The sequence below is a fragment of the Ornithodoros turicata genome, chromosome 3, assembly GCF_037126465.1.
Source record: "Ornithodoros turicata isolate Travis chromosome 3, ASM3712646v1, whole genome shotgun sequence".
NCBI lineage: Eukaryota > Metazoa > Arthropoda > Arachnida > Ixodida > Argasidae > Ornithodoros > Ornithodoros turicata.
In genome coordinates, this window is record NC_088203.1 from 44,841,600 (window position 1) to 44,985,778 (window position 144,179).

Consider the following 144,179-nt stretch of genomic DNA (forward strand, 5'->3'; position numbering starts at 1 on the left):
GGGTAGATGAGCGTGCTGCAAGCTACATACTGCGGTAGTTTCGGTATTGCTTCTCACGATAGCACCTGCGAAGTGAGTTCGAAACCACTGCAGTGTTCTGCAATACCACGTCACTGAAAGAGTGTGAAGTAATTGTGGAAACACGATACTGTGTTGCCGGTATTAAAAAGCGAAGAAGCATTACAAATCTTCTAAGCAAATCAATCATTACGGACATAGCTGTAATTATATTAAATACCAGGTGTGATCAGATGATAGCTTACATACACAATTTTTCAGTCACGTGGTGTTGGAGAGCACTGCGGTGAAATCCAATGGACTTCGTGGGCACGTTCAACAGAATCAATACCGAAACTACCGTAGCGAGTTCCAAGCAGCACACTCATCCACGCCTCTCTCAGCAAAGAACTCTACGGCTTCCGAAGACCGCTTGGCTGCCACACCAGAGAAAAAGTATCCAGCTCGCGTGTTCCGTTAACTTTTGTCGGAAACTGTCGAACACAGCCAACAGCAGGCATAAGTTAAGCTAAAAGAACTACACCCTCTAAATGTCACAGGAGTTCACAAGTTCAGAAGATTTCGCATATGTAACAATAGACGAAATTTAAAATTTCACAAGAAATCACTGTAGAAATGAACACAGGGTGGACACTCTTAAGTTTCATTCTGTGTTTGGTACCTTTTGGTAGTCTTATCGCCTTCTGGGGATGCTTGAGCAGCTTTTGAGGAATATTTTTGTTATTAAAAACGAGGGGGGGGATCGAGGTAGCTTGCCCTTGTTGGCCGCACTCAAGTGGGCATCGTCACGACTATAGCCAAAAAAAAAGGAAAGGGGAGAGGGGAGTTGAGGATTTCAGAGTGATGCATAGGCAGGATGCCCGACACTGATGGGACGGAGGCACACTGTAGATGAGAGGTGCACTAGAGTGGTCTTTCCGCGAGGCCCGTTTCTTGAAGAAAGCGCACGAGGCGGCGTGTTTTTGAAAGTCATTCCGCATAGGAACCTTCGGGGAAGAGGACGTCCGTCAATATGCCAGGCCTGGCGTGGGGAAGATGAGTTTCCCGAATAGTATGGTATGCACGGCATTCTGTGAGGATATGCGCGATAGTCTCCGGATGATTACAGTGACCACAACTGGAGTCCTCCCTGGAGCCAATCTTGAACAGTTGCGAACTTTAGGTTATAGCCCGCTCCTAGTCAACCAGAATCCCGAATAGCAGGGTTCTCGCGCCTGATTTGTTGAAAAAGGAGCTGCTTTTCTTTGTACCATTATGAAATTTATAAGTGGTACAAAAAAGATGTGCGCCTCCCTTGTTCAACATCTCACGGGCATGAACGATGTCATTTGAGATGATGGCACTGATAGCAGTATGCTTTACATTATGCTCTCAGAGGAGTGAAAATCTGTTGTACTTCATTTACATCGCTCGTAAACGAACCATGTACAACCAGGCCCGGTTCTCTTCTGTCTTGGAAATCACGTTGAGTACTTTTTGTTTCAAACTGTTCAGCACTCTCTGACGTTGAAGTTTCCTCGACCTCCCCTGCGACGGGTGATTGGAGGAACTGCTGAGGACTCACAGTTCTCATCACTTTCAATCAACATGTTTAATGAGACCTCATCTTTATCCTTGGATCAAGACGTACGAGACTCGTGTTGATTGCGTTGCGTACTCAGGGCATTAGCCGAAATTGCAACTGAGTTTTTCCTGCAGCCCGATTACCCGTAATGTACACATATCTTTTAGCCTTAAAGGGTCTCTGACCAGAAGCTGGAGAGCCTTTTCCGCAGTGGCTACCGATAGAATACACAAAAGCAACTTCACATACGAAAATGCATGCCTCAACACCTCGTAGTTTTCGTAAACTCGAATTTTGAACATCGCGGTTCACGCCGACGCTGGCACACCTAGCGTCAAACCAAGAAAACGTACCCATATATAGGAAACTCATCTGGTCATCCCACTGGGATGACGTCATTCGCCCATGCAATCAGCGCGCAGAATGCCGTCACGTGATCGAGCACTACAACAACAACTTTCAGCAAGAACCAACATTTTTACGCCGATATACTGTTGTCACAATGTCTGGAAATAAAAAGTATGCATATACTTCGAAATCTACTACCTGTTTTATAACTGCGATAAACCAATTAGCGAGTTCCGTGGAAAGAGGAGCTACGAGGCTACGAGCTACGACGACTTTCGGAAGCCCGCACGCTATTTCACTGCGTTAGTGTAGTGTGTGTATTTCCAAGTTTTCTTTATTTATATCTTCTGGAACAACGACCAATTTATCGAGGCACAGCCCTTACTTCATTTGACGTGCCTCGGTTGTGTCGTCAAAGCGAGATTTCTCGGCGGGCATTCAGTTCCGTACGATACTGCGCGTTCAACCGCAGCGGCAGGTATGGTTGGCAGGGGATTTTGCCAATCGTATTTGAAGAATGCAGACTATGAGACGGACCCCTCAGTTTGAGTACAAAGAACCTCCGCCTACAGCAGTCCGCAGTGCTTTCCTTGAATCTATCTTCCAAGACTGTTGCATGGACGTGACGAGGTTAGTGTGTTCTGTATAATTTATACAGTGATTACTCTCCTTGTGAGAATTACGTTGTGGCATGCAGATGTTAGGAGACCATTTACGCAACAAAGAAAAATACGGATTAAAGAAAATTAAAGTTTACGCACTAAATCAAAAGATTACTGTACAATTTCGATTGTTGTTGAATACAGCCATGCCAATGCAGTAAGCAACATTCACAGTACGTTAAATGGAGCAGTGTATTCCGCATCTAGGTGTACCATAATAATTGTCACAGCAGTGTGCACCAATGTAGTTCATGACTTCCTTGGACAAGATGTGGAACCAAATGTTGGAAATACAAGGCAGGGATCAGGTACAAGTTTTCTTCTGTTTGTTTTCCTTATAATATGCAGCATGCTGCACATAGTAAAGAAGGGTTCTGGATTCTAAACCAACGCAGTTGAAATCCTTAGTTTACCCCAAGCTGTACTATTGTTGTCTAATCTGGGGAAACACCACAGAGGGCAACTACGATAAAATTGCAGTGCACAAAAAGAAAGAAAGCCTGGTATACGACAACCATGTCTACAGGTGCAATGTGCTGGACCCTCGTTGCAAAGAGGCCCACCAGGGGTGCCACTACAATCCATCCATCCAGCCCCTCAGCTCCTTCAAGACATGCAAAATACAGTAGACAAAGCATTCACTTGGGAATCAGAGATTTACACACAATTGCCTTGCAAATTCAGGATCTTTTAGCGCCATCCCAAACACTTGCCATTACGGTATGAAATCCATCACTGTACCACCTTACAAGGTTCCACTGCTACGGACCAACTACAGAATTCAGCAGAAACCGTTCCTCTTCCGAACAAATTTTTTCAGCTGATTGGAAATGGCCTTCCTGTGTCCAGTTGCAAAACAGAGTTACACAAACTTGTTGATTAGAGATAGGCCACTCTGTTATGTATTTGTGTGTGTGTGTGTGTGTGTGAAAATGTGGACAGCTCGGTGCAGTTGTGTATTTTATTTATGTGGTTGTGATTTGCTGTATGCTCGTAGTGGTAATATCTCAGTTATCGCATTTATATGGCTCTTTTTAACAATGTTAGGGTGATGACTTCATGGAAGTGGAAGGAACAGGAGAGGAAGGCATCTGGCAATGGTCATGACAATTTTTCGTCAGGTACAGGACCAATTTCTTCTATAAATGTGGTATATAGCGTGAAGTCGTTACTAACAAAAAGTTTTTTGTTCCCTTTAAAGGAATCTACAGGTGGTGAGCAGGTGTAAGGAATTGACATATCTCAATACAACTTTGACCTGCCTGTTGCACATGAGATGTGTGACTCTACTTACACACACAAGCTTTTGCAGGTTCGATGCATGTATATTTTGGAACATGAAAGACAGAGTGCTAAAAATATATCTGAGGTGAAAAATTGAGCAGTTCACTGCAGTAATTCTATCGATTTATTTTCAGCATTTTGGGAAAAATATAGTGATGGCAAGATTACCTGTGTTGTACTGCCAGACCATCTGCTATTGGAGTTCCATGTCCCAGTTACTATATATAATAGCTGTTTGAGGTTATTACATATTTATTATGCAAGTTTTGTGCCCGTGAGTTCCTGTAAATGTGCTCTGCAGTGATCATACTGGACAGAGAGGTATGACTGTATAATAACAGTGACTAATGTTCTCCTGCCCATAAACCTATTCCTAGGGTACATCTGCACCCTTGGAAGTCACTGGAAAGACGTGTTAGCTTAGCTCAATTGGAAAGGGCCCTGGACGGGTAATACAGAAGATGTGGGTTCAAGTCCTACTACTGGCTAACCTTTCCAGTGAATGCCTTCTTTCATCATTCATTTCTTAGGCACTTGATGCTTTGTATGTATTTGCCTTTTCTATGTGTTCCAGTCTCAGGACATCAACTGCCATGTTCAAAAGAACTGGAATATGCCTCTGCAATCTGGAACCCATCCCAACATCTCTTAATCGACAAAGTAGAATTTGTACAGAACCGCACGGTTTGTTGATCGTGATTATCATCCTTTTTCCTGCGTCTCAGCCATTAAAGCCAAACTCTTTCTTACTCCTTTGATTACCAGATGAAAGGTATCAGGCCTGGCATTCTTTCATAAGTTATATTACGGTCACACTCCTCCCCACCCCACTTACTGTCAATCCCCTCACAAGTTACTTCCAAGACTTGATGACTAGCACAAAGTACTTGATCCACCTACACAAATGAAAAAATTCCTCTACTCTCCGCACCAGCTGATGGTGTCAAACTGGAATGACGTTCCTGCCCACATAGCATCTGAACAAAATGTATAGTCATTTATTTCCAAGTGCTATGATCGTTTTCAGATCGAGTGAATTTCTTTGTGGTGAGTGAACGAATTTTGTGTACATCATTTTGGTATTTGTCTTTTTTGGATAAAAAACCTCCCCCTTTATGTAAATCCCTTAACAAGGGTCTTAAAGTAGACAAATGAAATGAAGAACTTTGTGATACTTTCATAGTTGGAGCATTTTTAATGCATATTTTAAAACAGTGGCTGCTAAAAATGTGTCAGACACCGTTACAAAGGCTGCCGTCTGTATCAGGTGAATCATGATTTTTCCCAGAAGCCCAATAATGTATGACGCTGCATCAGATATGCTAATTTGGAGCAATCTCTGCAGACATATTATGAAGATATTATCTGAGTGCCACAATAAACTATATGAACCACATTTCATGTTACATCATCTTTGACTAAAACATGCCTATTTGAGTATTTGAGCAGCCCAAGATACAAAGCTTGGTTCCTCAAGGTCTACATCCTACTCGAACTGGGTGTGCACTTTGCACACAAAAGGAAGATTGAGACTGAAAAAATGGCTAGGAAGCAAGCGAACTGGGGTTTTACATCATGCATGGAAGATTGGGGTTTTCGATGTGTAGTGAGCACTTCTGGAGGACAGAGCAGGAACCAAGGTCACACACAGGGTAACCTGCATAACAGTCTGATTTACTTCCACATAACGATCATTAATATACTTGAGGTGCTTAAGCAATACTATATGGGTGCTATCAGACAGTAAGAGTTCGAACAACACTTACAACATATTGACTGAATGGGTGGACAAAAGGATGCGTCGGAACAGGATTGGATTTGTGTCTGTGATGGAATTGAGAGCCCAATGTAATTCTTACCAGGCGGAGCAGGCTGATGAGATGGTGCTTTGTGTCAGGGGTCAGCACAGTGGTTTATCCAGAATCCCAAGCATGGAGGAGTGTTGAAAAAAGTTCGGGGGGAGGCGGGTCATTATTATAGTTACATGATTACCGACATGTGTCTACAGCTGAAATTGCAAGGGTACACCCTGTAGGGGGTACTTCCACCTAGTACCTTGGGTATTTAAAGCATGTAGTAGTTACTATAGGAAAGGCTTTGCATATCCTGTTCACCGCGCAGACTGGTATAACGATTCTCTTTTTTTTTTTTTTCAAGTTTGTGCAACACTTATCTCACGAACTGTTGGTATGTAGTGTACGTATCACAAGCTTTGAACACAGCTAAAGCTAGTAGGACGCCGAGTATTAATTCAGCTGCACTCTTTCTGGATAAGTGACGAATAACGAAAAGTTCAGAAAAACTATTTTGTATTGAAACCAACCAGCATGATTGTGCATGAGACACGTACGCTTCTTACTTGTGAATATGAGCGCTAGGTTCGTGCTGCTCTCGGAAGTTCTAAATATGCTACTTTAAGAGCAGCTCCTTGCAACATAAGCACTCGACTTCTTTCGGCATTATTATGCAATGAACCACTCCGGCCCCTTTACACGGCGCCGTCAAACATGAAATTTACACAAACTGTTCATGTGCTTCACCGGCCTCGGTGGCTCAGTCGGTAGCGTGTTCGCCTTCTGATCCCGAGATCGCGGGTTCGAACCCGGCCGAGGACGCCAGCAACTTGGTGGCAGGGTACAAGTTGCTTAGACACGCCGTCTTCCGCGAGGGACGTTAAATACGGGGTGCCGTGTGATGAGCTTTCATCGCACGTTAAAGAACCCTCAGGTGGGCAAAAGCAATCCACAGACCGACCGCTGTGGCGTCGCTCATGATCTCAGTTGTCTCGCGACGTAAACACCCAATTATATGTTCATGTGCTTCATCGTGATGGATGCTGAAAGCTCATCTAACTATGGCGGGTCATAATCTAACGGTCTGTCGTTGGAACTTCCTCTTCATGCTGAAGTCGATTCGCGGCTCAACATTTCAAAAGCAAGGCCTCCAAACTCTGCTGCACGTAACAGGTGCCTCTCAGCTGCTGAAAGGTAGCTGAAGAGCTGACTTGTCGGCTCCGCTGTGCTTCCGCGTCCATATTGAAAAAGCACCCAGCAATACGGAAGTTGCGGAAACTACCCGAACTTCCGGTGTGGACTTTCCACCAATAAACGTCGCGGGCGTTTGACGTCATACACATGGGAAAACCACTGCATAATAGCTAGAGTTTTGCGCTGATCGCACGAGTTGAGGGCAAAAATCGAAACCGCTTTTCGGCTCCTTGTTTGGAATAGTTGGCGGCTCCGCAGAGACGAAGCGTTTCAGTTGTAACTTTGAGGCACCATGTAGGTTCGTTATCCATACAAACAAAGACATTGACCAGGTTCTGGTCAGAGACCCTTTAACTCTCGGCGTCACTGCAACTTCATGCACATTTCACAGGCTCACCTTGAAACTTAAAACTGCACAACAGAATGTGAACGGTCGTAACACTGGCTAGCGGATTATGATGACGTGCGCTATTGTCGATGGTCATTGCGCTTTCTGCCTTTGAGCAGCGATGCAAGTTAATGCAGCAGTCGAGGCTCAGCAGTGAACGGCGGGAAACGTTTCCTGCTTTTTGATCCCAGGGAGTCCAGCGCGCATTACGGTTGGTACTGTCGCAGTTGTATGCAGTTTATTTAAGGAGCTATTGAGTTCAGCTAGACTCACACTAGGACAAAATTACTTGGTCGATGGTCAAATCCAGCCCAACAACGCCATTTCCCTAAAACCACTTCTAGCCTTTGTTCCAATGACTGTCAATATAGTCCTCACTCTGAAGCTCATCGTGATATTTTCTACAAGTAATTGTGCCGCGAGTAATTATCCATAGTATATATTGCAAGTAGCGATGAAACACCCCGTTCAACATTACGAAAACAATGTTGTTCTGCAACACGCAATTCAACATCAACAACGCGTTTTCGGCACAAATGTATTCGCAATTTACGCATAATGCAGGATTTTATTGCTCTGGAACAGCCGCCATTTTTTCACTCTTTGTTTCCGAGAGAAATGAACAATTCAGATGCCGTTCTTCTTCATGTGTCATGCAGAAGTAGCGTGCGCTTCAATGATCCTTGTCCAAGTTTGTTGCTTCGTTACATGCTCCGTCCACGCTTGCTCCCTGGAAAAGAAAAGTAGAGAACCCTGTTGACGCCGTGTCTTTTAGCAATTAAATGTGGCTGTGAGCTGTTGTTTCCGTGCTTTTCCGTGTGCTCCGTTTCCTGCTTTTCCGTGTGCGCTTTGTACAGTGTTCGCCGAATGGACTTACTCAAAAAGAAATCTTTGACGCGTCAAATCGAAGGCAAAGCCAAAATAACACCCACACATAGGAGCACTAAAAGCGCTTTTTTACATGTGACTCTTGCAGAGTGCAGACAGCCCGTAAGAAAAATTCATTTAAAATGACACGCAAATAACATGCTGAGTAAATGTACTTTGTTTCATATGAGATAAAACAGTAAAGAGTGTGGACAGTTCTGCCTGAATTCACGCATAAGGAACCAGGAACGAGAACAAACAGCAAATCCAGCAAAGCGCCAAAGCAATGCAGTAAAGCTGTGGTTGGTTATTCTTAAGATATCGATGCATCTGAAAACGTTTCGAAAAATGGCACTTGAAGAAAAAGCACCAAAAGACCTCGCAACTATATATAGGTGTTGCTATGTGTAACTGTCTGATTTTCCACGGTACGTACCCATGCCAATCGCCCTTCGAGCACGAAGAAAGTGTTAACTGTGAAAGGCTTTCCAGCGATGCTGCACTTGGTGTAGCCCCGTGCAATTTCTCGGAAGACTTTCGTAAGCTATTTCTGCAGTGCCTTTCTTCTCGCTGTCTACCGCCGCTTATGCGCCATGAAGTGTATACAACCGTGCATTGGCACATTCTTATCACGAACAATACGTTATTGGGCTCCCTTGTCACCCTCCAGCGCACATGAGTAAAGCACCGCCATACACAATGCATGTGACAGCTAGGGCAGCCACCTGTCCGGATTTCACCCGAACAGTTCGAAAAGGCTTGCGTTCGGAAATCGTCGAAGTAGTAGTAAAAACATTACGACTTGAGTGTTTCGTTTGTGGCATCGTCGCCAAGGATTGAGCGATAGTAAAAATGTGCAATCAGACCTACGTTGAGCCAGATGAAGGTACTGCAGACAACCTCTGATCTATTATTAGAACCCTCCATACCCAGTGCGCAGCTCTCTAGAATTTGATACCGTCCCTCACAATTTACTCTATCCAATCCTAGACGGGGCCAAAAATTGAGCTAAGCTTGGTAGAGACCAACAGTAACAGGTCCCCATAGAACTCATAGTTTGAGAGAGCTTATACAGCGCTGGGCGCACTGCAAATGAGATTGACTGAACCAATAAAAATGCGACGTTATACATTCCAACCGGTTAATCACGTGCCTTCCTCGTTGTCTCGCCTTTCGGCGTGTCCTGGCTACAAGGAAATTCTACTGGTTTCCCCCTTAATATCCAGTTATTTGAACTTTGAAATAACCAAAAAACCTTTGAAGCAGCTTTTTAAAAAGCTATTTCATAAACATTGTACATTAACTCAATGGTCCATGTATGCAAAGCACACTGCGCTGCGCTTCCTAGCATGCTGTAATCAAACCCGAAGTGACAGAACAAACTGGTTTTCAAATTCCTAATAACGAAAGAGTGTAATACTGATATTCGTTATGAGCACCGTATTTCACTTGCAGCACAGCATACATTGCAGCGAAATGGGACACACGACAACCCCCCTCCCCCGTGTTCGGTATTTGCCGACGGTTTGGGCGCCATGCATGTTGTTCGGCCATTCAGGATTAATGGTCTCACAACTCCAGGAAAAGCGTCGAACAATAAGTAATTTATTCGTTTATTAAGTATTAAAATTTCACACTTTCTGACTTTTGGGAACACACAAGTAAAGCTCTTACTGGAAGCTCTTACAGCGCCGCCTGCAGTTTGCTTTAAATAATATCCATACGTACACTGTTAGAAAAATGTATACCTTTTAGGGTATAAACGGCTTGTCCCAGGGCGCATACCTTTTGAGGTATAAACGCTATACCTCCCCCGAGGTATAGTAACTTTATACCTCCCTGAAGGTATATTATTTGCACCTCATGGTGTAAACATATATCCCCGTGAGGGTATATTTTCGAACCCGGGCTGTAATCTTGAAAAACTGGAATATTCGATTTTTTTCAGCGCTATATAGGGGTGGCACTTCCCTGATCCAGCTCGTAACAAAATTAGAACAAAATAATATTCAGCGACAAGTGCTTTAATAACAACAACTACCTCAAGAAGGAAAAAGAGAAAGAAAATACCTGGACACGCACGCACACAAACGTACCCACAAACTCATATTCACAAAGTGCAGGTGTAAAACGTAGAGGAGAGCTCATGCAGATTACTCGCAAAGCAAGAAGCAACGTGGGAGGATTTGGTGGAGAACAGATACTGGTATAATACATCGTGGCTTCGCAAAGTGTGGGGCACCTTCGCCCGGCAAGCAACTATATGAGTGGGGACGCGTAGATTTGGTCATTTCAGAAAGAAATAGCACGCAGCTATAAACCATTCCCCCTATTAATTACGATGCAACTGTATTGGTGACTGTGTTTCCTAATTAAATTACTGTTTAGCTGAGATGGTATACTGTCTCCACCACAAATTACTGTGGTACCACAGGTTCACATCTCAAGGTATACAAAACACCGAAAGTATAAACGCAAGAGAGAAATACCTTATTATACCCACAACTGGCGTTGAAGGTATAGCCTCGGCGATTTATACCTCCCACATGGTTTAAACGGGGTATAGACGTTGGTGATGAGGTATAAATATGGTAGTTTAGTCCTGGTTTATCCCTTCGTTATACCTCTTCTATACCTTTTCTTCTAACAGTGTACCTCACGCACCTTGAGATGTACCTTTCACCCGAAAAGTGTGTCGAGCTCCCTTTCACGCGCAAAGCTATGGCCAATTTCCTTCTTTGGCTTGGTACAAAGAAGCTTGAGCCGGCACGCTTCCACCGCTTCCTTGTCGTGGTAATCGACTCGGACTTGCGCTGGGCTCGGCACATTAAACACCTTTGCCCGTATTCACCAGTCCCACTTAGCCACTGGTTTAGTGACGCCTGGTTTAAGTTGATCACATGATCTCTCCGGCTCTGAAGCCCGTTTGACCACAACGCATGCGCATTATTCACATTGTCACGAGACGGGTGAGGGGAGGGAGAAATTAGCAGACGACGGAAAAGCCGCAAAGAGGAAGACTCCCTTTCTTTTTTGTTTGTTTGTTTGTTATGAGGTTGATAAAGAATAGTTCAGGCGGCGCTGGCTGGCGCTGCTACAGGTGGTTGCGGGATGGTGTGTGGGTGTCCGGCGGTTAAGCCTGCCTTTGTGTTTGTTAATATGACCGGTAAAACAGCGCGTTTGCCATGTTATTGAAGAGGCAGGAGTACGTATTCTCGTGGAGGCGATCGTTGTACTTTTGTCAGTGTTCGTTCGTCGATTGTGGTTGCGTATAATAACTGCACCTCCATGGACCATCGCTTGTTTATCGTTTGTTGTGCGGCCTGTGTGGTGAATTGCAATGATCAAGATAGCCTTTCGATCGCTGGGGCACGTCAGCAGCGTGTTTTTACGCTTTCAAGTCTGGTGTCATGTGCGCAGCGTGTTTGCAGGCGCATCGTCACGGTAGGCTGCCTGTAAGTAAACAGCAATAACATTGGTGCAAGGGTGGCCATATCCTGCATCGGACTCCCACTCGCATAACTTTTATAGCGTTATGCTTTCAAGAAATTGACGTGGTACTTTACAAGGTGTCACAAATCTGCAACGCGTTAAAGCATCGCTTCGCTGGCTGCGTTTGTTCGGGCCCACGACTGAAAACGAACTGTGCAGTCCTGTTTACATCCGCGTCCTGTGTGTGTGCGTGTTAGCGCTGTTTTCGTTATGTTACCCAGGGTGCCCCTGCCTGTGAGTTGTGTGGAAGTTGCCAGTGTCGTGACCTCCTGTCGTTCTATCAGTGCGGTGCTATGGTTAATTGTGACCTCCTTTACCTCCGTATCTCTGCATATAACATTCTTGTACAAATCATCAAGCACTGAAGTGATTTATTCTGTTCAGCTAACAAAGACTGGCTGTGCTGTGACTGTCAGTTGCTGGAACTTAACAGAATGGGAATGTACACACTTGTCCTACAGTCATATATTGAGCGCACTTGACATCACAGACGCCATATCTGCAAAAATAAAAGGGCACACTTTAGTGTCGTTAAAATAGATCCGAGCCATTCAGAGTTTGTTGTTTATTGAGACCACATACACAAAATACAAACAATCTTCTCTTTGCTGTTAAAATGGGTCAAATATCTCGTACAGGTCTTATTTGTCTCAATAATGGTGTTTCAAGGGTGGAGCAAACATACAATGGACACAGGCAAACACATACAACAACAGCTGCAACATCAGCTACAAGCAAATCTGTGCTGCTATTTGCATTGTGCTTGCTTGTTCAGAGTCATATATTATTGAGGAAACACTTACATACCTGGTCAGGGACTTTTTCTGCGCTCATTCATTATAAGCTCCTCTCTTGACTTCATGCTGGCATTGTAAACAATCTCACTTCCATTATCATTGCACCATTACATGCTAAACAATCACCACCACCAATGCCTAAAAACTCCCCACAGCTGATGCCATGCTATAATATGCCAGCTGAGGCTTTTAATTTAGACTTTTTGTTCAGAAAGAATTTCTATGGTGATGCAGTTGCACTTACCATTTCAATCTGACACAGATAGCTCAACTTTGACAGTAAAATCACATGAGAGCCCCGTGTGACCTCTGCTTCTCTTTACACAGTGTTTTTTTCACACTGTGTTACACTTTACACGCGTAGTTACACAGTTATAAACTGCACAGCTGTGTGTTGAGAGATTGTGCTATTTCTTGAGAAACAACACCATGGAATATCAAAGCAAACAGCAGCACTGATCATTGCCTGCTAGCTTTCTGCATTGATATGTAATGGACAGTAAGTGGAAGGCTGCAATGGACAAATGAATGCAATGCAATTAAGCTCATATAAAGAAAAGAATGAAACTTGAAATCAGATGCATCTTATCTACAATGTGCTGCTATTATTTTTTAGGAAGTACAGGATTGTATATCTTTCTTCCACATTTTATGTTATTTTTTGAGACACTTTGGCAGTTGTAACTTTGCAAAAGCCGACATATTCATTCAGCTGTGTCAGCACAAAGCTACACAACCAGACAGTATATTAGGGTAGTGAACGCGGTGTACTGCATCATCAAGGACAAAGTCTGGGAGCAGAAATGTGGGACATTGCTTAATATTCAGAAAAATAACATAGATGTTTTTGCATGGCTGACCACCTAACTTCAATAGCCAGTGATGAACATGCGATGTCTTCAGCTGGTGTATTCTGGAAATTAATAGGTGACGTATGGGGAGGGGGGAATGGTTTGCAAGTTAACAGCACCCAACAGCAACAACAGTTTCACAGATTTTGGGCAAACACATCTATGTTGGCACACAGGAAGGGCATATAGTTATTTCATTACACTTTATTGAACTTTATGTACCCATAAGGGTGCATTACAAAAAAAAGTGAGAGGGGGCAGGGTTACAAAAAGAAACAGAGGTAGAGGTAGTGCGAAACTCCTCTTTAGAGGAAAGGAAAAATTCCGCATACACAACCGCAATATTCCTGAAGCAATGGTTTCTACTCTTACAATTACATGTTTTTCATGCATTTAAGCAGGGTTAGTCACGTTCCAGCCACATATCTGTACGACAATTAGTTTTCTTCACGTTTTGCATTGAAGAACTGCTTTCCTGAAACAAACTAAATAAGAAGGTGTAACATATGTCACGGGCATTTTGTGCCAGTTATGCAGTAAAACTAGTATGCTTGAGGCGCCACATATTCTCCTGGTGATGATGTGAAGGAAGGAAGCTTCAATCTTTCGAAATGTAAATGAGTGCCGTAGTGTCTTGCATTGGAACAGCATCTATAGGCACTCTTTCCTGTGGGCTTTCGAGTGACAGATTCATACATATTAGAATCATTTCTAATGGTGCTGATAACAACACCCTTAATTACATCAGAATTTTGTGACGGTAGTATGCCCATATTGCGTTCATCCTTCATTCACTGCTGTGCATTTAGGGGTGGAGTGTGAGTCAATGGAGAGGTGAGCTAGTACGCAATGGGAGTACCTGTCCTATCAGGTAATATACAGGACATGTCAAAAAGGAAGAACCGTGGGCACTTAGCACGTACCTGTACTGGTGTAAGGAGAACGAAGTTGCAACATAATTGAAAGTACAGTGAAGTGAAGTGTATATTAGAAGTGACCATTGGTTTGGTTCATGCAGTGTTACTACAATTTCTACTATTCTATACTTATTGCTCGAACTCAGCTATTTAGAACACATTGAAGACAGACACAACAGAACGAAATTACAGGCATTTGGGCATTCATGATAAATAGAGGCATGGTTGCAATGTGGATGTGAATGCAGATGTATAGAATAAATCTTGTGACCTGATTACACAAAGACGTGTTTTTCTATTCTTAAGATTTGCGCCTTACAGCATATGAGACTACAAAACAAGTGCACAGATCACACCAGTGTAAAGCTGGAGTGTCGTTAACATCCGTGTCGCCACCATGTCATGACATCAGTATCATGACAGCTGTCAACAATGCATAGCATGTGAGATTTGCCAGGAAATCTTGCAAAAAATGAGCATGCCTGTGTTCTCAGATCACATGATCTGTCATACATCTGCAGTCACATTATAATGATACCCATGATTTAGCACAGACGATACAAATGTCAATCTGCCACGTGGTGACTGTCCTCAGCCTAGCTGCGTTTCAGACAGATCAATGTACTTGTGCGCCGCAGTACAAGGTGGAAAAACAGCACTACCAATAACAACAGGTCCCTGTGATCTACATATATTCCACGGTACTGGTAATTGTGTTACTGGTTCTCTTTGCACCGGCTCAGACACACCCTACATGTCCTTCCATCACAGTTCCCTTTTTCATGATCTCTATTTGCTCGTTATGTGTAACAGATAGCATTTCCGATATTCAATCACTCTTCATGTCCAATGTACAGCAGTAATTTCAACTGTTCAGTGTTGGTACTTCCTGTGCAGTAAGAGTGTCAGCTAGTAGTTCTGCTTTTCACGCTAAACTGCCCAATAGAATTCCGCTCTGTTGCACTATCAATGCATTGGAGTTGTGTCTCCATGCACAATGTAGTAAATATTTCTTTTTTCCATAGCATGTGGCATGGGACAAACATCTGTACTTCACAACAAATACTTGATATCCTTAATAATAATAATCCTTATGGAAATGCATAACAAGTTTTATTGATTTAATGCAAAGAAACAACTCAAAAGCATGAGGTACAGGCACTGCTGTGCCCATAACAGATAATTTGGAAAAAAAGAAACAAAGTGTTGGGCATACACAGTGCTGCTCACACAATGAAGGGGAACACTGTGTGAATCATGGTCATGGGCTTGTATTGGCAGTAATCGCATCCCAGAAATATGTTGCTTTGATAAAGTCTGCAGCCAGGTTCCTTGTGTTTTGTCTCTTGCGGTGGCAGTCTACAAAGCCACATCTACTGTTAGCAGATGATAAATGTGAGCATAAAAGCAAGTAGCTTTCACCTTGAATATTTTCTAATATTACGGTACATCATCATTGCAGAAATGGTGGTTGTTGGCATATTTGCCCTCCCCTTCTGGTGTGGTGTGCTGGAAGCGGTAGCGCACACATTTTAGCTACACATGTACTTACATGTGCGTCCTTATAAAATTTTGAGACCTTCACTTCTCTGTGGATTTTCTCCTGAACCGGCAAGGTGAAACCTGCTCACAATTTTGCACGCAGCATGTGCGCACACCTGACAGTGGCATCGACATCATGACTACATGGGCTGTTTGACACTCTAGTGTTGTGTTTATATGCCCCCGTGAAGGCTCTTATTTGTCCATACAAATTCGTCGACACAAAACGCTGCTCACAATATTTCCTTGTATGCCTCTGCGGGATATTTCTACCTGTACTTTTATCGAATAACCAAGTCTGATATCCTAAATACACGCTTTTTTGTCAAAATTTCTCCCAGTCGACATATACAGCAGCATTCTGCATTGAAGCCGATAAGCATAGCCAGATCTCATCAGCACAAAATTGCGCCAACAAACATGCTCATAGTGATTTCCAAAAAACATTAGTGCTTTCATAATGACAGAACACAATAGTGCTTTCCTATGGGGCTTGCATCTTTCTGGGCAAGCAAATCAAGCTTCCAAGGGGATCTAGAGCTTCTTCCATATGGTGCCCTTTCCAGAGTCAGATCTGAAATATTGTACCTTGTTAATGCACTGCGACATCCAACATATAACTCCAGGTACCCTCTCAATGCTACTATTTTTGAATGTCACTCATAGCATTTCAAAGGCGAGCTACGTGCTTGATATTTGTGCCTTTACATGCTGGGTAACATGTACCATACTCCGCTGTATAGCTGTAAGGCACATGGAGGTATAACTGCTCCACGGAACCTCCCCTCCCTCTTGTGACCTCCGTTTAGTTTAGAAGACAAACACGATGGTTGCATTTTTAACAGGAAACACTTAACAGTAATCTAGGAACACAAAGCTCGTTCACAAGTATCGGCGATCACTGTAGTGTGCAGCAAGTCGTTAAATGTATCAATCAGAACCAGTAACGGCAGCACAGCACGAACTATTGTTAGTGATGTATAACAGAGGCACTAGGGGCTGTATTAAAAGTACCACGCACAATCAGCGTCGTTTTTGTTGCTGGAAGTAACAGCTGTTTGTGCACGACTTCCTGTCAGCTTTGGATCGGAAAGTGACTTGTGTCTAGCTGCCAATGTTGACATCACTAAATTTGACGATGTTGGTCCTAAATTAGGAGAGCGGATTTCAAAATTTCACTTCATACCGATCGTTAACTTTTAACTCACTGGCAGGTTTATTACTTCACTTACTTCGCTCACCTGTTCCTCACAACGTTCTTTTTGCTTAATTTCCGCAATTTCGACTTGAAAACTATTGAAAACTTGAAAACAGCGTCCAGCAAAAACTATTTTTGGGTTGTTTCTCGAAAGGCTCATTCACAGCTGCTCCGCGGTAGACCGGCTTTAAACTACCCCCACCCCTATAGTTTAAATCAGTCCTATGCAAATACATGGGAGTTAGACCATCGCTAGGCCGCCGGGTTTACGTTGTGTGAACGGCGAACGAAATGAGACTTTGAGGGCAAATATTGATTGGAGTGCAACAACATTCGCCTTACAAACGCTTCTAGTAGCTTTATAAGTCAAAACTTACCTGAATTTCGCCGAAAAATTTCCGGCGAAGCGTAGATTAGGCCTATGCGTTGTGCACACAAACTCCATGGAGGCCGCCATGGGCCTCACGGTAGCCGGGTTAGACCAGCGGGGTGGTTGTTCGTGATTGGCGGACGAAGTACTCACGTGATCAACTTAAACCAGACGTCACTAAACCAGTGGCTAAGTGGGACTGGTGAATACGGGCATATGCCCGTATTCACCAGTCACCAGTCAAATTTCACACTTTCTGACTTTTGGGAACACACAAGTAAAGCTCTTACTGGAAGCTCTTACAGCGCCGCCTGCAGTTTGCTTTAAATAATATCCATACGTACCTCACGCACCTTGAGATGTACCTTTCACCCGAAAAGTGTGTCGAGCTCCCTTTCACGCGCAAAGCTATGGCCAATTTCCCTCTTTGGCTTGGTACAAAGAAGCTTGAGCCGGCACGCTTCCACCGCTTCCTTGTCGTGGTAATCGACTCGGACTTGCGCTGGGCTCGGCACATTAAACACCTTGAAACTAAAGTGCAGTGATGGCTCCCCGCAATTCAACATCTTTCTGGCTCAGGATGGGGCTGTGATCAGTATTCCCTGCTCGCGGTTCACGCGGCATTGGTGAGGTTGACTGTGCTTTACAGCCTTCCTATTCTGCACTAGATATCAACAACTTCATTAAATACACTTCGGTCCCTGTTTGCTCGACGCCTTCGTCGATGCCTCGGAGTTCCAAGAATGTCTGAAACACGGCAAGTACTGGCTGAAGCTGGTGAGCTCCCGATTGAGGTTCTCCGTGAACGTGAAACGGCTCGGCACTTAATCCTCTGTTTGCGTGCTCACATTCCCTGCCACCCGCTCCTCAGGAAAATTCGATACCGCCCTGAAAGCGACTCTATCGAGTAGCGCAGAGGACATGCCAGACTCTCACTGGCTTCATAACAAAGGACACTATACCGCCGGAAGCACCCTGGTCTCTACCGGTACCGCCCACTTTTGTACGCCATCCTAACCTTCTGCAAAGAAGAGATCAGGTACCCCCTCAAGTCCTCCGAGCCCATTTTGATGCTCTGGTAGACGAGAAGCTTTCTACGTTAACGGCAGCATATACCGATGGCGCATCCCGAAACAACAAGTCTGCCTCAGCATTCGTCATACCATCCGAAGGCGTAGTGCACGGAAGACGCCTTTCACATCCAACCTCCTCCACAGCTGCGGAACTCTATGCCATCCTTTTCTTTCTACAACACATCGCTGATTTTACACCGCGGGAATGGGCAGTCTTCACAGACTCCAAATCTGCACTTCAAGCAATTGAAAATTCCGGCATACGAGGCTCATCCGCACCCCTAGTCACAGATGTGTCAATGGCTTACCACACTGTCTACGCGGCAGGCCACAGGCTAGTTCTCCAGTGGGTTCCAGCCTATTGTGATGTCGTGGGGAACGAGCAGGCCGACAGCGGCGCAGAAGTAGCACTCTCGTATCGGAAATGGGCCAGTATTGTTCTGCTGAGAGGAGACCGCCGTTCAATTCTGCGACGCCTCGTGACACCCCTGGCTTCCCGCCAATGGACAGCCGACATTCTCCCTCCATCTATGTTGAGCAGAGTTGATCCAACGCTCGCCTTCCGCATGCCACGAAACACCTCTCGTCAAGATGCTGCATTAATCCACCGAATGCGCCTCGATGTGGCCTTTACAGCTCAGTGGCGTTACTGCTTGAGACAAGTTGACTCTCCCACCTGCTGCCACTGTGGTGTGCTTGAGGATCTGGAGCATATTCTTCTTCATTGCTCCCACTACCAACCTTCCCGAACCACACTCTCCGAGTCTCTTCGTCAGCTGGACTCTCGCCCCTTCCCCCTATCAAAATTGCTTGGTCCCTGGCCTAATCAAGCCCAGCAACGCTCTGCGCTCAAAGCTCTTCTGACATTTCTGGACACCATCGGACTTCGATCGTTATTGTGACGGGGCTCGTTATTTTATTCCCCACATTCCCACCAGCAACGGGGTAGAGTAGCGCCTGTGGCGATGAACCTCCCCACTCTCCAAAGCCAAAATAAAGTTGTTGTCTTACTGGAATGTGGCATGACATCCGTCTCAGCCAGGACGTCGAGAGGTGGTTTTCATCCAAGTGCAGCTTGGTCATACTGACAAATCCCATGAACGAGGAATGTGCTTTTGTGCATCATGTCCCGATAACACACAAAAACGCTATCACTTACATTCTAATACCCGAACGATGCACGAGTCTAGACCAAGCGCGTATCATACATCGTGATTTCCCAGTAGGGTCCACCTGTATTAATGTGCGGACTAAATTTCCTATCTTGAGATTCTTACCGAATTCCTGCCACTAGAATAAACCTGTACCCGAGAAACGTCATCATGACGTTGGTAGACAGATCGGAAGGGGAGAGCTGGGTTCCACGAATGGGCAATTGTTGGCTGCCTCCTATTGAAAGAAAAGTGGGACCGATGGTCGCGTCTTTTTAAGAGACAATCGTAATCCCCTCAAGAACGTGGCTTTCGGGCGCGACCTTGTTCGCCACTAGCTTTGAACGTAGTTCAACTCTACCAAACTCTAGCGCTGTCGAACATTGTGACTTCATTTGTTTAGAGACAGGTAGAGGTCTGTTGACGTGTCTCACACTGTACGGTGTGCGACCAGACCACGGAGGAGATGTCTTCTGAGGCGAGAGGAGACTTCTGCTCCTTGAACCAGACTAAGTTAATTTCGGGAAGAGAGAAAAGGCAGCTTTCGACGCTTCGCGACAGATGATGCAGCGCTGCTGCTCCCGTCGTTTTTGCGGTTCCCCCTTGGAGACGTATTGAAAACCGTGCACTTTTCGCACTTCATGGCAGCTTCAGTGGCGTAGCCAGGCCTTTAACGTAAGGAGCTCAATACGAAAACCCGCCCCGCTTCAGCCCCACTCCCCCCCCCCCCTGCTGATCACTGGTGCACTAACACTCACATACTTGTGCGCACCTCAAGGTGATAGATGAAAATCTAGAATAATTGATCTGAACTTTCACAATAGGATTGCATGTAGGCTGTCAACCAATGAGGTCATGTAACTAGATCTGAATTATCTTGAATGTTAATTGCGTGTTAGCGCCGCGAAGCAACTCTGGCTATGAATTATCTTGAACAACTCATACCTTGAAATCCGTTCAAAAGCGCTGCTTAGATTAGATAGATGCCAAGAACTGCAACAACTTTCGCGATCGTCACACTGGTCCTCCCCCTCACCCCAATATCACCTTTTCCGGTTTGCAGGATTTGCATGGGTATGCCCGTGGTAGGTGAGATGCCCCCTAAGCTCGAGATCCCCCCCCCCCCCTGTGGCTACACCACTGGGCAGCTCTTACCGTGCCAGATAAAAATAAAAATGGAAAGAAATGTGCATAAGGGTTTATGAACACATATCCAGGTGTGAGCTGCATAGCGAGCTTTGTTTTCCAACCCAACGAGAAATACGACCGCTCTGCCGGCTCAGATAAGCAGGCGACGCGGCAAGGTGACGGGCAGGCATGCCCAGCAGGGAAACAGGGAAACGGAGGGCGGCAACGGACAACGGACGGAGCATACGATGACCATCAATCCGCTGCATCACCTGGGAGTAAAGCGCGACCCGACGTTTTCTCAACGCAATGACGCCGAGCGCTCAGCTTTTTTACGTTCAGCTCCACGAACAATAGCTGTCGAGCGGAGACGACAACATCTGAGGTGAACAGATTGGAGCGGGAAGCGCAGGAAGCGACGTGTTCGTCTTGACCAGTGGCGTGCCTGGCCGGAAACGGCCGTCTGCACAGACTCTCTCTCAGCTAAGTGGACATGGACGTTGTAGTTGCGAAGTGCACGCAAGTGGAAGACAGAATGAAGTGGACCAGACAGGATTGGCTGCTAAGAAAAGTAATTGGGGACACCGGAGCGACAAAAGGCATACCATCCGCTAGCCATTGCTCGATTGTCGTTTCCCTCTTGCCTAGAAATCACTGCAACCAGAAGAGTGTTCTGGGTGATCTTCTTCAATCCTTCTCCCGCAACAGCTGTCGCTTTTGAGAAGCAGCAGCCAAGAAAACCACGTTTGCGAGTGGGCTCGACCTTCCTCCGTCGGGAGTGATGTCCCGACCTCAAAGCTCGGCGTATCTGCGTCGACACAGCGTCGTATGCGCTTCTCGCTTAAAACGTTTCCGGCCCGCTCCACAGATGGTGCAGCACTCCCATCCGTCTCAGTCCTCCTCTGATCACACCACGACCTACTACACACGGTGCCCCAGCTAAATGCGAATATATATTTTTTAATATACGTATACACCACTTTTTCCGATAAGAAATCAATTGCAATATAGCAAATGCTGAAGGGCACTTCTTAGGAGGGCATTTGCAAACTCCTAAGGCAATGATCAATGACCTCCGAAGATGCACAATGAACAAAATAAAATTGCGTTCCCTCACGATTTTTTTTCTTTTTCGGACGATCTATTGAACGGATTTTTGTTTTGAGAACGGCTCCGGTATCAAGTGACCGACGGGACGAGATCTTCTCATTGGGACAACTTCTACTAATTAACAACGTCAACTAATTAAAAATTTAATTATTGAAAGTTATTTAAGAGGCCATACCAGTCGGGGAGCAACTGCGATTCACGATGTTCCCGATTCTAGATCGATTTCCCTTATCACGCCGTTCACCTCGGACTCCGAAATAATCCCCATTGTGCATGGTTGACGTCGCGAGTTTAAGGCGGCCCGCACCCTCTGCGCTGTTTGTCGAGAGGTAAAGTGTCGGACTTTGACACGAAAGGTCCGCAGTTCGATTCGTGACATTCACGTCTTTTTGTTTTTTGATTTTTTTTTGATTGCGTGTTAGCGCCGCGAAGCAACTGTGGCTATGAGCGGCGTACAGACGTGGACAGATGGAGAGAGGACAGCAGGAAGGAGTGGGGGACAGGGAGGGTAGTATGCGTCCTGGGCCGACTTCAGGGGGAACTGTGCCGACATTCGTCTGGAAAGTCTTCGGAAAACCCAGGGAAAACCTCAGACAGCACAGCCGGCGGTAGGATTCGAACCCACCACCTCACAGTCTTCAGCACGACCTTGGTTACCACCAACGAGCGGACGCCTTAGCCCACTCGGTCATGCCGCTGGTACGTCTTTTTGTTATTTTTATTAGTACTTTGTTATTTTTTATTTTGTTGTTATATATTTATGCTACAATTATGGTTTCCACGAGTCACTGGCGTCTGTGCTGACTGATTATGGAATTTTTAGTTGCTCTTCGTATTGTTTTACTAGTGCATACTTCCAGTATGCCAACGTACAAGTGTGTTATGTGTTGGAAATATATGTTGGAAAAATGGTAGCCGAGTTTCTTTATAAAGGGGAGTACGACAGAATACTTAACGCAATGAGACATTACCTTCAGTATTCGTGCCAATGAAATGAAACGCATATGTCCACTATCCTGGGGAGCCGGAAAAAATGTCCCCGAAAAAAAATATCCCCTGCGACTTTGCGAAAAATTCCCTTGAGAGAGATGTCGGCCCAGGACGCACAATCTCCACGGGACAGCATCAAAACAGATATGTATCGTCACGGAAGCTAGCAACGGCAGTGTAACAAGAACTCAAAATTTATTTCCGAAACTAAAAAATTATTTCGTTCACCAGTCAGCTAGGGACATTTTGTCCGGGGACCTTTCGTCCGGGGATGATGGTTCCTCTTTGCGTGGGCAGAAATAATGGTGTAGCTGTCGTTTGATCGATTTTTCTTATTGGTTCACCTGGAGCGTTGATGAAAAAAATAAAGTAAAATAAAAATTAAAGATCAATAAAAGAAAAGAAGAACACAGAAAGCTGCAGTTGTAAAGTTGCAGGAACATTTTTCTCTGTGTAATCCGCTTGCTCGTAAACGACTTGTCTTTCATCCCTAATACCCAACCGTTTTTCAAGTAATCATTGATGTCAAGTAATAAGCATTCTTGACAAATAAATCAGTCAAATGAATAAATGACATCTTTGGACTACGTTCCAGTATGGTATTTCTTATTGTAGGTCAGACCTTGCAGTTGTTCTCTCATACTTTCGATGTCCATGAACCATATCTTCAGCAAAGGGGGAGTTATACGGGCCATGAAACAGTGAATAAATGAGTGTACAGCTTTCATAGAACATAAACATCGACACAGATTTGAAGCAGGGGACAACTGCAAAACTCGTGTCTGGCCAACTGTAGAAAAATACTAGCATCTAGAGAACGATATCACTAGCGAACTTGAGCTTTTTCCTTATATTACGCGGGCCGCGACAATGCTGTCTCAGCCGATAATCCCTTTACGAGCAGCTAAGTAAGCTTTTGTTCTGGTCTCCAAGGCCATGCCATAAGTCAGCGGCCTATGGAAGTAAATAGGAGAGGAACCACCAGAGGGTACGGTGCCCACGCGCAAGCTTAATCGGCGGAAGGATACGGTCCGCGCGGTTTTGCTTTCGCGTCAACAGATGGCAACACAGAATGACGTGTTTCAGACGTGTTTCGCTGGGCTTTTGCCGCTGTTTACGCGTACTCACATTTCATGCTTTTTTTATAAAAACTAAAAGTGGTAGACATATAAATTTGGTGTCAATCGATTCCTGAAATATTTCGAGGGAAAGTAAGTGGAAAGTTTTTTTTTTCGAAATGGCTATATAAGTTTAAAATCTGTTCAAAGAGGGAGGAGAAAAATTGTAGGAGAGTATTTTTTTCGCATTCGTGACGTCGCCGTAAAATACATACGACATGTATGAGAAACCTAGTAGCATAATTCTCTTCATCTCGTCTTCCTCTTTATGATGAAACCACCCGCGTCAAAATCTGCGCGGTGGTTAAAGAGAAAAAGCATGAAAACTGTTCCATAGGAAATACATTGGGACGGAGAGCTGGTATGCCCTCTTAAGGCATTGCCTTAGGAGTTTGCTAACGCCCTCCTAAGAAGTGCCCTTCAGCATATGCTATATTGCAATTGATTTCATATCGGAAAAAGTGATGTATATATTTTAACAAAATATGTTCGCATGTAGCGGGGACACCCTGTATACCGACACAACCATAACACTCGCCTATCTCCCTATGGAACTTCCGTCCGCGGCTCAGCGAGCGGGAAGTGACGTACGTATCACGCGCAGTGCGCCCGTACGGCGGCGCTCTATATGGGCCCCATCGGCTCGGCTGAATCATGTACCTGTATCGGGGTTCGTGTCGCTGGGTAGCAGTATTTACTCTATTTTATTGTTTCTATTACCATGTTTTGTGGTAAACATAACAAGGACGGTTAGTACAAGGGTCATTCCAGCTCTAACGTCCCAACAGTGTTGCTCGACGAATGTCGATTTCCGAGAAAAACATATATGGTGTTGGAACATGCGAAAACGTGCACCAGAAAAAATATTTTTTCTCAACCCAGTATAAAACGTCCGTAGGACGGGACCGAATGTCGGTTGTGGGCGAAAAATGAGGGCGCGCTCTGGCGCTTGTGGAAGGAATACGGCTATAAATAAATATAAAATTCAAATTAGGTCGCGTTAAGGAAGGATAGTGTCATTGCTGACAGCTTCCGCACCTCATGCGATCAACGTATTGAAACATATTCGACAAGCAAAGTCAGCGCACATTCTGCCAAGTTCGGAATTTTTTTCCTTAACAACCGTTGGCTAAAATCAGCTGTATATATTTCTCTCCAACAGTAAATTACCAATACATTGCACAGTAAAAATATTTCAGGTCATGTGACGTGCTGTTTCTTTTCTAAAAAATGCGAAGTTGGCTTTTTGAGCAAATGCTGGCAAATTCAGCTTGCAAAAAAGGGATTAGTGGACGAGTACGGATCCGAATTCACCACCGAGGTACTAATCGTTATGCCGGCTACCAATACTGAAAGTATCCCCACGGTGTTTTTTGTTTATCGCGCGTGTCGAATTTTTACAGTAGAGACGGATTTCTAAAGTACGAGAAACATGAAACGGCGCGGAGCAACGCTTTCGCGACATGCAGCGGCGTCTTGATCGTCGTCATCTTTTGCAGTGGTTTTTCTTTTTCTTTTTTTTTTTCATGTCGAAGGAATGAAAGCACTAAGCACTTGTAGCAGGCAACATTTGCAGATTACTAGTCCTGTAGCATTGTATGCTGCAAGGAAATGGTTTGTGCCAAGGAAATCCGTTAAGGGAATTACGTTGTTCATTAGAGTGCAATTACCAGAAGGACATAGCTGACCCCTCGTAAGCATCACGAAGAAGATCTAAGCCGCTTATGCTTGGTACCACAAACGGATTCCCTTGGCACAAACTACTTCCCTGCAGCATGCAACAGCACTAGTAATCTGCAAATGTTGCCAGCTACAAGTCAAACCTTGTGTTTGGTGCTTTCATTCTTTCGACAGAAAAAAGAAAAGAAAAAGACCACTCTAAAAGACCACAAGTGACGCCGCTGATGTCGCGAAAGCATTGCTCCGCGCCATTTCATGTTTCTCGTACTATGGCAACTTTAAAAATTCGTCACGTGCGATAAACAAAAACGCCCTGGAGATAATTTCAGTATTGGTAGACGGGGTTATGATAAGTACCACGCTGGTAAATTCGGATCCGTAACTCATCCACCAATCCTCTTTTTGCACGCCGAATTTGGCGATATTTGCTCAAAAGGCCAACTTCGCGTTTTTTTTTTTAGAAAGTAAACAATTTTCCATATCACGTAAAATATTTTTATGTGCAATTAATTGGTACTTATCTATCGTAGAAAAATATATACAGCTGATTTTAGCCAACCGTTGCTTGTGTGTGTGACTTCGCTTGTCCAGTATGTTTGAATGCGTTGGTCGCTTGAGGTGCGGAAGCTGTCAGAGATGACAGTAGCCTTCCTTAAAACGACCTAATTCGATTTTTTATTCATTTAGAGCCGTATTCCCTCCACAAGCGCCAAAGCGCGCCCTCGCTTTCCGCCCGGATCCGACATTCGGTCCCGACCTACGGCAGTTCTAAACTGCATTGGAAAAAAAAAAAAAAAAAAAAAATTTCTGGTGCACGTTTACGCATGTCCCAACATCATATATTTTTTCTCGGAAATCGACATTGGTCGGCCGACACCACAGGGACGTTTGAGCTGGAATGAAGAGACTACAGCGTGATTTGTGCAAAATAGGTGCAAATAAAGAACGTGAGGGCTGCATAAATGGCGACGGGAGTAAGAACTGCTGATGGACGATCTTCCCTTCTGTGTGACGTACAAACACAAACGCACTATCGGCATCTGCATCAATGGTCTTGGTCTGGCGAGGGTTGAACCTTCAACAATTTAAATAATGTTACAAATGTTGTTGACCAGGAGGACGAGGATTTTATTGGCGAACTATTAGGCTACAGTCGTAATTTTTAATAGTTTACGAGACGAAGGATTTTCACAAACAACGCGTTGTGACGCTTGCGTTTTCGTGTTTTATTTGCATCCATGCGATATGCATGGCCTCATAAAGTTTGTTACGGGAGAGTGACTAGCTTGGCAATGTCGCTGGCATCTTTCCCGCAACTGAGCAAGGGATTGGCCGTCACATCAGGAAGCGCAAGCCTGAAAACATTGAGAACTAACGGCCAGTCCCATTATTATTAAGGAAGCGTTATTATGCTACAACTCTCGCTACTAGCAGTGGTATCCTCTGTGTAGGGTCATGGGGCAAATCTATAGCAATGCTGTCTTGATGCAGTGGAACGAGCGCAGTCTGCGCAACAAGCTGCCAGATCTTAAAGAATCCAAAATCATCCAATTCCCATATTTGCTATTAGTGAAGCTTATATTAAGAAGGAATTCAGACTCAGCGGCTATAGTTTGGTCACGCGAGAGCATACAGATATCTCAAGGACGGTTCTGCTTGTTCGGCGTGATTTCAATGCAGCCGCCCTTCCAACGCAGAAAGTCGCTTGTTTAGACTGTGTCTGGTGTAAAATTCGCTTGGGTCAAACTGTTTTCACTGTGGTGAACTTACACGTGCCACCGTCAGGTAAGGTGTCCAAGACCGGTCTGAAGGCTGTGTTGGACAATTGAGAGTCTCCTTATCTTGTTGTCGGTGCATAGGGGAGTGCCAAAAATGATGGTAGAGGGAAAATATGGATGGAGCTGATCGAGAGCCTGGATCTCTGCATGTGAATGACGGATCACACACGTTTTTGCGGAGGTCTTTCTCTACGGACGTTCTGGACGTCTCTTTCTGCTGAAGCTACATTGGTACACGGACCTTGATGGCAGAGGAAGCGACCACGTGGCCATATACATCACGTATAACGGATATTCAACGAGAGCGGGATGTAGAACGGCGAAATTAACAGACTGGCGTTCGTTTCGTACAGCATGTGGAGACAGGGCCCACCCTTTGCTTTCTGTGGATCAGCTAGAAAATATCATCATTGATGCCCTTGCCTCGTCCTCTAAAACAGTCAACGTGTGTTCTGGCCACTTGGGTTCTAACCCTCGTGTGGAGCAGCTACGTGCTGTCCGAAGACGCGCTGAGCGTAAAGCTCGACGGACACGAAATCTTCCTGATATACAGGAAGCAAGATGCGCGAGTAGGCTTGTACAGAAAGCACTTCGAGACCTTGACCGTCAGCGGTGGCGGCACTTCTGTTGCTCCTTATCACTGCATCACCGTTTGGGAGCCCTGCTCGGACATGGAGAGCCGCAAGAAGTCTAAAGGAGAACCCTCCAGCTAGGAGCCCACTTGGAGCTCTTGCGCTCTTATCAGGGGGAATCACTTCCGCGCAAGACAATAGAGAACGTTTGTTCGCACAGAGCTTAGAAACGGCAGTAAAATATCGTCAAAACAGAAGTAGTGCGTGTTCTCCTTGCTTTGCCCTTGTCAATGACACATTTTGTAGAATTCCAGGGCTATCCGTTGATTTGTATTGAGCCCGAATTCGCAAATATTATAGTGTGCGACACTCTATCAAGATGGCAGCGCATGTTCGAGACGCACCAAACTTTAACTAATTAAAAATCAAAGGCTCAACCCTGTCATCTAAAATATACGTCGTAGACTAGAGAAAAGCTAAGAGAACGCGCCAGTACGAATCTGATGATGATAGTCTAGAGCGTTCAAGTGTCTTGTGCGAACGAAAATCACCCATTGATTTCTGAAGAAGTGGTACCCCCTTAAAAGAGGTGACCAGAGAATTCTGCCGTGTCATTACGAAGGCAGCCAATGTGACCAGCACCGACGTGTACGTGACCCAGACAGCCCATGTGACATCTATTCTCGAGCATGCTAACGCCTCACAAGTCTCGGCCTTGGATACGTAGGAGAACGTTTTCAGCTTTCAACTTTTTCAGTGGGAAGGCCATTTTTAGCTTCGTGCAAGAAGGCGTCTCCAGGCCCGGACGCCATTACATACACGGTGATTGGAAACCTTGACCTTACTTCAGGCCCTGCTGAACATCTCCAGTCAGTCGTGGAGGCACGGGCAGGTTCCTAGGCAGTGGAAAGTTGGCTAAGTGGTCCAGTTGCTAAAACCAGGAAAACATTCATCCCAATTGGCATAATTCCGCCCGGTAACTTTGACCAGCTGCTTGGGGAAAGTTATGGAAAGAATGGTCTTGCGTAGAATTGAGTGGTGGCTCGAAAGCCGTGCCTTCTTCCCTCAAAAGCAAGCTGGGTTTCGATGGCACCGCAGTTCGATAGATTGTGTCCTCGACTTGATCACGTCGGTGGAAGAGGTACGACGAGGCGGGAAGATCTCGGCCGCGGTATTTCTTGAAGTTAAGAGAGCTTACGACACCGTCAGTCACCAATCAATCTTGCATGCTTTATACAGCGCTGCGCTGTCACGCACAGCGTTACTTTGGATAGCTGATTTCCTCAGTCAACGATGTATTTTCGTCAGGACAAGACAAGGCGACACAGAGCAATTTCCCATCTCTCAGGAGGTACAACAAGGAAGCGTCCTAAGTCCGCTCCTCTTTAATGCCGTTATGGCGTGCATTGGAAACTGCATTCAGCGGAAAGTCAACTTGTCCCTGTATGCCGATGACATCTGCATTTGGACTACAGGCACTTCCCGTCCAGCACTCCGTCAGCGCCTTCAGCGCACGTCAGATGCCATTCGCCTGTATTTACTCCAGGCAGGAATTGAGATATCCATCGAGAAAAACGCAGTTCTAGCCTTCACGCGCATAGATATGCATAGATGTCGCCTGTATATTGGTGGAAGCCTACTGGAGCAGGTGACTCATCACAAGTTTCTCGGCATAATTCTATCATGGAATTTGTCGTGGAAGAGCCACATAGGCGTTCTTGAAAAGAAAGTATAATGCTGGGTCAACGTCATTCGTCACTTCGCAGGTATGAGCTGAGGACGAGACGAGAAGGATCTCCTCATGCTGCACAATGTCCTGGTTCGTGGCTGAGTAATGCACAGTCTTCCCGTCCTGCACGGACTTCCTCAGACACTCGTACAAAGGATTCGAGCCCTGCTCGCGCGGAGCATTCGGGTATGTTTCGAGGTCCCGCGAGGCGCTGAAACCCGCCTAGTAGTTGGCTGAGGCCAGGGACATCCCCATTGAGGTTCTCCGTACCCGGGAAGGTGCACGCCACTATCTGCGTCTACATGCCTATCATAAACGTCACTATCTGATTCGCAAGCTTCACGCTAGACGGAACGTGACGGTTCATGCTGCTCTAACATCGTTCAGACCTAATATTCCCAAATTCACAGTCGACCCGACGGCACCCAAAGTCCCATGGACGTTGCCATCGCCGCTTGTCACTGTCCCCATACCTGGCCTCAAAAACAGCAAAAAGAGTTATCCTTATGTTAGCCTTAGGCAACTTACCCTTGACTGCAACGGTGCCGCTGTATACACGGATGGATCGTCGACCAGGGACACTTGATATTCAGCCTTTGCCATTCCATAAGAGTCCGTTACACTTGGGTGTTGTATGTCTCACCGCATTTCATCGACATCCGCTGAACTTTATGCTATCTTGTTATTCTTGACACATGCGGAAGACTGTGAACCGCGGCACTGGGTAATTTATAACGACTCCAAAGCAGATCTCCTGTGCATTAAAAACATGGGCATCCGCGGTTCCCTTTCCTCAGTGGTGATAGATATCCTGTGCGCCCTGAAGTCTCTACAAGATCGCTCCCACTCCGTTGCATTTCGGGTTCGAGGACATTGCGGAATAACTGGGAACGAAGCCAACGCTGCCGCTGCACATCAACAACGGCCTTCTATGCCTATTATACTCTCGAGAGGAGACACAAGATCCCTCCTCAGGCATTTGTTCGGTTTCTGGTCTAGCTTGCAGTGGCAACACGACATTCCAACTTAGTCATGTTTGGGAAGTGTAGACCCAACACTCTCGTACCGGCTGCCTGCAAAGCTTCCCCGTCCCCTGAAGTACCTCATCCACAGGCTATGTCTGAATGTGGCCTTCACTCCGTTTTATCGCTACCAGCTAGGCTGTGAGGCTAGCCGTATGTGCTTGTGCTTGCTGTGTACTTGCCAACGTAGAACACATACTCCTCCGTTGTCGGACCAATGTCAACGAGAGGCGTACACTGCAGTCATAGCTTGCCACCTTTGGCTGCCGCCCCTTCAACTTGTCGAGCAGGCTCGGCCCTTGGGACACCGCGGCCCACTCCAGGGCGGCATTACGTCATGTAGTTGGCTTTTTGAGGCGACAGGTCTAAAGGACTCATTATAACCCAAACAGCGCTCTCGGACATTCCTACCATGACGATCACCATTAGGATTGCCATCGCCGCTCCGATCATTCCCGTCATCTCTCATCGTCATCGCTCATCATTGTCACCACTCAGATTAGACCCCCTAGCTATGGGGTAGCGTTCCACTCCTTGAGTGGAAAACCTCCCCATTTCATCATCAGAATATATATGTTGTTGTTGTTGTCGCTCTGTCTAGGAGGTGGCGAGTGCACAGAACAGTAGACATAGTTGTGGTCTTTAGGGCTTCGTACGTCATGTCAGTCATAACGACGAGCTTCGTAGGAGCTATCGCTTGTTATTAAGGAAGTAGTTCAAAAAGCTGAACTAGTCCACTTTTGTACCTACGACGAAGTCGTCGGCTGCGAAGTGCCCAGAGCGTGCGATAGGAAAGGCCGTATGTTGGAATGGTTCATTCATGTCTAAATAAATATCAAGGGTAGGATTATATGACCACGAGCAGTATTTAACCGTTTGTGACTCAAAGGGCACGATCCAGCAAGAACCAAGAAATAGCTATGTTTTCGTGCTCACCTGCATCTGGACCCCTAAACACATTATTCAGCCTAGTAGCGCTCTCCAAGTAGCGTTCGACTCGTGAAGGGAAATTACCGGAGCGTGATGCCCATCTTTGACTTGCAGAGAGCACCGGTGCAGTATAACATAACATAGGAACGAAGACACAGTGAAGTCTGACTTCAGAACCTTCGACCAGGGCAAGTACACTCCAGCATGCAAAACGTGAAAGCGCTGTTAACATGTGATCCGTCGTCTGCTCAGGAGCCAGTACGGTGCGCAGCAAACGCGCAGCGGCCACTCGGCAAAACAATTTCCGCGGCGCTGGGGAGGAGCGCGATTGTTTTGGTCGTGTCAGTATATAGTACGTCGTGGTCCACGCTGTCTGTTCGCGGGAGAGAGGGAGGTTTTACCTCCTGTCTTTTCTGCTCTGTGCTTGGGACGAAGAACGGCGACTGGGAAGATATGTGCGGCTGTTGCTACGAGACAGAAGCAAGAGATCCAGATGACGCCACCTACCCTCTCTCAATCCGAAACTATCAACTCTTGTGCTTAATATTCACTGACGGATCCTCTCGTTGATCCTTTAAGAACTGCTCGAAATACGGGTTGATGCAGTATATTTATTTATTTATTAACACCTGAGTTGCGTATATCATACGTATATCGGAATGTTCCCGCACTAACATCTTTCTTCCCTACCATTGTTTGGCATGTTTTGTGATTTTCTTATGCGATACGCAATGTCCATCATGACAAAAAAAATAAAAAAAATCACAGCGCCTCAGGCATTTCAGTACGGAGCACTCTGTGAAGTTTTCTTTCTCTGAGCAGTTTCATTACCAGATTTTCTTTACCTGCGCATATTACCAGACTGTCGATTCTTTTCTCTCTTATACGCTATGGCAGTTTGTCTCTGCGCTGGGGACAGGGTAGACCCTGAGGAACCACGTGACAAAGCGTCTATCCAATCGAAAGGCAGCAATAAGGGGATATTCTGAGGTCGGCAAAAGTCGCTAAATTTAGCAGATTACGGGGGGTGTCTAACGACAAAATTTTGTATTTGGGATTACCGGATTTTTTAATGACTATCTGATATGTTCGGCGACTTTTTATCGACAAGAATATTCCTTCATGAAATCAGGAAGAATCATAATTTTCCTGTCATTCGGTGAACGACAAGCTCTGCGAAGAATAATATACAATCGCGATACCTTACGTTGGCCGTAACTACTTAAGGCCAATCAAATCTCACGGAGAGGTCCAGCGTGCCCCCTCCAGCGTGCAGTTAAGTGCAGTTTCGGCGCTGCTCACTGCTCTTCGCAGCATAGTTTCTTTTAGCTTCTTCCAGTTTGTCCTTTTTCTGGCACACGTTGTGCACTGACCCAAGCGCTTTCCAAAATGCCTCCTAAGTATGACCAAAAGCACAGTAAGAGCTAGGTGGTGGTGCCAGTGTTCAATGAACAGCTGCGTCCAGTTAAAAACTGTGGGCACAAGGGCCCAGTACACCTAATGCAAGTGTGATATTTATGGGAAGTTGTCACTGAGACATAAAAAAGCATAGTGGGTCACAAAGACACGAGAAGGCATCAGAAACTTTACAAGCAATGAACAAATTACGTTCGGTGCCCCCGATAACAAAACGAGAAAAGTTGTGCAGAAGATGGGCATCCGCGGAACAATCATGCTCGATCCGCGAAAGGCGACTTTTCGGAACCTGGAAAAAGCCGTTTTTTCAGGTTCCGAATTTCATCGACTTTTCCTCGTTTTTATCCATCTCTGACTCATTTTATTGTTGTTGTTCAGCAAATACGAAGAAAACACGATGTCACTCAAAATGATGGCTGGCTAGGACAGGATCTGCTTGATCAGCGAGCCAGTAAAAAAAAAAGGAAGGAAAAAAGAAATGACTGATAGCGTTGCATATGCTTTCTAGTGAAGCCGAGAGCTGCATGTTTGTCCCCCGATATACCCATGCCGACGTTGGCGAAGAACTGCATAATTCTTTCGAGTGAACACTGCAGACGGCGCCGAATTCCAGGTCTTGGTTTTTCCAACTGTCCAGATGCAAACATCATCAGCATACATCAATATCTTGAGCTTGGAGGTTATGCAGGACTTCAGACCCACCACGACGAGGTTAAATATTATATAGAGCTTGTGCTACTACTTTGTGTACTACCTTGTGCTACCCTGTGCATTACCACGACTTCCGGTGTGTCTCCGTAACGTGTGCGCACCGATACAAACCTCGGCCGTAGAAAGTCAGGAAGCCACTGGAAACGTTTCGTGGGAACACTAGCTTGTAATACTTCATGCAATACTACAGAATGACTGACGGTTTCATACGCTGTCTTTACCTAAAAAACAAAACCAAAAATGTCATTACGATTTTCTTAGAGAACTTTGCTTGTTCGACAGTGGTGACAAGATCAAGGACGGAGTGCATTGAGCTCCGGTGCCGACGAAAACAAGACATCTCGTTCGGAGATGCACGATGCCAGTCGATGAAGCACCATGCGCTCCTGCAACTTTTCAGACTGACAGGACGAAACGATGTAAGGTCTGAGAGATTGTTCCCAGGCTTTAGCAAAGGAACAACCAGGGCTTCTTTCCAGTCCCTGGGCACCACGCTGTTGTTCCACGACACATTGTACCCATGAAGAGGGCAGCAGATAGCAGCAGCATTAAGGTTACGGATGTCACTATCAGTGGTGCCATCTTGGCCTAGCGATGATCGAGCCCGAGATGAACATAACGCAGCTTTGAGCTCAGCCAAAGAAAAATTAATCTCCGTTTCTCGTTGGGTGGCCAGGTCCGCCTGTGGAATTGCCTCCTGAAGACGAGATGTACGTGCTTGATACTCCTCACTACTTTCAGCCCGAGAACTGGCTGTGATGATTGTGCAAAAATCGGAAGCAACATCATGCTCAGGTTTACTGATCGATAGGGCCAGCAGTGGATTTCTTTGGGGTGGAGTCTCCTTCAGACAGCGAGCCACGCTTCAAACTCTCGTGGCAGAATGAAAAGGCGAGAGGGTTGAACAAAAGCGACGACATCGCTGACGATCTACTGCCTTAAGTGCCCTCTGTACAGATCTGGCGATATGCAGAGCTGCTGCAATGTCTTCGATCAGTCCCGACCGCCTTGCCTTCCGTTCAGCCCTTTTCCTACAAGCTCGAAGCTGTTCAACACGAGGATTTCTATTCATGTGACCTGGAGTGACCTTCACATGTCGAGATGGTGACCGAAGGGAAGATCCACTAGTTATGTTAACTAATCTGCTGACATACCCTGGTGCACATGACTGACTGCGCGAAATGTGTTCCAGTCAGTCAATCTAACCGTTTTGCATCGAGGCTGTCAGACATATCTATCGCACTAGATGCAGATGGGCATGTGATCACTTTTTTTTAATTCCGTGTTAGCGCCGCGAAGCAACTGCGGCTACGAGCGGCGTACAGACGTGGACCGATGGAGAGAGGACAGCAGGAAGGGGTGGGAGACAGGGGGGGGGTTAGTATGCGTCCTGGGCCGACTTGAGGGGGAACTGTGCCGACATTCGTCTGGAAAGTCTTCGGAAAACCCAGGGAAAACCTCAGACAGCACAGCCGGTGACAGGATTCGAACCCGTGTCACCTACCAGTCTCGACGTGGAAAGCGATCATCCTAACCACTATGCCATGGGAGCTGGTCATGTGATCACTGCCTCGAGTCCTAGAAATGTCCATGGAACCAACTGAAACGTCTAGGGTATCTGTCGTGAAGACTCTGCGCAAGTATATGGGTGAACCATCGTTGAGGAGACACAGATTCAGATCTTCGATGGCATCACTAAAGATTATTCCTCTTCTATCTGTTTTTCTACTTTCCGACACCGGATTGTGGGCGTTGATGTCGCCAAAAACCAAAGAAGCTCATTCTGGTTCCATAAAGGTATTTTGAACGCCCTGCGGCGTCCGGGGTGACGATGGTGGGACATTCAAACTGACGACTGAAAGAGACAGATTATCCACACGGACCTTGCACCTTACTTGCTATCAGGCGGCCCTGCAAAAGGGCAGCCGTCAAATCTTTCCTTACACAAAATACAGTCCCCGATGACACACTTGACCCTGAAATCGTCCGTGACGTACGCTTTGCTGAAAGCCAGAATCGGAATGAGATACTTAAGCAAAAACAACCTGAGATCAGGGAGCTTGTTGCGCAGACCTTTTGCATTCCACTGCATCACTGTAGCCCTCTTATAGAGACTGTTCATGATGGAAGGACGCGAACAGGCCATCCCCAGCGAAAAGCCGCTGAAGCTGCTGTAACGATGCGACGACAGGGAGCACACAAACTATAGCATTACATCGCCAGCACTCGATGCTGTGTTACAGGACCGCTTCAATCGACTCGAGGTCAGCGGCTTCGGTGAGCTGATACTCCGTGGGCTGCTTACAGCAGCAGCATGGGTGGCCGGTGCCTTCAGAGTTGTTTGGATTTAATCCACATGGCTTTTATCCCGTGGATTTTTATTTTATTTTATCCAGATGCAATGTGAAAGACAATCTGAATTCAACGTCACACAGAAAACTCTTGGTTTATTTTCTTGTAGTGTTGGCTGTTTGCAAAAGCCCAGGTGCACCGGCCTCAGTGGCTCAGTCGGTAGCCTGTTCGCCTTCTGATCCCGAGATCCCGGGTTCGAACCCTGCCGAGGACGCCAGCAACTTGGTGGCACGGTACAAGTTGCTTGGACACGCCGTCTTCCGCGAGGGACGTTAAATACGGGGTGCCGTGTGATGAGCTTACATCGCACGTTAAAGAACCCTCAGGTGGGCAAAAGCAATCCACAGACCGACCGCTGTGGCGTCGCTCATGATCTCGGTTGTCTCGCGACGTAAACCCACAATTTTTATTATTAAAAGCCCAGGTACGCGCAACATTAGCTTTTAACTTTGACTTTTTAACTTGGAACTTTTCAGATTTAACTTTTTCCCACTTTCTTCTACTTCTGTCCATTCAGGCAGAGACTTTCTTCCGCTTCCTGGAGGCTGTAAGTGAATTGTGCCGAAACACGACGACTAGTCCAGGCTTGTAGGATCCACACCATTCAACCACGCGTGCATGAAACTCCACCTTTTGGAAAACAATGGAAACTGATACAATGTTGCTGGGACAGGCAGTTCCGTAAATAGAAACTGTGAGAGGTCACCCAAGTCAAGAACAGCAAAGCAGATTTCTTTTCACGCTGTGTCATATTTCTGGCCTTATATATTCTCCAAAAATATCCGGGTCTTATCCAAAAAAAGTCCACTAGAGAGGATCCCTTTAAAAATACCCGAATTTTTTTCAACCCTGGGTGCCTTGGAGACAGACTGGTTAGGTCGCTGCGGGGCCAGAGAACTCTGTCGGTCAATACGTCAAGAAAACAGGGGCTTCGCTGTTAGGGTGGTGCTGAGGAGGACGTACGTGAGAGGCACAGACACTCTCGACAATTCAGCCAGACTAATGCGAGTCAGGCTGCCACGAATAAACGAGTTTTTAAAACGCCTTAGTGATGAACGTTTCGTGGGCACTGGGAATGGGAAACGACATCAGGGCCACCACAGTTGGCACATTTTGGGCTGACGACGAGTTGTGCAATCACTAACATGGTAAGGGCCAGAGCAAACTTTAGCACGTTGAGGACAACGGCAGTTACGGTCAAGGTGGCCGAACCTTTGGCAGTGGAAACATTGAGTGGACCTTCCACGTGCTCGCATACCTTGTGGATAGCGAAGCCCAGATGGACTTCTTGGGGTAGCTTCTGTGTGGGCAGAAATGTCAATATGGCACTCTTCAAGGGAATGCATCTGTACATTCCCTTGTAGAGGCCCATCTTCATTGCAGACGTGACGCACTTGACACCGACCCGACACCCTCTAATTCCAAATAGGCGGCGAGGTCTTCATTTGAGTATGCAGGCGGCACATCGGTGATCTTCCCTGGATTCGTGACATACGGCATTGACATGACAACATCAATGTCGGCGACGGACCGAAGGGACAGAAGATTAGAGACTGCGCCCTCGGTTTTCACAAAGATGCACACGGACCCATCATTATTCACCCGATGGAATAGGAAAGCTTTTTGATCAGCAGATACCAATCTCAATTGCAGTTTCAATTCCATTTGGGTTCGCCCTCCAATAGGAACAATCTTTCTCCAACAGGCTTAAACAGAACAGGAATACCTTGTAGCCTATTCATCTTATAGGGTAAAAGGATCACCAGCTCGTTGCTGATGACCGATAGCGATCTGAAGGTCGGCAATGTCATCTTCAGAAACTTCAGTTGATGCGGACCAGTCGTGCAGCGTGGAGGCTTCAGGTGTGAGCGCAATTCATGTGGCCTCGTCGCTGTGACGAGCCGGTCCTCTCTCTATGGGGGTGCGGCTGCGCTCTCGCAGAAGCTGCTGGTGCTTCACATTAGGGACATCCCCGTGGCTCAGTTCCGGCATGTGGCCGTCGTGTACGCACACTAGCGGCGCAAAGGCCTCCGGGGTCCCGATAGAGAAATAAACGTTACGTAGGTTTATGCAATACACAATATCAGGAGCAGCAGAATATACGACCGTGCTTCAAAAGCGCCCGCAAGAGAGCATATTTGCTGAAAATGAGCGGCTTGCGCGATTTTCGTAGCATTATGTTGTTCATAATTGCGACCGAAATGGCGTACGCCTCCCGTTTTCATCAAATCAAGGGAGAGGACGTTGTCATTCTTAATGACGGTAGGCTACGAGCGTGCTACGCGGTGAAGCTCTGTATTTACAATGTAGACCAAAACTACTCCGCATCTTGTTCCTACAATCTGCATAATATTTGTTTCGCGCTCCATCACACGCACGACGCTTCCTTCGGGTAACGCACCTAGTGCGTCGATTTCTACGCCGGATTCCGTCAGGATTATGGCTCCCTCCAAGCCTGGACTATAGGGCTCATCATTTCTGACAACCATCAATCTTCATTAGCTGTTGTCTTCACCTGATTCAACGAAACGAGCTACAGTCATGATGTTGCCGAGAACTGGGATGCCAACAGACGCCAGCTGCTAATGTCACCCCCGCAACAACCGCAGTTACCCATATATTTTAAACAAAAACAGGCCGTAAGTAGTGTTCATCCGTATTATAATGGCTATTCACTTCACATGAACAAGCCACATCCTGTGTACACATCGTGATTTGAGATTCGCCTGTTATAGCGAGACACTGTATTTCGCTACCATAACTGTTCATCTAGAGTACTGATTTTTCCCAACATGGGAGCTAACCAGGACCGACAACAACCACTTACCGTTTCCACCCACGACACGTCGACGTCACCTTTAATGGTGACTTTAGACGGCACGTTTTCCTGTGGGAGGACGTCCACTACCGCATCATTCATGGTGACCGTGAATTTGCCATCGTCACATCGGTTCAACTTTACTGTTACGTCTTCCTTGTCAACTTCGTCATCCAGAGGCAACATAACCTGGTGCTCCCCAAGCGTTAAGCTCATCCTATAAAGAATAAACCAATGATTAAGAGCTTGAATTGAACGAATGAATTTGCGGAGCATTTGGCGATATTCAGGACGCGCATTTTATGCATCACTACTTTATTTTTTTAAATAAAGACCTATGCGTACAGCTCTGATTTGATTGATACTTCTCGGAGAGGAATATTGCTTGCACTCAGACCTCGGCAAAAAAAAATAATGAGCGCGATAATTCACAAACGCACAATCACGATCGCCGATCGTATCGAGTGTGTGAGTCGCACTCGTTTCACACAGCATGGCAGCACCAATGCAATAGTCTGCTATCACGTCGACATGGCAACGCGATTATTGTGATTGCGCTCACGCTGCAGCGAGGTATCGTGCAAGGTATATCAAAACTGGTAGCGTAAATAAGCGAAAATACCAAGTCAGACCCATCGACAAAGCTACCAGCAAGAGGCGCGAGCGATCCCGGGTGTTGGCAGTAGAGGTACGATCGTAAACAGAAAAAACTTTACAGCATGGGCATGGCTTGTGTGTGTACTAATAGGTTATACATAATTTCAATGTAGAAAAAACTTTCTATTGCCCCATTCGTGCACATATACGAAATCATCTAGCACCCAAGTACATTTCCGTGCCCTGCTCCCTTTGCGCATGTGTCACAGTGGGCGTGTTTATCCGTGCATAACTGTATCCATGCCCTGTGTCCGTGCATTGTAATACAGAGCTCCTACACTTTTTGGGTTAAACAGGAAGCGATGTTCACATCTCGGAGCTGCTGACCAAGATTTACACGCGTGAACAGATAAATACAATGCATCCCCTGTTTCTGGCACGGCGAAAAAAAATTTCGTCATGGGACAAGCGGCCATGATAGCGTGAGTGTTAGCAGGAATGAGATGTGCACCAACGATGCCATGTTTGGTTGAAATGTACCTATAATGGCCACTCATTGAATAAATGTAAACGTCTAATGACTATGCGTATAGCTCTAGGTGAGAAATGGACCTCAAGTGATCCTTCCTAATTCCTGTGCGGTCACGACGATGCCCTTCAGTTTGGAGTTGTCTACGTCTGTGATAACTGCATTATTTCGAATTGATATGCTTAATTAAACCTGATATGATTTATTTTTCTGAATTCTCGTCTGGTGTTGTTGCCTGGGTGAGGAAAAGGGAATACAACGCAAACAAAGTGCGCGAATGTAAACGTGCCATGGCTAATTATGCACAACTTATTATTCATAGTGCTGACCTAATCTCTGACGTCATTTATTTACAATCAGAGCAGTCCGCGCAACGGATGGATGGCGCTGACCGTCTCTATCATGGCGTCATTCTGAAGACACAGGGGCTTATGGAAGTTGCGCCACCTGTTTAGATATACCTTGTATCGTGTACTTGCTTAGTGTACTCATGCTGGAACGGCACACAGCGATCCAACGGAAACCACTGTAGGGCTTCGAACGAAATGAGTTCCTTTCAGCACCATTATCGTGTGAGTCCGCACTCATCTTGTCGCGAGGTCGCAGTTCTTTTTTCTTTTTTTTTTCAATATCAGTTTGACGTTGATGCTCAAAGTGATATTACACATTCGCACTTGCTCTCGAGGCGTTTTGCATTAGGACATTTTTATTTCTATTGTTGCCTGTCGAGTGTAAATGCTGTAAATGTATGATACATAAATGGGTGCCTGTGCGTCTATGTTACAACCGCGCCTGACACTTACACTGTTATGCAAAAGAAGTTTTTATGTATGTGATTTTGGGCTGGCACTGGTGCGTATGCGCGTTGAGTCTGCGAAATCGCTCATGTCACCCGTGTATTCAGTTTTATTGATTAGTTGCTGCGTCAGTCTTTCGCCTACCACCCATCGGTGGCCATATTTTAAATTGGAAGACGTCGGCGGGATGTGTACCACGAATGTCCTATGTACACTTCGGATGCTCTCATCTAGTCGTTCCAATCTTAAATTTTCACGTTTGTTTGTTTGTTTTGTTTTGCTACCAGCATTCCTAGGAACATACAGACTAAAGGCGGCATAGCTACCTGACACGGTCTCAGCACCGTAGCACGCGTAGTGATCGTTATCGTTATATTTAAAGTTCGCGCGCTGCAAACCCGGTGTGTAGGCTCGTGCAAGGGACCGCGACAAATCTCTCGTCGTAGTGACGCTATGGTAACGCGCGTTGTGGGGTAACGACAAGATGAAGATCGGGCGCGCTTCGTTATCAAACAGGAGTCGTGGGCCGTGACACGCGAGGTACAATGCTTGGTTACTTAATTTATTCGGGATGATTTGAGTTGTTGTGTTCATTGTAGTTCAACACGAGGACAGTGGAATTAAAATTGATTGATTTGATGCGCTCAGTCCGGTGATAGGTGTATAAATCATTTGAGTCGACCGTTGCCTACTTTCATTGGTGCTTTTCACTGATCACCGAGAACCAGAAGCCACTGAAGCTAACTAACCGGCAAAGAAGTCTCTAGTTGCTCGACATTGCTTTTCTCCTTTCGAGTACAAGCTAGAGAGTTTTGCATTATGCGCAACATTTTAATTTGCTCGTCGCTCTCACACTGCGTATCTGGGCAGCTATAATCGGCATCACGTATTAACGCTTTTCAAACAAACAAAAAAACGAAAAGAAAAGAAAACAAAACAATGGGGAACATTTATTACGTTCCCAATCCGTTTATCAAAATTGAAAACCGTAACCGTATATGATTCATCATCCATGAAACATACGCATTATAAAGAGACACACTCAGTCAAACGGTGCCCCTGCATGACATTCAGTCTGGATCAAGGTCGCTACAAACAAGTTTTCTTATCAAGTAACGCGGCTGCCCAAGCAGCAAAATGTACTGAAAGTAGAGTACAATAGGGGTGGGCGGGTAGGTGGAAGGCATTGAACAAACTCCTCAAACTAAAGAACACTGATAAGACACATACCGTCCACCCCTATTGCACCCGACTTTCAGTACATTGTGCTGCTTGGGTGTACATGTCTGTGTGTGATACTTGACATTATCTCGTGAGTGCACTAATATATGGCTTAATCGATATTGCGTGTGTTGTTGGTTCTTGATCTCCAATATCCCCAAATTCATAGTCGACACGACGGCACCCAAAGTGCCTCCATGGACGTTGCCATCCCCGCTGTCACTGTCTCCATACCCGGCCTCAAGAACAACAAAAAGAGCTGTCCTGATGTTTTCCTTGGGCAACTTACCCTTGACTTAATCGAGGCTCAATGCTGCAACGGTACCGCTGTATGCACGGATGTATCGTCGACCAGGGACACTTGATATTCAGCCTTTGCCATTCCATCAGAGTCCGTTACACGTGGGTGTTGTATGTCTCACCGCACCTCATCGACATCCGCTGAACTTTATGCTATCTCGTTATTCTTGACATATGCGGAAGACTGTGAACCGCAGCACTGGGAAATTTATACGGACTCTAAAGCAGATCTCTTGTGCATTAAAAACATGGGCATCCGCGGCTCCCTTTCCTCAGTGATGATAGATATCCGTGCGCCCTGAAGTCCCTACAAGATCGCTCCCACTCCGTTGCCTTTCAGTGGGTTTCAGGGCATTGCGGTATAACTGGGAACCACGAGGGCGACGCTACCGCTGCAGATCAACAACGACCTTCTATGCCCATTATGCTCTCGAGAGGCGACAGAAGATCCCTCCTCAGGCATTTGTTCAATTCCTGGTCTACCCTACAGTGGTAACACGACATTTCAACTAGGTCATCTTTGGGAAGTGTAGACCCAACGCTGTCATACCGGCTGGTGGACTTGCCAACGTAGGACGCATACTCCTCCGCTGTCGGGCCTATATCATCAAGAGGCGTACACTGCAGTCACAGCTTGCCACCCTTGGAAGCCCCCCCCCCCCCTTCAACCTGTCGAGCATCCTCGGCCCTTGAGACACCGCCGCCCACCCCAGGGCGGCCTTACGTCATGTAGTTGGCTTTCTTGAGGCGACTAGCCTAAAGGACTCATTGTGACCCCACCAGCGCACTCGGACAATCCCGCCATCACGATCACGATCAGGATCGCCATCGCCGCTCCGATCATTCCCGTCATCTCTCATCGTCATCGCTCATCATCGTCATCACTCATCATTGTCACCATTCATATTAGACCCCCTAGCTATGGGCTAACGTTCCACTCCTAGAGTGGAAAACCTCCCCACTTCATCATCAGAATATATCTGTTATTGTTGGTTCTTGATTTCGTGACCGTAAAAGTGCGACCAGTCATAGTAACCCGTCTGAGACCCGCCTGGCAGCGTTGTTGTCGCTGATCTGGCAATATTAAGCTGCTCAAAATATCGTGATCGCGTATTCGAGTTACAGGACGCGATATCGACCTTCACCTGAGTTTAAAGTGAGTGCGAGGTTCATACGCCTCAACAGATAATTGTGATTGTGAGCCAAAATGCCGGCCTCTGCTTGCACTGCATAAGCACGAACATGCACCCCAGAAAAATCGTATCTTTAAAAAATCTCTTGAACTGTGACTTCGGAAAATGGGGAAGATTGGATTTAGTTCATTGAGTGCTATAGCAGACTGGAAGTTCGCAACAAAATGAAAGATGATAGAGCAGTATATATTATAATAACGACACTCACCACGAGAGGGAAGAAGCGGAGAAATTCACACACATGTAAGTAATGGAATAGAAGCGGTACGTTGGTAACACATATTAATAATAGCTGAGAACAAACACTAACATTCATCGAGCATGTGTGGAAGGCGGATGAAAATCTGTGCACATTACTTCAATTGAGGGCTTCCCAAGTAGTAATAAGAAATGTGGTGAGCTTCGCATTTGCTGGAGAACGGATGGTGGTGGCGGTAGTGGTGGTGGTGAAGCTGCTTGCCGTAGTCGGCCACGCTCAGGCAGGTAACGTCACGATTATCGTGCGTCCTGGACCGTCTTCACGGAGAATCGTGCCGACATGCGACTTAAAACGTCTGATGAACAGACGCTGATGTAATACAATGTGGCTTCGCAAATTGTTGAGTTGCCCCGACCCGAGAAACCACTGTACTGCTGAGGACGGTAGATTTGATATCATTGAGATCCGTTTATGTCTTTACGAACATAAGCGACTTCGATTCTTTCAGGAACAGAAAATAAGCTACCATAAGCCACTCCCCTTGTTGCTTCAAATGCTACTCTGTGCAGTTTGTTCTTTTACTTAATTTACTGTTTAACTGAATGAAACAATTTCTACAACAAATGAGTACGGTGACGCGCGGTAAGGTCGTATAAAACGCTGTGAAGGTCTGAAACACACACACACAAATAGAGATACGATGATAAGATGGGGCTGATGCCGGCCAGCAGGCTGGGCGCTGCCCCAGTGCCACTTGTACGTGATGAGAGATGATGATGAATATGATAAGGGGTCTGGTAATCAAAGCAGGGTGGAGAGGCCTGTTGATAACAGGAAGTCCCAAAGGTGACGCAGACCTTGGCGTGTATGAGCTGGACTGGACCATGGACCCAGCACCTTGCCTATGGTAAATGGGCGATGATCGATCACATGCAGTTCGTGCTGAGATATGAAGGTATATATGGGAAAATAGACGATGGTGTTTGGGTGAGCGCTGAGAATAGCGTGGGATGCAGTCAGTCCAGCAACACCTGCGAACTGCTGACACCACATCGGTAGCACCCCTGGGGGGCGCCAAAGTGCTTGGGAGATGCCAGAGCAACACGCTTTGAAACGAATAATGAGCAGCTTCTGGATGTTGACATGGAAGTCGAACAACAACAACATAGATGAAAGGATGATGATGATGATGCGGGATGTTCCCCTGCATTGAGTGCAGAACCCTACCCTTCCAAAAAGGTTCACATGAAAGGATGACGAGGGTAGGCAATCCTTACAGTTCTTGAAGGAGGCCGGTGGACCTCAGAAAGGAAAGAAAAGCGCCAAGTGCACGACACTGATGTCCAGGGTTACTCCATGGGCCGAGAACTTTGCAGATGTTGAATGGCGTCTGATTCAGCATTTCAAGTTGACATTTAAAGGCAGGTCGCTCGCGTACGTACTGGCTACAGTCTTCTATAATGTGTCGGATTGTTGCCGTGAAACCACAACTGGTACACAGCGCCGTGTTACTGTGGAAGTTGTTGCAAGGGATCAGTGGAAGTCTGCCACGTCGCAAACAAACAGATTGCTAACGGCAGTCCAAGAATACACGCCCGACCCCAATCTCGTGATAGCTATGGAATGTCCTGCCCGAGCTGCACGCTCAACCAGGTGCTTTATTGCACACGCTCAAAAACTCACAAGTTGACAAAAAAGACATAGTCCCAAAGTAGTAGAAGGGCAGAGATACGCAGAACCAAAGAGCATGGTGACCATCATTCCCCACCGCTCTAGATAGGAAGGTATTTGGAGCAAGAGCGTTCGCGCCAAGGAGGAGCACGCACCAAGACCGCCCCCGCGCGTTTCGCGGCCGCGCGTCGCGTAGAGAGGGGTTTCCTTCTCACATTCGAGCATGCATGAACATGCAAAGTACATAACCACCAACCAAAATGTTATTGCCCGCCCATCTTATTCCCTCTTCGGCCCAGTTACACAAACAATACATCCTGAGTGAGGAGGTCCACTCTATGGAAAAATGTTTCATCTCCCCATGCTTCCCCTTAACATAGCGTACTTTCCTTCTCGCGCCCAGACATGCAAGCAACAGACATACACATTTGTACAAGTGAAAATATTTTATTAATCTAAAGTACTAGCAATCAGCATAGAGAGGTGTAAAGTTGAAACGAACAATTTCTGCAGGCAACATTCACATTCTACACACACACACTACAAATTTTATGATATTGTAATATCTGAAGTTAAACCAATTTAATATCAAATGGATAGATTTGATAACTCGAGCGGGCAGACAATCACTTCCACAGAGCAGATAATATTTATTAAAGAACCTTCAGGAACACAGCTTTTAATTAAGGAAGGGATTCTTAGTTCATACAATAATAATTAAAATTAAAATTTCTACCATAACAAGTCTGAGCTGCTTCTATGTGACCTACATCTTCATGTTGTAAATCAACATAAAAAAATCATACATCTAAATAATTAATTATTCCATGCTCAAATCATTTCAATGCTATTAAATACGAGTCTTTTCGATTGAAGAGCACAACAGGGGGGACACACCGCACCATCCAGGAAAGCACCACTTAAACAAACAATAGTTAACACTGTCAGAGGGACATCATTAGCACAACTTTTAATTAAAGAATCTTTAACTTCGAAGCTTGCTATCAATGCGACCTGAGCTAGGACGAATGCCGAGGAACGCGAACTATATAGGGAGGACAATTTTCATTGATATGAAAGACGGTACAGCCCTCACTTTCTTGTGCATTCAGAATCATTACATGTACACACATTAAATACAATTCCGACTCACATTTACGCATTTTGCCGAACATTTCCATGAGAAGAACACAGTGACACACACACGCACACACACAAGCTCAGATAAACTTATTACCTGACCCCAGACCGCTAGAACCGGTTTCACTTCTCCTTTCACACATCCCTCTTTCACTCTTTCCTCGAAACGCGCGGGAGATCTCCCTCAACCCCAATCGACGATTCCCTCCCAAAGTCAAAATACATATTGGGTGCCATCATCATTAGAGTGAAGGATGATATCAAACCACAAGTAACACCATAAATACAAGACTGATCTTGCTGTTATATGAAGGCGATATTTTGTATTATATTAATTGAACAATATACAATGATCGCAAATACTCTATATGTAAGCATCTTCAGGGTGGCCAATTCGAATTTTGTTGTAACTCACCCCCCGTTTTGTTTGTTTGTTTGTTTGTTTATCAGATCACCATCACAAATAGGTGTAAGCAAATAATAATTAACTGCGTATATTAATCGAAAGCAACCAAATACGAATCTACAAAGTGAAGAGCAAAACACAGGAACATATCGATAGTTGGAGAAGTAGAATCAGACACACGATCACAGCAACAATTATCATTAGTCAACACTACAAATATTATGCTAAAAAGAGGAGCACAAGTTAAGAATAGATGAGAAAGTATGATGATGAAGAGATGGAGATGGAGAAAGTATGGAGGAGTAAAACCAGACACACAGAATCGTAGCAACAATTAGCAATAGTCAACGCTTAAAGAATTAATAATAATTATCTACTTATATTAATCGAAAGATACCAAATACGAATCTGTCAAGTGAAGAGAAAAAAAAACAACAGGAACATATAGACAGATGGAGGATTTATATCAAACATGCAGAATCGTAGCAACCACTATCGTTTGTCATTGCTTGGAGGAATAATAATTCTCATCTTATATTAATCGAAAGCTACCAAATACGAATCTGTCTAGTGAAGAGCAAAGCACAGTAACATGTAGATAGTCTGGAGGAGTAGAATCAAACACACAGAATCGTAGCAACAATTATCAATAGTCAATGTTAGAAATAACATGCTAACAGGGGAACATCGAATAATCATTAAAGGGATAGAATCACTGCGAGCAGTCATAGAGGTAATTAACACAATCAATAGTCAATGCTAAAAACTGTCAGAGGGATATTATTAACACAACTTTTTAATCAAAGAAGAGTTAACTTTTATGCATGCTGTCATTGCGACCTGACCTAGGGCAAACACCAAGCAACACGAATTTCTATAGCAGGACAGTGTTCATCAATCTGAAAGAGGCTACAAAGCCTACATTCTTTTGCATTCGGGATCATTACATGTGCACAGATTAAACGCAATTTTGACTCACATTCTCGAATTGTGTTGAATATTTCCATGAGAAGGACAAAATAGCCTACACACAGAGACAAGTTCACTGTCCCCCCAGTCCCTACAGAACCGGTTTTCCCCGTCTTTTCATTTGTCCCTCTCCATTCTTTTCTGGAAACCTACGGGAGAGGTCCCCCACCGCAACCTACGGTTTCCCCATGGCCGAAATTCCTGTTGCATGGCAAATTAGTGGACTGAAGGATGATATCAACGCACAAGTAACGTCATAGATGTTTCAACGATACAATGGGTAAAAGCAAACGACATGCTTTAATTGAACGTAGAATCCCGAAGTGAAGAAGTTGTAACACAAAGTAAACATCATCGCTTTTCTTTGCTTTTTCTCTCTGTAGCATTCAGTATCACTACAAATTTTAAATATACTCATACCGTTTTTTTTTAACATTATGGATAAACAACCGCTTCACATGTATCGAATCATTATTCTCTCCCATAATCAGGAGCATAAATCTGTAAATGAAAGAGCATATGATAATACATCTATAAGCTTACTTTTATTTTTTATTTTTTTGAGAAGTTTCGTGGCTTCGAAGACTATTTCAAGACAACTGCCAAAATAGTCCAATGCATAATTGGAATAATGAGCACGACCTCATTTATCAACATGTAATGTAAGGATCTCTGTCCCAAATTTGCATCGCATGATACAAATGCAACGAAAGCAGGTAAAATGAGAACAACGAACATGACCATTTAGTGATGGGAAGCTGTTTTTGTATACTTAGACAGTCATAAACAGCCTATGTCAGGAACTGATTTTCTGGCGGTGAAATGACAAACCATATGCATATCTAAGCAACAAACATGTATTTTCATTGACCTACAAGAACGAGCTGGGCTGGAAATATTCCTACAAAGCCCACGAGTTCTCTCAGGTATCAAAATGGCTGAATGGGCCTGTTGGTACATGACTAAATTAAAACCGGAGCACGGAACACGGACAAGAACACACAGACGACACTTGCTCCTCAGGTTTTATTCCGTCCACAGACGACTTTCTCTCAGGTATTCCTCGCTGCATGCAAGCAACCTTTTCTCAGTTGTGAGAAGGCACAGACAAAACCTTTCTAGCTGGCTACAACACAATTGACCATAAGCTCCCCATCCCGTCAACAATAGAACGTGGAGATGTACGGTCTTTTTACGACTTCAAACGCCCCAGGGGTGGAAGTAATTGATGTTGGGGGAGAATCGGTACACAGGATGACGATAAAATTCTCTCCACACACACCTCAAACCAACGCTTTTCTTCTTTACACATTACTATCATGTTTCAAACTTAACAAAATAACTCAATCGAAAATATTTTTGAGTGTCAAAACAGACCAATGAATGCTATATGAGGACGAGCTGTTTACATCAGCATATGGACTCAACAAGACAAGCCTTTGTGAAGCTTCTAAAGCAACTGCGAAAATAAACAATTCCACAGCTGAAAAAAAAAGAACGAGTATAGATTATTTTCTCTATACATCGCAAGTCAATGGATGTTCAACTGGAATCTTGTAAAGTACTCCACTTCTTTGCCAATCAACCAAACGAATTTGATTACATTAGAAGGAGAAAACATAATTATTAATCATCTTTTCCAAATCGTACGGAGATTCATAGAGATGCCCCTCTGTTGGAATCAGCGCGCAGACGAAATAGTGTTCTCACATATATTTCTTGTAAACTGCTCTAACTTTGCCCATCATCCAAATGAATTTGATTTCATTAGAAGGAGACAATGTAGTAATTTTAGACAAACACCCAGAATGGCTTAATTTAGAACTCATTAAAATATATGATTATCATCTATAACGGTCTTTCAAATTCAAAATAGTATGCAGATACACATAAATACCCTAAATACTGCAATTGAATCCGTTTTCTTTTTTCTTTTACTTCTAGAGAATCAGCATTCAGAGGGAATAGTGTTCCTACACAAAACTATTGTCACATGTTAACATTGTCGTTAAGGCATTTTTCATCCTAGTAATCTAGTGTTGACATTAGAACACTCTCACTTTTTTTGTGCGAAATCTTGCAACAATATATAATCTGGATGTCTGAAAGCAACAACAATATAGCGGACGGAAAAAGTGATTTCATGGTCGACATCCAATTTCATTCATGACAATCATTTCAATATGGTGAGCATGTCAAAGGATGTGTAATCACAAAAGGCCTTTGCATCTCAATTGTCTCGCGACGTAAACCCCCAGTTATTATTATTAAAAGACCTCTGGCCAAGTGTTACATGTTACGAATACATTTACGAAGAGTGCGATTTTAGCAATACACAAGCTTTAGTCATGTGACTGATACGTCGATGACAAGAGGACACGAAGGTTGCGAAGGTCACACTGACATAGAATTTTGTCGATAACCGAGGATATGATTAAGAAGGAGCTTGATTAAGAAGATATGATTAAACAGAAGCAAACTTGAAGAGGCAACTGTATTGGAATGATGTGCGTTCGTGAAGACGTTATACCTCCGACGTTATACGTTTGAAAGCGACACAGTCGGGATACCGCGTTGGGCTTGCGATTGCGCGTTTGGGGGGGGGGGGGGCTTGGATGCGCGTGCGTTTGCCACATGGGTGCCCGGCATTGCGCATCGGGGATTCGGGCGCATCGCTGAAACCGTGAGTGTTGCTTTGAAAGCGCTTTCTTCATCGTCGGAGGTACAACGTCTTCACGAACGCACATCATTCCAATGCAGTTGCCTCTTCAACTTTGCTTCTGTTTAATCATATCTTCTTAATCAAGCTCCTTCTTAATCATATCCTCGGTTATCGACAAAATTCTATGTCAGTGTGACCTTCGCAACCTTCGTGTCCTCTTGTCATCGACGTATCAGTCACATGACTAAAGCTTGTGTATTGCTAAAATCGCACTCTTCGTAAATGTATTCGTAACATGTAACACTTGGCCAGAGGTCTTTTAATAATAATAACTGGGGGTTTACGTCGCGAGACAATTGAGATGCAAAGGCCTTTTGTGATTACACATCCTTTGGCATGCTCACCATATTGAAATGATTGTCATGAATGAAATTGGATGTCGACCATGAAATCACTTTTTCCGTCCGCTATATTGTTGTTGCTTTCAGACATCCAGATTATATATTGTTGCAAGATTTCGCACAAAAAAGTGAGAATGTTCTAATGTCAACACTAGATTACTAGGATGAAAAATGCCTTAACGACGATGTTAACATGTGACAATAGTTTTGTGTAGGAACACTATTCCCTCTGAATGCTGATTCTCTAGAAGTAAAAGAAAAAAGAAAACGGATTCAATTGCAGTATTTAGGGTATTTATGTGTATCTGCATACTATTTTGAATTTGAAAGGCCGTTATAGATGATAATCATATATTTTAATGAGTTCTAAATTAAGCCATTCTGGGTGTTTGTCTAAAATTACTACATTGTCTCCTTCTAATGAAATCAAATTCATTTGGATGATGGGCAAAGTTAGAGCAGTTTACAAGAAATATATGTGAGAACACTATTTCGTCTGCGCGCTGATTCCAACAGAGGGGCATCTCTATGAATCTCCGTACGATTTGGAAAAGATGATTAATAATTATGTTTTCTCCTTCTAATGTAATCAAATTCGTTTGGTTGATTGGCAAAGAAGTGGAGTACTTTACAAGATTCCAGTTGAACATCCATTGACTTGCGATGTATAGAGAAAATAATCTATACTCGTTCTTTTTTTTTCAGCTGTGGAATTGTTTATTTTCGCAGTTGCTTTAGAAGCTTCACAAAGGCTTGTCTTGTTGAGTCCATATGCTGATGTAAACAGCTCGTCCTCATATAGCATTCATTGGTCTGTTTTGACACTCAAAAATATTTTCGATTGAGTTATTTTGTTAAGTTTGAAACATGATAGTAATGTGTAAAGAAGAAAAGCGTTGGTTTGAGGTGTGTGTGGAGAGAATTTTATCGTCATCCTGTGTACCGATTCTCCCCCAACATCAATTACTTCCACCCCTGGGGCGTTTGAAGTCGTAAAAAGACCGTACATCTCCACGTTCTATTGTTGACGGGATGGGGAGCTTATGGTCAATTGTGTTGTAGCCAGCTAGAAAGGTTTTGTCTGTGCCTTCTCACAACTGAGAAAAGGTTGCTTGCATGCAGCGAGGAATACCTGAGAGAAAGTCGTCTGTGGACGGAATAAAACCTGAGGAGCAAGTGTCGTCTGTGTGTTCTTGTCCGTGTTCCGTGCTCCGGTTTTAATTTAGTCATGTACCAACAGGCCCATTCAGCCATTTTGATACCTGAGAGAACTCGTGGGCTTTGTAGGAATATTTCCAGCCCAGCTCGTTCTTGTAGGTCAATGAAAATACATGTTTGTTGCTTAGATATGCATATGGTTTGTCATTTCACCGCCAGAAAATCAGTTCCTGACATAGGCTGTTTATGACTGTCTAAGTATACAAAAACAGCTTCCCATCACTAAATGGTCATGTTCGTTGTTCTCATTTTACCTGCTTTCGTTGCATTTGTATCATGCGATGCAAATTTGGGACAGAGATCCTTACATTACATGTTGATAAATGAGGTCATGCTCATTATTCCAATTATGCATTGGACTATTTTGGCAGTTGTCTTGAAATAGTCTTCGAAGCCATGAAACTTCTCAAAAAAATAAAAAATAAAAGTAAGCTTATAGATGTATTATCATATGCTCTTTCATTTACAGATTTATGCTCCTGATTATGGGAGAGAATAATGATTCGATACATGTGAAGCGGTTGTTTATCCATAATGTTAAAAAAAAACGGTATGAGTATATTTAAAATTTGTAGTGATACTGAATGCTACAGAGAGAAAAAGCAAAGAAAAGCGATGATGTTTACTTTGTGTTACAACTTCTTCACTTCGGGATTCTACGTTCAATTAAAGCATGTCGTTTGCTTTTACCCATTGTATCGTTGAAACATCTATGACGTTACTTGTGCGTTGATATCATCCTTCAGTCCACTAATTTGCCATGCAACAGGAATTTCGGCCATGGGGAAACCGTAGGTTGCGGTGGGGGACCTCTCCCGTAGGTTTCCAGAAAAGAATGGAGAGGGACAAATGAAAAGACGGGGAAAACCGGTTCTGTAGGGACTGGGGGGACAGTGAACTTGTCTCTGTGTGTAGGCTATTTTGTCCTTCTCATGGAAATATTCAACACAATTCGAGAATGTGAGTCAAAATTGCGTTTAATCTGTGCACATGTAATGATCCCGAATGCAAAAGAATGTAGGCTTTGTAGCCTCTTTCAGATTGATGAACACTGTCCTGCTATAGAAATTCGTGTTGCTTGGTGTTTGCCCTAGGTCAGGTCGCAATGACAGCATGCATAAAAGTTAACTCTTCTTTGATTAAAAAGTTGTGTTAATAATATCCCTCTGACAGTTTTTAGCATTGACTATTGATTGTGTTAATTACCTCTATGACTGCTCGCAGTGATTCTATCCCTTTAATGATTATTCGATGTTCCCCTGTTAGCATGTTATTTCTAACATTGACTATTGATAATTGTTGCTACGATTCTGTGTGTTTGATTCTACTCCTCCAGACTATCTACATGTTACTGTGCTTTGCTCTTCACTAGACAGATTCGTATTTGGTAGCTTTCGATTAATATAAGATGAGAATTATTATTCCTCCAAGCAATGACAAACGATAGTGGTTGCTACGATTCTGCATGTTTGATATAAATCCTCCATCTGTCTATATGTTCCTGTTGTTTTTTTTTCTCTTCACTTGACAGATTCGTATTTGGTATCTTTCGATTAATATAAGTAGATAATTATTATTAATTCTTTAAGCGTTGACTATTGCTAATTGTTGCTACGATTCTGTGTGTCTGGTTTTACTCCTCCATACTTTCTCCATCTCCATCTCTTCATCATCATACTTTCTCATCTATTCTTAACTTGTGCTCCTCTTTTTAGCATAATATTTGTAGTGTTGACTAATGATAATTGTTGCTGTGATCGTGTGTCTGATTCTACTTCTCCAACTATCGATATGTTCCTGTGTTTTGCTCTTCACTTTGTAGATTCGTATTTGGTTGCTTTCGATTAATATACGCAGTTAATTATTATTTGCTTACACCTATTTGTGATGGTGATCTGATAAACAAACAAACAAACAAACAAACAAACAAAACGGGGGGTGAGTTACAACAAAATTCGAATTGGCCACCCTGAAGATGCTTACATATAGAGTATTTGCGATCATTGTATATTGTTCAATTAATATAATACAAAATATCGCCTTCATATAACAGCAAGATCAGTCTTGTATTTATGGTGTTACTTGTGGTTTGATATCATCCTTCACTCTAATGATGATGGCACCCAATATGTATTTTGACTTTGGGAGGGAATCGTCGATTGGGGTTGAGGGAGATCTCCCGCGCGTTTCGAGGAAAGAGTGAAAGAGGGATGTGTGAAAGGAGAAGTGAAACCGGTTCTAGCGGTCTGGGGTCAGGTAATAAGTTTATCTGAGCTTGTGTGTGTGCGTGTGTGTGTCACTGTGTTCTTCTCATGGAAATGTTCGGCAAAATGCGTAAATGTGAGTCGGAATTGTATTTAATGTGTGTACATGTAATGATTCTGAATGCACAAGAAAGTGAGGGCTGTACCGTCTTTCATATCAATGAAAATTGTCCTCCCTATATAGTTCGCGTTCCTCGGCATTCGTCCTAGCTCAGGTCGCATTGATAGCAAGCTTCGAAGTTAAAGATTCTTTAATTAAAAGTTGTGCTAATGATGTCCCTCTGACAGTGTTAACTATTGTTTGTTTAAGTGGTGCTTTCCTGGATGGTGCGGTGTGTCCCCCCTGTTGTGCTCTTCAATCGAAAAGACTCGTATTTAATAGCATTGAAATGATTTGAGCATGGAATAATTAATTATTTAGATGTATGATTTTTTTATGTTGATTTACAACATGAAGATGTAGGTCACATAGAAGCAGCTCAGACTTGTTATGGTAGAAATTTTAATTTTAATTATTATTGTATGAACTAAGAATCCCTTCCTTAATTAAAAGCTGTGTTCCTGAAGGTTCTTTAATAAATATTATCTGCTCTGTGGAAGTGATTGTCTGCCCGCTCGAGTTATCAAATCTATCCATTTGATATTAAATTGGTTTAACTTCAGATATTACAATATCATAAAATTTGTAGTGTGTGTGTGTAGAATGTGAATGTTGCCTGCAGAAATTGTTCGTTTCAACTTTACACCTCTCTATGCTGATTGCTAGTACTTTAGATTAATAAAATATTTTCACTTGTACAAATGTGTATGTCTGTTGCTTGCATGTCTGGGCGCGAGAAGGAAAGTACGCTATGTTAAGGGGAAGCATGGGGAGATGAAACATTTTTCCATAGAGTGGACCTCCTCACTCAGGATGTATTGTATGTGTAACTGGGCCGAAGAGGGAATAAGATGGGCGGGCAATAACATTTTGGTTGGTGGTTATGTACTTTGCATGTTCATGCATGCTCGAATGTGAGAAGGAAACCCCTCTCTACGCGACGCGCGGCCGCGAAACGCGCGGGGGCGGTCTTGGTGCGTGCTCCTCCTTGGCGCGAACGCTCTTGCTCCAAATACCTTCCTATCTAGAGCGGTGGGGAATGATGGTCACCATGCTCTTTGGTTCTGCGTATCTCTGCCCTTCTACTACTTCCCAAAATACATATTTGACGCGCACAGTTTCGAATATTACAACACACTCCCACTCGCGTCAAACAGTCGAAACTTAGGCTGCAGTCACACTGGTTAAACATAAAACACCAAACACGGTCATTCCCTCAAACATGTTTGACGAAAATGCCTGACAAACACCCCCCATACATGTATGGCTCAACAGCTGTGGTCACACTGCGAAAACACCTTCAGAACATGTTCAAAGACACGAGTGTATAACCAGTGTGACCGTGCCGTGATACAAAAGTGCGCTTCGGTTGTGTTTGACAGCTTGTTTTGAAACACTTGAACGTGTACTTGGACACTGTCGAAAGACAGCGCATGCGATTTTGTAGAAATCAAATAAATTTCTTGATATCCACCAGAGAATATATTGCTTTTTACGTGTTTGAGTGTCAGCAACATTGGGCATCATTGAAAATGGCGAGTTCTTTCTGTCTGGAGCTTCCCGAATCACCTCCGATCTGTCACTTTGGTGAGCGATCGGCGTGGAGTAAATTTCGCAGAAGGTGAGTACCTGTTTACTATCAGTGCTTCAACTCATCGAGCTAAGTTTTGCGTCGCAAGAACAGCACGACGCCGATATCGGCGTCACCGTCGTTTTGTTATCGTAAAATCATATGATCTTCGCAGTTTTGTGCGTCTTGTTTGTTTGTGCTGTTCTCGCGCCGCAAAACTTGTCTGCTATGTACGAACTACCCAAATGTTTCTAGTCTTTCTAGTATTTTCTAGTCAAGTGGATAACGCTTGTGTTTGGCGTTTGCTTTCGAGGAGTGAACGGTCGACACAAAAGGCCCGGAGACGAGTTTCGACTGTTTGACGCGAGTGGGAGTGTGTTGTAATATTCGAAACTGTGCGCGTCAAATATGTATTTTGGGACTATGTCTTTTTTGTCAACTTGTGAGTTTTTGAGCGTGTGCAATAAAGCACCTGGTTGAGCGTGCAGCTCGAGCAGGACATTCCATAGCTATCACGAGATTGGGGTCGGGCGTGTATTCTTGGACTGCCGTTAGCAATCTGTTTGTTTGCGACGTGGCAGACTTCCACTGATCCCTTGCAACAACTTCCACAGTAACACGGCGCTGTGTACCAGTTGTGGTTTCACGGCAACAATCCGACACATTATAGAAGACTGTAGCCAGTACGTACGCGAGCGACCTGTCTTTAAACGTCAACTTGAAATGCTGGATCAGACGCCATTCAACATCTGCAAAGTTCTTGGCCCATGGAGTAACCCTAGACATCAGTGCCGTGCACTTGGCGCTTTTCTTTCCTTTCTGAGGGCCACCGACCTCGTTCAAGAAGTGTAGGGATTGCTTTCCCTCGTCATCCTTTCATGTGAACCTTTTTGGAAGGGTAGGGTTCTGCACTCAATGCAGGGAAACATCCCGCATCATCATCGTCATCCTTTCATCTATGTTGTTGTTGTTGCTTGACTTCCATGTCAACATCCAGAAGCTGCTCATTATTCGTTTCAGCGCGTGTTGCTCTGGCATCTCCCAAGCACTTTGGCGCCCCCCAGGGTTGCTACCGATGTGGTGTCAGCAGTTCGCAGGTGTTGCTGGACTGACTGCATCCCACGCTATTCTCAGCGCTCACCCAAACACCACCGTCTATTTTCCCATGTATACCTTCATATCTCAGACCTTTTGCACAGAACAAGTTCTTCCCCTTGGTGCCGGGTTTGTCAGACCATCGGCAACTATGTCCTCCGTAGGTAGATGTTCCACCACAAAGTTTCCATTCTCAATGTGATTTCTCACATAGAGATACTTGAGGTTAATATGCTTAGACCCTTGGTGCTGAACAGTATTTTCTCCCATCTTGATCGCCGATTGGTTGTCGCATTTTATAGTAATCACGTCCGTACCAAATTTGTCAAAACTAAGTTCTCCTAAAAACATCTTCAACCATTGTCCTTCTTTCATCGCTTCAGTTAGTGCGATGTATTCAGCCTCGCAGGTGGACAATGCTATAATTGGTTGTTTGACAGACTTCCAACTAACTGCTCCCTTTGAGATGGTGAATACGTATGCGCTTCTGGATATTCCTGTATTTCGCTCATTCCAACTCGCATCTGAGTACCCTATGATCGGCTCTCCGCATGCTCTGTACGTTAATTTAGCATGTCTTGTCCCTTGCAAGTAGCGAAGTACTTCTGTTGTAATATTCAAAACTGTGCGCATCAAATATGTATTTTGGGACTACGTCTTTTCTGTCAACTTGTGAGTTTTTTAGCGTGTGCAATAAAGCACCTGGCTGAGCGTGCAGCTCGAGCAGGACATTCCATAGCCATCACAAGATTAGGGTCGGACGTGTATTCTTTGACTGCTGTTAGCAATCTGTTTGCCCGCGACGTGGCAGACTTCCACTGATCCCTTGCAACAAAGGTTATGGGCCCAGGGACGGATTCTGCTACGGTGAAGGTCACAATCGAGGACGATTGCTAGGAACTGAAGATCGCAGAAGGATTCTCTATGTCCCACTTCGAAAAGTTGGAAGGTAACAATTATCCGGCGTGGAGGTACAAGCGTAACGTGCACCTCTAGGTGCTGCACCTCAAAAGGCAAAAGGGCCTTGGGCTACTGTACAGGAGGACCCTCCGAGAGAGGCTGCCGCGTGGGTCGCTTGAGAACAGAAGGACCAGCAGGCGCTCAACGTAGTTTCGTCAATTTGCCATTGAAATACATTTTCGAAATTGAACTCATGAAATTGCTTAGTCAATGTAACGTCTTCATTTTTTTTTTTCTTCTTGCTGGAGGATTTGGCCTAGTCAATCACAGAAAGCGCTTCGTGGAATGATTGTTATACCCGTAAAAGTTGCGCGAAAATTGAGGTTCAGTTGCGGGTATGCGAATGACGCGCAAAGTCCGGAGTGAGATCAGTGGCGAGAGAGGAGGGCAGTGCCCGCCTAGATGAGAGACAGAAGCTGCGGAAAGAAGGAAAGATATCCCGTGTACGCGCGGGAAAAGTTTTCATAAAGTGCGCGTTCATAAATTTTTCCTCGCCTCACCTCAAAAGAAATCAGGGTGTCGAACCGAAACGTTTTTCGTTCCGGTTACATCATAAATGATCCGGTACCGGTTCTGTTCCGGAGCAGAAAAATAACGGTTCATACCGGTTTTTAACCGGTTCCGCTTCTGCTGGGAATATTCATCCCCACAAAAAAAAATCGATGTCACAAAATGTAAACTCGTTTATTCCGCATACATGGTATTTAATATTAATAGACAGCTGTGAACTTTGTAGCTCCTGGTTCCTGTAGGTTACTGTCTGTTTAAATGGGCTTTCTCCTTTCTTGAAGCACATGCTACAAATGGACTTGTTTGGCGTGATCTCATAAGTAAAGTACTTTCTTGCTGGGTTGGAGCGATCGCGTCCCATGTCCGAATGTCTGTTGCTACTGTCTAGCCAGCAAGCACCATCGCACGAGTACGACGCAAATCGAGGAACACCTTCACTCACAAACGCGCTCGACGCTTCCGTTTTATTTTCTTCGTGTCCTGTCCACAAAAGAGTTGCCACTTCGCACGGGCTTGCCATCGCGTATACGTAAATGTATTCAACTTAGCTGTTCTCAAACAAGGAACGCGTTGCGCGACATTACCGATAAAGAGCCGTCATGGAGCTCCCTTGGGTCGCTGTTTAGTTGAGAGTTTGCGGGGATCAAATTAAAACGAACACTACGGCACATTGCTAGAGAGTCACACGTCCCCCTAGTCTGTGTGCGTGCGCGAACGATAAACCATTACAAAGGGAGCCTAAGGGTCATAGTATACCGACATAAATTCCACTGTAACCGCAACCCTCGTATAGTATCCATGACATGACTTCAGAGCATACGACGTCTGCTTCATTCGCCTATCCGTAGTCCAAACCGGCGAAGTTTTTTCTTGGACCGAAAACCGTTAAATATATTTTTCGGTTTCCCTCCTGAGCGAAAAAAAAAAAAAAAAAACGTATACGGTTTCGATTCCGTTCCGGTTCGCACCAAAAAAACCGGTTTTTATCGGTTCCGGTTTTCGGTTCGCTCCGACACTCTGAAAGAAATTCCCATAGTTTTCCTCGCTTCACCTCAAAATGTTTTTGAAATTTTTCCTCACCTCACCTAAAAAAATGAAAATTTCCTCACCTCACCTCAATTTGTTTTAAAATATTTTCTTCACTTCCCCTCATCTCAATTCTTAAAAAATATTTTCCTCACCTCACCTCAAAAACTTTTTGGAAATGTTCCTCACCTCACCTCAAATTTTTTGAAGATTTTCCTCGCCTCACCTCAAACATAACCAGAAAAATTGGCACTCACCTCACCTCAAATATCGTGAGGTGAGGGTGAGGAAACCCTTATCCTCGCACGCCCTCGTCAGGGTGCCCACTTCTGTTCAGGAGTAAGCAGCCATATGACCATGTGTCGCAACATCCTGGAGAATTTTCAACGAGACGAAGAAAACAATGTCACACTGGCTGACGGCAACACTATGTGTACAGGAAGAATAGGAGAAGTCACGTTTGAAATACGGAAGGGAAACGTGAGAAACATTATGACGTTTCTGGGGGGACCTTTCCCGATTACCTCACTCGGGGGAAGCCGCTATGCACTCGTCATCGTCGACGACTACAGCCGGAGGGTAGCTCTGACATTCTTTAAGTACAAAAGCGAAGTGACCGAAAAACTGGTGTACCAGTTTGTCAGTCATTGAAGCAGAAGTCAGTCAGTTTGTCAGTCATTTGTCAGTCATTGAAGCAGACTGTCAAACAGGCAGAAACTTGCAGCGTGTCTGGACCGACAATGGTGCGGAATTCCTGAGCCGGCGACTTGAATCTTTCTTCAGGCAGAAAGGAATTCCTCACGAGAGGACTGTTCCATTCTCGCCAGCGCCAAATGGAATAGCAGAGAGAATGAACAGGACACCAGTCGAAACCGTAAGAACGCTCTTGAAGGAAGCTGAATTACTCATGGATTTTTGGGCTGAAGCGATAAACACTGCGGCCGACGTCCGCAACCGACGCAGTCGGCTGATATTGCCGGGAAAAGTACCGGAACACATCTATACTGGAAGGACGCAATCAGTCAGGTACTTCCGTGTTTTCGGATGTCTGGTTTACGCCTGGATACCAAGTCGGTACAGAACTGATGATGATGATGATTGGAGTTTTAATGGCGCATTGACAACAAAGGTCATAATGCGCCAACACTGTGATTAAAATTAGACTAGTAAAAAGTAGGTGCAATACTTAAAAAGGGAAGAAGTAACATCTAAAATACAAGACTAACTCTACAGAAGACTTATGATTCCAATGTCTCTTAAACAATTAAAAGTTTTACTGAAAGGGATAATAGCCTCATCGCCAAGCAAGAGCGCTGGATGAAGAGGCAAAAAATACGCATAAAACTCTGTGAAATGATGTTGACGATGGATTTCGTGGTGTGGGCAGGCGATAAAAATGTGGATGACAGAGAGGAGTTCACCACAGATTTCACACAGTGGCGGCTCTTCTCCACAGAGTAAAATTTGTGCGTAAGGAAGGTGTGGCCTATCCGCAACCTCGTTCGCAGAACACTCAAGAGACGATTTTCCTGGCGGTCTCCATAACTTTGGATGTGTTGTTTAATCAAGTGTAGCTTGTTTTGTGTCTGAGTGTTCGAGAAGCTCTGCCATTTTGTGTACAGTGATTTCCTAAGTGCTGCCCTAATATCCTGCATGGGTATCTCGAAAGGACTGACGTCTTTTGAAGCTGCAGCAGCAGCAGCCCGGTCGACAAACTCATTTCCCTGTATGCCTGTATGGCTGGGCACCCAGCAGAGGATTACAGAGTAGCCCTTCTTCTGTGCTGCACTGATTAAGAATTGTGCACGTTGAACAAGAAAATTCTTTTGTGGGTGCCTGCTACAAATGGCACTGATGGAACTCAAGGAATCTGTATATATTACCGAAGACTTTATGCAACCATGAAGAATGTACTGGAGTGCCAAGATAAGGGCGTAAAGCTCTGCAGTAAAGATAGATGCTGCGTTGTTAATACGATGTGACTTTGTGCATGTACCAGAAATCATGGCACAAGTCACTCCTGCACTAGAGCTTAACCCATCTGTGTAAATTTCGGTGTGATTTCCAAAGCTTTCTCTCAAGTGTTCGAATTCTTGTTGTAGTACTCGTGCAGAAGTTTTCTGTTTACTGTATTTTGTCAAAGTGGTATCAGACTTTGGAAGTGGTTCCCAAGGTGGGACCCTCTTACCACACTCTACAACTTGGGAATTAAACGAAGAAATTTCGTGATGCTCAATATCCCTCTCAATTCGCATTGAGAAAGGAGGGACGACCGAAGGCCTGTTAATAAACATCTGTTTGAACCGTGTTTTTGTAACGCAGGTTAAAGCTGGTTGTTTTGGGTAGCTTCTTATTCTTAGGGCGTATGATGCCCCAAGGTAAAATCGCCGTCTGCTCAAGGAACATTCATTGGATTTAACATATAGACTTTCGACCGGCGAGGTTCGGAATGCACCGAGCACGAGCCTAAGCCCCTGGTGGTGGACAGGGTCTAAAATTTTCAATACAGACTGACGGGCGGAGCCATGTACGACACATCCGTAATCTATCTTTGAACGAATGCAAGAGGTATACAGACGTCGCAAAGTTTCCTGGTCCACACCCCATGACTTGTGTGCGCGAATTTTCACTAAATTGATCGACTTTATACACTTAACCTTCAAGCTTTGGATATGGGACTTGAAGGTGAGTTTAGAGTCGAATATGACGCCAAGAAATTTGCTCTCCAATTCTACAGAGATATCTTGCCCATTAAGTTTGAGTGTGGGTGGTGGAAATGCTCCTCTCATTCTCACGAAGTGGACACACACTGTTTTCTCTGTGGAGAATTTAAACCCGTTTAGTGAAGACCATTTGGCCATTTTATTTATACACAGCTGCATCTGTCGTTCACATCTTGACAAGCTTGACGAACAACAGGATATTTGGATGTCATCCACATATAGAGAATATGATATGGAAGGTGGAATGACACTGGCTATGGAGTTAATTTTGACCAAGAATAATGTGACGCTAAGAACGGATCCCTGCGGGACACCATTCTCCTGCACAAATGTACGGGATAAAGTAGTTCCCAGTTGAACTCTAAATGTTCTCTGCTGAAGGAAATCAGCGATGCATTTCAAAAGACGACCCCTTATACCCAAGGAATAGAGGTCCTGCAAGATACCGTATCGCCATGCGGTATCATATGCCTTTTCCATGTCAAAGAAAACTGACAAACAGTGCTGCCTCCTGACAAAAGCTTCACGAATAGTGGTTTCTAGACGAATGAGGTGATCCAGTGTAGAACACCCCATTCGAAAACCGCATTGGAATTGAGATATACAGTTATTTGTTTCTAGGAGATGAATCAGTCGGCTGTTCACAATTCTCTCAAAGGTCTTACCTATGCAGCTTGTAATAGCAATAGGACGGTAACTGCCTGGATTCGAAGCTTCCTTCCCTGGTTTCAAGAGGGGTATTACAGTGGCAATTTTCCATGCAGATGGAAGTGTGCCCTGTATCCAGACATGGTTGAAAAAGTCAAGTAAACATTTTTTTGAAGAGTCAGACATGTGTTCAAGCATCGAATATGTAACTCGGTCTGGGCCTGGAGCAGTTGCTTTGGCAGATAATAAAGAGCGTGAAAGTTCTACCATGGTGAATGGTTGGTTATACGCAAAGCCATCACCATCACATAACGGAAGTTTTTGTTTTTCAGCTCTTTGTTTAGTCTTAAGAAATTCACTTGTATAGTGTGAGGAGCTTGAAATGTTTTCAAAGTGTTCACCAAGGACATTAGCCTGTTCCTCTAGGCTTTGGCATACCTGGCCGTTGACTTTTAGAAGAGGAACAGAGCGGGTGAGATGATCCCCACGGATTTTACGGAGCCTGTCCCACACCACTTTGGATGGGGTATTAGAGGACAGAGAAGACACAAAGTTGTGCCAAGAGGACTGCTTTGCTTGTTTTCGCGTCCATCTGGCCTTTGCTCGTGCCTTTTTAAAAAGTAAGAGATTCTGTGTTGTGGGGTACCTCCGAAAAGTGCCCCGCACGCCCGGTTTTGAAGTTTGCGACTTTCCTGGCATTCACTATTCCACCAAGGCTTCGGTCGCTTTGGGAGATTACCAGAAGTTTGGGGAATGGACGCAGATTCTGCATGCAGAATAATGTTGGTGATGAGGTTGTTAGCTTCCTCTATTGTCACCACATCAAAGGGGATTAGTGAGAGGTCGCATTTTTCCATAAATTTATTCCAATCTGCATCTTGCAATTTCCACCTGGGTGGTCGTGTTGTTAGACTGTTCACAGACTGGTGATGTTTTAAAATGACTGGGAAGTGGTCACTTCCATAAGGGTTGTCATACACAGTCCATTGCAGGTCCTGAAACAGAGATGGACTGCAAAAGGAGACGTCTAATGCAGAGAAAGATTGAGTGGTTGTATGCACATATGTTTGTAAGCCTGTATTCATGAGACAGCTAGACGATGACAACAAAATTTTTTCTAGCATTCTTCCGCGACTGTCGATTCTACTACTGCCCCAGAGGGGATTGTGGGCGTTAAAATCACCCAAAAGGATAAGAGGGGATGGAAGCTGCCTGTACAGGTCTTCTATGTCCTTTTGTGTAACGGATTGCGATGGTGGGAGATAGACTGAGCAGATGGTAACAATTCTGTCGAGGCACACCTGCACAGCTACAGCCTCCAAGTCTGTAACTGAATTAAGTTCTTTGACTGGAAGGGACTGCCTTGTAATGATCGCTACACCACCAGATGCACGGTTTGTGTCATCTCGATCTTTGCGGAAAATATTGTATCTGCGGAACGGATTTTGGACATGTGTGTTCAGATAAGTTTCTTGAAGACAAAAGCATACTGCGTTGTGCTTCTCAAAAAGATCATGGACATCGTCAAAGTTAGAGAGTAGACCGCGACAATTCCACTGAAGGATTGTGTGGCCCGTCATGATAGCGGAAACAAGAAAAAGAAAGAGTGTGTACAACGCTTTGCTCTGCCGACCAGAGAAAAGGATTGCCATTACTGATGGCTGTTAGGTTTTACTCCTCTGGGGAGGAGTAATCCTCGGCTTCCGGGCTTTTCTTCTGGCCTCCGCCAAATCCTTTTCTGATATCTCGGGGAGGGAACAACTCCTCGAGAGGTTTCCTCTTGAGGGTGTCAGAAATGGTGAGCTCGTGCTCCCCAAGGAGAGCTCCGAGCTCGAATCATCATCACAATCCATGGAGGGCATCTCCACGGAGGGTGATGACGAGGGTAGGACTGCTGTCGCAGTCACTACCGCATTTTCATTATGGGGCTTGGTTTTCACCCCGTCTTCACTTGTTATTGGTTGTGTTCTAGGTGGAGTGTCTGTCTGTGTGTGCACTGTTACCATCTTTGGTTTCTGTTGAAGTACAGTGGAGAAAGATTTTTGAGTGAAGAATGGGGATACCTTTTTCCTTGCTTCGGGGTAGCTGATATTTTCGGTTACCTTGATGTGCAAGATCTCCTTTTCCAATTTCCACTTAGCGCAAGACCTGGAGTAAGAGGGGTGATCACTGGAACAGTTTACACGGCAATCAGGCCCTCTACACTCTTTAGTATCATGGCCCTGCTGGCCACAACGAGCGCAGCATGGCGACCCACGGCAGGCATCAGCAGCATGTCCGAAGCGGTTGCACTTGAAACAACGAAGAGGGTTTGGAATGTATGGACGAACCTCTACAGAGAGATATCCAACTTTCAGCTTGTCGGGCAGCAAAGGACGATCGAAGGTAAGAACTACGTTTCTGGTGGTGATGTATTCGTCATTTTTCCGTATCTTGAGTTTCCTGACATCAATTACTGCCTGTTCCTTTAGATTTGCAAGAATCTCTTCTACTGGGACGTCAATTAATTCGGCAACGGCTACCACACCACGGCATGTGTTCAGAGTCTTATGTAAGGATGCGGATGTGGGGAGCCCAAGCATCTCTGTGGTGGTCAAGATCTGTTGGCAGTCTTTTTCCGATGTACACTTGATAAGGAGGTCACCTGATCGTAACTTCTTAATTTCGGTGATGTGGTTAGAGAGGGAGGACACCGCCTTCTCAATAAAGAAGGGCGACATCTTCCCAAGTGGTACACGTTTGTCGTCTTCCAAAGAACTAGAAGACAACACTATGTATTTGGACAAGAAAAAGTGTGATGATGAGGGGTGGGGAGAGTGCAGCACCTCCTTTTTGGGCATTTGGGTAGTCCCATTAACTTCTCACCGCAGAAAACGTGCGAGCGTGCCGTAGCCTTCTTTGGGATGTTCCCTCGAACGCCGTAAACGCCGGGATAATTATTTGACGAAAATGTAAAAATGCATTGACAGAATGGCGTAAATGCAGGCTAGCTGGTGGATAAATTCCATGGTAGGCAAGCCTGAGCCATGGGCAAGACACGTAAACAAACACAAACACGTGTTTCGTGTTTGTGTTTGTTTACGTGTCTTGCCCATCGCTCAGGCTTGCCTATCATGGAATGTAAAAATGCCATATGCCACGCAATGTTGTCCCGTAAGAGTAATAACTTCACCAACAGACAGCCTTATGGGAAGATTAATATACGTAGTTTGTGGACCGCGTGTCAACCGCTAGGGGGATATGAGTGGAAGAGGACGAAGAAAGGGAAAAGGAGCGCGGCGGATATTGGACGGTCACACGTGAGACGACGGCGAGAAGGTCGGTCAGTCAGTCAGCCAGTCGTGGAACGACGACGAGCAAATTGGAACAGAGAAAGAAGTCACTTTAAGTTCGGCCATTGGATTTCTCTGAAGATTGTCCAGTGGGACTTTGCGAGTTGGTTTTGGTAAGTACTTTTACGTTCTAGTGACTGAGATTAAATGTTTCATTTTCTACCATGCCTCTATGTGTCGGTTCTCTCTTCTTTCGGTACGCTGGCAAAGGGCTTCGAACCCCAGAGTGTGATGGAATTCCCACAAGTTATGGATCTCGAAAAAGACACTGTAGAACTTACGCAACTTGTCCCGTGCTATGCTGCGAAATATGGGACAGCTATATTTATAATTTAACAATACCCATTAAAAGCGTCACATCATTTGAGGATTGCGAAAAAATTCGTTTTATGCGCTTGAGAAACTGGGAGCTTTTATTATGTGTGTTCCTGTCCTTGCAGCTTAGTTTTGGTCATTGACTTCGTCACTAGATTGTTTCTTCCCCTATAAATTGTCACCGGCAGTAACGTAGCCTGAAAAATATTTCAGGAGGGGTTCTACGAGAACTCTGAATGGGGGAAAGGATGTCACCCTCGTTTTCCCTCTCCCAAATGCACTACTAAAGCTATGCCAGTGGTCACAGAAATTGTTTAGTTCACAAGTTGAACGAAATAAGACTTAGATGAGCCCTAGCTTCACAATAGTTATGGGGAGGCAATTGTAGCAGCTTCAAGAATGATTTGGAACAGGTTATTTTTAACCAGACAGAGGCACTCAGTTTTCGGGAATGTGGGAACACAACCAGAGCAGGAGATAACGTGCTTGGCCAACTGAGCACGGGTGTTCTTGGATACGTTCGTTAAAGGACAACGGAAACGAAATTTGTCCATTGCAAAAAGGGGACCGAACAAGGTGTAAATATTATGTAAAGTTATGGTGCCACTAGTATTTTGCAAGTACGCTGTGCGGATGGCCATATTTCTGACGATTACGAGAGCGCTGGGCCGCCCAGCCGACACGATCGCCCATGGAGCGCGTCAAGCATTGCGGGAAAATCTGAGGTGCGCGTGACGTCAAATATCTCTCGCGCTCCATGTGCGGCTGCCCGGCACAAACACGGCGAATTCTGAATAACGCCTGAAGATGTTTGATTCGGGGCTCTCGTGGAAGTCTGAAGACAATATATCCTATGAGAGATGGGTTCGTACATGCTTCTTCGTCTCCGTTCTTTCCCCGTAGCAGGAATTAGACGTACGCCGAAACACCAAATGAAATGAAGCGAAATGAAAGTCAGGAACTGCAACAGGAGAGCCAACGTGCGTCACTTCCGTGGTCTGCTACGGCGGCGCGTCGACGCTCACCAGGGGCTAGGATTGCTCCACGGCCGAATTTTATATCGCGATTGTGGCGGCGTTTCAACTAATATACGCAAATCTAAGTCGAATTCCGGATTGTTTTGGTACACATGGCAATATGAGGCAAATAGCTTTGCAGCCTATTTTCGTTTCCGTCGTCCTTTAATGAAGCGGCTCGTTTGCCCAATATAAGTATCCGGCATAGTCCCTCTCGACTGGCGCTTGGGGAGAGTTGTCCCAATTTTTAAAGGAGGGGACCGTAGCGAACCATTGAATTACATACCAATTTTTTTAACAAATGTTCCTTCCAAAATTCTTGAGCACATAATCTATTCTAATATTTCTTCATTCTTGGAAGCCCATTCTTTCTTTTATCAACACCAACACGGATTCCGTAAGAAATACTCTGGTAAAACTCAGCTTGCCGGCTTGGCTCATGACCTACCAACTGGCCTGGATAAGGGGGTGGAGACAGACGCTATCTTCCTCGACCTCAAAAAGGCGTTCGATAAGGTATCTCACGCGGGTCTTCTTTATAAATTAACTCGTCTAAACCTTCCCCCGTCCCTCTTAACTTGGATCGAACAGTTCCTACCTCGCCGTAAACAAGCCACGATAGTTAACGGTACCTTATCATCATTCTGTTCTGTCACGTCGGGCGTCCCTCAGGGCACCGTTCTTGGCCCCTTATTATTTCTCATATACAGGGTGTATGCTATAAAAGGTCAGTCACATTTCCGCGCGTGGCGCGATACCTAGTTGACAGACAGACTTGCGCTGCCGCAATGTGAAGAAGTTACGGCAGGAAACCCTACAAAAAAATCGTGGATATATGGCACTGCATAACAAAATAGATATGGCCACGCAAACTTTCGTCTTCATGCATTTCCTATGCGCTATACCGACGTAAACACGCCAGTCTGTCGATAGTTGTTTGTAGCTTCCGCATGGGGCGCTAGTGACGTTGAATCCACATGTGTGCGCTCCTGAACTGTCAACTGGCGCACAGCAAGGCACAAATGATACAAAATACGACAGAAACAAATGGAACACGAACAAATATAATAACAGGAATAATAGAGTCCAATGAAACTGTATAGAGACACTGAATGAATGAAATAAAAACGTTAGAAGGGCGGCTAAAAGTGTCGTTCTCGCAACAAAGCAATCGCAAACAGACTGTCGTCTGCTAAAAGAAGCAGCAGAAATGTTTCGCTAGGAAGCGGCATACGAACCGCAACATGTGCAGAAAACATCTAAAACAAATCGTATCAAGCTTCGTCAAACGTAAATCTCAATGAGTACCTCGGGTACGTACCGTGCATAACAAAAATACGCTCCCACATGAGTTTGTTTCGGATTCAACGTCACTAGCGCCCCAAGCGGAAGCTACAAACAACTATCGACAGACTGGCGTGTTTACGTCGGTATAGCGCATAGGAAATGCATGAAGACGAAAGTTTGCGTGGCCGTATCTATTTTGTTATGCAGTGCCTGATATCGACGATTTTTTTGTAGGGTTTCGTGACGTAACTTCTTCACTCTGCGGCAGCGGAAGTCTGTCTGTCAAGTAGGTATCGCACCACGCGCGAAAATGTGACTGACCTTCTATAGCATACACCCTGTACATTAACGACCTCCCCACTAACATCACTTCGAAAGTTCGGCTTTTCACAGACGACTGTGTGGTGTACCGATCAATATCGAGTACATCAGACCAGATCATATTACAACGCGATTTTAACTTAATCGGTGAATGATGCAAAGTCTGGCATATGGAACTCAGCTTGCCGAAGTGCGTATTTGTTAATTTCACTCGTTCCTCACAACCTGTAACTGTTACCTGCTCTATTTTCAATCATTTTCTTTTCCCTTCCGTATCATGCAAGTACCTGGGCCTTACCTTTTCATCTAACCTTTCATGGAAGGACCATATCTTAGCCGTCTGTAAGAGGGCCAATTGCTCGCTTGCTTTCCTTCGACGCAACCTAAGACCCCCACCCTCAAATGTTAAAATAATTGCATATAATACTCTGATTCGATCTCAGTTGGAGTATGCAGCCTCGATATGGGATCCACATCAGTCATAATGTTAAGAGAAACGGAGGTGACTCAGTCTGTTTATTATCGGGCCAGCACGAGAGGAAGAGACCGCCCCCCGTGCCAGAGAACGTCTTCGTCCTCTCACTCTCGCCTATTACCCGTGACAATACCCCCCCGCTGAGGCGTGTGATCATCCTGATCACGGCGGCAGTGGGGCGCTGTAAGGTTTCATCCGGGAGACATGTACCACCTCTTCGACTTTACGCTGACGGCGACGGCCGGGAGGAGATGCGCTTGTGGGAACGACGACGTGATTGACAGCTGAGGTCTGCTTTACAACCTCGTAAGGGCCGAAATAGCGACGGAGCAATTTTTCCGCCAGGCCAACCTTCCGTCCCGGTTTCCAGATCCATACCAATTGCCCCGTCGCGAATAGAGCGGGCGTGTGCGTTAAGTCGTAGCGGGTCTTCTGCTTATCCTGGGAAAGCAGCACATATGTGCGTGCAAGTTGCCGCGACTCTTCAGCCCTGGTCAGAATCTCAGTGACATAGTCGGTGGGGCAGTGGTCAGGAGCATACGGAAGCACTGTATCCAGCATGGTCTCGCATTTCCGGGCGTATAGCAGAAAGAACGGAGAAAAAGTAGTAGTGTCTTGCCGGGAGGTGTTATACGGGTAGGTGACATACGGGAGGACATGGTCCCAGTTGCAATGAGAGGCGTCCACGTACATGGACAACATATCACATAGCGTCCGATTGAGTCTCTCCGTGAGGCCGTTACATTGAGGGTGATATGAAGTAGTCGTCCGATGGACAGTGTTGCATGCACGCAAGAGTTCGGAAATGACTGTGGACAAGAAGACAGCTCCACGATCAGTTAAGATTTCACGAGGGGCACCATGGCGAAGAATGACCTGATGCAGCAGAAAATTGGCGACGTCTGGTGCCGTTGAGGAAACAAGAGCGGACGTTTCGGCGTAACGGGTGTGATGGTCAATGCAGACTATGATCCACTTTTTCCCTTCAGAAGACGAGGGGAACGGTCCCAACAGGTCAACTCCAACACGGTGGAATGGGGCTGGGGGCGGCGGGATGGGCTGCAGGAGACCTTGAGGGGCAGTCGGCGGGTGTTTGCGACGTTGACATTCTAGGCAGGTGCGGACATAATTGGAGACGAATCGTCGCATGCCTGGCCAGAAGAAACGACTGGTGACGCGGCCGTACGTCCGGGCAAATCCAAGGTGTCCGGCACTGGGGTCATCGTGAAAGTGCTGCAAGAGCGGTTTTCGCAGGTGGCGGGGAATGACTAACAAATACGGTCGGCCGAAAGGGTTAAAGTTCTGCTTATAAAGTATGTTGTCACGAAGGACGAACTTTCGCACCAATGATGCTTGCTGCTTTGTCACGGGCTCACCACTAGAAAGGATGGTAATCACTTCCATCAGATCAGGGTCACGGGCTTGTTCTGTGCATAGATCGAGGTTGTCAATGAATGAGACCGTTCCGCTGCTTCCGCAAGCTGGCAGGGGGGACCGTGACAGTGCATCCGCATCCTGATGTTTGAGTCCTGCTCGATACCTGACATCAAAGTCGTATTCTTGAAGCTGAAGGGGCCAACGAGCGAGCCTCCCAGAGGGAGACTTAATGTTGACCAACCAACAGAGCGCGTGATGGTCAGTGACAACCGTAAAATGTCGTCCATATAAGTAGGGTCTGAGTTTTGTAACCGCCCAGACAACAGCCAAACATTCTTTCTCAGTAACACTGTAGTTCGTCTCCGGGCCAGTCAGGGATCGACTCGCGAAGGCAACCGGGTGTTCTACGTTCTCCCAGCGTTGAGCCAGAACTGCACCGAGTCCCACTCCACTAGCATCCGTGTGAAGTTCCGTTGGTTTGTCTGGGTTGAAGTGCCGTAGTAAAGGGGCGGAAGAAAGTTCGCGTTTGAGGATCTGGAAGGAGCTCTCGTGCTCGTAAGTCCAACTGTACAATGAGCCTTTTTTTAAAAGGGCATGAAGGGGGTGTGCTTTTTTCGCGAAGTCCTTGATGAACCTGCGGAAATAAGAGCATGACCCAAGAAAACTCCGCAAAGACTTAACAGTGGTTGGACAGGGAAATTCTGCAACTGCGGCGATCTTCTTAGGATCAGGCCGAATACCGTCGGCAGACACGACATGGCCGAGGATCGTGAGTTCTTGTGAACCGAACCGGCACTTCTTACTGTTCAGCGTGAGGTTGGCGCCACGCATGCAATTAAGAACTTGGCCGAGACGCGCATTGTGCTCATCAATCGTAGATCCAAACACAACGATGTCGTCTAAGTAGCAGAGACAAGCGGTCCATTTCAAATTGCCAAGGACGTTGTCGACCATTCGCTCGAAGGTAGCTGGCGCGTTGCACAAACCAAACGGCATTACTTTAAACTCGTAAAGCCCATCGGGAGTGACGAAAGCTGTTTTTTCACAGTCCCTAGGGTCCACTTCAATTTGCCAGTATCCAGATCGCATATCGATCGAGGAAAAGTATTTTGCATTTTGTAGGGAATCGAGTGCGTCATCAATACGTGGCATTGGATAGGTATCCCGCTTAGTGATCTTATTGAGTTTTCTGTAGTCGACACAAAAGCGCCATGAGTTATCTTTCTTGCGTACTAAAACAACTGGTGCAGCCCAGGGACTGCAAGAGGGCTGGATAATGTCGCCTTTCAACATCTCATCGACTTCTTTTTGAATGACCTGGCGTTCAGCGAAGGACACTCGATACGGCTTCTGTCTTATGGGTCCCTGACCCTCAGTGTCGATAGAATGTTTGACGACGGATGTGTGTCTCAGGGGCCTCTTCTCGAAGTCAAAGATAGTACCGTAAGGATGCAGAAGTCGCATAATTTTCACTCGGTTCTCGTCGTCGAGCGCACCATCGATCATGGACAGAAGGCGCTCCGGGAGTATGTCCTTAGCTGGGTCAGGAGGCGGTGATGTAGCTGGAGGTAAGTCGTCAGAGAGACAGGTGACATCGGCGCAGAATATCGGCATTGTAAATGAAGCGACTGTTACGCCCTTAGGAAGCGTTTGTGGAGAGAAGCCTGGGTTAACGAGCCAAAGAGAAGTTGAGCCGTTTGCCAGCGTCACTACACTCTAAACCCGACACCCGATATGTACCGCATGAAAGAGGACCCGCACCTGGGCCAGGCGGTACACATGAGGTGCAGTCCTCAACCAGCAGGTACAGTCCGCGACCACTGCGAAATTCAAACGGTACAAGGGCTCCGAGACCCATCCGTACCGGCTAGGTACCTTTTAAGCGCGATCTATAGCAGCTGTACCTCATGTGTACCGCGTGTTTCCGGCGCATGAGAACGAACGCCTTCTCACGATATCCATGCGCTGCAAAAATATTTCGTGTGATTCCGAATACCAGTCTATAAATTCCCTTATGCAGCAGTGCCGTAATGGATGAGCACTATCATTCTGTCAAAGAAGTGCAATAACTAGAACCCATGACCGTGAGGGATCGCATGTTTGGGAAGAATTCGTTTCTTGCAACCGCTGCAAATCAGTTTGTTTTGAAACGTCGGGGAGCGAGGACGAGTCTGCTCGGTCTTCGAAGAAATTCGTTCGACGCGTTCAAGATTGAAGTCATTTAAGGTGCGTATTATATCTCTGAAATAATTATTCGTCTTCACGACGCATTTTCGTTCATCTCCGCTCTGATTCCCAGTGGTCCTGATCACCGGCAGGCTGGACACAACGACTCAGGGACGGAGACAACGAACTTTGTGCTTCATGCACGAACGTTGATGCGTGAATTAGAGGAGCCGAGAGTGCATTTTACACCTGGATTACACAAGCAAGAGGCATGTTTTTCAGGCAAGCTATTTCGGTTGTTGAATTTTTTTTACATTGTATTTTCTCCTAGGTTACGTCAAGCGATGTCGTAAATGGGTGAGTCAATCGTCTACTGTGGTTGGTGTTACGTTCTGCGGAAGAAACGGAAGTTGGGGAAGAACAGCTATCCAAAGGTGTGGAAGAGATAAAGAAGCGTGACCACAGAGCAGCTGCAGTGGTGAAGGAGAGACGCAGTGGTCATCGTTCATCCATATACGTTGTGCCCCGTGTGTTTGTCCCATTTGTTTCATTAATAACTTTGTTGTCACATAGATTTCCTTGCCAGTCTACTGTGGCCAGTATATCATCGTTATTGCTTTGAACTACAATTGTTATTATTGTTATAATTCTTGTTTGTTCTCCTTCTAAACTAATAGTGTGCAAAGGCTGTCGTTAGGTTTTCTTTATCGTTTACCCATGTAATGACCCTTAGTGACCCTTGTGTTTTGGAATAAATAAATAAATTAATAAAAAAGTCATGCCACAACTTAAGGTGACTGAGTACACGACCCCCGTCCTGTACTGCACAAGTGGATTTCTGTGTTTTTTTCAAACTGGCTGGATGATTGTGGCGGAGAAACGAAGTGAGGCTGCTGAGCTTGTTGTGGACAGAATATACCACACGTGTGCCGTTCGACGCTAAGATCTTTCCTAAGGAATGCGAAATCGCACGAAAGAAGGGTATAACAATAAAAGGGGAACCTGACGCTTTTCCGGCAGGTTGGGGGTGTTGAAAACAGCAAATTTTTTATGTGCCGGAAAATAACGTCACGGGACTATACCGCTGTCCGAAGACGTGAAATTTGATTTTTCAGAAATTGTACTTTTTCTCTCTTCGAAGCTGAAATGAATTATTTTAATAATTTCTTCGAATCTCGTGAGCAGCGTTAACAGTAGGCGCAGCATCGCAAGCTTGGAGGCCACCGACACCGCTCGTCAAGTCTAATGAGAATGAGGGTTATTGGGTGCTTTGTTCTCCTCCACTAGCTCTGTGAATAAGAGCAACGAATCTGCGTGAAATATGACTGGAAATATCTCTTTGCCGCGGACAGCACTGTAGCCGCATAAAGAAATTCAGCGTGAGCATCCACTTGTGCGCTGCTGCGTATTCTTCGCAATGGTAATGAGCTTAACGATCGGATACACGTTTTCTTTTTTCTTACGGAGTATGTGCTACATTCCAATGCAACATTGCAAGTCCAAAAATTATACTAACTGTGTTCACACAAAGAATATTCTTCCTGAAAATAAGATAAACAGAAACACTCTGGGTGCGGAGATTCCGTCATGTCTTTTATTGGGCATTCACGTGACTCAGAAATATCGGGAGTGGCCCACTGTGCACATAGCAGACGACACCTACGTCCCTATCGTCTGCTATGGAATATCTTCTGACTGAGCCGCATGGTGCTCCCCATCGTTAAAAGAGCACGAAAATAAATGATGTTGACCGCTTACCTGGCACCAGAAAGTTATGATGTTTTGTGCGTCTTTCGCTGTCGTATTCCAGTAAATGTCACTTTCTGCGAATTCGCAGTGAATAGCAAGAGTACTTAATGGATACTATAATTATTTTGTAGCCGCTGCAGCACAAGCTTTAGGTGGAAGGAAATATATTTCCACTTAACTGTTTGGAGCAATTTTCTCGCTTCTTTCCCTTGATATCGCAGAGCATCTTCTGCTGGTTTCCTAGTTGGACAGTCAGCGGCAAAGGCTACAGACCGAAGAAAGCATTGTACGTTACACGCCACCTGTTCGTTATCCTTGGCGTCTCCGGCGTGACATACCAACGGCGTATCGCAAGGAACGTGGATAGCATCGATGTGGACGTCTCCCGTGATGCGGACAATGTCGTGCAACAGCCCCGCTTCGAATTTCTCCAAGCTCTCGAACAGACCGTGTACTCCGTCGATGAATATCTGCCCACCAAGGAGAGGCAAACGAGTAGATTAGTTTGTTCATTCAAGTGAAACTTTATCTTTATATTATCATACTTGTATCGCAAGCGCGCATGAGAAGCGAAGTGCCAGGTTGTTCAGCGTAGCAGGAACGGTTGAACAAGGAATTGAGAAAGGACCCCTGGCGTGGTGTTCGATTGGAAAACCGAAGTGCCGCGATTTCAACCCCCGTAGCGAAAAGATTTTGCAAGCGACGGTTTTAATGAAGATGTAAATAGACGAGGACAAGATTTTTTACTTTTTTGTTTGACAGATGAGATCTTGTTGAACACACAAACGAAGTGTTACGAAGGGAAACCGAAGGGTTTCAGCACTAGAAAATTTACACCAAGCACAACAGTTAATACCCCTGGCGCAGTGTCACGTCGGGTAGCGTCAGCAGAGCCCGTAGAGAAGCTCCAACCTGGCAGACACTACCTCTTCGTTAACCGCATGGTACACCCACGAGTAGCGGAAACGCCGATGGGCAGCTTCTGTTCCGAGTCGTGCCAAAATAAACATGTATAAATATTACATACATAAATAAACGTAAATATTGGTGGCTATAAGCGTGATGACGTCTTCCCAGGCAGCACAGAATATTGGACCCATATTGGCTGACCATTGGCGATGCCGGTCCAATATGAAACCTGTTTTGCCAGGATTTCCCCCATATTGGGTCAAACTTGGCAATATGGGGCCCATATTGCCAAGTTTGAGCCAATATAGGGAAAATGTTGGCAATCTGGGCCCAATATTTCAGGTGTGCACCCAAGTAGTCAAATGATCATTTGACTACTCAACCATTATTGATTAAAATTGCAGAAAATGGGACGTACCCGTATTGACACTTGTGTCAAGTGCTCAATCAACACGGCAAGATTTAATGTTGAAGCGTGTGAAATGCCCAACTCAGTACGTCGTTACACCCAACAACTTCCCGCAGATGATACACATTGTTCGAAACAGTCAACATATCTGACATTCCCACTGAAAGATGCACTGCAACTGAACAACTCAACACCTTCCACTTGACTGCAAACAGCCGCCATCTTGCTTCGCGATGCCAGTTGGTCGAACCGACTGAGAGTATGGTCGTTTGAGCTGAAGCACGCGTCCTACAACTAATGCGCATGAGCGACAGTCGGATGGGACATTTCATTAGGGCTGAAATGTCGCTGGTTTCTGTAATGACAGCGGCAGGTCAAGTTAAAAACGCACTGTTTAATAGGGAGGAATGTCAGTTCTGTAATGCTGGTCACTTTCAAGTTACTGCAGGCAGCATGAGTTGCTGACCAATATATACGTCACTGTCACGAAACTACTTCGCTTCATTGTACTCTAGGAGCGGGTTGGACGTTGCTGAGTCTTATATATAAGGTGCAATCCCAATGAAGATTTCTGAGGGATGTTTCACACCGGTAGTTCCTGCTCTTCGTTTTTAGCACGAGGGCACTACTAATTTTGAGGCGTGATCTGGACAAGCTTCCGCTTGTTTCATACTACGACTGCCTGGATCCTTGAGCAAGAGAGGCACGGCACTTGTTCTTTGTTTTTAGGACGAGGCAGTGTATTTTTTTTTTCAACGTGATGCGACGTGGATCAATTAAAAGATCCACAGAAACATAAAAAAGACGACATAAATATTATTACCGTTAACAACAACAACAAGTTTGTTTTTAGAATGGAGAGTGGGGAGGTTCATCCCCAGAGGGTATACTCTACCCCATTGCTGGTGGGGATGTGGGGATTAAAATAATGAGCCCCTTTACAATAGCGTTCGAGGTCGTATGGCGTCCACAAATGTCGAAAGAGCTTTGAGCGCATATTGTTGCTGGGCTGGATTGGGCCAGGGACCAAGCAAGTTCGATAGGGAGAAGGGGCGAGAGTCCAGCTGACTGAGAGACTCTGAGAGTGCGGTTCGGGAAGGTTGGTAGTGGGGGCAATGAAGAAGAATGTGTTCCAGATCCTCAAGAGCACCACAGTGGCAGCAGGTGGGAGAGTCAACTTGTCTCAAGCGGTAACGCCACTGAGCGGTAAAGGCCACATCGAGTCGCATTCGGTGGATTAATGCAGCATCTTGACGAGAGGTGTTTCGTGGCATGCGGAAAGCGAGCGTTGGATCAACTCTGCTCAACAAAGATGAGGGGAGAATGTCGGTTGTCCATTGGCGGGGGTGTCACGAGGCGTCACAGAATGGAACGACGGTCTCCTCTCAGCAGAACAATACTGGTACGTTTCCGAGGCGAGAGTGCTGCTTCTGCGGCGCTGTCGGCCTGCTCGTTCCCCACAACACCACAATAGGCTGGAACCCACTGGAGAACTAGCATGTGACCTGCTGCGTAGACAGTGTGGTAAGCCATTAACACATCTGTGACTAGGGGTGCGGATGGGCCTCGTATGCCGGAATTTTCAATAGCTTGAAATGCAGATTTGGAGTCTGTGAAGACTGCCCATTCCCGCGGGGTAAAATCAGAAAGGTCAGAAATCAGGGTAGAAAGAAAAGGAAGGCATAGAGTTCCGCAGCTGTGGAGGAGGTTGGATGTGAAAGGCGTCGTCCTTGCACTACGCCTTCGGATGGTATGACGAATGCTGAGGCGGACTTGTTGTTTCGGGATGTGCCATCTGTACAGGCTGCCGTAAACGTAGAAAACTTCTCGTCTACCAGAGAATGAAAATGGGCTCGGACGACTTGAGGGGGTACCTGATCTCTTCTTTCCAGAAGGTTTGGAATGCTTACGAAAGTCGGCGGTACAGGCAGAGACCAGGGGAGTTCCGGTGGTATAATGTCCTTAGCTATGAAGCCAGTGAGAGTCTGGCGTGTCCTCTGCGCTACTCGATAGAAGTCGCTTTCAGGGCGGTATCGAATTTTCCTGAGGAGCGGGTGACGGGCAATGTGAGCACGCAAACGTAGGAAGTGCCGAGCCGTTTCACGTTCACGTAGAACCTCAACTGGGAGTTCACCAGCTTCAGCCAGTACTTGCCGTGTTTCAGCCATTCGTGGAACTCCGAGGCAGCGACGAAGGCTTCGAGCAAACAGGGACCGAATGGTATTTAATGATTGTGTTGATATCCTGTGCAGAATAGGAAGGCTGTAAAGCACAGTCGCCCTCACCCATGCCGCGTGAACCGCGAGCAGGGAACGCTGATCACAGCCCCATCACGAGTCACGAGTCCTTCCCTGTCAAATACTGTGTTTTTAACTTAGGTTATCGTCTATAATGTGATTACCTGCTCAGCGAAGCTGTGAAACCAGCATAATTTTCCTTTCACAAAATAAAACACCACTTTTAACACCATATTCCCAATTCAAATGGGGTGCTAAAAGGTGTATTAGACGGTAAACACCTGTTTCAGCACACCACTTTACACCCTTAATGAGCGACATTGGATAAAACGTGGTGTATGTCGATATTACGCCTTTAGTAATGCTGTTCTTGCATTGTTTGAGGAATAGAAAATGGTGTTTCTATAAGAATACACCATTCACCACTTCCCCCTTTTTTGAGCAAATAAAGGTGTAAAATGATTTACTCTGATATGTTGTCGCACTTTGCCTCATTGTGCCTAAAGCCTAATTCCACCTCTTACATCATCTCCAATCTCCACAGCTGTACAAGTCTAAAGTAATCCGGCACTACATAAAAAAGGGGGAAGGAGGAAATTAAAAGCTGACACATCTATATTCAAAGAAACCCTATATTCAAAGCAACGAGGCGTCGCAGAATGGAACGGCGGTCTCCGCTCAGCAGAACAATACTGGTCAGTTGCCGATACGACTGTGCTGCTTTTGCGGCGCTGTCAGTCTGCTCGTTCCCCCCGGCACCACAGTGGGCTGGAACCCACTGGAGAACTAGCCTGTGGCCTGCTGTGTAGACAGTGTGGTAAGCCATTAACACATCTGTGACTAGGGGTGCGGATGGGCCTCGTACACCGGAATTTTGAATTCTGTGAAGACTGCCCATTGCCGCGGTGTACAGTGTGCGATGTGTTGTAGAAAGAAAAGGGTGGCACCGTTAGGAGCGGATATTAAGAGTGGATAATGATTTATTATTACCCGGATTCATCGTTGGCATTATCACAGAAAAATTGGCGCAGTATGGGCAATCTGGGCTTGCAAATGTTGGCTGCTCATATTGGACGGATATGGAGCCTGGATGCACTCCCCATATTGGTCCCACATTGGCAGCCCATATTGGACCAATATTGGTCATCCTGGCAACCCACATGGGTCCTCTATTGGACCAATATTGGCGCACTACTTGGGTTGCCATGCTGTCTTTGCGTCCATGAAATTCTTCTTTCTTCATGCTTAGCCACTTTAGGTCGAACGTTGCTCGCATGCACGCGTCTCAGAGAGTTCCTACCGTATTCAGTGAAAACAGGCAACACTGACAAGCGCCGGTGCAGCCTCCTTTAGTTCGCTGTACATCATTACGTGATTTTTAACTGACACTCTGTGCAGTCTGCATGAGTCCTAGGCTGTTCTTTTCATTAGCTTTTGCGTTGTTCACTCCGCTTAATCGCGTTTGTGAGTGTCATATAGGGGAGGACAACTTTGATGCAGGCACGTTGCACACGAGCACGTTGGTGCTCGAATAAGCGATGTTGCGCTGTAGAGGTATAGTGTTTTGCTCCTTGTTTCGTGATCAGTAATCGAGGCCCTCATGTGGAATACGTCCACCAATGCAGTTACGTACATCACAGCTGCTGCTGCATGTACAGTGCATGTAATATGAGAATTCATTCGGTACGTTTCATTCATTTATTTTTCGCTACCCGTCTTTCAGAGCCCGCTGAGAAGCCACGGGTCCTCATGTCTCTATCTGATGTCGTTCCTGCAGCAAACACTCCTCTCCTTCTGATTTATGCAGAAGGCTTTATGCAATAACTGTGTCGTAGTATCGTATTCTGAACTCAATATAGACGTGAAAAAAAAATTGTACGAAAACTCTACTTGTCTGAACAGTATGAGGTCAACGCTATCTATCTCGGAGGAGATTTTGCTATGACTTCTGAGCGCTTTTATCAAATTTAATTCTCGAGAAATTGAATTTGGCCCTCTCCGAAATTTTTCAAGTGACCCTCGCGTTTTATTTTTACTTTTTTATTTTTGTTGATGGAGACAGAAAGGTGCATGTCGTATTCGATCCACTGCATCGTAAAATACGCTCCCCGCTGCTGTGGTAATTAGTGAGAAAAAAAGCGAAAAACGTAGCTTCGAAGCGCGTTAATTGTCGGTTCGCCAGTTAATGCAAGAGACGAAAAACGGTCACCCGCCTCCTGCCTGTTTCGCTCTCGCTCTTCTTTCACATAAGTTTGCCTTGCAAGCATGCTACCGTTAGCGGAAGCTTTGATAAGGGAAAGTGAAAGGGCAGGTACATGGCCACCTCACATCGCTTCTTTCCGAGACCTGACTGAGCACGGCCGGCAATTTGCGCGCCTCGAAGCGACGGTTTTCGCGATTTTTTTGCTACTATTACTATTGTATTAGTGGATGCATTTTGCAATATAATGAGGCAAATACGGCATGCGCTTTCTGTTTTCGTCAAAACAACGCAGGGTTCGACTTCGCAAATTTGAAAGTTTCATTGGGAATATTCAATTTTTCGGGAATTAAATTTCATAAAACTGCTCAAAAGTATTGGGAAAATATCCCCCGAGATAAATAGCGTTGACCTCCTCCTCAACTGAAAAGTCCTCTAAGGAGCCTCACAAAAGCTTTTTTAGATAATTTTGAAGGTATTTTAATGTAGAACTTCGATTTCACTAAAAGCACCAAAAACAGAGCAACACACCACACAGAGCGCTCAGTGTGGTGTGTTATCGTGTTTTTAGCGTTCAGTGAAAAAGAAGTACCTTCTCAACAAGCCCAAATAGACGTTCTAATTAATGTGGAAAGGGAACACATTACTACAGGTTTTCTACTACTCTTTCTTACAGGAATTCCTATGAACTTGTCTTAGCATTCATTGTGAGAAGTTCTGAGTTTCTCATAGAACGGATTCTGGAGATGGAACAATTCTCGCAGAATCTGTTCTATGAGTAATTATACCTGAAGGAAAAAGTGTGGCGAGGGAACAAGGAGTCAACAGACATATATTACTCTTTATTTAGATCAGATCATTGAATAAACTTGTCATGTGCAGAGCAACGTTACTCGCGAAACATCACACCAAACAATAAATAACTGCAAGAAATAACTCGATTCAGCACTTACGCACCTTCGAAAACGCATTCGTTCATCATCAACGCACACTTCCGTAATGAAGAAAGCTTTCAACTCATGGTACATGTACTTACAACGTCCGAAGTGCTCTGCTCCTTGACGATCATGTTCGTCGGTGTTTCACGCACAAGGGAACTCGGGATTTACCGTCCAGTCCGCCTTTCTTGTGCAAAAGCACCGTCCAGCTTTGGCGAGACGAGAATGGGTTATCACCGCCACCCCGGATCAAATGCTTTATCATAGTTACTTGCAGCTTTGTACGAATTTATCCTGCAAGAAATAGCAGTTTATAAAGCGCGGTTACAAGATGTCAGTGTGAGGTAGACATCGAAATCTGTAACATACTGTTTGCGCAAAACACAGACAGTCTCACTGCATTCTTCAGCATTCTTCCGATCAGCGCTCAGAATGCCTGCAGACAGGGGTAAAGACGCATGAAAAACGAGAATGCGTAGCACGGACGACTATATACTTCAGGGGTGCGTATTACATACCTTAGACACGACGAAACCCCATAAGGCACTGCGTCGAGAATTGCTTGAGATGCGCGTCACCATCCCACGCTCTTCCACATTCGTTTCAAAGCAGACTGACTAAACTGCTGGCGGTTTGCGGAAACGCTTGTTCAGCAATGTACGCTCCTCAAACGTACGCTGCAATATCACAACGGATTGCAATAACAACAGCTTCAAGGTGGAATGACAATACGGCCTCCTACGGCAATTCTACCTTAGATGCGTTATCCACAAGCATCGGAAATCACGCAAACTACGTATTTTGCAAGACTGACTGACGTCTGCTTACTGATTCATTTTCATGCGCCAGGGAAACGTCCTTCAAACTTTCTCGTAAGATTGAAGTGAGATTCATCACAAATTCCGTCCTGTGTAAATCACAGTATTTTCTCATTGAAACTAGAATACCAGACCTCTCGGGGAACTTTCTCATTGATGCGCCTGTGAGAATGTGTAGGAAAACTGCGTCCGCTGTAGAAAAATCTCACGGAGTAACACGTTTCTTAAGAAATTCGGAGAGAAGGCTATGTTTCTAAGAGATTTTCAGCAGTATTTTTTTTTTCATTAGGGAGTGTTCACACAAGTAGATTTTTATTGCGATTTTTTTTCACGTTAGGTGAAACACTCTGTATACGCTTTGTACACCATCTAAGATTTCAGCTTCAATCCTGTTTGGCGGGCAATTCAACATTCGCTCGCAACTGGAACTTTAGATGGTCCGTGTGACTTACTCACGTTGCACTGTTCAGCATACTACGAAACGAAGTGAAGGAAATACATAAACGAATTAATCTCTTTGCTTTCTTGTCTTATTTTGGTCTGTACAAAACCATTATCATTCGAGCCCAGACCTGATTATCACTAGATGATATACGAAACTTTTTGAACGCCCCTCGTATAACACAGAGAAGAATTCGTGATCTAAGACGACTTACCTGTAGGATGGAATTCTCGATGTTATAGAAAAACTTGAGCATGTGTCTCTTGCCTATGGTGAACTTGAAGTATGGATCTGGAATGGCGTAGCTTCGTATTTCGTAGTCGTCTAGAGAATAGTTAAGACAGCCTGGCTTGTATTGGTCAATAACCACCTCCAGCAGCGGCAGGTCCAACTTCCTCGTTGTAGAACGCCACTCAAACGTGACGCTGTACAGAATAATACACAAGGTTAATAATGATCTCAGAGATTGTGAAAGCGAATCGATACATACGTTTTCATCGTTTCTAGAAGCGTCATGTCAAAGTAGATGTTTGGAAACTTCTGTACTCCTCCTGGCATCACAAGTTCAAATGGAGTTTGCTGAGAAGAATGTAAATGGTGAGCTTATGTTGCTAGACTTTCTGCCGATAATGTTCGTTCTCGCTCAATGTTTGAACAAGGATACTGAACATCCGAGTACAATGAGAATGACCAGCAGATCTACTGGCATCCCGTCCATTACCCAAAGCCCAGGTTGCGGATTGGAAGCCCACCTATGATAGCAACAACATGGCGTCATGGTAGTATAATGGTACCTTCGACTGGCGGTACCAAAGCTATAAAAGCCTGACCGCTCCGAGCTTGAGGAAGAAAGATGATGGAAGAAAGAAAGAAAGCTGCCGAAGCTTTTATCAAAGTGCTCAGTTTTGGCCAGTCGAAGCTAAAGCGCAATCTAGAGCGGTCGCTGGCTGCCAGTCGAAGATGCCATAACTTTCATAAACACGTCGTTTGTCACCCGCGAAGAATGGTTCCAGCTGACGCTAAAGAGGCACTAAACAGCTCGCCGACCATTTTCAATTATCACGATACACGAAAGGACGATTCTCGCAATGCTCAAATTAACCGCATTTAGCGAGGGACAATGGTAAGCACAATTTACAAAAAAAACTTACAAATACGTCGGCATCGCCCATTTCAAATACAATATGCCGCTAGTTGCACACGTTTTCACACGAAACGTCTTTGGGACTTTCCACCTTGAACTAACAAAAGGACAACAACCCTAGGCGATAACCCATTTCATCCCTTTTAAGCCCTTTTGTCTGGAGCTCTGCCTCAAGTGCTACAATGAGGGGTCATCACTCGGGTGGCATCTGGGTTATTGCCGAATTTCCGTGTCTCCCATCATTCTTGTGTCCGCATCGATACAGTGAATATTTGACTGCTTCGTATTTCTCGACTCATTACAGCCATGCGATTCCTCCGGTACTTCAAACCAACGTCGCCGCGTCCTGCTCCTTCAGCCAGTGACCACGTGCATGGACTGCCCGACGCCAGGTATCCGCACGAGCGACTTTATCTGGTGAGATGTCGGCAAAGGAGAGCGAGGAGGAAGCACGCGCCAACGAGATATCGCGGAAGAAATGCCAAGCGCATCCGAACGACGTCTAAAGTAACGGTGGAGACGTTACTCAAACACGGGACGGAGGACTGCGCTGAACATAGCGCAGGTAGCAGACACAGTTTCTCGTCGGAGAAATGGACCATTTCCATATTCGCGTCGCCCCTGGCGACGGAATGTCGAACGTCGTGTCTTTCCCCCCAATAATGGTGACGCGCTTTTCGGACTGGCACATTGCGTGGGAAAGTAGCAAGAGAAGATTGGAAGAAGAATGCGGAAAGAGTGAAAGCGCATTATACTCGTTACTAGACCCCAAACGTCCGCGTAACCTTGAAGCCGATTATCTCCCCACAATGAACATGACAGTCTCCCGTAGGTGAGTTCATAGCGATGGTCAAAGATGGCGGACTCAAGGGCTGGGTTTGCGCATACGCATTGTCGGAAATGGTTCATACTGTGGAGAGGGCACAGAATCTCACGTCGGCAGACGAGTGCACGAGAAGACGTAACTCTGCTCACGTGCACCCAAGAAGCTATGACACCGCTTTTGTCGCCCTCGCGCCTCCGCCGAGATCTCGCCCGGAAAAGTCGCTTCTGCGGATACCCAGACAGTGCCGTCTTCCATACGGTAGGCGACAAACACACTTTTTCTGCTCCCAATGAACACGCTTCTCGCGAAGTCGCTGATCGGCGCAACTGGAAGCGTAAACGTGGCAACTGCAGCAACTACGGTCCTGAAGTCAGGTGCAGAACTGAGAGTGCAGTATGAGGGCGTAATAAACCGCGTACATAACATGTATCAGCGTCCTGGGCCTTATTTCTTTCTCGTATTTTTCTGTCATTCGAATATTTCGCCAGACTTTAAATTCGCGAAAAAAAAAAAAAAAAGGGTCGTTCGCAAATTTCGTCAAAAATAGGTCCTCGCGAAAGTTACTACTTATACAGTAACTCAAATCACATTGCTCCGCTGTGCGTCTAGCACAGTTCAAACAAAATTCCCACTAAGAAAATTACAGCACTAACTGGCTATTCTGGTGACAACAGGTCCGTTATGGCACCTTCCAGGCCCGATCTCCCACGTCGTTTACAAGCAATAATACATATCCGCCGGCCCAAATTTATCGCTATAAGGCAGCTCTGGCGTTATGCCTACTCTAAACGCAATCTTCTCAAGCCCTCAAATCATGTCTTTCAACTTGTGCGAGAATTCAGCACCAGCTCTATGAATAGGTACGGTGTGAGCAACTTCTTTCAATTTGCATGTGAGGCTTTGGACCATGTAAACAAATGCGATTCTCTCCTTCTTTCCCTGCATATCCGCTACGTCACACCGAATTTCATGCACCGCAGAAATTGACGTTTCGAATTCCCAGCCAATGCACGTTCCCATTGTTACATGCTGTGGCGCGCGTATTGTACATTACGGTGCCCTTTTTAGAAAGCACAGGGTACAGTCAAGATGGGAATGACACCTATTCACCTATTCTAAGTGAAGTATTTCAGCCTTGTGGTACGGTTTGCGCTGACATACTTGCGGGTTCTATGCGGATGGATGATTTCAGTTTACTTCATGTCGCTTCAATGCAGCACTGAGACGGGACGAAGGGCGGTTAAAACAGGGAGACAAACGTATCTGCAAACTCTCAACTGACGACATTGAACACGACGACACTTGACGGCATTGAAGCGACATGAACTATCACCAACTCCCCCTCTTCCTCCCTTTGTTCAGTTTACTTCACTTCTCGATTCTAAAATAAATTAATGTTTAAGCGGACAGTATTGTGTCTGGTTGATGGGGTGCAATGTCAAAATGACTCCTGGTCATTTTGGTCTGCAATGATGAAAGATGAAAGTCACTCAAAAAGCATTCTTAGGGCGGACTCACTTAAAAAAGTCTAAGGGGAATTTTCGTTCGCAGGGTTCTCTAAACCTCGATAAATTTCATAAACAGGTGCACGCGTGTTTCCCTCAACTTTATCTAGGGAGTAACATATTTTTGAAGGGGGGGGGGGGGGGGGTGTCGAGGTAGCTTGCCGTTGTTGGCCGCACTCAAGTGGGCATCGTCACGGCTATAGCCAAAAAAAAAAGAAAGTGGGAGAGGGGAGTTGAGGACTTCAGAGTGATGTAGAGGCAGGATGACCGATACTGATGGGACGGAAGCACACTGTAGGTGAGAGGTGCACTAGAGTGGTCTCTCCGCTAGGCCCGTTTCTAGAAGAAAGCGCACGAGGCCGCGAGTTTTTGAAAGTCGTTCCGCACAAGAACCTTCGGGGAAGAGGACGTCTGTCAGTATACCAGGCCTGGCGTGGGGAAGATGGGTTTCCCGCATGGTATGGTATTTTTGAAGGCCTGACGCGATGCACTGCTTTTTGGCGAATTAAAGTTTGTCAAATTTTGAATACATGGGAGTCTATGGGAGAGGCAACAAAATCGCTTCTCCACGTCCGCCCGCCCGCGATATTTTTGCGAAAATGATGTCATTCCCTACTATAACAGTCGGGAAATTGATTGGAATCAACAAATTCGACAAGCCTACTGCAGTTTTCCTGATCCCTGCGAACGAAAATAATGGCTTAGTTGTTTGGTATCATGTCCCGCAAGCTGGCGCCGATTACATTACTTCCTTCAAGCGGAGGGGGAAAGCAAAGAGAATAAAACAAGTTTGTGACGATGCAGCCAGCTCTCTCCGGAAGCGAACTTTAACTGGACCGCATGAGTCCGCCTTAAGCACTTGAGGCTTTGTATGTATTTGCCTTTCTATGTGTTCCAGCCTCGGAACATCAATTGTCTCACGTTCAACTGGTCTACACGTTATCTTTCAACCGCTACAATGTGAGCACATTATATTATATCACCTTCAAGGTGTGCATGGCTTTCACGTGACGTAAGATTCTCCCTTTATCTCATTCTTTGCTTTCCCATTTCCTCCGCGATGTCATTTTGTTGGGTAAGGTGCGGTGTGCGGTCGAGCGGGCTCCTCTCGTTCTCGTTGTCCTCGCGTGTCTGTTCTCTGCGCTTCGGAGCTATCATTTATCCGTGCATATTGTGCATGTCTCTCCTAATTTCAGAAGATCATGCAGCAGTGCGCGCATTCAGTGCTGGCTATTTTAGCCAAACTGTAGGGTGCATCCGATCGCGATATGACGAGAAGAAATAGAAATTTGCAACGAAATCGACCCCTATGAGCTTCCAGAAGGAGAGGGCGTCAGAACAGACGTGAATCTATTGCCTGATGTGTCATATGAGGACATGGTGAACTATCTAGTGTTGGCTACGAGCTCCGTCACGCTGGAACAAATGAAAGCCTAGAAATCGCTGGACTCTCACAACTACTTCCCAAACGGATGGGTTTGTGAACTGTCAACAACAAACCCCGCGCATGACAAAAGCCTGATCCTCAGCAAAGTAAGTACATTATAAGAATGATTGCTGTGCGTTTACTTGTTGATTGGCTCAAGTTTTGTGTGATTAGACAGGCCGTATGATAAACAATGGTGTGCAGGTGTGCTTTGTGTGTCACTAACATATTTTACCGCAGGTGAATCACACCCAAAGACGTCGAGATGTCCCGCTGAAATTCAGGATCTTGTGTCGTGACAGCGGAGAAGTGCTAACCGCACACTGCATATATGCATGGCTGAGGCCACTCAGACATGTTCACATGTGTGTGCACTTTTGTTTGCCACTGAAGCACATGTGCGAATCAGAAAGACTACAAGGTGGACCAGGAAGGAAAATTCATGGGTTCAGCCATCCATGAACAGCGTCGAGTACAAGAAAACCAGAGACATTCATTTCAGTTCATCAAAATCAAAGAAGCGCAAAGTGGACTGAATATTGCAGGAACACAATGAAAGTCCTCAAAATGGGCCGCGTCTCATCTCCCACTTGCCCCCTGCTGCGCCGTAGCAGACGATATCTCTCATCAGCTCCTCCACTGTCAGCGTCACCGCTATCATCGGGCCGTGCTCTGGCAACAGCTCTCAGAGCTTGGGTGCACGGAAGGACGGACAGACGTTTCTCTCGCAAAACTCCTTGGCCCTGTGCAGCGAGCTAACCAGTGGAGAGTCACAAAAGCGCTGCTCGGCTTTCTGCGTGATACGGGCCTCCTGGGCTCCCTGAGAGCCGAGTGTCTTTTTCATTTTGTTTTCATGTTTTTATTTATTTTTATCTTTTTGTTATTTCTTTTCTCTTGTTTATATTTATCTTTTTTTCTTATTTTGATTAGGGAACAGCAAGCCTGCGTGCTGCATGGCTGACCTTTCCCCTTTCTTTTTTTCTATTTCTTATTTTTTCCTGCCAATAAATCCCCCTTCCAGCAACAGATACGAGCTGCACTACAGAGAGAGGTCAGTTGTCTCATCCCCGACAGGCAACGAACTAGACACATTCTACAACACACTACAGGCAGAAAATTGCACTCCTGCAATCTTTTCAGTGCCCCCCAGATACAACAGTGAATTTCGCACAATACAGACACGGGAGCTGGTTAATCTACGGAGTCTGTATGATGACTCTGCTTTGTGTGCTTCATTAAGTGTGTGGTTCATTTAATAAGTGAGCTGAAGCAAAAGGCAGTAGCGTTCATGCGAACTTTTACTGTGACGGAGCACATGGTGGCACACGTGGAGTCCCTGACAAGAATACAAGCTGAGTCCTCAATCAAAGTGGTTTACGTACAGAACAGGGTGGTAACTGCGTCAATGATAAAGCCTGTGGTTTCATCAAATGTGTCTGAACCATCACTAAGCGTACTGAAGCGTATCTGCTATCCCGAACAAAACAAGTTTCATGCATGAAGTACGCAGTGGGGTCAAGACCATGAGAATAATGCACGTAAAACATACGTGAACTGTAAAAGGGCTCATCATCGTAATTTTGCGTGTACTGTGTCTGGTCTGTTTCTAAACAAAGAACTCCCATTCATTGCAGCTAACCTTAAGCTCTTGCGAATTGCAACTGCAGTGGGAAAGGCACTGCTGAATTTTAATGTCCTTACTCGGTAGAGCCTCATGACCCGCAGCCATGTTTCAAGGAGGAAAAAGGTGCGCTCCAACTGAAACGCAACCACACCTACTTCTACGAAGTACACGCACATATTTCAATGCAATGTGTCACAGTGTGACTTTATGTTGTGACTGCCCAGGGACAGACTGCAAGAAGGGCTGGACACGGAATGGGTTCATATTGAGAGGATTTATCGTGGTGGGGATATTTGTCTCACTGTTGTAGGCAGCACCAGACAATTCTCTGAGCATGCTGTTTTTCCCGAGCTGTTTGCAAAGTATTTCACACGCAAGGGAACTTCAAGGGAGGATAAGAACTGCTGCTGCAAGGACCCTTAACTAGGGAAAATGGGAGCTTGCGATGAACCTCAATGTAAATTCAAATTGTTTCACTTCCGGTGTCACCAGCTCCCGTGGCATAGTGGATAGAATGATCATTTTTCACGCCGAGACTGAGAGGCGACACGGGTTCGAATCCTGTCCCCGGCAGTGCTGTCTGAGGTTTTTCCTGGGTTTTCCGAAGACTTCCCAGACGAATGTCGACACAGTTCCACCTGATGTCGGCCTACATACTAACTCCCTGTCTCCCACTCCTTCCTGCAGTCCTCTCTCCATCTGTCCACGTCTGTACGCCGCTCATAGCCACAGTTGCTTCGCGGCGCTAATACGAAATTTAAAAAAAGCGGGCTCCAAAGAGCAGGGTCCGGCGCTTCCGAGATTGTGTGCAGAGTATGACAGTGTAGTAAGCTTATTATAAACATTTCCAACAACTGTCCGCACAGCAGCCACTGTTTTGTGCGTCGTTTGCCTTTTGACAACGTTATTGAAATAAGTCTATGCTGTACCTTGCCTTCATTGAAATTGCAGTGTACGGTTTTTGCGAAACTAAAAAAAAAAAAAAAGTAATAATACATTCAACCCAGATCCATTGCAGTTTGCTCGTTTATTCATACACGCGCATGGTTTCAACACATTTTGGGCAGACATTTAGTTTGGCGACAACTGAACCACAGAGATTAACCAAGGCACAACACACTGTAACAATCTTTTCTAAAAATGGGACGACGTCACCTGGCTTGCATGTAACATATGTGATAGAAACTATCTCTTTCAGGGTGAGATGTTTATACCGAAGCAGACCTAAGACCCGCTCCACATGAATACGCACATTTGCTATTGTTCTAGTTATTTCAACATCCTGTGAGAGAACTGTTTCTTTCCGTTAGTGCTTGATGGTACATGCAGTTTTGCACAGTACAGACCCACACTGTCCGCTATGTTGAACTTCCTATCAGCAAGCACCACTTCTCCTGGCATTAAGTAGTCTACGAAACCACAGTTCTCGGTTATATGCCGCCCCATCCTTCAGATATAAAGGTGACCACCAACTGTAGACATATACGAATTAAATACTTCACCATGTTGTGGTTCTTGTATGTCGACCACATTACACACCGTGGCAACAGAGCTGACGGTCGCTCGATGTTTATTTCAAAGAAGTCAATGATGGTTCTTCCCAAACGAGTTGATAAAGGCTTGTGGCATTGTTTCCTGCAACGTTCTTCTCTCCGGAGTTGAGACCTGAGTCGCTCGTAGGCTACGTGCAGCCATTTGTCAAATACTCGACTGACAGTTGCTTGCGACACGTCAAAACGAAATGCCAGATCCTGGAATGGGAAATTCCACTTCAGTTTCATTAGGAAAAGGACAACATCGCCAACAGATCGCCAAGAATGGGACACATATCATTCTAGTAGTCCATACAAAGCAAGCAGGCAAGCAAAGTTTTACATGCTTGTATAAAAGCTAACTTTCGTGTCCGGAGATTGAAAGCCTTCTTTAGTTACTTGAAGACGTTTGACTTCATTCTCAAGTTCGTAAGCATGCTCATTTCGAGCTCTGCACTCCTTAACGAGGGCGCCAATGTCATCACCCCTCAGATGCGTTGGTAGCTGCTTTCTGCAACACTGTGTGTATGTATTTCTCCCTCTGAGCACTACCCTAGCAGCAATTCAGAGATGATGTACCTGAGTAGCCCTGGCACCGGTTCAAAATTGCATCTGCCCCAATCCGTGTTGCTCAGAATAAATATACCAAACTGGTACTCGGCAAATTTTTGTTCAGCACTACACGGAAGAATGAGATGGGAAGCATCACAAATAATGACATACCCGACCGCTGTGAGCTGCCCTGTTTTCTTAATGGTAGGGAGCTTCTTTCGGCTTCGGAAGTTAAATCTGTCTCCATCCCTTCATAGCATGCTGAAGCAGTATTCTGTTCACTTTTCTTCATTTTATCCTGAAGACACTATTTATAACGAGGTAGCAGGTTTATAGAGAGGTAGCAAGCGAGGTGGTGGTATAGACCCATAACTTAAAAACCCTCCACGTTCTCGGGTTTTTAAGTTATGGATCTATGACATTATTTATGTTCAGTTCTGGATGCTTCCTGAGCATCATTGTTCACAGGCTGCAGCAGGAGTGTCGCTGACGCCCTTTCCCTACAACTGATGGTGTTTTCGGCCGGTGGACGAGCATCGTGCCCCAAATGTTGATTTGGAGCCCAGTCAACGCTTGTTTCATGCATCTGGTAGGAGGAATCCCCTGCAAATACGACCACGAGAGCTACGTTAGCCATGTCGAAGTACCTGGATATTAGAGTCGCACAACACATGCGCAGATCAAGTGATAAACAAAACTAACACAATAAGCCCAATAGTTATCGGGAGCTTCTTACCGTTTTGGAAGTGTTTGTTGCACACGTAGGCATTGGTCATGTCGCGCAGGTCACGCTCTGCAGCTTTAAAAATCTCACTTTAGTTGGCGTGCATTTCCTGTCTCCTGTTTTCGACCTCCGCGCGCAACCTACTATCGCGCAGTTCGTCATTGCGCTCCTGTTAAATAAGCATGCAACCACTCCCGCGTGCGTCCAACAAATCACATGGCCCAACAACATGGCGGACCTGCCCAGTTGCAGACGACGGTATCCCACAAAGCACTGCGCCGTGACGTATTCTATGTATTTGTAGACAGATAGCGAAACTCCCATAGACCAATGAGTCTTCAGAATGACGTCATGATAAGGACCGTCATGTTTGCATTTTATTCCGAACAGGTGAAACTGAAACTTCAAAACCGTTGGCTAACCAAACTTTCCCTTTTCCGTGCCAAATTGTGCAAGTCGCCCAGGGCAGCAATACTAGACTAGAACACAGAAAAATCAAATCGTATCAGTAACTGGTTTTATGACATATCACATGTGTTGACAACTCAGAGCAGAAAGAGCATCCTAATGACCACACAAGGATTATCATTCACTGAACGTCCATTTCTCACACAGAGCTAAATTTACGGGTAGTGGTCAGCCTGTTGCATTTTCCCAGTGAGTCGTCATAATGGGTCCCGGTGCGAAAACATGACACTGTTGATCCACAGCTGATTTCTGCTGGCCCTTCCGCTGACATCATGGACACTATAGCGATGGCGAAAGTATTTTTTAAGCGGGGCTGGAACACGGGATATATTTCATTCATGAAGCTTTTCCCGAGTTTATTTCATTCACCTACTAGTGTTCCATTCCATCATCATAGGAGTTAATCTTAACCTGCACCTCCGAGGTGCGCGCCATGCTTCCTCGCGTTCCTATTTAAGCAAAAGGTGTAGCGCGTTACACTCTTACGGTGCACGGACGTGCTGATGCAGGGATGCAGGAATAAACAGTGCGCTGTGGCACATGGACTGATGAGCGGGATACGGAAGGACATTTTGATCTTTCTGTTCATGATTCTGATACCCGTAACGGTTGCGAAACAAGTTTTCCTTCCTGTATTCCTGTGTACGCAGAGAGAGAGAGAGAGATCATGCGGACACGTTAATTATTTTTTGTTTACTTATACTGCCAACACACAGAATCGCTCGCGCATCCTAAAGGTAGCCGGGCCGATAGTTCTGATTTGGTATTGTCGGTAGTTTTCGTTACCGGTTTCCATTGGCTTTGTCATCTCATCTAATCCTGCTTGGCTACAGCTGTGACCCTCCCCACATGAGTAAGGCCAACATGGGCAAGATGGTCTCATCAACTACCACCCACGCATGGGCATGATAGTTAAGGCATCGCAGGATGGAGCAAGGATACGAAAGAGTGCAGTGAATATTTTTTCGGTTTGCAAAGCATTCTGTGCTTTCAGTGAATCTGTGAAACAGTCTACCTCTACCCCAATGGGGTATTCGGTGCTTGTGCGCAATATAGCACTGTCGTATCCAGTCTCTCAGGTGACAGGAGTCTCACACGTGAATCTTCCTACGCTACCGCCTTTGCTCCCCGCAATCACCAGCTGAAGTTACACCTGACTAATGTTGGCGCAAACACTGGAGGAGGAAAACCGAATGAACTCTTAGCCGAAAGGGGGAGCCTACAGTCAGGGTGCGTAACCCGCTGCGCACAGTTGAGACTTCCCCTGGACGAAAAATTCGTCAGTTGTGAATTTGAATGTGGCTGTTCCTTACGATGAAAGGGAAGTAGTGCTGGACCACATAAAACGACCGACTGATTCACTGCTAGTTATATTCAAGGTCGTGTTAACCATGGACGATGAACTTGCAACGGAAATACTTTTTCGATACGGATTTTAAAAAAGTATCGCGATCCGCACTTCGATACCGAAAAAGTATTGATTACTTAACCGCTGTAGTGTGTGACGAATTTCCCCATTCATCACCATTAATTTATCTGTCGTTGATGTCGTAGTGTACGCATTACGGAACGGATAGCTGTGACGGATTATTTACGTGCCTTTTTCTCGTAAGTTAGGTGTCGTGGCTTGTGGCACAGTATAAATCAATAAATTGTGTCACAGGAGAACATACCTTGTTGTGGCTTTGGGGGGCGGGGGGACTGCTTGGACCCGGGAAACATGAAATTTATGAGACATGCTTTCAATTCTAAGAGCAATAGCAGTGAGGGATCCCAGGCGAATCCAGGATGAAAACGGAATGACAATAGACAATGAACCGCTGCAACGCTGCAGTGGTTCATCACTCACTGCTATTCCGCTCATAGCATGTCCTACCAATTGTCTTCGTCGTTTAACAACACCAACACTTTCACACCAATGTAACACCCAATACATTCCCCTTTCCAAGATACAATGTAACCTAACGTGAAGTAAAGGTTAAAGCACTAAAGTTCAACATCCGGATACAGCCGAGGTTGGCGACGGAGATGAGTACTTCTCCTGGGGCCTGGTTGCGATTCTGTTTGCCTTGGCTCTGTCTCAGCTGACTGTACAGTTGTTGACTTCCTTAGGTGCTCCCGGGTACGAGTGCACCACTGTCCTGATGTGTCTACAATATACGACCTCGGTGACGGTCCTTTTCCAACTACTATCGCAGGCGACCACGTTTTGCTTGTGGACCCGTACACCGTAACGTGTGATGGTACTTCCAGGTCTGGTAGCTCCCTCGAGGAGCGGTCATAGTATGTCTTTTGTTGTTGATCTATTTCTTCAAGCCTCCGCTTCACAGCACTAGGTGAGATTACGCGTGGCTCCAGCATTTTTCATGCCCATGGGCAAGAGTGTTCGACCACGTCTACTCATCAGCTTTTGTGATGGCGATTTGAGGATTTTATCCCTCGGTGTGTTCCTCCATTCGAGCAGGGCATACTGGAATTCCTGATGAAATGACGCCGTCCCTTCCAATTTTCATCGCTTCACAGCACTAGGTGAGATTACGCGTGGCTCCAGCATTTTTCATGCCCATGGGCAAGAGTGTTCGACCACGTCTACTCATCAGCTTTTGTGATGGCGATTTGAGGATTTTATCCCTCGGTGTGTTCCTCCATTCGAGCAGGGCATACTGGAATTCCTGATGAAATGACGCCGTCCCTTCCAATTTTCATAAGTTCGTCTTGCACTTCTTCTTTCTCTGTTTCTGCACCGTTTCGGGACTTGGAAGCCTTGATAACGCATCTGATATCACTAGTTCTTTACCCGGTTTGTATTTGACGGTTACGGAATACGGCTGCAAAAGCAACCTCATACGCTGAAGTCGCTGTGGGCATTGATGCAACGGTTTCTCGAATATGCTTTGCGACGGCTTGTGGTCGGTCTCTACTGTCACTTGGGGCTGTCCGAACAAATACTGATGATATTTCCCATATCCGTGCACAATCGCTAGCATTTCCTTTTCAATTTGTGCCTAGTTCTTTTGTGCGTCGTTGAGTGTCTTTGATGAATAGCCTAGGGGTTTGGTGTCTTGCATGAGTACTGCTCCAAGACCGATCTCGCTTGCGTCCACCGACAACGTGATGATGGATGCTAGTACGCAAGACTGCAAGAACCGCTGCCGATGTCAGTCTGTTCTTCAAGCTTTGGAATACTTTCCTGTGGTCTTCAGTCCACATACGTCTTTTTTCAGGAGTTCCCCTAGAAGTTCGAATTTTCAGAGAGTTTCGGTAGGAACTTGGACAAATAGTTGGCCATTCCTAAGAACACCCTGAGTTCTCGTACGTTTTCAGGCTCCTTCATTGCCGCTATCGCACTCGTTCTCTCATTGTCTACTTTTAGTCCTTCGAGTGCAAGATGTGTCCAAGGTATTTTACTTCCGTCCTTCCAAACTGACATTTTTGGAGGTTCAACTTGATGTTGCACTCCCTGCATCTTTGAAGGACTTTCTGTAGATTTTCATCGTGTTCCTCCTTTGTAGCTCCCCATACCAGAATGTCATTCATGACCACCTGTACTCCGTCCAGGCCGCTTAGCACTTCATGCATGATTCGCTGAAAAACCTCCGGACCGGTGCAGATGCCAAACGGCATTCTCTTAAACTGATACCGTCCGAAAGGCGTACTCGTGGTACACAGCTTTGAACTGGCTTCATCCTTCATCAAGCGGTATCGGCCAGTATCCTGACGCTGCATCAAGAGTAGAAAAGAGTTTCGGCTGCTCCATTTTTGACAAAACGTCGTCTGGCGTTATCATAGGGTAGTGCCCCCTGATGAGCAACACCTTGTTCAGGTCGAATGGGTCAATGCATATTCTTGCCTTGTTTGGTTTCACGACTACTACCATGTAGCTCAACCATTCTGTAGGACCTTCTACTTTGGTAATGACGCCGTCCCTTCCAATTTTCATAAGTTCGTCTTGCACTTCTTCTTTATGGGCACAGGGACCTTCCTCGCTAGGCGTACTATGCCCTGTGCTGCAGGCTTCAGTTTCATGCTGTAGACCACATTTTTGATTTTTCCCAAGCCATGAAACACATCTTGATACGGCTCTGCTAGGTCGTACCCGATACGGGGTTCTCGTAAGGCTTGTACGATTTCTATCTTTCTGAGCAATCCCAACTTCTCGCACATGAATCCGCTAAGCGTAGTGGGCACTTCTTCTCGTACTACGTAGAATTCTTCGAGCATCGATGATGTCATTTAGCAATTTAGAGCATGTAATGTCTATTAGTCTATTAGAGTAGCAATGTCTAGAGCAATTTAGCAATTGCTTTCTCGGCGTGTCCGGAAAAGGTGGTTAACGCTGTAGCGCATTTGGTAATTTTTTCTCGCAGTGAGCATCTGGACGAGACGGAGCGAGATAACTGAACAGTTCGCTCCAGTGTCCATCTTGCATATCACATCGTCTTGCTCAATTCGCAGTGATACTGTCGAACGATCTTCCTTGTGTACTCGCTGTACGGACAAGTGATTCAGGAACTAATCCACATCACTGTCGCTTTCACTGATCGCAGCACATTCTAGCTGTCTGACTTTCTTGTTGTCAGTATTGGGCTTAGACATTGGGTTCCTGTAAGCCTTTGCGTCTGGCCTTCTTCTGTAATCTCTGTGAGTCTCTGGATTCCACAGTTGTTGCACTGCTTGCCTTCTGCAGGACACCGATCCGCAGGGTGCTCTGGGTACCCGCACTTCTTACACGGCGCCTTTTCCTTCTGCAGGACATTTACGGGGCCCGCGAAGTCTGACCTCATGTCATCATTGCTTATTTCTCTGAACTGTTCTTGAGAACGTTCCTTGGTTCGACACATTTCGAGAAGTTTGATGAACGGCGGATTATCGTTGATCAGCTTTTGCTGTAGTTGTTTGTCTCGTGTTCCAAGGATTAGTCTGCTCTTCAACATACGTTCAAGCTCTCCACACTCGCAGTTGCGGACCAAAACTTTTAAATCTATAAGCCAGTCATCAAACCGCTCACTTGGTCTCTGGTCCTGCTTCGCTAATACGTATTCGTGATACGTGAGGTTGGTAGTAGGCTTGAAGTAGGCCTCAAACTTCGTCTTCAGTACATCTAACTTATTCCTATGGGATTTCAAACGTGAACGTTCCAAAAATTTTCCGACCTTCCTTGCCGATGCATATGAGGAATGTAGCAGCTTGAACGCTGTCTGGTTGCTGTGAAAGGTGCGTCGCTATGGCGAAAAGTTCGAATTCCGTCCTGCACTTCTTCCACGCTTGCCAGGCAACGGTTGACGTGTCCAGAGGACATGGAGGCGGCAGAAGACTTGTCATCATGACCGAATTAGTAAGGGAAGGCGGTAGCTGGGTAGCTTCGCCACTTCCATTGTCCATTTTTAGAATGGAACGTCCGCCTCGATGTCCGAGCTTCTGACACCATGTAAGATCAGCTCGTGAATGGTTTTATTGTCTTCGTCGTTTAACAATTCACCAACACTTTCGTCGTCTTCTGCCACACCCATGTAACACCCATTACACCAACAAGGCCAGGCCCTTACTCTACATGTTTTCAATCACGCACATTGCTGTAGCTCTGTAATTGTAAAGTAATTCATAAATCTGCACCAGCATAGAAGCAATGTAGGACTCACGTGGCGCCAATTTCACCGCTTTTTTCTTTCGTTTACTTACACAACACTCCTTCACGCACGCTTGTTCTTTATCGAGGGGGGGGGGATAGGCTTATTGAAAAGTGAAAGGGAGGGAACTAGGTTATTCAGGCGTAGGACGACTTGCTATTCCATAAAAAAATGAATGAAATCACAAACACAAATGGGGTCGTTAGAGCCTGGTCGAGAGGCTGGAGGCATGAAGAAAGTGAAAGCGAATAAAGCTAATGTGTATCAGTGCTGCTTTTACGAAAGGCTGTGAGAGTAATATAGGGCTCAGTGCCAAGAAAACTAGTCCAGCCACAAACTGAACTTTGTCTTCGCGAATGCACAAGGCGTGCGTATAGTCCTTCCAGTTCCGGTGTGTCGTGAAAATTTAGAGTCAAAATTATTCGAGCCTCGAAATGATTTTTTAATACAACTACTGCAAGGGATGGAAACTCCATGAGTAGGCAAAGGCTAGAAAGGTATTTTGGTACTTTATAATAGAGCTTCCTCGTTTCTTGAAAATCAGTACCACACAAATGCCGACTAAAATTTTGTCTCCAAATCGGCCCCCATGTGAGGCGTGTCTTTGAATGCGCGGCCGATAAAAAGGTCGTCGGGGTAGTACCGATTGCGATGCTGTTCCGGGAAGATCTCTTCTTAGATCTTATATTATCATAATTGGCGTTATCGAAGCCATTACTCCCACCAAGGGAAGACCGAAACTGATTTTTTATATAGATATCAGCTGTAGGACGTAGCTGTCGTTTCTAAAAGGTTCGAAAACTAAAACTGATCTGGAAAATCCAACGCTTACTACAATTCACTGTCTTACACAGAGGGAAAAGATGAAGATAAATTATGAAACGGTCAGGGTGGGCTCATTGTAAAATAGAAACGGCGTGAGCAAATGTCAGGTCTCAGCTCTGGACTGGTGAGCAATTGTTCGCTCCCCATCGCGCACACCTTTATTTGCAAATGTAAAGGGTCCTTGTTTCAGGCGACGTAAGGTTGTTGTCGGATGAGCGCATTCATTTCTTACAGACGTCACCGTCGAGGTGGAACGTGTAAGTAATGCCCACTTGCAGACAGTCCCGTTTCGCCTAATGAGATTGCTCGGCAGTCTCATTTCGCCTAAAGCCTGTCACCCCTCCAACCTCTTCAATCCGATAATCCGGATTAGGGGAAATGGGAATAGGCGAAGTGGGATGTAACCCCTTTAAATTACGCTCCAGTGTTGATATTTACCTGAAAATAATATGCTTCGGCCGAATGGGCCTAGTAAAGACAGCGATCACGGGCAAATAGCAAGAAAAACGCTACGGATGGCAAAGCATTTGCATTTTATGACATACTTTTATTCATATACACACCGTTGCCCGTTCTTGATTGAATCTTCTATGTTTCATAGTTAAAATAAGTATAATACCGGCAGTCTGTTCCAGCAAGCGGTTCTGCGGCCAATCAGTTTTGCCAGCAAGCGCTTCTGCTACTTCTGCCCTTCTGCGTCTTCCCGACATGCTCCTCTCCACCCAGATGGCGCCTTTAAAAGTGGACACAAAATCCATTATGTTGGGAGGTCGTCAGGGAATATATAGCAGCGATTTCTAGGCCAGACGGAAACGACAAGCGAACAATGGCTAGCAAGTGCGATGGTACGCGTTTTGTCGCTCCCGTGTCCCCAATTATTTTCGTTTGCAGCCCCGCAGATTACCCGCAGTCCTACCTGCGGCACGGGCAACATGTCGTCACACTCTGCAGATAAACTTTACGTGTAACATCACGGTGCCATTATGATTAAGAGGAAGATTCTTGAACTCGTTGAGTATGGGAGCCATTCTGCATTAAAGGTGTTTGTTATCGTTCCTGTGCCAAGACCCGGGAAGCGTAGCCATAAATGCAGGAACGAAAAATGGGATATAGTAGCGTTAGCATAGTAATAGTTCCGGCTGTTTTCAGCCAGAACGAGAGCCGCACATGTGCTATACATGCGCATGCAAAATCATTGGAACGGAGGATTCCACACATGCGTCCGAGTCCATGGTGATGAATCCGCATCTGTATGTATAGCTTGCTGCGTTGTTCTTAATAGATATACAGTCAACCCTCGATTTATGAACACCCTCGGTTTCCGGAAAAATCGTTCATAAATCGAGGGATTCATAAATCGAAAATTCCATTAAATCAATACTATCGAGCGGACGAAACAGTATTTGCGAGTTGGGATTGTGTTTATAATGCAATATATTGTGTAATTTTGCTTTCGACCGTGCCTTCTGCTGTACACTTGGTCGTCCCTAACGCGTCCCCAAGAAACCAGTTTGTTGCTCGGATTTCGAGGGGTTAAAACCGAGGGTGCAATACCTGGAAAAAGATTCGTCCGCTCCAGTATCATTCATAAGACCACGGAATAATCCGTTCATAAATTGAGGGCAAAAACGCTGGGCTACTCCTAGTTGGTTATCAGAAATTCCATTCATTATTCGGATACCGAGGTTCATAAAACGAGGGAAAAATGCATGTAAAAAGTTTGGTTCCTCGTGCTCCTGTTCATAAAACGAGGGAATTCATAAATCGAAGGTTCATAAATCGAGGGTTGACTGTATTCCCTTTTTGGAACAGGGGAAGAAAATGACAAGGGTGGTAAAGCAGATGGAATTTAAGCAAAAGAGGGAAGCAGAGCCCAGGCAGCACAAACCCTCGGGAAAAGAATGGGAACGCAATGGGGGCTTCGGCTCCTGAACGGGCGATATTGCCCGACTGGTTCCCGGCGCTGCGGGGACTGAGGAGGTAGAACATAAGAGAAGATAAGGTAGTCCCCCGACGGTGCCCTGATCATTTCCCGCTCCGGTCTCCTTTTGGTCATGTAAACAATAATGTAGGATCACTCCCCGATGCTGCTCTGATCATTTCCCTGTCTGGACTGACCTTGGTCATGTGACCAAAATATAGGATCGCTCCCCGATGCTGATCTGATGACTTCACGATAATCAGTCACATGACCGGGGTGCAGCAACGGATTTCTCTTCCCAGACTGTCAGGCGCCCAGTGATGCAATCACGTAACCGACAGTTTCGAATCTGGCCAATGATGTTCCTCGATCATGCAGCCGTGTTTGCACTGTCGGAGTCCACGTCGCTCTCGCTGCGAGAAACGAGTGTATCCGGCCGGGCTCCCGAAACTTTCGAGGAATTCCAACATTTTTAACCGATTCATCGAGTGGTAAGTGATATTTCTTTTTGTGGTATTCCTCGCATTGATAAATGTTACTCATAGATGCTTTTCAACATGAGTAACACCGTTCTAGAAGGCTTCTCTCGAAACTTAGCATCGCAGCATCGCATAGTTTCGATTTCAGTGATCCATTGTGGTTTATGCGTTGCTTTTAGGATAATGGACTCCGTTTTGGTGAAAACATGGCTTAGTAAAGTGTGGAATCGTATGTATTGTGTATTTGAGATCAAACGAAATATAACCATTTCTCAGGACGACTGCATGCTGCAGCTGTGTTTTCCATCTCCTGCGTGCATACAAAACTGGAATGCTGGAGGACTTCAGCTCAATGTTCTTTTTTGTAGTCATTCTAAATAAAAAGAAAAGAAAAAAGGAACCTCCGAAGTGAATAAATTATTCCGCTTTAATCCGTTTGCGTAATGTGATCGACGCATGATATGTCAATTTGTTTGAAACTGTGAGTGAATGAAAGCTATCCTGATCTTTCATTCAGAATGTTATGCTGGGCCACTACCAGAGCGTGCTTAAAGAAATCAATGCCTTGATGAAGGTATCACCGAAGTGCCCACCACCAGATCTCTGCCTCAGAGCCAGTGATGATGGTCAAGATTTTTCTAGCGGATCTTGTCATGTCATGCTGAAAACTGTAAGTTTATCTATTTGGTCTGTATTCAATAACGTGTGCATCTTGTGGTTTGGTGTACGGTACTTTCTCAGTGTAACCCTGACCTCAAGCTATCTTCCACTTTCAGAATCCACCCCGCACTTCGGTTACAACACTATGAACCTATTGCGCTGTGATGCTTCCTTGAAAGGAATACAATCTGGTATGCTGTGTTGTTTTTCTTTTAAAAGGACTAAGGTATCCACAATAAGAGGCCTTCGCAGCAAGAAAGCCATAAGAAAATGCATCTTCTTGATACAATAATATTTCTCCTAAAGACAAGGGTACGTGTCACACTACATGTGCCATACTGCACTCTCAGAAAAAAGGGTGGAGCAATTAGACATTTTAGGAAGTAATAGTTGTCGCATATGTTGTGCCTAAAAGGTTGCAAAGTTCTACCTGCTACCTCACTGTCTGTCACGAATAATAGGGTTACCGCTTCTGATTCGATGAGCGAGGAGGGTGTACACCTTTTCGTTGTAATTTGGATGGATGATAATTTATTTTACTACCTTTTTGCCAGTGGCGTAGCCACGGGGGGGCTAGGGGGGGCCCGAGCCCCCCCTACCTGGCACTGACCGACCCACACAAATCGCGCAAATCCGAGGAGAAAATAATATATGGGGGGGGGAGCAGTGTGACGATCGCGAAGGTCCTTACAGTTCATGGCGTCTATCTAAACGGCACACTTGAATGGTTTCCAAAGTATGAGCTTTTCAAAATCATTCCAATCTCGTGACACCACCTCATTGGACATCACAGTATAATCTTATTGTGGATGTCCAAATCAATTATTTTCGTTTTTTTTTTTTTTTCAACCGCATGCTGCGGTGTGCACAAGTATTGTGTGTTGTCGCACCCAGGATCAGCTGGGGTGAGGGAGTGGGGCGGGTTTTCGTATAGAGCCCCCCCTACCTTGGAGGTCTGGCTACGCCACTGCTTTTTGCACCCCTTATCAGACACTATGTTGGCTTAGGAGGTAACTAAGGAACTTACCACCTTCTCACACCTTTTTTCTTAGATTGTGGATCCCAAATTGTGTGTATGTTGCCCCCGTATTAGCAAAGGTGCGCAAATATTTCTTCTATTTTCTTAAAGAAGGTATAGAACGATCATGACTCATCTAGTACGGATTCTCAAGTTGTTCACGTGTTCCATGTTGTTGGGCGTAACTCGTTACCAGTAACTCGGTACTGTAACTAGGCTACTCGGCTTAGCTAATTTCAGTAACTTTTTGCATAGCTCTTTGCTTTTGAGCTCCAGTAACTTCTTGAGGAGCTCGTTCTTTTCCCGTTTTCTTTTGTTTCGGGGGTGGGGGGTTAAGTTCGTCAAAGTAACTTGAAGAAAGTTCAAAGTTCCTTTTGTTCGATTCTTGTCTACAGACATCGCGGGCTGAGTCCTCCCCCCATGACTTGAGATGAAGGATGGCACGTGCACGGCTCGACTAACTCCGGTTGTTACACGGTGAATGTTACAAATTATGTTTTAGCCGAGTATTAGGAAGCTCAGGTATCGCGCATCTTAACGGTAAGCAGTGTATTGATACTGATAGAGGGCATTGAGTAGCAGGATTAAAACTTGGCACGGTTCTACGATATGTATGTAGGGGACAACTCGTAGAGCATAAACTTGCTTTGTGTTCCTTTTTAATGTGCCTTATTACGAGATCAAAATCATCAAATCCCTCCCTAAAGAAGCCTATAACTGTAGGCTTCTTTTGTCGTAGCAGATATTGATATCATTTTTGTATATCAAGACTATTTTGAAACATCTTGAATCCCCCATTGTGACAGCGAGGTCTGAATTAACCATATAGACAGGTCAAGAGCTGAATAGTATATATATTGAGTAGAAAATAACTTGAAGGTAACCTGTTACGTTTCTAAAGTAGCTCAGGAACTTCACGTCAATTTTCATTACGTTTTATTACGTGTAACTGCGTTTGAAATTTAGTTACGGGTCGGGTTCACGTCAGTTCAGGCAGGGAGGTCCAATCGACCTCCTGGGTCTTCAGTATTTTTCATACTTATAAGCTCATCGTATATTATGATCAACATTTTTGTCGAAGAGCTTTCGTGCAAAAAAATCGAGAAAATCCGGCCCTGAACTCGGATGTTTCAGTTTTGCCGTGTTTGCACGCGTATACCTCCCGAGTGTTAAGAGATATTGTTGTGAAATTTTTTTATGCTGCCTTATTGTGCCTACAGGCCAGCTGTCAGAGAGCAAATTTTAGCGCGCAGGTGCAACGCTGTGTGCTATAAAAAATGGCGAACATGCCCTCTCGCGCACTTTTGTCCTAATTCCGACGCCTGATATCTATGGCTATAGATGTCCGTGATCGCAATACTTGGTATCAGCTCACTCAGTTTTTAAATCATATACTTCCTAGCGGAATGTGCTGAAATAGGCAAATGTTTAGGCATATTTCGAAATAAACATGGATTTTGAGCGTGTATTTCTCAAAAATGTCCCACTTGATTTCGTATATATTTTGCGAGGATATGGCCCGATGTTAGGCCTTTCATCTAACGCAAAAACTTCTTCTCCAAAGGCGTATACTGCTGATTAGCGCGTTAAAACGCGGCCCCACTGCGTAACGTGTCGGAGATATACAGCCAGAGCAAGAGGCGTCGAAGTTTGAACAAAACTGCGCGACAGAGCATGTTCGCCGCTTTTTATACGATACAGTGTTGCACCTGTGCGCCTAAATTTGCGCTCAAATTTGCGCTCGGGGTGCTGGCAGGTAGGTATACTAAAGCACAAAAAAATTGCAATACGATATCTTTTAAAACTCAGGATGTATACACGTGCAAACACGGCAAAATTGCAACAATCGAATACAGGGCTGAATTTCTCGATTTTTTGCACGGAAAGTATTCGAATGATTAATTTTACGAATGTTGATCATCATCTGCGATGATCGTCTAAATATATATAAAAATCACGAAAATTCAGGAGGTCCATGGGACCTCCCTGTCTGAGCTAACGTGGAACCGGCCTACAATTATGTTCTGGCTAACCTTTTGAACTTAACTGGCAGCGGGTTCCAACTTCTATCTCTGTTCCATATAACCTGTGTTAAGTGAATATTTGGGAAGTAAATAGTACGTATGCGGGGCTGGTGGTTATATACTTTCAATGTAACACTTTTTTTTACATTGCTGGTGAAGTGATGCATTAAAGAACCCATGTATCTTGTGACTATGATGCAATAAAAAGTTTTCTACAATTACATATTGATTTTGTGTTTAAAAATCGTGCAAATTAACTCTTGTTTGGGGGGTAGGAGGTACCAGTAAGTGTGCATTGGCTGCACCTCGGGAAATCGTTGGGGTACGATACAGGCTGCCGATAACGGACCATTAACATCCCCGTGTTGCAAACCGTATGCCGGACCATGGTCGGGAGCCGACCCGGTCGGGTCGGTCGTCGCCGGCGCACCGACGTTGGGTCGTCGCGCTGTGCTGCCTGGGAGGGAAGTGCAAAATATTCAGTTGTAATATAAGTGGAGTATTTTAACGGGCGCAAAGAGAATTTCGCGTGTTATTTATGACACATTGAAGACCTTAAGTTCTCTCGAAAATTCTCGCCTCAGTGTATGCATGAGATATGCAACGCCCAGGTACACATATGTCATATTTAGTACATCAGGACCCCGACCTTGAACTTTCACATAGCGATCGTTATCGTTATACTTAAAGGAGCTGGGAAAGCACTTCAAACACCACCATTTTTAAAACCAAGCGGTTCGTATGCCTGTTAAGTTGCACCATCCGAAGTAATTCTATCATCAGATGCACAAATATCGCAGAGTTCGATTTTGAAAATTGCGACCGTGCGCAACGGTGCGGATGCCCGAAACGAGTCGTCGAGCCGCTCGCGTCATTTTGACGTCGGGAAAGTGGAGCCGCTGATTGGTTTAGAGGAACGCCGTCTGCTATTTTTCACTCGGAACCCCGCCGCAGCAGTGGAAGACGTTTCTTTTTGCTTTTTCTTTGATTTATCAGTAAACGAACATTGGTCCACAGACACCGTTCAAGGTTAGGCCGAGACATTGTGGAGGCCATCCTCATTGAACTCCACGAGCAAAGTTAACCAAAAATCGGTCAACCTGTTCCCACTCGACCTCGCTTTTCCCTCCCGCGACCTTCCGGAGTAGGCGGATTATGAAAATAAACTTCAGATGCCAGTTGAACGCTGTTCTGTCTATGGCTGTGTTTTGTATGATGTTCGTTATCGTGGTGACTGTTTGTTGTTCTGTCGTTGGCGGCAATAAGTATAAACACAGTGCAGCACTAAGGGCTGCTTCATATCACGCTTCAAAATGGTCGCAGCATCGGTATGATCACTAATTTGCGTGCCGCTTCGACTGCAACTTTACTAGACATTAAGTTGGAGTTCATCCGTGCCCGGCGCCTTTTGTTTTGTCACCACATAGTGACCGACAACGCCAGTTAAGTTGGCGCCTGGCGACATATCAGCGTGCACTGAAGAAAGCGTAAATGTTATCTGACTGTAACAAATAGAAAAACCCTTTAATGAGGGTCTGGGAACATCTCTGTGCGTGGAGGTACAGTGACCGTCGCAACCAGGACAACAGCAAGTTGACCCCAGCTAACATCTGATGAAGGTTTGCACGGGCCAGAACACGTTTCGAAAGTACCTTTATTAAAATCCAAGCGAAATCGGTGTAGGGTCAAGAAGTCAATGCCGAGGATACAACCGTGAGCGATGCCAGCCACGACGAGCGCCGAATGTTCTGCTGAGATGCCGGCCACAGTGATCTCTACTATGCACGCACCACGTACATCCAGGGCAGCGCCGTTTAGGGCGCGCACATGAGGGGCACCGGTCGACAAGGCCGGGCGTCGATCTGCACGGAGAGTGGCCCAGAATAGTGACGGCAGAGCCAGTGTCAACAAGCATCGTTACCAGCGTGCGTTGGACGAGGGCTTGCAAAACAGGAAGGGCATGTTCATGCTGCTGCGGGCACAGCGATGGCCCGTGTTGTATCTTCGTGCGGTGTTATCCGAGGGCCGGTGCGGATAACACGTTCTAGTTTCCCCGCCGCGTTGGGGCCCGGTGGGCGTTGCGCCGGTTCGGGCAGTCACGAGCAAAGTGGCTCGGCAATCCACAGTTGAAGCACCTCGAGAGGAGGTCGTCGACCTTTTTGGCCAGTGCATCCAGCTGATGGGCTACGTCATCTGCACGTTCGTCAAGCGTAGTTGTAGGGCGTGACGCCAGCGTGCTGCGTGGCAGCTGTGTGACTGATGCCGCAGCGGTTGAGGCGGTGCAGAGGGAAGAAACTCGAACAGCGAGCGCCAGAGCATCTTCATGGGTTTGAGGCTTCGACAGGAGTACTTTTTCTCGTAGTGGGAACGGGAGTCCGATGACAAACTGGTCCCGTGTCATCGCGTCGCCAGCTTCCTTGGGCACATCAGGATATGCTTTTGCGAAGAGATCCAAGAGATCATACGCGTACACATCGTAAGGCTCACCAGCAAGATATGTTCTGGTACGGAAGGTAAATGATGCCAAATCCCGGGTAGCCGGTGACGGGCATTTCGCAGCGAGTAAAGTTGTCAGAGGCTGAGATAGACCGGACAAGGAGGACGACAACGAAGTGTTTGCGCTCGCGCACTGTTCTGTTCGAAGCGAAGCTTGGCCGAAGCATGTGACGGGCTTTCGCTAAGATGTACTAAGTTTGTCTTTAACTGAATAAATGGGAAGTTATATTACTGGCGACGAGGGAAGTACGAGCTCCACGGACACTACAAGATGAATCAGGCAAGGCTTCCTGAATTCGTACCAGGCTCCAGTTGGAACTCGTGGCGTGAGCGCCTAGAATTTCTTTTCGAGGCGAATAACGTGCAGGACGCAGCTAAGAAAAGGGCTCTGTTGTTCACGTTTTGCGGCGAACAGACCTACGACAAGGTGCGAGACTTGCTGCATCCGCTCACACCGGCGCAAGTTCCGTATGACGACATAATCGAACGTCTGAGCAGCCATTTTGAAACAGGTCCTTCTGAACTTCTAGGGCGCTGGCGTTTTCACAAAAGGGATCAACTTCCTCAAGAGACAATCTCTGAATATGTCGACGCTTTGAGAGCTCTAGCTAAAGACTGCAATTTCGGTAATGTTGCCGTTCCATTACCGTTGCCACTTGCACCAACCACACGATCGCCTGCCACGGCGCACGGTGATTCCCCAGCGACCCAAACTGCAACCATGGCTTCAGCGATCGCTTCACCGTCACAAGCAACGGTCTCACAGGCTCCGACGACCGCTGTTCCGGCTTCGGCGAAAACAATTTTACCCTTGGAAGTGATGCTACGAGACAGATTCATCTGTGGTCTGAGGGACGTGCACCTGCAGCAGCGTCTACTCTCCGAAACGAATATCACATTCCAAATGGCGGTCGACACTGCGAAAGCCATGGAATCCACGGTTTCACAACAGGCAAGCATGCGCAGCAGGGAAGAAAACAAAGTACTTCAAGCTTCAGCAACCAGAAGCCCAAAGAAGAATAAGCTCCCTAAGCCGTCCAAAAAGTGCTACCGTTGTGACGGTGCGCACAACCAGAAAAGCTGCCCTCATCGAAATTCCACATGCCAGTTCTGCAAGAAACTGGGGCATATTGAAAAAGCATGCATAACGAAGAAAAAGAAGCAGGCTTCCGCCACGCGCTCATCTGGACGTCAACAAGCGAATAATCTAACTGCCGACGAAGCAGATTCGTGGAACAACTTATTCACGGTCAACTCCATGAGCCAATCGACTGAGAGCTTAACCGTATGGGTTACGGTAAACGAACGCCGTTGCTGCTTCGAAGTCGATTCCGGTGCATCATTTTCAATAATGAGTGAGAACACCTTCAACCAGCAATGGGACAGCAACAGACCACGTCTACTGAAAGCAGCATTGAAATTGAGGACGTGGACCGGCACACCGCTTCAAGTCCGGGGCAAAGCACGAGTCACCGTTCAGCTACACAGGAAGCAAGCAAAACTCGATCTGTACATCGTCGCGGGAACTGGAACGAGCCTCCTAGGTCGAGACTGGTTTGAGCCACTGGGAATTTCATTGTCTGGCATTCACCGAGTCATGGAGTCACAGTGCCCACCACTACTCGATCAGTTCAGCACCCTTTTTAATGGCAAGATTTCAGGCCATGTAGGCGACCCTATACACATCGAGCTGCAGCCACACGCAGTCCCTAGGTTCTTGAAGTCCCGCACAGTGCCACTGGCATTGAGGACAGCAGTCGACAAAGAGTTAGACAAGTTAAAAGAGCAAGGCATTCTGAAACCCGTTTCTTCTTCGACATGGGCTACGCCGCTAGTAACAGTACGGAAGCAGAACGGCACCTTACGTCTATGCGGAGACTACCGTAGCACGGTGAACCAAGCGGTAGCGAAGGCAGCGTATCCGCTTCCCACAGTAGATGATATGCTGGCTCTAGTTCAAGGAGGCAGGATCTTTTCCAAGATCGACCTTCAGCAAGCGTATCAGCAGTTACGAGTGGACGACGCATCCTCAGAGCTACTCACGGTGAACACGCCACGTGGCCTATTTCGTGTCACACGCTTACCTTTTGGTGTATCTGTCTCGCCTCTGGTATTCCAGAAATACATGGACAGCCTTCTGGCAGGGTTAGAAGGCGTCGGGGCGTACCTCGACGACATTCTCATTTCTGGCAGTACCCTCGACGAGCATAACAAGCGTCTGCGCTCTGTGCTTAAGCGCTTGACTGATGCAGGGCTCAAGGTTCGTCTGGAGAAATGCCTTTTCGGCGTACAAGAACTTGAGTACCTTGGGTATCATATCAGCGCAGCAGGCATCAGACCCACACAAGTCAAGGTCAAAGCTATCCTTCAGGCACCCAACCCAAGGAACAAGAAAGAGCTGCAGTCCTTCTTAGGATTGCTGAGCTTTTACAACCGTTTTCTAAAGGACCGAGCGTCGGTTGCAGAACCCTTGTATCGGTTGCTACACAAGGACACACCATGGTTTTGGGGATCCCAAGAACAAGACGCTATCGACAAGCTCAAGCAGTTGCTAGCTGCAGCACCAGTATTGGCACATTTCGACGTTAACCGGCCCGTTTTGCTGGCATGTGATGCCTCACCATACGGCATAGGCGAAGTCCTTCCGCAACGGACACAGAACCACTCGGAGGTTCCAGTGGCGTTCGCCTCACGGACACTGAGCAAAGCCGAGCAGAACTACGCGCAGCTAGACAAGGAAGGCTTAGCGGTGGTATTTGGTATGAAGCACTTTCATCACTTCGTGGCTGGTAGGCATATAACCGTGGTCACAGATCACAAACCGCTACTTGGTATCTTCAGTCAAGAAAAACAGATACCAGCAGTACTATCGCCTCGGATGCTGCGCTGGTGTCTCTTGTTAAGCGCTTACCATTATACACTGATATATCGTCCGGGTCATCGGCATCAGAACGCAGACGCGTTGAGTCGTCTTCCGCTTCCAACCACAGCTAATGAGGACATTTCTACTGGTGACATTTTAATGCTGGAATCAGTCGAGTGTGAACCACTCACACCAAGACACATTGCGAGCTTAACCAAACAAGACCCTATTTTGTCCAAGGTATTTCATGCTGTACAAACCGGCGACTTTTCCAGTTGGAGAGAACAAGCGTTCACACCGTATAGGAGGCGTACCAGTGAGCTTTCCACGTGTAAAGGATGCGTGATTTGGGGCTCACGTGTAATTTTGCCCAAGAAAGCACAATCGCTAGCGTTAAGAATGCTCCACGCCAACCACCCGGGTATCGCAGCCATGAAAAGTACAGCAAGAAGCCATTTCTGGTGGCCCAAGCTGGATCATGATATTGAGATCACGGTGAAGAGCTGTCCGATGTGTCAGACTTGGGCTCGCGCTTCTTCGCCACTCGTGGACATAGAGTTCGAGCGTCCCCACACGCCATGGCACACGCTACACATGGACTTCGCGGGACCCATCGACGGTTGGTCGTACCTTATCGTCATAGACTCATTTTCCAAATGGCTCGAAGTCAAGCGCATGCGAAGCACGACGTCAGCACGCTTAATAGAACAGTTACGCAACATTTTTGCGACGTTGGGCATCCCTAGGGTAATCGTCACAGACAATGCGCCCAATTTTGTTTCGGCGGCGATGGCGAATTTCTACACAAGGAATGGAATCAAGCAACGAACAAGCGCTCCGTTCCACCCATCCACGAACGGACAAGCAGAAAGGATGGTCGGAGAAACCAAACGTGCTCTCAGGAAATTAACTGACGGCAGCATCGAGTGTCGGTTAGCACGTTTCTTGTTCAAACAACACACCACAGTGTCTACAAGTACAGGGAAGACCCCGGCGGAGCTCCTCTTCGGGCGCCGCTTGACTACGCCCCTGGATTGGATGCACCCAGAAAATGACTCGTCCAGTCACGAGATTCCCCAAGTTCTTCCACGGTCCCACGACTTTGAACCTGACCGGTTAGTCTTCATTCGCAACTTCTCGGGAGAGCAGCCGTGGATACCGGCCGTTATAATCAAAAAGATCGGTCGTTGTTCATTTTCTGCGAAAACTGCAGACGGCAGAGTTCACCGTCGGCACGTGGACCACATCAAGCCACGTTTGCTGAAGAGCGACCATGTAGCGACATGGGAAATAGCCAAAGCAAGCTTACTCAACTTTCCCCTCGACATGCAGCATGCTCCGCAAGTGACTCAGTCACACGACCACGGCCATTCAACTCAGGAAGGTCAGTCAGCTGAGAGTACTGAAAGTCTCCGGCCCCAGAGTCAGACCCCAGGTGACTTGCCCCCTCACCAGGAATCTTCAAGCAAGTATCACCAGCCTCCAGAATCAGCTGGCCTCTCTGAGCAGGCAGAGCACAATAGCGAGGAAGTGAACCAACCGGCAAACCTTTCATCGCAAGAGCAGACAAGAAACGACTCTACAGCACAAGGTGCTCACAAGAGAGGACGTTTTGGCAGGGAAGTTAAGACGCCTAAGCGCTACAAAGACTTTCACTTAAATTCGTTAAATTAGTTTTCCTTAACGCATGGGTATTTCTTTACTTAGCCGGGGGGAGTGTCAGAGGCTGAGATAGACCGGACAAGGAGGACGACAACGAAGTGTTTGCGCTCGCGCACTGTTCTGTTCGAAGCGAAGCTTGGCCGAAGCATGTGACGGGCTTTCGCTAAGATGTACTAAGTTTGTCTTTAACTGAATAAATGGGAAGTTATATTAAAAGTCTTCAGGGCAGTGTAGTCCCGTGCGTTGTTGGTCGGGAGATGACTGAAGGCACGGAACGCCCTGCCATGAAGACAAGCTGGTAGATACGCAGTACGTTTGGCGTCAGTCCAACCATTTGCTGTGGCGCATGTGTAGAATTGCCTAACCCAGTCCGTGAAATCGCTGGTATCATCATACGGTGCTGGAAGGACGATCCCTGGAGCAAGGGAGACGCTGTGAGCGCCCGGCGTAGACATCTAATCCCACCGCTGTCACCAAATTGTAACAAGTAGAAAAACCCTTTAATTCACAGTTAAACGACCAGCCTCAGCTCAGGTTTGGGAGACGAAGAACAAACACACGAGCGGTGCTTCTCGGCCAGTCCTCATCTTCTTCCGTTACATGACTATAATATGCACAGTCGCGCGTGGGAAACTGCCAGCGGCGAACTCTCACTAATGAAACAAGGGAAACGACTTTTACGCATATCGAGAACCCGTGAATTTGAGTGGGGAAATAGTGATGTTATGCTCTTAATCAAGACATGTCATCTTGCGAAGCAGCATTTTCCCTGGTTTTCCTTGTTTCCAGAACATGAATTCATCTCATCCTAAAGTTGGCAATACTAGAAATGAATTCCGAGAACGGGGGTTTCACGACCACGAATATCGAGGTACTTCTTTATTCACCAATCGACAGGGTAACATATCATTACGGCCGAAGTCTCAATACGGCCGAAAGTCTCATTATTGCCGAAAATCCTTTAATCCCCAAGCGTCTCATTACGGCCAAAGTCTCAATACGGCCGATGGTAGTCTCATTTCGGCCGAAGATGTTTCATTACGGCTAAAAAGAAAAAAGAAGCATCAAGCATATTACCAATCGCTGTGTTTTATGCTTCCCCAAGTGTGTCCGAGCCGGTGTGCCCCCACGGCTTGTGTCACACACAATGGTTCATGCACACAATACTGCGACACAGTTGAATGCATCCCTCGTGAAAAATGTTTTCATTCTCATATGTATCGGTGACGCCATTTTCTCTCAGTATTCGAGCAACATTCTACTAATTTGTTCTGCGAGTAAACTGTCCGTGTGTGTTCTGAAAAGGTTACTCCACAAGGGCATGTAACAGGAGCCACATGACATATGACCATGATCTTTTCCCCCACTAGCTGCCTTCTACAATGTACGTCCACCTGAAATTTAAAAAAAAAAGCTACATAAGGTGTTGAACCAAATCACATATGCTCTTGTTTGATGATGATCAGAAGACATATGTTGTCATCCAGACTTTTGTTTTTCATATATTCAAAACATATTCAAGAAACTACGGTAAACAATGACAATTATGTCATCATGATGCAGTTGCATAGTCAGAAAAATATTTCAGAAGTTGTTTTATGAGGCTTTACAAGGGGTGGAAGAGTCCCCTCGTTCATCTTTGAGGGGCACTACATTAGTGCTTATGCCACTGCACTGATGTCACAATGTTGTAAGCGTGTGTCACCCTGGGCATTCGGAATTACTCTAAGCTAGAATATGTAAATTCAGAATCAATATATCAGAACGGTAAGCAGCACATGTTACCTGCAGGCTTCACGCTGAAACGCTTCTGCGCAAAACACTTCCGCCGTAGTAGGCGACGTCGCTAGTTTAGTCATACACACAGGACAGTTGCGGGCACATAGAGCAGTGGTAGCAACCTGAAAACGATACATTTTCTCGTTATATATGAGCAATCAAAAAGATACCTTTCCACATGTTTGGCTTTGTCGTTTGTAGGAAGCGCTAGTAGGGGAACAGCTCTTGGTTTGTCACATGCAAGCTACAACACAGGAGGTGCCGATATTTCGATTACGCGATCAAAAATAAAAGGTGTAGAACCATGCACACCATGCGCACTTCCCCACGCAAATATTTCCCCAGCATCGCGAGACACCGTACCCACGTATCCACGTAAATCAGGTGCAGGAATGAAAAAGATGCCAACATACCTGTAATCCAGTGTCCGATAAGCTTGCTTCGATTTTCTTGCAGCTACCATGAAGAGGAATGCACGATTCACAAGTTTCGTTTCGCCATTCTCATTGCTGTACATTTCGCAAGCGTCACGCAATCCCACGTGACCTCCTTTCGATCAGTGAAAATTACTTGCGTCATGAACATATGTGTTCATCTCAGCTCTAATCACGTTTTGCATGCTATAGAAGGAGGGGGGATCAATACTCTTCCTTTCGTGTTTTGATATCCTGTTGTTTTGCTACTCTCACTTCGGAGTTCGGATGGTGTCTAGCAATGTTGCGTATCTCGTTTCTTGTGTGAGCGAGTAATTGCAGTTTACGACGTGTTCACACATCGATTAATAGTGCTGTAATGTGCAAATTAGTGGACTTTATAGTGGTTCTCTATTTTCCGTCGTTGTCTTTCGAGCAGCGCGTGTTGTTCCGGTGAAAACCGAGTTGAATGAATCGTCACAGTCCCAACGTATATCGCGCAGTGTTGACCAACACCAAGTCAAGCAGGAATTCTGGTGAGTTATGCTGTCGTAGACTGTCTGGCTTAGCAGTGTGCCGTCCACACATAGTTGCATTCTTATACGGGTAATTTGACTGAATCAAAACAGCCGAAGTGCCTGTAATAGATGTAACTCGGTATCTGTTCGTAGGTTTGCGCCGTTTCTAGTTGGTTGCTCGTTTAGGAACAACAAATTTATTCGAAGACGATTAGATACCGATAATACATCACCGTACAGCAGCATTTACTCGTATCATTGTGAGTCATATTTCATTTGTTAAAATTTGTCGTCGTATTTGTTCAAAAATAAAAGCGCAAGTCGACGTACTTGAATTGATCTCCTTGAACTGCTTACGTCGAACGTCTGCAAATGTTGTACTTATGTGCCTTCGCGCACCATACTAGGCACAAAAGCGTATCTGATTAGAATAAATACTTCAAGAGGAAGTAATTCAAATACATTGTTATTTATTTCTGTTTTTCCATTCCAATCATGGTATGTGACTGCACGAAGGGTTCCGAAAAAGAAAAACAACAACATGGCAAGTAGGATGTTGCTGCCGAGGGAGTCCTGGCCGAAGAGGTGAGCTGTTAAGATCATCATAGGGTTCTGTTGTGAAGTGAGAAATTTTGTAGTAGTGCACGAATGTTAATTTGTGCACTACTTTTATGAATGGAAAGTTATGCATGCATCATTTCATGAATTGTAATGTATCACTATTTGATATTGACATGTTTCCATTAAGGGAATGAACTGATGAACCTAAATTCATCTCATGGTCATGCTCTGTGTTCACCTGGAAGTCACATTTTTAAAGGAGCATGGAAATCATTTGGAACATATATTTTTCACCATATATGCACATACTACCTTCATCAACTGTCACGCAAAATATTTCCTTCCAAAACCGCGAATTTCCTGAGAAAATTACTTTGCAAGAACGCGCTCCGCGGCGACAGTCTCCCCTAAGCCGAGTCTGGCGTGTGGTGACGTCAGGCGGCCGATCACTTCACTGGCTGCCGGAAGCGTCCGCTCCCCGCCAGAATCGTCTGCTGGTTGATTGTTCTGAGGTGTCGCATCGTTCCATGAGTATCTGTTTCACTGCGTGCGGCCATAGAAGCCATCTTAATATGTAATTTTGAATTTCAAACACGTCTAGTGTCATCTACTTGTTTCTTTAATGGCTTTTGTTCCCTGCATTATAACTCACTGGCTTGAACTGTGGCATTGAAGAGTGCTCAGTCACCCTCCCAGGTGTAGATCGCTCGCTGAGTGACCCCTGGTTTGCCAATTCCGAACGATGCGCAGCTACCCAGAGCTGACGAGCCGCAAACATGGCGAAACACGTGTCCTCTGGTGCTGTCGCATCGTTAAATGAGTACCTATTATACCTGACATATATATACAGGGCGTCCCAGAAAACGTGCCATTGAATTATAATAAAAAAACTACACCACCTAGAGTCATGCGGTCAACGGCATTTGTTCTCACTGGGTTTTTGGCACCTCCTCATGCTAATGTCGTGTAACGTAAGTATAATTATGTAAATTTTTCGAGCTTAAGTCGGAAATTTGCCTAGCAAAGGTCACTTTTTTACCCCACCAATGTGAAGAGCGTGTCTAATTTAGTCAAATTAATGATGATTGACAGGGATGTTCAGAAGCTATCCCATCGGAAAAAATAGCCGGACATCATGCACTACGGAGGTCGCACAGAATAGCGCACGATGAATTTTTCAGCGCAATCTTTGTCAGTTCTATGAAAGGAGGTTGGAAACCCAGCCCTCCGCGACATCGCAGAAAGAGATAAAACATGCACGGCTTATCACGTCCGACTTTCGGTGGGATAATGCTTTCCCTCTCCCAATTTGAGGAACTGTTACTTTTTCTACTATCACTCTGTGGGCTGGCTTCGGAACCTCCTTTCGTCGCACTCAGAGCCATTGCGCTCGAAAAGTCATCGCGCGCTATGGTCCGATGCTCCGAAAAGCATGATATTCGGCTATTTTTTCCGATGGGGTAGCTCGTGAATATCCCTGTGAATTATCATGAATTTGAGCGAATTCGGCACACTGTTCATATTGGTGGGGTAAAAAAGTGACCTTTACTTGGCAAATTTCCGAGTTCAGTTCGCAAATATTTACATAATTAAGCTTGGAGTACACGACATTCACATTAGGAGGTGGCAAAAACCTAATAAGAACAAACGCTGTTGACCGCATGATTCTAGGTGGCGTAGTTTTTTTTATTATAATTCAATGACACGTTTTCTGGGACACCCTGTATATATATATATATATATATATATATATATATATATATATATTGTGAGGGAGAACCAATGCCATGCTCATCGCCATCAGCCCTTTAGCGCGAGTTTTCATATCACCCGCATTCTTTCGCTTGGCTGCCATAAAACCACACGCTAAGCTTCCTGTCTCTCCCGTCTTATTCGCCTCTTAACATTTGGTGGAGGTGCGACTTCGTCATCCCCCTTTCGTTACCCGACCGTCACAAACCCCCGTTTTGATCTCCCGACTTCGTACTGGAGTTGCGTTCTGGGCGTTCACTTCGCGCGATGGCTTCCCCCAATGCCTCAACCGGCGACGCTTCGCCAACGCCCGCGGGACAACGCAATGCTCCCGCAGCACGGCAACTTGATCCGCCCGTATTCTCCGGCACGGGCTCCGAGAACATTGATGATTGGTTGGCCGCCTACGAACGAGTAAGCAAGTTCAATGCCTGGGACGACTCCTCGAAACTAAATAATGTGGCGTTCTATCTGGTGGACCTCGCGAGAACATGGTTTCTGAACCACGAAAGCGAAATCAGCTCTTGGTCTGTGTTCCGCTCCCGCCTCACTGATCTGTTTGGACGACCGGCGCTGAGAAAAGCCGACGCAGAGCATAAGCTGTCAGAGAGACTTCAACTGGCAAACGAGACGTTTACGTCATACATTGAGGAGATTCTGTCTTTGTACAATCGCGTCGACTCCACCATGTCCGATCCCGCGAAGATCAAGCACATTCTAAAGGGGATCGCGCCTGATGCGTTTCACATTCTCGTTCTGAAGTCCCCTTCCACTGTCCAAGATGTCATAGCCCTCTGCAAGGAACTCCAAGAAGCGAAAAATCTTCGGCTATCTTCCTCTATCTCATCAGCCGCACTCATGGACTCTACAACCTGAGAAGCTCTTCGCGTCTTCGTTCGCCAGGTTGTCCAAGAAGAAATCGCTAGGACGTACCCAGGGCCCCATTGCTCTCCGCTGCCTCCGGAACCACCCACGCACAGTGTGCTCGCACTTGTGCGACAGGAAGTATCCGCTGCCTTGGGTGCAGGTGCACCAGCTCAGACGAATAACGGTATCTACGCCGACGTTGTCCGTTCACCCGCTATGGCCGAACCTCCGCCACCTCTACCCGAGCCGCCATACCGCACCTACGCCGATGTCGTTCGCATGCCTCCAACATACGACGCCCCAGGTGCCCGAGCATACCTACGAGACTGTTGCCCCTATCGCGCCTCTATATTCTCAAGCAGGCAAATATTTCACGAATCGGCGTCCGACCACATTTTCCCCTCGACGAGAAAATGCTCACGTATCCCGCCTCAAGCCCTACAAACACCCTTCATCCTCTGAGGACATCCCAGCCAGGATGGCTTCGTCTTCGGCTTGTTCTTCTGTGAGGGAGAACCATAGCCATGCTCATCGCCATCAGCCCTTTAGCGTGAGTTTTCATATCACCCGCATTCTTTCGCTTGGCTGCCATAAAACCGCACGCAAAGCTTCCTGTCTCTCCTGTCTTATTCGCCTCTTAACAATATATATATATATATTATCCAATATATATATATATATATATATATATATATATATATTGGGTAACTTGTAACTTAACTCGGTACTTTTGCGCCGCGGTAACTTTCAGAGGAACGCGTTCCTTTTTCAGGTAACTTTGCCAAAGTAACTTAAGTTAAGTCCCAAGTTACTTTTTAACTCGCTTTCCACACACGCCTACATATTTTCTTGCTTTCTCTCCGGTTCCTTCGTGGTATTTTTTGCCATAAAACGTGATATTCAATTAATGAGAGTATTTTATTCAGGAAGTAAGAACCGCTGCCATTGAAATGAAGCTGAACCACTGCGCGCCCACAGGGAGATGCAAAGCGTTCGAATAGACCTCTACCAGAGAACCGTCATCATGACATTTATAGGCAGACTGAAACCGAAACACATCGGAAGGAGAGGGCTGAGTTCTGCAAACGGGCACTTGTTCGCTGCCTCCCATTGTAAGAAAAGCAAGACCGAGGGTCGCATCCCTTTAAGGGACCATATCATCATCCTCTCAAGACCGTGGCTTTTGGGCGCGACCTTGTTCATCTCTATAGCTTTGAGCGTAGTTCAATTCCACCAAATTTGTGGCGCTGTCAATGACTATGACGTCATTTGTTTACAAACAGGGAGAGGTCTATTGTTGGACATAAACGAAAACAATCTAAGCGTGTTGAACTAGAGTCGCTAAAACTCTATGTTGCACTCCTCCGCAGGCAACTCAAGGTCTAACTCAAATGCTCACGTGCGCTGCACCCGCCTAATGCTATTTTGTATCCGAAGTAACTTGGAAGTAACTCGTTCTTTTTTTAAAGTAACTCATTAACTACGAGTTACATTTCAGAATGAAGAACTCCGTTATTAACTTAGTTACATTTTTCACACGGTAACTTAACTTGTAAGGAGTTCTTTTTGACGGTAGCTTCTCAATCTATATGAATACACTAATGCCGCTCGGATAGGGCTAGAAAAATAAATATTCATCTTCTAGAAGGATGTTCATATGCGCTGCACAGCTTCTGACAACATTTAGCTCAAGATGATCATCGTATGTATTGTGCAAAGTCCAAAATAAATTATAGCGCAAAAGATTCTGGGCTTTTTCACAATCAGTAAGCCCTCATGTACTATATTTAGATCATGACGACACCTTGTATAGCCAATGACTAGTATCCTCATATTTTGTGTCCGTTTCTTTTTTTCTCGTTCCTTGGAGGTATAGAAATCGAATCAGGTAAAAAAAGAACTCAAATGAATATTTCAAGAATCCAGGGCTGAAAGTGTTACGGTGCACATTGCCTCCTTGATCAACTAAACTAACGAAATAATATTCATTGTACTTACTGGACTGTTGAAGTGGATGCCTGGTCCGTTACTGGCTTTGGCATGCTCTTCCTTGCATTTGGCCAATTTTTCTTCAGGAGTTTCGCTCATTTCTGAACTGCGTGAAAAATAACCGTTCGCGAAGGTTCCGAGTACTACAGTCTATCTAGCAGCGCGCCAACCTGGATGTTCCAGCTTGTGGATTCTTCCTCCTGCCTTCCATTGTTCTCGCAGTCATAGGGAAAAATATAGCACGAAATAACTGAATCGCCATTTTTAATACTATTGACTCGTTTGTTTAGGATGTAGTTTATTATCGCAGGCTAGGTAAATTATTGCGTTTCCACATGGGCGATCATCTGCTGCGCGTATGAAAGAAACGGCATGGGCTCCATATGCTTTTCCCGGGAATGCTGGGCATAAATACATTTTTGGGTGTTTAAATATAAATACAAAATACTTTGTTGAATGGGGAATTTAGATAATCCACGAAAACTTTTCAATGTGAGTACTTAAATACAAAATACAAATACGGTATTTAAATACCATAACTACGAATGTAAATACTGTGAGGAAAATGTCATCTGGAATTACAGAAATAACGATGATCATAACAGCAAATCAGCAAGCAACATTTATTTCTTAGATTATCGTGGCGATTTTAATGTTAGAAGTTTCTCGAAGTGTGCATCTTTTAGGCATCTTCTGTTCGGCCGTACAATCAGATTCGCAAAGGAGAACAGCATCACAGGTGCGATTAGCAAAGGGTTGTATTAAATTTGACGAAGATGCTTCGTACAACAAGGTAATTGGGTAGTCGCGACCGTTGTCCGCAACAGCAGTGAAAAGAAACTTGCCATGTGAAATGGTTTGTCGCATGCGCATGCTAGCGCAAACGCGGCATAACTCGCCCTTCTTCCCGAAAGGTCAAATGCAAGGCGACTTTTAAAGTAGCACCAGAAGTCGTTTTTAACATCCAGTTTTCCTCCTATAAAACTGTTAAGTAGGCCAGCAAGATCCGTCATGCGAAGTAATTTACACCACAGAGTCATAATTATCGCAGAAACTGAATTTAAAGTACGCGCAAAAAGCGACCGTGCGCAACGGTGGCGAAGACAAGTACCAGCCTGTGATCTGCCTGCAACCTTGTGCTGACGCTGTAATGAGAACGCTTGCTGATTGGCCTAGAGAAATGTTGTCTGCTACTCCCCTGACTCGGCTGTTCGGGGTTTTGAAAAGGTATCGTGTCACTACATCCAACGTGCCATTACATTCAACGAGTCGCTACATTCAACGATGGATGTAACGGCTCGTTGGATGTAATGGCTCGTTACGTCGTTGTGTTGTTTGTCGGCGTAACGGCATGGTGTGGATGTAACGGGATGTTGGATGTAACGGCTCGTTGGATGTAATGGCACGTTGGACGTAAGGGCATGGAGTGGATGTATCGACACGATGGATTTTCAGGTCCCCTTTTGTTCAGACCCCATTCAGAAGTTGCTGTTAGCTGGCAAGTGGCACGACGAAGAACTCGCCACGAAATGACAGATGTCCTTGTTTCTTTCTTTGGTTCTTCCGGACCTTCTCCTAGCACCTCCAGTATACGGGAAACCAGGTTAAGCCCTTGTACCCTGGCCAACCAGTTTGAGCCCGGGGGTGATCTGTAATAGGTCATCCTTTTTTTTTTTTTTTTTTGAAGAGGTCGCTGAAGAGAAAACAATGTTCAGTCGGTAGCAGCATATATGCGGTTTTTGTGAGATTGAAATAGGTGGACGTTCCGCAGGTCGGTAATCTCAGATGTGGCGTGGGGGAAACTTCTTCGGACACTGTTTTGTGTGCGAGTGTGTCATTTTCGTAAAGGAAAAAATGTTTCCTTTTTTTCTATCCACTACTCCTTCTGGCACAGTTTTGTGCTCCGTAACAAGCACAAAACACCGACGAAATCAACGACCTTGCCGCCGTCATCGAGACCACTGACCGAGTGTTCCGTGTCCGTGGATGTAATGGCTCGTTGGGCGTACTGACCCGATGTATGTAATGACCCGCGGACGTAATGGCCAAAAATGGATGTGACGTCTCGTTGGATGTAACGGCATGTTCGATGTAACGGCACGTTGGATCTAATGGCACGTTGGATGTAGCGGCATTGAATCTTCTGAAAAAGCATTTCTCCGCTTCGGCCGCTCCTTCTATCCCCAATTCTCCGTGAGAACTGGCAAAACTGGTTTACGGCGGCAAAGGGACAAGGCCCTGACCACCACTGACCGGCGAACCAGAACGAGTTCTCCTTATTCGCCCCGAGAACGACCATAAGCGTCACTGCGAACGGTCACTTGTGATTGGCTAGGCGTTACGGTGACGTAGTATGAAGGATCAGAGGGGTCGGAGTACCGCCAAAAAAGCCTTTTTTTGTAATGTATCCTGCGTGTCATTGAATGATTTTACTCCTGCGCGTTCTCGAATGAATTAATATAGACTTGCGTGTTTTTTCGGATAGTCCCCATGTCTGATTTTCTGCTGTGAGCCGATCAGTTTGTAAACAAGAGCAAGGATGGCGGCGTACTGTACGGTGCCTGGAAGCAGGAGGTACAGTGGTCGGGAAAGCCTGTCTTTTCATTTATACCCCAAAAACTCGAAACTCCGGAAGACTTGGGCCACAGAACTACGCATGGGCAAGCCAGTTTCTGATACATTCAGAGTTTGTAGCAACCACTTCCAGCAGGACGATTTCATCTGTCCCGTCGGAAGCCCGATATTCGGTGCGTATTGCATTTCGATGTCCGGAACAAAACTCCGCTGCCCAAAACGTTGAGCTGATTAAGTTGCAGAAGGTACCTTCTGATGAAAATAATTGCACAAGCCAATCGTTCGTTTTATTACGCTTGCTTGCCGTGTCAGTTACAACACGCTCTTTTTATCAAATGGGCGCGGAATGTTTTGATCCAGACAGCACATTTTGTAAACTGACTTTGTCGTTCTGCGATTTATATCATTTCAAGTGTTTTAAGGTTGGAAAAGAAGAATCCTGCAATCAAGTGCGGCTCCAAGCCGCAACCTTCCCAAACGTCCACTAGACAGGGCAGAGAGCGCAAGTACACTTCAAAGGGCAGAGAGATCTAGGAAAAGTAAGGCATTCACACAAACAGATGGAAACAATGCACTTGTGAAATCACCAGTTTATCTCAGAACACTGTACCTATGTATTTAGAAGCCAAGGTCCACTGAGAGAAAGACGAAATGTTGGCAACACTTCTCGCTACCTATGACTCAAGCAAAGATGCGAAAGACAGAGAAGCCCATGTCACATGTAGTACTGAACAGGGCAGCAGTAAGGCTCAATTAGTGCAATCAATATTGTGTCAGTGTTGTGCGATATTTATTTCAGCGTCTTTATTTCTTGCTGCCAGGTACCAACTGTCCCCTGATGCATGAATCAGTGGGCACTGAACCATGTGGAGACCCCACAGGTAAAAGATTCTACCACTGAGCTTAGTCTCCACATCTGATAGTGCATGTGCAGAAGTCTGGAGTTCCAGACTGCTGCAGTCAGGAACCGTGATGTCCACGTAAGCAGAACGACCACTGTGTGGTGGTCCACATTTGCAGGTCTTGCAGTCTTCCACAACTGTGGACCTGGATGTGACCAGAATTATAACATTTCATGTTAAACTGACACAGACATGATTAGAGTGACCAAACCACACGCCAGCAAAACTTCCACATTCACCTTTTCACAACAACAACACACACACACACGTAAACACGGAACCAAGAAACTTGTGGGCTCGTGGCGCATACTTTTACTCAATATGTGTTTACCCTTGTGAAAGTTGATAATGTGACATCATCGAAGCTTTGTCATAATGCGTGGTTTGATCCCTCTCAGACATGTACCAGCCGGCCCCCATACACTGTAAACTTTTTCACACCTTTAAAGGTGCGCGCTATGAACATTCAACCTGGTTGCGTAACATTGCATCTCCAGGATGATATTTTACAAAATTTGGAAAGCATTACTAAAGATCAAGTGTCAGTGCAAATCTTGCTTTCATTATGTCTTGGATATCGTAGGTACGAGCTAAAACATATATGCATCGCTATTGATAATCGAGCACGCGCAAGTGTCTACAATACTGTTGAACACTGTTGAGATGTTGCAAGACTGAATTTTTGGAGGACAGACAACACTCGAGTAAAGAAAATTTGTGCGAAACCGTGCTCCATTATGATGTTACCAAAATTACACCTAAAAAGGCGTGCGCCATGCACGTTGTTACACCTTTAAAGGTGTGAAAAGATTTAGAGTGTACTTCGTTAACGTTAAAGCAGTCAGTAGAGTTGTAGCGTAGCATGTGCACTTTAGTAAAACAGACATATAGTTCATTATTATATATGAATATAGTTCATCTTGCTAATGTCATAGGGCTGCCCAATAGTAACAGCGGATTTCCATTCCAGTGTTGACAAAAGCAGCGCCTACATTGCCATGTTTGAATGCAAGCAGCGACAGCAACATAGGTAACATATCTCGTCCTTTCGATGCTGAAGTGTATTGTGTAGTGTATCAGACAAATGTGGACCAGACGTCTTAGAGTACACATGAACCTAAAAAGTGTTCCTCAATGACCCTGCTAGAACGTTAGCTCAAGTTGGCTACGTTGCTATGTTGGCTATGTTTAGCTACTGTTGTTTTGAAGAAGGGCATCTTGCTCTTCAGAGTGAACATGTTAAATGGTTATATCTTCGTATCACAGCCAATGAAGCTATCCGGTGCCTTGCAGATGTTGGTGTTCAAGTGGACGACCCCATCTCACTGTGTTCCACTACTCGCCAGCAGATGGTGTCCATCGCGAAAGTGAAATCTGAAAAGGATCTCTTGGCATTAACAGGATTGTCAAGCTTTAGGCTATTTTATAATTTAGCAGATACGCTCACCCGATACCCGGCTCAAAGAGTCTAGCAGGAGCTTCTGCCTTAGTAATGAGGACGCCACTCTGCTAACCTTCATGAGGTTGTATCAGGATAGGTCATTTTCTGTGCTTGGAGTGCTCTTTGATGTGCATCGCACAACAGCAGCCAATATATGCAAAGAATGTATTGAAATTCTAGCAGTAATACTTAGAACGGCTGTTTTCTGGCCCAGTTGGGATGCAGTCAGAAGCTGCAAGACCAAGTACTTTGCAAAGTACCCTAACACGCGTGTCGTGCTAGATTGTACTGAAATGAAATTTGAACGGCCTTCTGACTTGCAATCACGTATTTTAACCTATGGCCACTATAAACAAACGTGCACTGCAAAGGTTCTTGTCTGCGAAAGCCCAGGGGGGCTGATCAGCTATGTAAGCCAAGCATATGGAGGGAGGACTTCAGACACCCTATCGCCAAAGAGAGCAAGGTTCTTGACTTGTGCGAAGAAAGCAAGGATTCTGTCATGATTGACAAAGGGTTTCTGATTGAATCACTTTGCAATGAAAAAGGAATTGAAATGATAGGTCACCTTTTTGGAAGGGGCAGAGTCAGCTTACACAACAGGAGGGAAGAAAAAATCAGTCAATCGCACAGGCCAGGGTGCATGTTGAAAGGGCCATTCACAGGATGAAGCTTTTCAAGATACTGCAGAATAGGCTACCACTTGAACTTTTCCTATACATTGACTCTATAATCACCATTACCGCAGTGATAGCAAACTTATCAAAGCCACTGTTCAGTGCAGGCAAGTTTATGGATCAGAGCATCATGCAAAAAAGAGCATCTAAGGCACATGCTGTGAGTTTACAAGTTGCACAAGCCTATAATAATCACAACAAAACTGAAAATATCAAGTTTTTAAGGGACGGGCACATCCAGGTGTCAGTCGGCATAGAAAATCCCAAGCAAAATAGTGTTGTAGTTTGACTGTCATATGACTGATGGAGCACATGAAAAGAGGAAATGCTGGATGTTGAAGGTATGCTGGAATTCTCCCTCCGAAAAACCTCACTCCCTAAAAAAATGAAGACATGACTTTCAGAAAAGGAATGCCACAGCCATGCGGGTGCCTCATGGAGTTACAATGTGTCTTTTCTTCTCTGAATGCTGTACTCCCACACTGCTGGGCATTTCGGGTCATGAAACTCACAATCGCAATCATTTGATAAGAAATTAGCTTAGCCACGTGAAGGTTGACATGGCGTAGAGCTGAGCTTAATCATGCCGCATATTACTGCACCCACCAGATTCATAACCCCTGTGACCAGAGCTAGACAAACTAACCTGCTCTGGTTGCAAGTGTGCACTAATGAGTGCACTAATATGCAGTATGACTGAGCTCAGCAATACGCCATGCCGACCTTCACGTCACTTTGTACGCTGTGGCTGAGCTCACGCATTGTCATATGATTGTGACTGTGAGTTTCATATCACTTTTGTTGGAACTTACGATGCGACGAAAGCAACGCCGATCTTCGAAATTAGTTCATTTAATATCAAAGTATTTTTCTAATGAAAAAGTTAGCCGACAGTGAACATAGTGGTATCAATTTCATAACTGGATTTCCCAGTGTGACCGTCCTTTTAATACGTCCGAACATGTTCGTGGAAGCAGCTCTGGAAACATAATACCAACCACGTACAAGACGCTCAAAAGATAATTGAAAGTAAAGAATAGTAAAAGAAAGTGTGTAACATTCAGTAATCTGAGCAGAGTGTTTAAGCTATGTAGAAGTTTCCTTCCCACGGCCTCCCGTAGAGTGATTCCCGGTCTACTAATGGTTGCTGTGAGGTGTTGATTTGCAAACTCGCAATACCTGGCTCTGATTTGGTGATGTCAAGACACTGGCAACACAACAACTGGTTTTAAGTATGTGCTAATTTCTAGAGATTTATGCTGTATAGTGAATATGACCAGTACAGTTACACAGCGTAGCATTATAAATTGCACATTCTCATTGACTAGATGTATCTCAATGCATGTTGCACTTGCTTACGGTTGTGCTGGATATTGCACTGTGCTATTAAATAACTGAAACAAGGTTATGACTGACACTCCGCTTCCTTGTCAGAAATAAGTGGTGTCTCGCATTGCGGGCAGAACATACGTTTTAAAGAAAAATAAAATGTGCTCCTCTCTAAATATATCTGGAAAAAGCCTGGATCAAAGTTCACAGTAACAACTAGCATCCGCTGTGCACTCTCATAAACAAACAGATGTGCCTCCTTAAACTGGGACACCCATCTGTATTTGTGTCTGTCCATAGTAACGGCTTGTCCTTTTTATGAAGTCTTCATGTCTTTAATGAGGTGGTGCTCATTACCCTCCTTCTTCAATTCGCTTTTCATAATATTTTCAATGTTTTGAGGACAGTTCACTTCTAGTACGAGATTTCCACAACATTCACACTGTGCTACGGCATCAGGGGTTGCACCGATGAATGGTAGGTCAGCTTTCACTAATAACCCGCACTCCTGAGGCTTGAATTTTTGGTGATCTTCTCGAAGGATTGCATAAGCTGCCTTGGCTTCCCCCTCCATTCTCAGTATACAATCGTATACATTATAAGCATTCATAGAAGTGGACTCTGACAGACAAACAAGTTAAATTCTGAATATTTGATGCATGGCTTGACGACATGGCTTTTACTACGTTAATACTAAACACACAACACTTGCAGCTTCAGGATAGCGTTAAAGCTCACACAGTCCATATGAGACTTACGATATGCATTTCAGTGTGCTCATAAATTTGTGAGAGGATGCAAACCTCTGGCTAACCTTCACTAACTAACCTCCACTAAAATCAACACTGCCTTTGGCATTGGGAAGGCTCTGCTCTGCTGCCTGCACTGCCTCATGCTCTGTAGTTGAAGGTGACTACTGCTGTGTAGCAAAGCTGCCGAGAAATTGGGAAGCCCTTCTAATAGCTGTGCGATCGGGATTGCTTCGTTATGTGTGATTCACCGCTTTTTTGCCTGTAATATGGTAGCATTCAGGGAGCTGTCATTGTTTTTTTTTTTTTTTTGCCACTTAGGAAACTCTCATTCACCAAAAGAAAACGCTAACATGTGCTAACGTAATGCATTTGCTCAGAATCTGTGAAACTGAACTGTTGCTTTGGGTGCTGGTATGTTGCAAGCCATCTCCCCATACATCATGTATTAATTTCAGGAGATTGGCTGAAAACAGTGCATGTTCATCACCCATTACTGAAGTTAGGTTAGTCATGCAGAGGCATCTATTTTATTTTGCTACATATTCAGCACTCTGCCGCATACACCTGATCCCGGACTTTGTCCTTGGTGATGCAGTACACCATGCTCACTACATTAAACTGTCCAGTTGCATAGATTTGTGCTGACACAACTGGACGAATATGTTGGCATCTGCAAAGTGACAACAACCAAAGTAGCTCAAAAAATAACTGAAATTGTAGAAGAAAGATATATCATAATTTAAATTTTAATAAAAATAATACAGCACATTGTAGCTAAGATGCACCTGATTTCAAGTTGCATTATTTCCTTTGTATGAGCTTATTTGAGTTGCATCCATTTGTTCATTGCGGACTTCCTCTTACTGCCTGCTATAGATCAATACAGAAAGCGAGCAGACAATGATCAGCGCTGCTGCTTAGTGCGGCACTGGGATTTAATCTTCAATGAGCACCTCTGTGCCTTCCTTTGGTATTCCACTGCGTTGTTTCTCAAAAAATAGAACAATCTCTCAGTACAAAGCTGTACAGTCAGACTGCATAACCACACATTGCAGAAATGCAGCCTGTGCAATAATTTTTTCATAGCTTGATTATTGGTGTAAACAATGAGAATTAGTCGAGGCAGGCCACAAATATGGACGATACAAACATGGAAGCCCCGTGTGCCCAGTTGCTTGAATTATCGTCTGTATTTCAGGGTGTCTGCAATTCAGTAAAGTACGGAAAACTGGAAATAGAAAACTAAAAAGAAGTGTCAAGAGAGCGGTGAAGAGCTGCTGAAGTAAAAATTCACTAAATAAGTTTACACAATTGTGCAGTGGCAATTATTCTCATGGCATCACACAGGCCTCTTATGTCATTTCATAGTCAAAGTTGAGTGATCTGTGTCAAAGCGAATTAATAACTGTAAATGCGTCACTATGCAAATTCTTTCTGAACAAGAAGCCTAAATTAAAAACCTGAATAAGGAGTGATTTCTCAGAGCGTAGTGCATGATGCACTCATCCGTGTTGTCGTTCTTCTGTTCGCGTCTTTTTGCTGTCTACACATCATGAATTTGTACCAACTACCCCGTTTTCATAGTACGCTTGTTTAGTGTATGATATGCTGTTGGCAGCCATGTTGCAGCACGGCATGAGCTGTGGGGAGTTTTTAGGCATTGGTGATGCTGATGGTTTGGCATGTGATGGTGCGATGATAATGCTAGTGAAATTGTTTACAATGCCAGTATGAAGTCAAGAGAGAAGCTATAAAGAATGAGCATGAAAAAGTAGGTAAGTCCCTAACCAAGTGTGTAAAAGTGTTTCCTCAATAATATACGGCTTTGAACAAATAAGCACAATGCAATTATTGAACAAAATAGCAGCACAGGCTTGTTAGCAGCTGATGTTGCAGCTGTTGTTGTGTGTGTTCTCCTTGGTCCATTCCTGTTTGCTCCATCATTGAAACACCACTGTTGAAACTGATATAAGACCTCCTTCTTTCTTAGATATTTGGTTTATTTTAGCATCTATATTTTGTGTAAATGGTCTCAATAAACTGCCAATTCTAAATGGCTCGGATGTAGTGTAATGGCATTAAAGCACGACGGTGCTTCATCAGCGAGCACTCGGGCCGAAGTTTGAGACAACCCTATTCGCCCTACGTTCAAGTGACGGGGGCGACAATTTTTCTACTCGTTCTCTACATACCGGACTGTAACTCTGTGACATAGCCCGATACCTACTGCCACCCGTTCGCATGAGAAAAAATCGCAAAAACGCCATAAAGCGCGTTTTTGCGTGAAATTTGTAGCCTTCCTGTCGGGGGAGTGGACATTAGACCGAAGTGATTTTTACACTGAATGATAGCCCATTAAGTGCTCTTTCTAACGGTACGCTGTTAAAGATTGTGAATGATAAAGCTAAGGCGGTATGAGGGAGCAAACCGGGATCGCCCTCGAAAAATACGCCGACTTTACGGATCGATTTCTCGAAAACCTCACACTTTATTTTCTCGAAACCAATATCAATTGTTCATCATTCTATTGCCTTTCAAGCGGTATAAATTTGGTAGGGACTAAAAAGATTTGACAACCATAGCGGAGCGAAAAGGCGACACATGGTACGCAGTGACATCTCACAGGCGTACTGCTGGATTAATACACCACAGGCGTGCGCTAACGTCTGTATATCCACGTTACCGTTTATTTCCTGCGTTCCCACACGCGAGAGAATAATCCTTAGCAGATTCTTGCACTGTCACCGTGTAGGCGTGTTATATTTTTTAACTAAATGAGATCTCACGCCAAAAGGCTAAGAAGATGGTGCCAGCCTTTCGGCTCGGCTCTTTCCTTGCATTTCGCTTCGCTATGCATTCATTCACCTATCACGCGTCAACGCATCTTTGACGAACACACGTCCGGCTTCCAAAGCCACGTCTTGGTAGGTCGTTTTCGTTAGGTCTGTCGCCGGATTGCTGTACTTTACAACCAAACGCTTCCTTTCCTGTGTGCTTCGTAGACGTGCTAACGAATGTGGCCTTGCCAGCTTACCTTGTGGCTACTAATCTCCAGGAGAGCTTGTCGAGCTGAAACAAACGCGTGTTCTTGGTTGTGTCCAAAGTGAAGGCTCCAAACCATTCCATGTCCCTGTTCGATATGGTACCACGTCTCGACTCGTCCATAGTACGGAACGCGTTTACTGTGCGGATTACGCACGACGACATCGTAGGAGGATCTACAGGCAGCACGGCTTCGTGTCTGTTTCATGCGTCGACATCGATGCACTGAAGCAAGCCCTCGTCTCGGATGGCAGTGGTGCATCAATGATGAAGACCAGTTGTGCAAGAACTGCGCAAGGTATTTCCGTTCAGCTATAGATGAACTTTCTCAGTGGTCTCCTCCCACATCTCCACCAGGCGCAGAGTACGTTCAGAGCGCAGAAATTATTGCTGAAATTAACGAATATTTCCACTGCGAATATTGATGTCACTCCCCTGCGAAAGCCAACGGCAGTAAACCGGGAACGAGTAGCGTCGTACGTTTCGCGTAACAAGAAAGAAGTTGGCGACGCATTAAGCAAGACAATAAGCCGCAAAATCAGTGAGGCATTTAATGTGGATGAGCCTGCAACGTCCGAATTAAGTTGTTCGAGCTGCTCTACATACGTACAAATATCAGGAGCGCGTGCCAGAAGCGCACCTCGCATCAACAGCGGTGTCAACTCCTAACACTTTCTCACGAAAGCTTGACAAAGAAAGCGTTGAGACTAATCCCAGAAGCCACAAAATACGTCATAGAGATATCAAGAGCTCTAAGGGCGAAGCATGGTGTGTGGGCAACGCCCGAGAAGTTCACGGGACACCCTGTCAGCGAAGCTGACGTAGTTACTGCGCTGAAATACTACCTCCAAGACAAGATGGACTGTATACTGCCCAAAGCCGTAACAGGAAGGATGTTATCCGCGTACTGGAAGACGGCAAGAGAGTGGCTGTGACGAAAAGGTTTGTGACACGCACCATACGTGAAACCTTTAACCTGTTTAAAAGCGCTCATCCGTGTATCAAGATGGGAATGACGAAGTTTTATACACTCCAGCCCAAGTGGGTGCAGACAGTCCTACGCCAACAGCAGTGTGTGTGCTCGTACTGTGCGAATTTCGACTTGGTCATCGCAGGTATCAACAGTGTTTCATCCGCGCAGCTAAAGGTAGAGGACATAAACACGATGTCTATGTGTGATAAGCCACAAGATGCCTGCTCTTCCCAAGACTGAACACTTTGCGCAGGAGCCAAAAAGATTTCTCCGCAGAAATTGCAATTACACCGGGACGACGACGTTAATCTTGCCGTCTGGGAAAATGGAGACCTGATAACGAATACGCTAAAAACACCACAATTTCTTAAAGAAGTCAAGAAGTGCACCGCTGTTTACATCAAGCACGCCATCTGGAAGGAAAAACATCTTGTCGAACGACGTCATGTCGTGTGGCACATTGATTTTGCCGAAAACTGGTCAGTGAATATATGGAGGACAGAACAAAGACGTCTAGATGCGACTAGAGTCACTAAATAAGCTACACTTCAGAGTATCGACACTGAGGCAAAAAGAGCCGCCATGTTGTTTCGGATGACCTCCAGCCCCACCTCTATTTTGGCAGTAGAAATAGATGAAGGTGAAGTTCAGCAGTGGAAGAAGACAACACTTCGAAGAGCGCTAAATGGATGGCGCTGGAGGTCATCCGAAACAACATGGCGCCTCAGCGTCGATACTCTGAAGCGTAGCTTATTTAGTGACTCTAGATGCGACGAGATCAGCTACGGAACTGATCGTGATTTTAATTCGGCCGCGAGCCTTGAGCTCACTTCCTCTTTCTCGACACAAAGGCTCCCCCCTTAGAAGGGGCGGAGTCACTCGTAGTTTTCAAATGTGAACTGGAGGCGAGACGTCGGCTTCGGTAAAGGCAGGTTTGAGTCGCTCGATAGATACGGTGTCTGGTCTCCCGTTGAAGTCGATGGTGAAGTGCTTGGGCCCGTGCTTCAGGACGGTGTAAGGGCCCGAATATGGAGGTTGGAGTGACTTGCGGACCGCATCCGTGCCAACGAAAACTTTCGCAGCGGAGCGCAGGTGCGGGAACACGAAAGTTGTTCCGCGTTGCTGAGCACGGGGGGCTGGTGCATTGTCGTCCATGGTGAAGAACGTCCCGGTCACCACTATGGAGGACAGAACAAAGACGTCTAGATGCGACGAGATCAGCTACGGAACTGATCGTGATTTTAATTCGGCCGCGAGCCTTGAGCCCACTTCCTCTTTCTCGCCACAAATATATCAAGCGAGGTCCAGGGACCGTACTGGAAAACAGATCAAATTTATTTATTCACTTGCGTGGCAACAACACCTGTGTTGACTACGAGCTTCGCAACGGTGAGCGATGACATGTCACACCACGACACGGCGCACGCACTTCTAGCTCTGGACAGGATAGTTCAGGCCCTGGAAGAAATCCTGCCTTTGTTCACGCATATCATCTACATCTCAGACGGTGCAGCTGCGCACTTCGAGAATAGGTATCAGCCGTAGGGATGACGAAGAACAGGAAGAACGAGATGACGAAAACAATAAACTAGTGAGATGGTTGCATTCTGCTCGTGGTCACGGGAAAATGCTTGCAATGGTGTTGGCGGTTCCCTGAAACATATGGCAAGCTTACACAACCTGCGGTGTACAGTTGTGGCAGCTATTCGAACACCAGCTGATTTCGTCCGTGTTCTCAAAAAGAAAAATCACTCAACGCACCTGCTGGAAATTCCGTCGAGCATCATCACGGCGTTCCGAGAAGCAAGAAAGGAGGAGTGGGGGACGGTCCGACCCGTCGCAGGCATTCGTTCCTCCCACATGTGGTATAAGAAATGGAACAGAGGGTCCGACAATGAAGACGTCCTGCTAGCAAGAAGTGTCGCGACATGTATCCGCCTGAGTAATTGGGCCTGGCTTCACATGATGATGATGATTTCGGTTTTTTTTTTTGCGCAAAAGCTACTAGGGCAATAATGCACCAAACAACAAGGTAGCGTGATGAACCCAGTTAAAAATTGAAATGCTCATATTAAAACAACTTGGCTAGTGGTAGCTTAAAAAAACACGAAAGGCGAAGAAAAGAGCTCACTGTAAATTCACAGTTTGTTAAGATATCCAATGTTCTTTAAAAATGTATGTACTCCAGTAAAAGGAACAAGAGCCTCATCACCCAGCAAAAGAGCTGGATGAAGAGGTAAAGAGTAACGATAAAATTCAGTGAAATGACGCTGACGATAACTTTCATGTAATGGGAATGTAATTAGAATGTGTTGCACAGAAAGGGGCTCTCTGCAGCGCATGAACTCAGGTGGGTCCTCCCCACGTAGCAAAAACCCGTGAGTCATGTATGTGTGTCCAACCCGTAACCTGCACCTTAAGACATCGTGTAACCTGTTTTCAAGACTTTGTGAGCGATTTCCAGTTTGAGGCTTCACCAAGTGTAGCTTATTCTGCTCTTGTGTGCTCCAAAATTGCTGCCATTTCATGTTGATAGCATTCATCAAAAATAACCTGATGTCTTGAACAGGGACATCAAAGACTGTTATGTCAGCTGAAAGTGCAGCTGCAGCTGCACGATCCGCATTTTCGTTACCCTGTATGCCCATGTGGCTTGGCACCCAGCAAAGGGTTAAACGATAGCCCCTGTCAGTTATTGTATTAGCTAGACGTCGTGCTCGCTGCACAAGAAATTTTTTTGTTTTTTGTACTGAACAGATTGCCTGCAAAGAGCTGAGGGAATCTGTATAGGTGACTGATGACACAATGCAATGTTGTAAAATGTAGTTGAGTGTTATGATGATCGCATAAACATCTGCACTAAATATCGACATGACTTTGTGTAAACGGTGAGTTATTGTGACTGTCCCAGTTACCATGGCGCAAGATACACCAGCATTAGTCTTCGATCCGTCCGTGTAAAACGCCACATGCTTTCCAAAGCTTTCTCTTGAACCCTCGAACTCCTGCTGCAGCCGTGGAAGTATCGCTTTTTCTGTACTTGGTCAGTGAAGAGTTGGAATGTGGTGGTGGTTGCCATTCAGGCAGGCTCCCACCAGATTGCAAAAGCGGAGTGTTGTAGTGGGTAAAATCATAAAATTCAACTTCTCGTAAGACTCGCATGCTAAAAGGAGGAACGACTGAAGACTTGTTTAAGAACAGTTGTTCAAAAGGCGTCCTTGCAACGCATGAGAGCGCCGCATGTTGTGGATAAGTACGAATCTTCAGTGCGTACATGACACTAAGATAAGCTCGTCGCCTTCCTAGAGATGACTCATTGCATTCGACGTATAGGCTTTGAACGGTGACGTTCGGAATGCTCCGAGGACCAGTCGCAAGCCCTGATGATGTATAGGATCTAAGCACTTTAGGACAGATTGGCGTGCCGATCCATAAACTGCACATCCGAAGTCCAGCCTGGACCGAACTGATCGTACTGCTTTTCGTGTGTTCATCAGTATTGCTCATGAAATTGTTCATGGTAGCAACGGTACACAACGTCACGAAAGGAGTGCTTATCTATCGTTCCACAAGACTCATTGAAAAGGACTGGTGTTGTGTTAAAACACAACACATACAACTCATGAACCATGCATCATTCTGAAATCATCCTAAATACAGATGCTGAATTATTTTAAATGCGATAGACGAGCTGCGTGAAGAGGTACCTCCAATTAGAATCTTGGGCACTTGAAGCCTGTGGCAGTTTCTGTGGGGAAGGCTTGCTAGACTCTGTTCACTGCACATGCTGGGATGGCCATGCTCTTGTTTTTCCCAAGCTTGTGCCATACTCATGTTGCAAACACGCAATACGCAGTGTATCTGTATCGTCTACACAGGTGTGCATAAAATATAGTTTAGGCAAATAGGTAACCGCAGTGTCACTTCCACATGTACCTGAGAGACACTGCAGTTTACCTGCCGACACCCTGTATGTTACTACACATACTGTATTCTTTTAGAAACCAACATTCTTTTACTTTTCACTGAATCGACAATCAAGAACACTCCATATCGCTAAGAACTTACGCTAGAAACCTAAGAACAGGGCAATACATAAAAAGGCGACTCAAGACACAGCACGCTGACGATTACAAAATTGCCTATATTGCTTTTCTCCAGTTCAGAGTTGTGTATTGTATAGCCTTTTTATGTGCTGCGCCCTGTACTGGAGTTTTTAGCGACTTTAATGCAGGACCAAACGAATTTTGAGCGCCCAAATTTTAACATTATTCGACAAGGATACATGTGACTTACTTCTGAATATAGTAGCTCATAGGTTCGCGCTGCCCACGGAGTTCAAAACATGCCACCTTCAGGACAGTCATGTTGAAGCATAGAACTTGGAAATCTTCCTGGGTTGTAATGCACTCATACTGCTGTCATGCGGCAGTGTTTTCGAGCTCCTTGCATCACAAGCATTCGATCTCCTTCGGCATTCTGACACACCAGCTGCACGGGCACCATAAACAGCAAGTGCGCATTGAACATCAGGACACGAAATTTCTGAGAACGTATAAATGTTCGATCACAAAGTGTGCTTTAAAAAGCTCATCGCTTACCTGTCTGTCGATGACAGGCGACTGATGTTGTTTGCTTCATCTGTGACCGATGTCCGTAGGGCTCTAACTTCGTCGCGCATTCGCGGCATCGGCGACGTTTCGAAAGCGAAGCTACCCAACTGTGCAGCACGCACAATTTCCTTCTCGATTGCAGAAAGGTCAGAAGTTCCGGGCTCGAAGTCTCCGCATTTCTTACTCGACGTCCATATTGAAGATCGCTTTCCGGATCGCGCCGCTCTCACAAGCTCACTAACAGAACTTCCGGACTGGGCGTCCAATGAAACATGGACCTCATGCTTTTGTCACTGACACGGAAATTGGCGGATGCCCACTACAAAGAGGCTAGATTTCGGCGCCGATTGTGCGAGTTGAGGAAGAAAAGCCAAGCCGGTTTTCAACTCTCCGTTTGGCAAACATTGCCGCCGCGCACAGCCAAAATATTTCGCGTGTGGCTTAGAGGCATATTATACCTTCGTAATAGATGCAAACGAAATATTTGTCGAACTTCTGGTCAGAGCCCCTTTAATGTTTGCATTTAACTGACCATTGTATAGGAGAAAGACCGTTTTTAGTTTATTTACTAAGCGCAAGTGAATCTAAATTTCGTTCTTGCAACATACATGTAACCGAGCAAGTCATTCGAAACCCAGACCACGGCCACTTGCGCGCGTCGCAAGTAGCCGTGCCCATATAATATAAGCCGAGGAGCAGATCTTTGTAGTTTGCCTACTTTTTCTTTTTTTGTTCGCGTGCATGTGTGAGCATCCCTGACTGCAGAAACACACTCTAAATAAGGTTGAACAGAGGTTTTATATGGCCGTTAATTTAATATATTTGTTGTGTACCATGGCGAAACTTGCTTCTTAGCATCCACAAACTTTGGTTGACTTTAACACGCACATATGGCTATCCTGTTTCAGTTTGTTCCCTTTAATAAATATGTTGTCAGGAATCAGAGGTGTGCCCAGAAGAAGCACAGACGATTGGCTGCTCCCAACCTGGGACCATTTCCAGTAGTAGGAGGTGGTGCAGTATAAGCATGGGTGAGAAACTACACCCTGCCCTGAGCCCTGCGCGTATTTTTCCCCGCGCGGCGCGTGTGCGGAGGGTTGTCCGCGCGATTATAACATGCAGAGACATGATTTTTGCGCCTTGGCCGACCTTTTTCGCGTATTTTTTCCCACGACCGGCGGGCGGCGCTCGGGTGGAGGCTCTTACCGGTGGGCGGCGCGTGGCCGGAGGGCCGCGTGCGCGTTTACCCTCTCACATTTTTGAACCTGGACCGCCGACTTTCGTTATTTTTTACATGCAAAGGATAGCCATACACAAAAGTACAAGTGCAAATATATTTATTAAAGTCATCAGAAATTATGTTATGACTCTGCGTGAATGGGAAAAACTTAGCCAAAAATCTGAAGCAGAAGAAACACAATACGCGTAACAATACTTATTACAGGCACGATACAATAGCATTGAATAGGTATCACAGATCAAAGACAATATTTTTTTTATTAACCATAATCGCACAAGTTTTCAATGAATCAGAAGGGATACCACATTTAATCAAAGAAGATGTTCTTAATCATTACGATTACAATCAAAATTACAAGTTTTATTATAAAAAGCCTGAGATATGAGAACCTGATAGATGTAAGTAATTTCGAGCACAATAGCTAAGTTTAATATTCCAATATGACACCATTAATCAATTTCTATTGAAGTGAATAGCGCAGACATAAGGCAATAATTCGAATCAACACATAGCATTAATATAGAACCAATCATCCAACATGTAGGGAAATAATAGCTACACCATATCAAAACGAGAAACGATCACCACATTTAATCAAAGAAGATATTCTTAATCAATATGATTACAAACAAAATTATAAGTTGTGTTATACAAAGTCTAATATTCCTATACATGAGAACCATCAGTGCAATAACGGGAAGTTCTGATAGTTGTATGTAATTAACTGTGAACAGCAGAGACCCTGGAAGACTATGGGACACGAACACAAGAGGAAATAAAATCTATACCACTACAAAGAAGTTATTCTTAATCAAAACAACATAGTAATCTATCATTCAGAAAACCAGAAGAAAAAATCAAACTCATCAGAAAATAGGCATGTTAGAAATAACTTCACCACATAGCACGCTCCTAGCCAACAAACAGAACAAAGAACGACACGAACACAAGAGGAAATACAATCAATACCACTACAAAGAAGATATTCGTAATCAAAACAACAGAGTAATCTATCATTCAGAAAATAAGAAGAAAAAATCAAACTCGTCAGAAAATAGACATGTTAAAAAGGAACTTCACCACATGGCACGCTCCTAGCCAACAAACAGAACAAAGAACGACACGAACACAAGAGGAAATAAAATCTATACCGCTACAAAGAAGATATTCCTAATCAAAACAACAGAGTAATCTATCATTCAGAAAATCAGAAGAAAAAATCAAACGCATCAGAAAGTAGACATGTTAAAAATGAACTTCACCACATAGCTCGCTCCTAGCCAACAAACAGAACAAAGAACGACACGAACACAAGAGGAAATAAAATCTATACCACTACAAAGAAGATATTCCTAATCAAAACAACAGAGTAATCTATCATTCAGGAAATCAGAAGAACAAATCAAACTCATCAGAAAGTAGACGTGTTCAAAATGAACTTCACCACATAGCACGCTCCTAGCCAACAACCAGATCTAATGATATCTGCCCTGATTTGTTGAAGACCGGTGCCGATAGATGTATGGAAGACCGCGGAACACGAACGACAATAGGAAATAAAATGTTACATGTTACAAATGTTACAAATACAAGTTGTATTATAAAAAGTATAATATTCCTATACGTGAGAACCATCATTGCAATAGTGTCACGAACGACAATAGGAAGTAAAATCTATACCACTACAAAGAAGATATTCTTAATCAATACGATTACAATCAAATTACAAGTTGTATTATAAAAACTCTAATATTCCTATACGTGAGAACCATCATTGCAATAGCGTCACGAACGACAATAGGAAATAAAATCTATACCACTACGAAGAAGATATTCTTAATCAATACGATTACAACCAAATTACAAGTTGTATTATAAAAAGTCTAATATTCCTATACGTGAGAACCATCATTGCAATAGCGTGAATATCTGTCATAACATTTCGAGCGCAATTCCAACATTACACAACTTTTAATTTCTTATTAAGTGAACAGCATAGACGTAAGGAAATAACGAGAAACAACACAATCAACAGCTACAATTAATAGAGAGCCAAACCTGCGCACCATCCAACACATAGAGAAATAATAGCTAATCAATCTATGAAAAGGCGAAATCGCACAGACTTAACGCTGAAGAACAGAGGAACACGCGGCGACACGTAAACAACAACAGAGGAAAATAATCTATCATTGAACCATCATAAAATCGACCAATATACAATTTTCATTCTAACAAACACTACGAACCTTGATTGAGGTATCCAAGACGTAGGAAATATGCACTGTTTTCACTCATTCCCTCAAAAACCGGGAGACTTTATGTCTCTATCTATGTGACCATAGCACCGCGCATGCTTCATCACTCAAAGGGTTGGGGGCTATATTCTTTCGTCCAGCAAACGGGGCGCTCTAGAGGTCAGATAAGAGAGTTCAAAGGCGATACCCAAGCCGCACAATGTACTGAAAGTCGAGTGCAATAGGGGTGGACGGGTAGGTGGAAGACATTGAACAAACTGGTGAAACTAAAGAACATTGATAAGACACATACCGTCCACCCCTATTGCACTCGACTTTCGGTACATTGTGCTGCTTGGGTATATTTTATTGCGCAGCGCAAATCGATATCACTCGCGGGGGTCACTATCTTTTCGCATCCTTTCCCTGAAACGGAAATCTTTCGTCAAAGTGGTTGACAAGTCAAATAAGTTTGTAGAGATGCGATATTGTTATTGAACATGTAGAGAAAGTTCAAATTATTAATTAGTAGCAACGATACTCAATCAAAAACGAGAAACAAATTTAATTACATCAATTTTTGTAATATCTTGTAACAGAAATTTCTAATGAACCACACAGAAATATCTAATGTGAAATGCAACTCAGAGTTATGAGGCATTCCCATCTTAGAGGTACTTACTTATGTCAATCGAGTGAACAATTGAAACAAATACAAGACAATAATTATTTCGAGCAGTAAGTTCACAACTCATACAATATCAGTCGAGTGAATACTTGAAACAAAATCAAAACAATAATTCTCACGACAGGTGAAGATTATAGCATTCTAAACCAGATAATAAAATTTTAATCAATAAAATAAACATAGATATGCTTTTAATTAAGTGTAGATGTGCACTTGAAAACAGAAGAGACAATTGCTCTACATTGAAAAGATGGACAGATTTTGTACTCGATACCATAAGTCATGGGAAGACGTGATAAAAAACTGCTTCGAAAAGGAGGAGCCGCGAAACGATTTCATTATCTCTGCTTTTCAATACGTCCTAGACATAGTCGTATTCGGAGAAATGGTACAAACTACAGAACTGAAGGTGCAAGAATTTATATGCCGAATCTACAATACTTATAAAAATATCTGCACATCAACGTCGGAAGGACCACTGGGATTGATGGCGGAGTTTTTGAGGTTTGCCAACGAAGAATTGAAATACACTAGACCAGATGTAATTGTAATCATTGCAATGGGCATTGCGTTCATCAAGAAAGCAATCGGATCACATTATCATATACAAGCCATCTATATCGCACGAATCATTACGGATTTGTTGAAATTACACATATCTGAGATGGAAAGTACATAAAATCTTATCACATGATATGTTCCACTACCACGGCAACGCAATTATTTTCTTCTACCAGTCAGTGATGTCGAATCAACAGAAGTTCAATATTGTCGTGCAAGGTCTGATGTATTATCACCTGTTGAAACTCAACAAACATATCAATTGCGGTAGACCACCAGACGATTTTCATCTAATACTCTCTTGTACGCCATACAAGAATCTTCATACAAAGAAAGGAAACATCAATAAGAGACTGTGCAAGTTCATCGCGACAAAGTGCAAGTTGTTGAAGCAATACAAACACGGCGACAACATAGCGCCTGCGTTAATAATTCAGGAAATAGCGTGCAGTTTTGACTTTGAAAATTTAAAGAAGAAAATGATCTTTAGTGTGGAATTTGCGTTTTACAACGTTATGAGCTAAAGACCTATAAAATTAAAGTATGGCCTTTCCATTTATAGTGCCCGGACGCTATGACACTAAAATAATGTGATAGTTTTTCTGTATGGTTACGGGAAATCTCGAGTATATTTTGTGAATTTGATCTACGTTTATGTGTGACCTGCGCTGATCTGGTTATTATAATTAATATAACATATCTTCCATTGTGTTTATGCATAACGCTCATCTTCATTGTGTATTTGTTAAGCACTTCTGATGGCGGTTGTGTGGTCCGCTTCTCCCAAAATCTGATTGCCACTTGGAAATTATTTCATATACGTTTGTGTGCTGTGTGTTACGAAGACTATGTGATTAGAAATGTAGACTTGGCCTGCACGTCATGCTCGTAAAATGTTTCGTTTGCATTGTGGCATCTGATAATAGATTCCCTTTTCGCGAAGGCTTCCTATTATCTCCCAGGCACTGAACCCGAATGCGATTGTAAAAGTCGATTACACTGTGTCGCGAACGCTTTGACTTATCCCGCCGCAATCAGTTATCTTGCCTTATTTCCCGTTTTGCCCTATCTTGGACGGCTCATTTTTCCTATCCAGTCATACAAACGGACAACTGTGTTGACAAAAATATTTATTTATTTGTTCCGCACTCCAATCGGGGTTGCTTGTCAAAGACGCCTTTTCTTCTTTTACTATGTCTGTGCTAGTGCAACTGATTGAGAAGTATACATGCACTGTGGAATTTAATTCAGGAAATATGATAAGTTTTCACATGAGATTGGTGATCCTTTTTGTAATCATAGACTGATGTATCATGTCTGTAAATTTCAATGACCGATCCTTCTCCGGCAATTCTATCCTTCGGGTGTTGAACTTGTACAGATTGTAGCCGAGTAAAACCTATTTGGTGGTCAGGTCTCATTCCATATGAGAATTCTTACACAAATTGTGGAATATTTGTTTCCTTAACGATCACTGTTCTCAGTCTAGCCATGCTAAATGTAAGGTGTTTTTCATTGTGATGCGAAGAATTCATTATAATGATGACAAAGATTACATCTATTGTTTCAGTTATACACTTGTTTATTTCGATAAATTAAAGTTCTATTTCAAACTCTGAAGTTTTCGTTTGTTGTCTTCATTGATGAATTCCGAAGACATTAAATAGTTTATTCTGATTATTGGGCGCTTGAATCCAGCGTTGATTAACGCAGGCGCTATGTTGTCGCCGTGTTTGTATTGCTTCAACAACTTGCACTTTGTCGCGATGAACTTGCACAGTCTCTTATTGATGTTTCCTTTCTTTGTATGAAGATTCTTGTATGGCGTACAAGAGAGTATTAGATGAAAATCGTCCGGTGGTCCACCGCAATTGATATGTTTGTTGAGTTTCAACAGGTGATAATACATCAGACCTTGCACGACAATATTGAACTTCTGTTGATTCGACATCACTGACTGGTAGAAGAAAATAATTGCGTTGCCGTGGTAGTGGAACATATCATGTGATAAGATTTTATGTACTTTCCATCTCAGATATGTGTAGTTTCAACAAATCCGTAATGAATCGTGCGATATAGACGGCTTGTATATGATAATTTGATCCGATTGCTTTCTTGATGAACGCAATGCCCATTGCAATGATTACAATTACATCCGGTCTAGTGTATTTCAATTCTTCGTTGGCAAACCTAAAAAACTCCGCCATCAATCCCAGTGGTCCTTCCGACGTTGATGTGCAGATATTTTTATAAGTATTGTAGATTCGGCATATAAATTCTTGCACCTTCAGTTCTGTAGTTTGTACCATTTCTCCGAATACGACCATGTCTAGGACGTATTGAAAAGCAGCGATAATGAAATCGTTTCGCGGCTCCTCCTTTTCGAAGCAGTTTTTTATCACGTCTTCCCATGACTTATGGTATCGAGTACAAAATCTGTCCATCTTTTCAATGTAGAGCAATTGTCTCTTCTGTTTTCAAGTGCACATCTACACTTAATTAAAAGCATATCTATGTTTATTTTATTGATTAAAATTTTATTATCTGGCTTAGAATGCTATAATCTCCACCTGTCGTGAGAATTATTGTTTTGATTTTATTTCAAGTATTCACTCGACTGATATTCTATGAGTTGTGAACTTACCGCTCGAAATAATTATATTTGTTTCAATTGTTCACTCGATTGACATAAGTAAGTACCTCTAAGATGGGAATGCCTCATAACTCTGAGTTGCATTTCACTGAGTTTCTCTGAGTTGAGTTGCATTTGATATTTCTCTGTGGTTCATTAGAAATTTCTGTTACAAGATATTACAAAAATTGATGTAATTAAATTTGTTTC

At 45.1% G+C, this 144,179-nt stretch overlaps 1 protein-coding gene, 1 long non-coding RNA gene and 1 pseudogene across 2 annotated transcripts; 2 read left to right on the top strand and 1 right to left on the bottom strand.

The window, feature by feature from the left end:
* Nucleotides 1–7,790: 7,790 nt before the first annotated feature.
* On the bottom strand, nt 7,791–120,483 carry LOC135386978 (uncharacterized). The gene is made up of 7 exons (XM_064616435.1): nt 120,318–120,483; nt 83,544–83,632; nt 83,268–83,478; nt 75,439–75,570; nt 75,280–75,365; nt 38,873–39,080; nt 7,791–7,981 (listed from the first exon to the last, which is right to left on the bottom strand). Exons 1-7 carry the CDS (start codon nt 120,405–120,407, stop codon nt 7,925–7,927), a joined length of 873 nt encoding a protein of 290 aa, XP_064472505.1. The 5' UTR covers nt 120,408–120,483; the 3' UTR covers nt 7,791–7,924.
* On the top strand, nt 56,065–66,559 carry LOC135386977 (uncharacterized). Its single transcript, XR_010420755.1, has 3 exons — nt 56,065–56,151; nt 65,203–65,447; nt 65,534–66,559. It is a non-coding gene; the product is annotated as an uncharacterized LOC135386977 (long non-coding RNA).
* A 3,050-nt stretch (nt 120,484–123,533) lies between the features above and the next one.
* On the top strand, nt 123,534–126,191 carry LOC135389415 (uncharacterized; annotated as a pseudogene).
* Nucleotides 126,192–144,179: the final 17,988 nt, after the last annotated feature.

Bases quoted from the DNA above. Each gene is read 5' to 3' on its own strand.
- LOC135386978 (XM_064616435.1), bottom strand. From the start codon at position 120,407: ATGAGCGAAACTCCTGAAGAAAAATTGGCCAAATGCAAGGAAGAGCAT. The intron at 83,633-120,317 runs GTAAGTACAATG...CATTCTTCTCAG, and splicing joins GCATCCACTTCAACAGTCCA to CAAACTCCATTTGAACTTGT. The intron at 83,479-83,543 runs GTATGTATCGAT...TATTCTGTACAG, and splicing joins CTTCTAGAAACGATGAAAAC to CGTCACGTTTGAGTGGCGTT.